General features: G+C 38.9%; 1 protein-coding gene across 1 annotated transcript; it reads left to right on the top strand.

Annotated features, from left to right (window-relative positions):
• The first annotated feature begins 20517 nt into the window (after window positions 1-20517).
• Window positions 20518-102805, top strand: ITGAV (integrin subunit alpha V). Its single transcript, XM_026696940.2, has 30 exons — window positions 20518-21041; window positions 41911-42038; window positions 56699-56790; window positions 57981-58095; window positions 59859-59920; window positions 62660-62705; window positions 64315-64440; window positions 65340-65384; window positions 68029-68072; window positions 68171-68227; window positions 71533-71585; window positions 72900-73108; window positions 74361-74552; window positions 74896-74941; window positions 75631-75732; window positions 76605-76663; window positions 78291-78445; window positions 79244-79381; window positions 79739-79806; window positions 82034-82181; window positions 87538-87630; window positions 87824-87903; window positions 88137-88217; window positions 88314-88419; window positions 90000-90158; window positions 90973-91086; window positions 98940-99053; window positions 99153-99263; window positions 100199-100321; window positions 101781-102805. The coding sequence occupies exons 1-30, from the start codon at window positions 20890-20892 to the stop codon at window positions 101874-101876; spliced, it is 3114 nt and encodes a 1037-aa protein (XP_026552725.1). The 5' UTR covers window positions 20518-20889; the 3' UTR covers window positions 101877-102805.
• Window positions 102806-113073: the final 10268 nt, after the last annotated feature.

Raw genomic sequence — 113073 nt, 5'->3', positions numbered from 1 at the left:
CAAAAGTAAACATTCAATAAGCCTATTAATGTTATTTATAGAGAATGAATTGCGAAGGCTGTATTTATTTTTCCAGTGTTTTTCATTTTTACTACATCATACAAACTAATGAAATATAAATACATTGATTTTTTTTCTGAAAGTGATTTAATTTTTTGACTAATAGATAAAGATATGCTTTTTTCAGGAATCTAAATATTCCGTTCTGTTTCTGCATATAGTAACTTATTAAGAAGCAGGCTTTCATAGATTACTAAACAGTGATTGCCTCTAAAATTCTTATCTATGATTTCAGAAGGAATATATCAAAATTATTAAATCACAGTATCTTGCTAAATTTGATAATGTCCTAAATCTGAAAAATAAGCTCTTGAATTAAGGATAAGAGAATTCTGGGTTGTAGCTAAAATCATGTCATATTTGTTGTTTTCATGAACAAAACTCTTCCAATGAACCTTAGGATTCCTTGAAATATTGCTTGACAAGTGTTTAATAGAACTATTAAAACTTCTATTGAAATAGATCTAGATTATCAAGATAGAAACCATGTAAATGGTTTAGTGAAGTGGTTTATATTTCTAGTAAAGGAATTTACTGGAATTGACCAAGCAATTTGGTATGTTTATTACTATGAGATGGTTCTGCGGCAATGACATATTTCTTAAATTAAGAGTACCTTTCAGAGTCACATAGCCTGAAACAGTATAATAAAAAGAGGCTATAGCTTTGGAAGGCTCCAAGCAATTCTTCTGAATCATTTTTGAATCATGCACAAATACTACAAATACTTCTGGTGTACTCAGAGAACCTTGATTTGGATATGATTTGTTGACTTGTTTCTAATTAGTTTTTGTGGCATTTCCATGTGATTTCAAAAGAGGTTTTCAAATCCTAACTTTTAAGGTCAACACGGAATTGGAATTCCATCCATAAAACTTTCCTTACTACAGCAACCTTCAGTTTCTATAAAATTATGTGGATTTGATGTTTCACCAGGATTGGCTTACAGCAATATAGGAGACAGACGGACAGGGGTTAAACTGGAAAAGGTTGAAAAGTTCTTCAAAAGTCAAAACAATTTTGGAAAGGTAAGTGTATAGACCCTTTATACAATTTGTATGATGTCAACATTGTAAATAATGTACTGCTTGATATAATTATTTTAGAATGCTAGAAGAAATATTAGTAAGCTCGTGTTTATTATTCAAGGTGACTGAAAATGTGTCCCTGAAAATGCAAAACATCTTCACTTTAATTATTGCTTATTAGTCATTACACTGGAATCTAAGAAATCTAAGTCTGAGGATTTATCCCATAGATATTTGTTGCTGTTGTAACAAATGTAAATAAATAATGGGACACTGGAATATGTGGCTTTGGATGTTGAATACCTCCCCTACTTCCATGTTATTTAAAAAAATTATAAGGAGGAAACTTGTTGCTCTTTTGTAGAGCTTCATTTTGTAGAGCTTCATTCCCCACTGCAAGGTTTCAAAATCTAAGCATGCTAATTGGTATCTTTTTTTTTTTAAAGCAAGTTTCATGCTCAGTGAAAAATCTTAATACGAGCCTATGGGCCTATTACTGTCTACTTAAGGAAGCAATGTCTTGCTTCCCAAATACTACTTTGTGATTGGTAGGACTTTTGTTAAAACAATTTAGAACAGCTGCAAACATTTCATGAGGAACTTCTAATTATTATGGGCATTCCATTATGTAAATCTACAATATTTGAGGTATGTTGTGCTATTCTATGTATAAAGATACATGAAATCCAGGTCAATTGTAGCTTTCAAATCATTAGCTTCACTTTCACAGTGAACTGTATTGAACAAGACTTCATTATAAAAATAATGTTTCAGAAGGGAGTTCTGAATTCATAGGAAGCTGACTTGTATCAAATCAGAGCATAATTCAAATTTCTTTAATTTGAGCTAACTATTTGCCAGCAGCCCTCCAGGATTTACAAACAGGTATCTTTCCTATCCATAATGTCATAGTGGACATTTAGTGGATAGTGAATATTTAAAGCTGCTTTAAAAAAACACCCCAAAAATGGATTCAAAATGGATGCCAATAAATTCATCATAATACATTATTTGAATGTAGTAAACAGATTGAACCAGGGATTTTAGCATACAATCCATGATCTGCTTAGAAAGGGCTTTATTTTAACCACTTTTATCAAATTTGTATGCAGTAATTGTGGAAGGGAGAGAAAATAAAAAATAAATTGAAAATAGTGAAGTCTGTAAGTGCTACTATGTATGCAAATTAGATTTAAATATATGGCACATTGGAGAATTTCTAAGGTATTCATTGCACTGATGTAGCGTGTCCAAACTCAGACAGAAGGTTTATTGATCATTTTGGATGCAAACCTAGAATAGATTTTAACAGGGATATTATAGTTTGAATAAATATCTTTTGCTCTAATATGTAATATATTTATTTTGATGCCTTTTTGTATGAGAATAAAAAAAAAGAAATCTTAATCTATGATATTAAAATGACTGGTAACTTGAGAATTTGCAAATCTGGATAAGCATTATATGTGTATTATGAATCTGTCACTATATTCTCCTAGTTTCAGAAAAACCAAAAACCTGTTTTATTTGTAAGATAAATTGTTATGCAGGAATACAGTAAGCCACATTCTGTAAAATATATTAATTTGATAATTCTCCCGATAAAACAGCATTAATGATGGAAATATCGCCTATGGGATATTCTTAGGCATGTTTGGTAACTTTTTTGACAAAAAAAAAATGAAATCTACTTTAGGTTAAAAGTGAAGCCAACTCATATATCATTTTCTATTCATGTGAAAGTCCACATTTGGACTTGATCTCAGAGTTATCTATACTTTTTCATATTGATTATACTGTATTAACTGCTTTCTTCAGGAAAAACTAAAAATAGCAAATGGGAGAATTTAATTCAGGTTCATTACTGAATCATATGCATACACATTAATGAAGTTTTTTTCTGTAAATAATCAAAGGTTCTGTATAACAAATATGTTAAGCATCTGTCCGTGTTTTCCCCTCCTAACATGCTGGCTATTAATTTATATTACTTTACATACTATTTTTAGACAATTGCAGGAAAACACCTAAATGTGTCTTGTAGACATTTGGACATTTCCTGAGGGAAAATAAGCTTAAGAGTCATGAGTTCTGATACAGATCTAACACAGCAGAGTCACTGTTCCATTTAGAAGACGATGGAATTGCATGTGAGTCTGATTTCTGATTCCTGTCTTTGGTGAAATTTTGATGAATCATTTATTCCTGTAATTAGAAGGAAAGAAAGCAGGCAATACACAATTGTTTCTTCTCAGTCCGGTAAATGAATATGAATCAAAGCAGGTGTCGCAATGCAAGACAGAGCAGAAATGTGTGGTGCTTAGATTGATGTTGTTATAGAAGGGGCTATATTTGAATGATTTGCAGAAACCACAATCCTCTTTTCCTGTACTGTTCAGAAACGTTATAACCTATCTACACTACATGGGCCTTTTCATTCTTGTGCCTAATTGCAGCATGAACATGCCCAGGTGACATCTTTTTTTCTGCACACCCTCATTATTTTGCCTTCATATTATTCCCAATCCATATCTGGAATAGCAGTTTTTTCATAGGCGTAATCTGACATATCACTAGCCATTCCGGGAGGGTCACAGTCAGATGATCCTAAGGAGGAAGCAGCCCCTTAGGCTTATTAAGAGCATGCTTTCCTGTTCGGTCTTTGGGCACTGTTTTGTTGGAGCCATTCTACTTTAAGTGTTGGAGAAGTTTGGATCTTTCAAGTCAGATGTGAGAGATTGAAGAGACTGAAAGAAAGTGGTAGGAGATCCGGACATAAACAATCAACAGATGGCAGAGTTTGTTAGTGGCTTTTCCAAGAAGTAGCAGCTTTAGAAGAAATTCTAAACTTTCTAATAGAGTTTACCTTAATGAACTCAGTAATAAAACTGAGATAAACTAGTTTCTAAGAGTTGATGTGTTTCCAATCTTTGCATTAAAACTTTTTAAATCAAAATCTGTGGTTCTTGCTTTGATGATTCCCTGATGAAAGGGACTTGAGATTAGATTGGAAACAATTTGGAAACAAAGTACTGGTTCCAGTACTGAGAAACAAAACCAGTTTCTGTTGTTAAAGTGTGGGACCAGAAACCGATGACTAAATTCTAGCCCTTTTAGGCATGAAAGCTGACTGGGTGCCTTTGAGCCAGCCACTCAACACAATGCACCTCACAAAGTTGTTGTGGAGATAACATAAGGCAAATAGATACAAATTCAGTTTCATGTCCTAAAAGTTGTGAATTAACGCTCCCCTTCCCCCAAAGTATCAATATAGTCTCAAAGTTTTGCCTGTGAGCATACAAACATTCCTAGATGTTTCCCTCTGGGATGTCCTCCCCTCCTTAAATTATGATTTGTGGGGGAAACCCTCCAGTTGGGTGGACAACCATTTTTATTTCCCCAAAATACATGTGGGCATCCAAATAGCTGTAAATTAGCATTTCCATTATGCTCAGCCAAGCTGCCCTTAAAAGGAAAAAATTGAAGTGGCAGAATTATCTGCCAATCTTTATGTTGAATGTCATTTCTTTGGAAGGATATTTAATTGTGATTAATCATACTTCTGTAGAAGACATTTTTCTCCAATAGTTTCAAATTTCATATCTCAAAATGTAGCATCGAGTGTTAGTCTGTGCAGCCTAACTGATGCATCTTTCATTTACAACTAGTTATGTTATTATAAGGTGTCAATCACATCTGGATCAGGGAATTTGCAAATACAAAGGTGTGTTAAATTATGAGCAGTATCAGATCAGTAGAGCTGACAAGGACTGCTTAGTTAGTACTGAAAATGAACTCAGTAATTCCCTATTATTCAAGACCTAGTAAAGGCAAAGAAAGGGAGTAGGCAAAAACACTAGTGATGGTCACTCCAAGCCTGTCTAAGTATATTTTGGTGATAGGATTGCTAATCCAAGTCTTTAGGAACCTGTGCAGGAAATTAAACCCCATACCCAATGTATTCCATCAAGGCTTTCCCTCCTCTCCTACCAAGCATTATCAGCCAGCAGGCAAACCACTGACAATCACTCAACAAGGACTAGGTAAGATGAAGGCTACAATTACTCAACGAGAGCTTTGACAGATGACCAGGCTAGCAGATTTAAGCTATCTATCAAAACTTGTTTGTGGGTGCATTCAAATAGTCTGAATTATCAGATGATGCTCTTTTGATCAGGGATTTAACACTCTACCAGAAGACAGTAAATCCATGTTAAAAAGTCTAGAGCAGAGGTGTCAAATTTGGAGGCCTGCAGGCCGGATGTCTCATGGGCAAGTCATGCCAACTCCAGCTCCACAAAGGCAAAAACTGTTGCAATACGTTACCTGACATCAACATGACGTAGCGAGTTTTGACACCCATGTTCTAGACTAAAGCAACAGTGATAAAACACATAGAAAAGAGGCTCACCATCAGGTACACCTCCCAATCACTGGTCAGCTGCTGCTCCAAATGACCTGGATTTCTGAACCAAGGATCAACTCAGCATTCTTACAGTATGAGTCAGCCCATTCTCTCATTTAAATGTACCTGCTGGTCTTCAGAAGAAATCAACAGCTATGGTCTATAGTTAATACATTTTCATCTGTTACTTAAACATGAAATCATCTAATAAACACATTTGAGGTTTCCGCCAATCTTTCTTCCTACTCTTTTATACTGCTTTTTTTCCTCCCACATATTAAAAACAGAAATGGCATTATTTAAAAAAAATAAAGAGAAAATGGCAGTAACCACTGAGAGTTCTTGTCAGGGTTTTTAATGTATTTCAACAGTATTGAAACGTCAGTTTATACAGTAGTATAAAGAGTCATGTAATGATTATGTGCCATCAGTGTTGTTGACTCTTATCAACCATGTAGATTTTCTCCATGTTTTGTTGCTAATCTGGTTGATCAGGTCTTCTAATGTTGCACTCATTGCCAGTGTAATTTATAAGTATAAACACATCATGGCATCTGAAATTCTTTTCCAAGGCCTTCAGGACTGCTCTGCTTTATTAAATGCTAGTCTGCAACGTATTTCTTGACTGCTTGTTCCTTTATTGATAATTGATCCTAAAAGCCAGAAGCTATCTACCATGTTGATATCTTAATTGACAATTTTAAGGATGGTTGTTCTACCATTGCCATATATATGAGGACAATTACATGTTCCTGCTACAACTGTTCCTAACTATAAAAGCAACACCACTTCTGTGGTGTCTTCTGAGTGAAAATACCAAATCCTAACTCATGTGAATTCATTGATGCCTTAAGTGACTGATGGACCCATTGGAGTTTGAAAGGGAATTGGAAATTGTTCTTTAAGTGTTGCTATACAACCCTACTGAGGCCTTGGCTACTGCATAGAATAAGGGTTAGGGTTAGGCAACAGAGACCTTGGATAATGTTGTGCCTCTGCAACCTGTCTTGGCCTAACTCCCTTGACATTCCCTGTGGTTTAGAGAAGTTGAGGGAGTGAGAATGATCAAGAGATGTCTAGACCATCACTGGAAGAAGACTGGGCTAATCTGATCAATTACCAGTTGCAGCTGCTATTAAGCCTACCTCGTGTCCAGTAAGAGTGACAAAACATCAAACAGCTCTGTTTAGGATTATCCAATCTTTTCTGGATAAAGGGACTTTGAAGTTCATCTTCAGGGTTATGCTGAGAAATTTTCTGTACACCTGATGGATAAAATTGCTTGGATATTTTCTCAGTTGGAGGCCAAGCCTGCAAATCCTTTGGAGATGCCTAGGGAAGAGATAACTGGGAACAGTTTGATCTGGTTGGACCATAGAAAGTAGACAGGATCCTCAGGACTAAGCATGTTCAATTGTAATTTAGATCCATGCCACCTGGGAGGTGATGTAGATGAGTCTTAGTAATGATTAATTCATCCTTGAGACGGGATATTTCCAGCACCATTTATAGAGATCCTGGTGCACCCTCCTCTCAAGCCACTGCTAGACGTTTCCATCCAGTCTCCCATCTTCCCATTTTAAGTAAAGTGGTTGCACTGCAGCTTCAGAGGATCCTTGATAAGGTTTATCTGGACCCTTTCTCCCATGAGCTGTTCAGAGCATCCAGAAGTGGGAGGTGCTTCAGTCTCTTCTGGAAAGACTGGGCTTAAAACTCCGGGAGGCTCCTCCTCCTCCACGGGACACCTCCCCAGCATCCCCCCGTTTTAGCTCAGCCTTCATGGGTTGTGCACTCCCTGACTGGAACCGTTTTCTGATTCAGCTAGTCAAGATTCAGGCTTGCTCTAGGGTTAATTCGGCTTGTAAATTTTTCCCCAATTAATTTGGCGATTTCAAGGCTTGTGGCTCTATTAGGTCATCCCCCCGATCAGTTTGAGAGCACTTCTTTGTGGCTGGCGGAGCCTGCCACTCTGCAGGCAGCCTGAGACGGCCGCTTCAGGCAATTAGCTTATCTAATCCCCCGATTGTCTTATCTCTGTGATTTTGGCAGAGCGCTCGCAGCCACGGCTCACTTCTCCTTGCCGTTTTGACTGACAGGATCATTTATTTGACAATTTAGAGTCAGTAGCAGTGGCTCGTTAAACTGCTCAGGCAATTAACATCGGAGATTCTGCCTTCCCGCCATTTTCAACGGCTGGCTTCAAGTTCACGCCTAAATATCACAGGCGCCATTCCCCACTGGTTTCCCGTCTTGGGGACCGGGGCAGGTATCTTCCCACTCCACTTCCCTGGCATTATTTGTCTTTTATCTTGCTGGCGTTGGATAAGCAGGCTAGTCCTTAAACAGGAATTTTTTTCTTTTTGCAATTGCTTTTGGATCATTACATTGGAGTGAAGCCGCAAGTGCCATTTCAAACAGCAGGACGTTTTTGACAGGAAAGGATCCATCCAGGCCCTGTATAGCTGGTTTCCCTTGTTGGGGACCAGGGATCAAGAATATTTCTTGCTTGGAGTGCTTGTGGGGTTCCCTTGTTGGCGACCCTTAGATACAGTTTCCCATATACACAGTTTTACATGTAGATATATATATATATATATACATGTAAGTATGTATGTAAGTATGTATGTATATATATATATGTGTGTGTGTGTGTGTGTGTGTGTGTGTGTGTGTGTGTATAGACTTACACTCCTGGAGAAGCGTTCTACTTTCAACCACAGGGGTAGGCATCAACCCTAAGTACAAATAATAACAACAATAATAATAATTTTAAAAAAATTAAAGTTAGAGGCACGTGAATCAGTCCTCTGATAGAAGGTGACAATAGAATAGAAGGTGACAACGTCTTCCGCTCCAAGACAAATAAGTCCCGAGATAAGTCAGTGGGCCCCCAAAAAGGCCTCTAAGGCGGCAGATAAGGATGCCCATAGACAGCACCAAGACTTGGAAAGGCAGTTGCAGAAACGGACCAGGGAGGCGGACAAGATGGCTATGACACAACAATCGGATCAGGGCCCAAGTACATTGTTGGGGCCCTTGGACTTATCCACCCAGCCCAGACAGGCTATTTCTGGATAGCCTCCCATAGGCATATCTCCTCCAGTGAGCACTGCCCAGAAAATCCCAGAGGCAACCTTCACCCCTATGGCCGCCAGTTTAAGACAGGAGGAGGGATTACCTGAGACTATTCCCATCGAAATGAGGCAATGGATGGAGATGGCCATACAAAAGGGCATTGCAACTGGAGTTCAGCAATCCATCCAGACCAGACACTTTCCGGGCTACTTCGGAAGCAGGATCCCTGTCTGCTTGATCCTTTGCGTATATGGGGCATCATCAAACTCAGGTATTGCCCAATATTCCTGACATACCAGTCCAGGGTCTTTGGGAGGAGGTGGAATTAGATGACCAGGATGTTCCCATGGAGGTGGGGTCGATCCATCAGATGGACTTGGGGTTGTCAGAGGCTGACCCACTAGAACGAGGAATGTCGAATGACGAAGGCCTCATTCTGGACCAACCTACATTTTCTGGCCTTTTTCGTCCGCACCCCTTTAAATCTTTACTGTTAAAAGCAAAGAACACCACTAAACTAGGCACATCAAGCCCTCATACATTGTCAACACGGTCTCAGGACGAATCCGAGGATCTAATATTCTCACAACCGGCTAATGAGGCAGAAACTATTCCTGTCCCTCGTACGTTTGCTGAGCATCAGCAGCATCCTACCCAGCCCCAACAGGGTATGATAAATGATATTATAATTTGGCACCAGAGTTTTCAAATTTTCTCAAAACGCCGGAGGTGGATGAGCCCATTGTGGCAGTGGCCTCTTCTTTTTTTAAAAAAAACAAGTTTTATTGATTTTACAAACAAACAAACAAACAAACAAAACAAAACATCATTAAACATTAAAAACATAAAACCTCTTTCCATTGTAGATCTTTACAAGGCAGGTAACATATTGCTTTATATCACATACTTATAATTTATCCCATTTCCATATAAACACGTAAATTCCCTTTACCAAATTCCACATGGTTTCTCTTTAATCATTATTCAATCATATTTCCTTTCTAATTTATCTGGTATTCAGTCATCACATATTTTCCTCTGGCTTGTTTATAATTATTCTCATCTAGTCTCCGAGATTTTATTATTTAATTCTTAATTAAACACACACACATAAGACATAAACATAAAAACATAAAACTTTCTTCTAGAAAGTAACTTGGCCCCAGATTACCTCTTTTTGTATGGACTTCAATTGAATTCATGCTCTTCTTATATACCATTACCCTTCTTATTTACCATTCTATATCTATTATATAACTCCTCTCCACTTTTGCCTCATCTTAATTCTGTTTTATATATTTAATCTTGCTTTAAAGAAAAATATTTTTATATCTTTTGTCCATTTCTCCATTTACATCTGTCTCATTTCCAATTTAAAAAAGAATAGTTTCCCCTGGAATCACTAATCAGAGTATGATGCCTTTCTATCATTCCCCTGAATTAAAATTTAAAATAACACCTAAATCCCAATCAGATTCTGCTTAGTACATTCTACTATTTCAGAAACCAATACTACAATAATAAATCCGTAACAGTCAACACATTAGTCCATTAAACTCTATATTTAAACTAATATTTTAAACATTCCCTTTAGTATTTTATTAAAACTTAATATCATTCATTATTAAACCTTTTAAAGTTATACCTTGATATTTTAGTCTTTTATTAGATCTTAAAAGGTTCTGATTATCTACTTATAATACAAATACCACTATTACAATACTCATGTGTACTTTGCAGAATCCCCCCTTTTTTTAAAAAAAAATCCCTTATATTACCCATTATCCCTAAAAAAATTTCCTTTTCTCTATCTTGTTTTATACCTTTGTAACTTTTTTCCCCCTTTTCCCTTTCCTTGTTAGCCCGCCTAAACTTTTTGCCCCCTCCTCTCCAAACCTCTGCCTTCTTGATTTCCCCTTTCTGTTGCATTCCTCTTTCCTTTTGCTTTCTAGCATTCTGTTGTTTTTGCATCTTCTTTTTCTCTTTCATAAACATTTTTTATTTCTTAAGTCCTTCCTTTTCGCTCCTCTCTTTCTCCTTTCTTTCTTAGTCACACCGTTTAGTTCATTAAAAATGGCTTCTTCTTCCTCGGCTTCTTCCAGCTGTTGTTTAATTTGCTGACACATGACAAGCGCCATATCTAGGAAACAAAGGGCTTCTCCCATAACATCTTTGCCTTCTTTCTTTATTTTTAAATATTGTTTTTTAAGTTCATCAAGAGATAGAGCCATTTTAAACTGTTTCTTCTTCTCTTTCTGTATCCTCTTATTATTAAACCAATCAGTTATTTCCAAACTTAAAACAGTTCCCAAAAGTCCCAAAGTCCCACAGTCATCAAACAGTCCAGGCAGAGTACAAGCTTCTTCTTTTTACAATTTCTCTTCTAGGGGTGAAGTCAAATTAGGGAAAAAAAAAATGTCCAATCTGTGCTTTAAGTCTTTCTTAGAATTAATTTCTATTCTCTTTATCTTCAAGGCATCTCCTCCAGGAAAGTCTTAGAGTAAAAATTTGTTTTCCCAAGCCTCTCCCTTCCCACTTATAACAAAGGAGTTTAGGTTTTACCTTCTATCAAAAGGCTGGTTTCCCTTGTCCATTTGTTAATTCCATAAGGGAGGGAGAGTAACTTCCCCTTTTCGTCACTTTTCTTCGCAGCTGAAAACATCAATCGGGAACATTATAGCTTCCAAGCCAATATTTTCCCAGGTGTTAAATATGTCATTAAGGTCCCAGTTCGACCAAGAAAAGACTTTCGTTTTAAAACTCCTTCTTCCTCCTGCGCATTCTTTATCCAGTTGCCGGCTTCTTTATGGCGGCCATAAAGACCGCCGCTTCACCGTCTTGAGAGAAGGGGGTTATTGCCGGCTGGGGGGGGGGTTGCGATAGCCCACACCCCGTCCGGATCCCCCCTTTCTTCAGCTGCCCCAACAGGGCAGCCTTAGCCTCCAAATCCGTCAGGATCGGAGGCACCAAGGCGGCTAGCACAGCAGGGATCGCAGAGAAGGCGAATCCCTGCTGTCACCGAAGCCGACAAACCGCCTCTTCTTCAACCTTTCCCAACGAGGCCGAGGAAACCTTGAGACCGGAGGAAAAGAGAGCAGAGCTGGCACTCCGTAGGGCGCACGTTTCTGATGCCTGGGCCATTAGTGCAGCTACAGCTGCGTCATTTTTTACACAGTCCTCCCTACGATGGCTCTTCCACTTGAGAGATATATTGCCAGCGTCAAATGTCAGAGCCCACCAGGACATTGCTAAGATTATTGCAGTGGCAGAATTCTCCACCGACGCCACATTTAATGCAGTCAAATTCTCGTCTAGAGCCATAGCATCTCACATATCAGCACGGAGACTGCTATGGCTCAGACATTGGCACGCAGATACCAAGCATAAATGCAAGCTGGCATCAGCCCAAATATCGGAGGATAAATTGTTTCGCAGTGTCTTGGAGTCCCTGCTTACTGAGAATAGAAACAAGAAAAAAATGCTTCCCCTTCTTTTTCAGAGGTCTGAAAACAGAATGCCCCAGTCGTTTTGAAGGGGTTCCTTTCGGCCCTACTATCAAGGCCCGTACTTTCCCAGATTGCAGAGAACATCAGGCTACAGGCCCAGTTTTAGACAGAATAGGTTGGAATCTTCCGATAGAGGTCAGCAGGGGGAGCCAAAACAGCAGAAACCCTAGAAGTACCGGAGGCTATTTTTTCGTCGCCCCAAGTGAGTCCTTGACAGTAGCTTCCATTGAAGGGCAGCTAAAATTGTTTGCTGATCAATGGGACAGCTCCACCGCTGATGCCTGGGTCAGGGACTCTGTTAGTTTTGGTTTGGCACTAGTTTCAATTCTCCCCTCCGAACTTTTTCATTAGGAGCCCTAGGTCCACGGACCCCATTAAGATAGTGTTGATGCAGGAGGCTATCAATCATCTTCTGCATATTCAGGCCATTAGAGAGGTCCCATCTAACAACGGGGTCAAGGCTGTTACTCTCTATTGTTTGTGGTCCCAAAGAGTTCGGGGGGCTGGAGGGCAATTCTGCACCTCAAACGTCTGAACAGATCATTGGTTTATTGAAAATTTAAGATAACTACTCTCCAGTCCATTCTGCTCAGCATCAGAGATAACGATGTCCTGACCTCTATAGATCTGACAGAGGCTTATCTACATATACCAATTAGACCTGCTCACTACAAATATCTTAGATTTTGCTATTGTGATCGGCACTACAAATATATCGCCCTACCATTTGGTCTGGCTTCGGCCCCTAGGAGTTTTACCAAGGTCCTAGCGGCTTTGGCTGCCTCCCTCAGGATCAAATCTATTCGTTTACAATGTTATCTGGATGATATTTTAATTTTCTCATCTTCCAGACATCAAGCAACTTTGGATACCAAGATTACTCTGGAGACCCTTCAAGGTCACGGCTTTTCCATAAATTGGGATAAAAGACATTTGATCCTTTCAACTAGGTTAGTTCATTTAGGGGGCAGTGATAGATATCGTGGAGGACAAGATTTTTCTCTCTCAGGACAGGTCGAATAGTATCCAGTCTTTGGCCAGAGAGACCAGAGCCTTAAAGAGGGTTTCCCTGGCAGTTCTGTCTCAACTATTAGGGAAACCGATTTCTTGTATTTCCATTGTGCCTTGGGCTTGATTCCGAGAGATCTGCAATGGTTCCTGCTACCTTTCCAGTGATCCGGAAGAGCCACTTCCAACGTCTGGATAAAGGTACCGCACAATGTTTTCTGATTGCTCTGCTGGTGGTCGGAAAACATGATAAACAAGGGGTGTCCTTTCAAGGAACCTTGCAGGGCAATGATCACAACCGATGCCAGCCTGGTAGGATGGGGAGCTCACTTCCAATCCCACACTGCACAGGGAAGTTGGACTATTTCCGAACAATCACAAAGCATCAACCTGTTGGAGCTGCGAGCAGTTCATCTGGCGTTACGCAGTTTTCTACCCCTTTTCCAATCATGCCACATTCTGGTCTTGACAGACAGTATCACAACCAAGGCCCACCTAAACCAACAGGGGGCTACCCACTCCAAACTTCTGATGCTGGAGACGGCCAGGTTGTTCAAGTGGGCCGAGGCCAATCTGTTTTCACTCAAGGCAGAGGCAGGGACCTTAAACATACAAGCAGACTGGCTCAGCAGGGCCACAATAGATCAGACAGAGTGGCTCCTACACCCGTCTTTCTTTCAGGAAGCAGTGTGGAGGTTTGGGCAACTGGTGATCAATCTATTTGCCTCTCCCCTCAATGCCCAATTGCCCTGGTATATTTCAATATACCTGACTCAGGAGGCGGAGGCCGTCAACGCCCTGCGATGTCAGTGGCCTCCTGGATTTCTATATGCGTTTCCTCCACTCCCTGTAATACCCAGGTTGATCCAGAAGTAGAGGAACGAGCAGAATTGCTCACCCCTTACTCGCCCAGGCAAACGAGGTTTGTGGACTTACAGGATCTGTCGAGAGAACAACCTTGGAAAATTCCACCGTTGAGGGTTTCCCTCTTGCAAGGGCCAGTACTTCACCCGGACCTACAATGGCTCAGCCTAGCCGTATGGAGGTTCAGCAGAGCCGTTTAAGGACCCAACAGATTTCAGAGGATGCCATTGCCACCATACAAGCATCCAGACGGTCCACTACAAATCGTATATGTGAGGCTACATCCGCTTTCTGTCGCTGGTGTCAGGGGTCTAAGATCAACCCAACCGCCCCATCTGTAGGACAATTATTGGACTTTTTACAGGAGGGGTTGACCAAGGGCCTATCTCCAAATACTTCATGCAGACAGGTGGCGGCCTTAGCCTAGGTGATATCCTGGGGTGTTCCATAGTGCACCATCCACATGTCCGCAGCTTTCTTAAGGGTGCTGCAAACTTACGACCTCCTGTAATTCATTGCTATCCCACTTGGGAGCTCAACAAGGTTAACTGCACTTACAATTGGCCCATTCGAGCCTTTAAGAACCGCTAGGCTCAAATACCTGACATATAAGGTGGTCTTCTTAATTGCGATCACATCAGCAAGGAGGATTTCCGAACTGGCAGCACTGTCGATGAGAAAGGACCTGTGTGTGTTTCATGCGGACAGAGTGGTTCTCAGATTAGGTCCATCGTTCACCCCTAAAGTAAATTCAGTCTTCCACAGGGCACAAGAGTTGGTGCTTCCAAATTTTTGTCTGAAACCATCTCATAGACTGGAGCATCAATGGCATCGACTTGATGTTCGAAGGGCGTTAAGCATCTATCTAGACCGCACGGTGGCATTTTGAAAATCTGAGGCTCTATTCCTATCCTTCAACCCATCTACTTTAGGACACAAGGTGTCGTTGACGACCATTGGTAGATGGTTGAGAGCCAGCATAGCTAAAAGTTACGAATGCCAGTCCATCTCAGTTCCTAAGGGCATTGCAGCCCACTCAACAAGGAGTGCGGCAACATCAGCAGCATGGGCCACACGGGCTTCCATAGATGAAATTTGCAGAGGGCAACTTGGGCTTCACCATCGCCCTTTGTCAGAAATTATAAAATTGATGTCTATGCCTCAGCGGACGCTTCATTCGGCAGAAGAGCCCTGCAGAGGGTCCATAGAGTTTAGGAATGGATTTCGATCCAGACGGAGTCCCTCCCTAAGCCAAGCTTTGGTATGTGCCACTTCTGGATGCTCTGAACAGCTCATGGGAGAAAGGGCATTGATACTTACCTGTTACGCCCGTTCTCTGTGAGCTGTGAAGAGCATCCCGCCCCACCCATTGCTTTCCGTCTGGTGGGGTTCCGTTCCGGTCAGGGATCTAGATTAGGTGGTGAGTTCCGGACTTTGGCACTCAGTCTTCGCAAAACTGGGGGACGCTGGGGAGGTGTCCTGTCGAGGAGGAGGAGTGTCCCGGAGTTTTAAGCCCAGCCTTTCCAGAAGAGACTGAAGCACCTCCCACTTCTGGATGCTCTGAACAGCTCACAGAGAACGGGCGTATCAGGTAAGTACCAACGCCCTTTCCAGTCAGGTTTACGTCTCAGATAAGGGACAGAAAAAGCATCAGTCATGCTTTTGGATATTACTTCTGGTGGCCTCTGTTGAGTGGGAAACAGAACAAAGAACAAATATAAGTATCTCAGCACATTTTATTGTCAGGAAGGAGATTTCAACCATATTGACTCATTTTTTAGCCTTAGAGCAAATTGCACTAAAAATGTGATTTTACAACTATGGTTCTTTGATATAAAATTGGTTGCTTACAAGAGCTGTATTTAACCACATTGTTTTTCTCTGTCCAGACTGAAACAGGTATTACTAATATTTTGTTAATCACTTACCTATCAAATTTAGGTAATCATTCCCCAAACTCAGGGAGCAGGACTAGTGTTAATTCAGACACAGGAGCAAAGGACTAGAAATAAATCGTGTCCTGTTTGTCTAGACAGATATGTGCAATTTCCCTCAATTTGAGCAACACACCAGGCTTGGCATGTTATGGCAGGGACTATATTCTAAAAATGACTATGGAAGGAATGGAAGGGGTGCTTTACACATCTGGTGCTTTATACATCTTTGAAGGCTGAAGGCAACATGTTTGCTTCTTATCCACCATCACCCAAACTCACTAAATGAAATAACATACTGTAGCCAAAAACCTCTGGTTTCTCACAATGTGGTTTTTTTTTTTAGGAATAGCAAGAGAAGATTGGTGAACTGCATAAACTCCAACCAATCCTGAATTTTTCCACTCCAGCCTTGGGATCACTCTTTGTTAAGACACAAATTCTCATCAATGGGTATAGTGGCAAAAATAAAGGGATCCCTGGCCCCAATAGGGTAATTCAGGTGACTACCAGTAATATCTACCTATTCCTTTGCCAAAAGCCAATTTAGCATTTACTTTTTTAGAAACAAAACCTCTTCACTTAGGTTATGTCCCATTAGGTTACACCAGCAGTGTTTGCCATACTTAAATGTAGTAACTTTTAAGACCTGATTCAAACAATTCACTAAGCTATTATTTGGGACTTATGGTTTGGGACTTATGGTTAGAGATCATTTTTGGTAGTTTCAAATGCAGAAAAAATATAAAATATTAGGAAAAAATAAACTCTTCTGAGATTTTCAACAGATTTCTTATTACTGTGATTATTTTCATACATTGTGTCAAGTCAAAATGTCTTCACCTGGTTATTTAACCTTTGAACCCCACTAAATGTAATTTGGTCAATAAAAACATGATTTAAACAAGTGATTGCTTAGCATGAGCAGGGAATATAGACTAAGAGTTTTAAAATATTAGGCTGGACAGACATACCCACACAGGAATGGCTGGCTCAAACCCAAACAGATGGCTAGAATATTTTTAATGTGTAAGGAGTCCATACAGTAACAGTTCTATGAATTCTTTTCCAGGATAATGGTGACTAAATTGGGTGGGAAATGAGTAGGCAGTGGTTTCACTGACTCAGCAAACAACTGCTTCAATGAAATCAGCTGCTTGTGACAAGTATCAAAAGATAAGTAACATAGGGGAAATAATGTTTGGAAAGAAAACAAATTGTACAAATAAGCAGCTGCTTGACAAAGAACTACAGTAGTTCAAACTGAAAGTAAACTCAAAACACAGCCTTCTCACAAAGTCTTATGCAAATTTAAGCAAATACAAGACCATTTAACAACATTGTTGGCCAGAGATTTTTCTTTTAGGCTTAATGGAAACAAATAAATGGAAACAACTTATGGAACTTTGCTTTTATGTATAATAGAAGTAAGACATTTATATGAACAGAGAAGCTGCCATTGGAAATTGAAAGCTGCACAGGAAAACCCACTCTTAATTTTAAGATTTTCTAAGTACATAATATTTTCTGATATTTACAAAAGCAATATACATACATACTTCACTTAATAGTCTAGTGATTTAGTCTCCTTCCCCCTATTTTCCGCACAACAACCCTATGAGGTGAATTGGGCTGAGGGAGAGTGACTGGCTCAAGGTCACTCAGCTGGCTTTCATGATGCCAGGCATAGGGCCATCTAACCATTGTTAGCACACATCTAGCGAAGGAAGCCAAGCACTCCACTCAGTAATTGGGTTCCAACAATACATTGCATTGATTGCTAGGACTATTTTTTCTAGAATTCAATAGAAATCAACACTTGCTTTCCTGTGATTCAATTTCATTATTCCTTGTTCTGAACTCTGAAATGAGAAACAAAAAAAATGATATGTTTTCTTTATGAAAACTTCTAAGTAATTTGAAGAATGCTGTCATATGTCCCCAACCCCCAGTCCATGGACTGGCACTCGTCCACGGCATGCCAGCAACCTGTCCTCGCAAACAAGTCCTATTTGCAGGATTCAGGCAGAATGTGAAACCATGCCCCCTCCAGTCCACAGAAAAACCTCTCTCCATGGAACTAGTCCCTGGTGCCCAAAAGGTTGGGAACTGCTGCCCCAAGTCATATTTTTCCAAACTAAACATGCTCATCTTTTCTGCCTTTCTTCACATGACTCTAGTTCTCTAATCCCTATTCTTGCCCTTCTCCGAACCTTTCCAATTTCTCTGAATCTTCTTAAAAGTGTAGTGCACAATACTTCAGATGGAGTGTATCCAAAGGATACAGTGATTTGGAAAGAGGCCATCTATGTCAAAATTGAACAGCCCTCTTTCAACGGACTTATGATATAATCTATCTCCAGTCTATACACAATCAACAGTTCCAAGAAGGCTCCACACCAATTTGCACCACTCAGGTGACCCTGATGACCAGATAAACCTCCAGATGACCTCAATTAGAATGCAAATGACCAGCTGTCTGCAAGGAGTATAAATCCTTCCATTCTCTACCATCTAGTCAGAGCTGAAGAAGCTTCTTGGATGAGAAGGAAAACTTCTTTCAAGAAAAACCAGGAAGTCCAGTTGCCTCTTGAAAAAAAAAAAAAAGCACCTTTGGAACAACCCTGACCTGGATGACTGAGAATCTCCATAGATGATTTGGAAAGCATACTTTTGTCGATGCAGCCTAAAATTGCATCTTCCTTTTGTTTTTTTGCAACCCCATCACACTACTGATTTATACTGTTTGAAAACTCAACTGAGTGCCCATCACTCAAGTGCTGAAAAGCATCAATAATTTCATTTGTTATGATATTCTCTTGTTCCTCTGAACTCTACCCCTCACTTTATCTTTACCACTGTTCTATGAGACACTGATAGTTGTCATGGTGCTAAAGGAGTTTATAGTTAATCCAATAAAATCACATAAGTAACATGATGTGTGAACTAGCCAGTGACTAGCTCAAAGATTTATAGGGCTAAATAATAATCTGCAATAACAACAAAATCCCACCACAGACCATTTCACTACAAACCCTATTTCCAAACACTGTATTCCTGTACTGTATCTCCAAAATTACTTTACTGGGTATTATTGGAATTACAATCCAAAACATATAGAAGATGCCAAGTTGGGTAAGTATTTAAATTGAAATGGTCCTATTGCCAAGTACTAAATAAATTAATTGGGAGGTATATAGTCTAGAGGTCAAGCAAAGCATTCTTAGCAAGTAGAAAATCCCTGGCATTTCCAATTAAAATAATTTTATGTAATTGATAGGGGAAAAAAAGACCTTTGCATATATAAACTATGTCGAAATAGGCAATATTGAAAGGAATGGCTGGCCTGCACTACAGCAGTTTCCCATGTTGAGTGAGAAGTAAATTCCATTGAACTCCATTGGATTTATTTAAGTTCTCAGGAAAGTATGATTAAAACAATCCCTATGTTCTCACTTATCCCAAAGATAGGAAGCACATGAAGCGGTAGTTGCATGGCCTTGGATTGGAGATAGTAGGATGGCCTTTCTGACTCTTGGTACATATTATCACGTTTCCTAGCAAACAATGTGTGACAGAGTGCTTTGTTAATAATTGTATTTTCAGTTTCAACTGACTTCAGCAAACATAAAAAGAAACTCATCAAACTACAAGAATAATTTGCTGTGGAGATTCATGCACAATAGGGAGCTCATCAGAAAACTAATTACCCCAAAAAGTCTAAAGCACCTGGAAAAAACACTCTTGGGGCTCCATAGAGGTCTAAGCAACTTTCTTCTTTAAAAAAACACGATTCCTTTTTGGCCCCACTTGCTGGCCTCTTTAAATATTTAAGCCACCGAGGAAGTGTCTCCACTCTTATGACTCACCCTTTCATTGTAGACGTTTGGGGGGGGGGGGTCCCAGCCCTTAATAATTTACCAAAGATCTGGATTTAAACCCGACTTGTCGGGTGGCGAAAAGGAACTCCCCACGTTGAACGCTAAGAAGGCAGAAGTGACTATATCTCTGCGAATTTTGCAATTCGCGTTCCCGCGTATGCCTTTGCGCACGTAGAAGTCGCATGAAAGGGCAGGGTTGGAGAAATAAGCAAACCCCTGGAGAAGACTCCTCATCCCCAAGGCGCTTCCTAGGGCGACGAGACGTCCACCAACTATCCCCACCGGTGGCCTGGCTGAGGATCGAGCGCACAATGTCCCCTCACCTCCACCCGCATCCCCACCACCACCTTTACGCCGACCACCCTGGGGCTCTACATCACAGCCAATTCGGCATGTCCGCTTTCCAGGCCCGCGCCTGCCTAGATCGCGCTCATAATCTGCAACGCTCCATCCACCCCCGAATTATTAATAGCATTGTTTAAAAGCGCGCAGCTCTTCGGCCAAGCCATCCTGGAGACTTCCTCCACCCCCACCCAACGTAAAGCCTAGTCCAAGACCACCTCTTCCCGGAGTGTATATATCGTATTTTTTTAAAGCACCTCAGAGTGACCCCAGCCAGCTCTCCTCCCCCCCCACCCCTGTCCGGCACCAGCGGGCGCCCGTCCCCTTTCGTCGGCCGCGACGCCTCTCGTTCCTTCGCTTTCTTTTCCCCTCCTCCTCCTCCTCTCTTTGGGAAAAAAAAAAAAAAAACGAAGGGGGCGGATCGAGCGCGCTAGGCTGGCGGTTGCTGATTTCTCCGCCCACGTCCTCGTACCCGTCCGGGGGAAAACAGGGAAGAAAACAAAAAAGGAAGTGCTTGAACCCGGCTGGCTGGGAGTATTATGCAGTCTGTCTGAGGACGCCTTCTTGTGGGTTTCCACCCACCCTCCTACAACGCCACTGCTCGGCGTTGCCACGGCCACTTTTCTCCTCCACTGCTGTGGGCATCGGATAGACGGGCGGCAATCAAATCGGAGAAAATCTCTCTCTCTCTCTCTCTCTCTCTCTCACACACACACACACACACACTCTCTCTCTCTCGCACACACTCCCTCCCTGTGGCATCAGCTGGGCATTCCTGAGCTCACCATGGTCGCGCTCTATCTGTTATTCTTCGCCGGTCGCCTTGTAGCGCCGGGGTACGCCTTCAACCTGGACGCGGATAGCCCGACTGTATACGCGGGCTCCGACGGCAGTTACTTCGGCTTCGCGGTGGATTTCTTCGCCCCCGACCGTTCTTCGTAAGTCTCTTTCTTGTCAGGCGCGTCCTTCCAAAGCGCCGCTGCAAACGCTAAAATATCTCCGCCGGTTCCCAGAGCTCGTTCTTTTTAGTATATTTTATAGGCGGTGGGCGCCAGAAAACTTTTGGGTGAAATCCCAGGAAAGTTGTTCTGAGGAACTAAACTGGGTCCGCTTCGGTCCTTCTTTTGAGCGCGGCTGCGCTTGGATAGGATCCACCTTTGAAAAGAATTGCCGGGCAATTTAGGTTAGCAAAATCGGCAAGAGAGATATAGATTTTTTACGATTTGCCATTATGACCCCCATGGACCCAAAATGTATGTCATTGCATGACAAATAGGTTAAGGTGGATTTGCTCCATGTTACGACTTTTCTCGCCACATTTGTTAAGTGAATCGGTGCCGTTTTTAAACATTAATCACATGGTCGTTAAGTGAATCGGGCTTCCCCATGGACTTTCCTTTTCAGAAGGGCTCAAAAGAGGACCACATGATTCAAGGGTGCTGCAAGGGTCATAATTGGGAGTCGGTTTCAAATATCTGAATGTAAATCACATGACCATGGGGATGCTGGGACAGTCGTAAGTGTGAAAAATGCTCATAAGTGCTTTTTTTCAACAGCACTTCTTTTCAGTGCTGCTGTAACTTTGAATGGTCAGGAGATGAATTGTTGTAAGTCGAGCACTACCTGGATTCCCCTGAAATCAAGTGCCTTCCTTGCCAAACCAGATTAACCTTTCCTTACCTTTCATTAAGATCCTTGCCTACATTTTGAGTGGAACTGTATTTCAGCCTTAAGGATGAGCACTGCTCTGTTTGGGATGGAGGCTAAAGTACTGTAATCCCACTGATTTCAATTGAGTTTTCTCCCAGGTAAATGGTATGGGGATGCAGGCTTCCCTTCCCCTTATTGGAGAAGCACAAATAAAAGGATTTGGTAAAATCCAAATACTCTTCTTTGTAGATTGAAATCTTATCCAGTTGGTAGAACAAATAGTCTTTGTAGTTGAAAAAGATAGCTGTGCTTCGGTGAAGAGTGATTGGATGCTGTAAAACTCCTAGAAGAAAAGTAGAGTAGCTCATGTTTTGCTCTACTGCCTTTAGTTACATTCAAAAGCTCTTTTTCTTCATAATAATTTGTATACAATTTACTGTATGCTTTGGGATGTGACAACAAACCCTAAAGGACCAGATGCTTAGTTTTGAAAAAGAAAACAAGAATGTGGGTATCTGAGGCTAGGACAGGGTTGCAATTCCTGTAGATTAGATGATTCACCTACTTATATTGATTCTATGGATGAAATAATAATACATTTTGTGCTTCATTGTAAACTGAAAACAAGCAATAAGCTCTTAAACAAGGAAAAATAAAAAGGCCTTTGAAAATAAAAAAGAATACTTCATGAATAGAACTGGTTTTCAGTAATACTTCTTTGAACAGCTGACCTTTGACAGGAATCATGTAAATTCTGTATACATATATCAAAAAAACCTATTTCAGTTTATAAAGCTGGTGTCTCCCTGAACATTGTTTTCACTCAAAGCCAGTAAATTCTAATTTATTTGACAGTGCTTCATTTTGATTATGGCAAAAGGTTCAAAGTGATGGGGAAGTGGAGAAGAGGACGTCCCAGGAATAAATGAGATATTTTCCTTAGGCTTCTGTTTCCATAATTACTGCTAACTTCTTGTGCCCCTTGGAATAGTCTTTTGATTTGAATAGAACTTTCTTTCTAGTTCAGTGTTTGAAGTGGAGACTTTAACTCTGAGTAATACTTTGAGTGTAATTATGTTTATGTGTGCAATGACTCCACTTACTGGTGTGGTCATACAATATGATTTGCTGTCCAATATCCCCTCCAAAGTATTCTAGGAGTAACTTTTAGCCTAAAGCTGCATTTCTAAGAGTTTTGCCTGGTTGTTGAGTCCAAATACAGTCTCTGAGTCAGCAAAGAGCAAAACAAAACACAGCAGCAGCAGCAGCAGCCCAACAATGATTGTCTCCATTGCTGAGTCCTATTCTACCTGTGCTCATGCAGTCACCTGATTTCTCTCCAAGGCAATAAGTGACAATGCCTATACCTTAAAGCTTCTCTAGGATCTTGACAGAATAAGAAGAAGCTACTATTTATACAGCTGAAGACCTTACTCATGGGTTGGGAATGGGATGTATGCATCCTCATAGAGATAGGGCAGAAAAAAAATATGTTACCAATCGTGTTTGTGCCATTATTAGATGGAAGTGGGGAAAAGTCCTAAGTGCAATATTATATTTAAATCTTACTGATCCTAGGGGATTTTCCTTTGTTTTATATGTTTTCAGAAAATACCGTTGAGCATTAAAAAGGAAAAAACTGAAATACATAAATGTCCCTGTCTGTGGAGACTCTCAATCATCCAAAGCCCAAAGTTGCTTTTTCCCAAAAGGCAACTGGACTTTCTTGGGATTTTCTTTGATTGATAAAAGCAAAATTTTATTGCCTCTCAATAACTGGGCCTCTGTCCAAACATGCATTGATACCAGAAATAGGTCCACACATATTAAGCTGTGATTCACAGAATCAAACACAAGTAGTCTGGCTCATCAAGCACTAAACCATAAACAGTTGGTTGATAAACCAAAATGGCTTGGTTCAGACAACCCAGTGAACTACTATGTTGCTGGTCTTTTATTAAGTATTATTATACCTTTATTCAGGTAGCATACCAGAAGAAATAATAAACGTATTAGGGAACTAAGCTCACTCCATTAAAAAACCTTTCCCGAACTAGAACAATATGGTTCAGTAGCAGGACTAAAGATCAACAGAAATAAGACGAAATTACTGACTAAAAATCTAACAGAGAACCAGAGGAAAGAATTAGAAAAAACCATGGGGATACAGGTAACAAAAAAGGTCAAATATTTAGGCATATGGTTAACACCACATAGTAAATCACTCAAAGAGAATAATTATGATAAACTGTTACAGCAAATTAAGAAAGATCTAGAATCCTGGAATAAGTTGCAGCTTTCTTTACTGGGCAGGATTGCCACAATCAAAATGAACATTTTACCAAAACTCCTTTACTTATTCCAGACAATCCCAATAAAATTACCAAAAATTTTTTTTGATGATATAAATAAGGTAACTCTTAAATTTATTTGGCAAGGGAAAAAAGCTAGAATCAGTATTAAGGCCTTACAAGATGCAAAAAGTAGAGGTGGGCTAGCGCTTCCAAACTGGGAATTATATTATTGGGCAGCCAACTTACTATGGTTAAAAGACTGGGTCAATTTACGGAATAAAGAACTCTAGCCTTGGAAGGGCACGACCTTCAGAGAGGATGGCACGCATTTCTATGGGATGTGGGGAAAACTAAACAGGCGTACTTTCATAGACATCTTATTAGAGATTCACTATTAACTAATTGGAAAAAAATATGTAAAAAACATTATTTAAAAATTCGATTTGGCTTTCAACAATGGAGGCAATGGTTCATCCCAACAATTTGGATATAACAAAAATGACTAAATATAAAGATTTATTAGATCCTTTAGGGAAACTAAGAACTCGACAGGACTTACAGGAACAGGGATTTAAAATTGATCAGTGGTTATATATACAAATCCATAGTAGATACAAACAAGATATCAAAGAGTTTGGAATTTATAGCAAATTACAACACTTAGATAAAATCTTATTAGGATCAAATAAAAGAATATTTCTAAATTTTATAAATATTTATTGGAGGTGGAATTAGAGCAAGAGATAGTGAAAGGGAACATGATAATGTGGAGTAGGAATATTGGAAGAAGCATTACATTAACAGAATGGGAAAAGATCTGGAATAGAATCATTAAGATTACGAAATCTGCGGCGTACAAAGAAAATATGTATAAAATGTTATATAGATGGCACTTACCCCCTTCGAGGTTAGCGAAAATGAACCCAAACTCTAGTCCAAAATGTTGGAAATGTAAAAACATAGAGGGAACCTACTTTCATATGTGGTGGACCTGTAAAGAAGCCCAGAAATACTGGCAAAAAATTAGAAAATGGCTGGAGGAGATAACCAAAGATCAAATTGAATACAAACCAGAGTTCTTCCTACTAGGGATCTCTGATAAACATTTTCCTAAAAAGGCGAAATACATAATAATTCATATTCTAACTGCGGCCAGATTAGCATTTGCCCAGTGCTGGAAATCATCCCGTTTACCTACAGATCAATTGGTCATTCAGAAAATATGTGACTGCGCAGAAATGGACAATTTAACCATAGCTCTTAAAAATAAAGAGTCTTCAGCATTTGATAATAATTGGAATGCATGGTATAATTGGTTATATCAGAGATAAACTGTTTAATGAGCATAAATAAGCATAAATATCCATAAATAGCGATAAGATGTGTATATTTAAAGTAAGGTAGGAGAATTGGATCTTGTAGACTGTCAAAAGAATATTTGTCTGGTTTTAACGTATTTTCTTTTTCTTCCGTCTCTGTTTTTGTTTTTGTTTTTCTCTCTTTTATACTTCTTCTTCTCCTTTTCGTCGCAAGACCGGCGTTTTTTTTCTTTTTCCTCTCTCTTTCTCTTCTTTCTTTCTTCTTTTTCTCTCTCTGTTTCTTATGTAATGTTGTTATGTTATTTTTTTAATTGTAAATTCAATAAAATTTATATGAAAAAAAAAAAAAAAAAACCTTTCCCAAGTTGTTTTAAGTTAGCCTATCACCACCTTAAAATACTCTCATATTGCCAGTTTTTAATGTTCAATCTCTTTAAGGAAACTGAGCCAAAATATTCTGCTCCCTAAGATATAGGAAAGCGCTGTCCCCATATATATAATTTAAAAGATCTGGAGGCTTACTATTTGGTGCTGACCCAAAAATAGCTCCCCTTTATATCTGGATAAATAGTGAGGGCCCTGAAAGAGAAATACTAGCTAGCTACCATTTCTGTGGTAATGTTACTGAGCCTGATGATGAGATGACTTTTGTCACAGATCCAATGGGCTTATTTATGTAAAGTGGGGTCAAAGGAAGGTATCAGCTTTTTCCTCCAGAAGCAGAAAATGTCTGACCCAGCTCTTGTTCCTGGGAAATATAATTATAAATGAAGTAAATAACCAGTGCCTTCACTGGTTCAGAGGTGCTCTCAGATGAGCTGTCCAATCAATTTCACTGGTCATGTTGGAATGTCTTTGCTTCTTTCCCAATCCCAATGGAGTCTAGAGAGCTCAAAACCTTGTGTGTTGTTTGTGACCTTTTGGCTTGTTCTAACAAAGGCATGCCTAACCAAAAAAAAAAAAATCTCTGAAGGTTTTTCTGTTTCATTTCAGGGTAATATTTTTGCCTTTTTTTAAAAAATTGGTAGCCATGATTCACTGAGGTAATCTGGTCAATATTTTCTCCCTAACTTTTGACATGATACCTTTAAACAGAGGGATTCTGTGCATGGTGATTATTGTAGATTATTGTAGAAACACTGTATTGTGCAAGGATTTAAAACAACCCCAAAAGCATGAGCCAATCCTTCAGTAAAATCTATAAAAGCCAGCATCCCCAGAGTGTGGATATGGGGCCATATCTATATATCACACAAATTCATATTTCTGTGAGATGGGAAGCATATAAACAAACAAATGAACAAATAAAATATCTACCCCTTGAATGCACTTGGTCTCAGAAATTGTATTTTGAAATCAAAAGACTAGAATTCCTTATTATTTGCAGCAGGAAATGGAAAAGATAAGTGTGTAAATGTCCACATAAGTTAGCCAAACCTTTAAAAAAACATTGAAAAATCCATAAAACTATAGAAAATGATAGCTGGAAATTTCTGCCTCTATCCAGTAGTGATGTGACATCATGTTGATTGTTATAACATTTGGCCTCCTAAACATTAAGTACTGTAATTTATCCCCAACTATTAAATAGCTAACTGCTTCTGCTCTATTCTGATTGTTTCTCATTTTATTTATCAAAGTAGTTTTACTACTGACTACCCAAGAATTCCTGGCAGCATAACTACAATATATGTAAAATATTTAGAAATATGATGATCTGGAATGTTATATACCCTGTTTCTCCAACAATACGGACTCCACCAATAGGAAGACCCAGCATGTTTTCTAGGCATAAAATCAAATTAAGCCCCTCCCCCCAAATTTAGGCCTAGTTTAAAACATGCAAAATGGGGGGAAGGGTGGGGGGGCTTGCTGTTAGGAGCGCCTCACGGGCAGCAATTCCTCGTCACCAGCCACTCCTAACGGGTGATCACGGTGAAGCGCAGTGAGCTCCCTACTCCCACCAAACACCTTTGCTGCAGACCCAAGACCTCTGGCACCTGCTGCTGTTGCTTTCCCTTCTGCCCATTCTGCCGCCACGTTTGGAGCTGCCACTTCTGTGTTTGGAGCTGCCACCATGTTTGGAGTGCTGCCGCCACATTTGGAGCTTCCGCTTCCATGTTTGGAGCTGCCGCCATGTTTGGAGTGCTGCCGCCATTTGGAGCACCGCTGCCACATTTGGAGCTGCTGCTTCCGTGTTTGGAGCTGCCGCCGTGTTTGGAGTGCCACCGCCACTTGGAGCACTGCCCCCACGTTTGGAGCTGCTGCCGTGTTTGGAGTGCCGCCGCCACATTTGGAGCTGCCGCCGTATTTGGAGTAGCGGCGGCGCTCCAAATAGTGGTGGTGCTCCAAACAGTGGCAGTGCTCCAAACGCAGAAGCGGCAGCTCCAAACGTGGTGGCGGTGCTCCAAATGGTGGCGGCACTCCAAACATGGCAGCAGCTCCAAACACGGAAGCGGCAGCTCCAAAAGTGGCGGCGGAATGGGCAGAAGGGAAAGCAACAGCGGCAGGTCCCAGAGGTCTTGGGTCTGCAGCAAAGGTGTTTGGTGGGAGTAGGGAACTCTCTGCGCTTCGCCATGATCACCCATTAGGAGTGGCTGGTGGCGAGGCTGCCCGCGGGGCACTCTAGATGAGCATGAAAGGGGGGGAATTAAGTCACCCCCAAAATGATGGCCTAGCCGTTTTTTCGGGGCTCCAAAAAAAATAAGGCCCGGCCTTATTTTATGAGAAACACGGTAATTAAATAAGTATTTACTTATATGAAAATCCTTGTTTCATTTTTCTGAAACATATTTATTTGAAATGGCTTAGAAAGCATCACAGTGCATAATTAATAAGTGCAAGTGCAACTATATAATAAACCTAGTGAAAACATTATTTCGGTATATATCTCATTAAAGTCAATTAAGGCTATAGTCCTCTTTGAGGTGAATCTCAATTACTATATTCAAGATTATAAACCAGTAATGGATTACACCTTAATCTAAACATTACTAAATACAGTGGATTTATCTTCTCAAATTTTCATTGGTTTACGTTAGAAAATTGTGTATACAGGTAGTCCTCAACTTGTAACACTCCATATAGTGATTGTTTGAAGTTACAGAGACATTGAAGAAGTGACTTATGACCATTTTTCACATAACCATTGCAACATCCCCCATGGTCGTGTGTTCAAAATTTAGATGTTTGGCAACTCTTTCATATTTATGATGGTTGCAGTGTCCCAAGTTCATGTGATCGACTTTCTGACAAGCAAAGTCAATGGGGAAACCAGATTCACTTAACAACGATGTTACTAACTTAACAATTGCAGTGATTCACTTACCAAGTGTGACAAGAAAGTTTGTAAAACAGGCATAATTTACTTAACAAACATCTTACTTAGCAACAGAAATTTTGGGTTCAATGGTGGTTGTAAGTCAAAACTACCTGTACATTTATGCATATTCCAATATTAACATTCTCTGGATAGTATACTATTCATTTATGTTTTTTTCCTTATAAAAACCTCAAAAATACAAATATAAACATTATAGCATAGATTGGGCTTTATTTATCTTGAGTGCTTTTTAGATGTTTTAATCATGTCTCTATCGCAACTAATATTTTTGTTAGATGTGTATGAGGAAAGTTACTTTTTGTGTATTTTAATGCTCTTATACTGTACATTGTTATACTTTATTTGTTCCCCATCCAAAAGTTATGGTCTTGTTCGATACATACAGTTCCTGCTGTTGTAATCCTGTTTTCATATATCTGTAATTCAATGAACTTTCACATGAATGAACATATATAGGATTGTACTCTTAGAATACACTCATATATTTCCATTTCATTTAATCGATTTAGAAACTTGGTATAACGTCTGCTTATTCTATAAATTATAGGAAATTAGACTTAATTCTGTTTGATGCCAGTAACAATTTTGGCAAATTTAAGGATTGGTGTTTTGGATCTTGTTCAGATTCCTTTGTCTATCCTAGTATGAAGACTTATACAAATGTTCTCACTGTATAAATTTGAACTTGTGTTCAAAGGAAATGAACAAAAGAAAGAAAATGGTCCAGATCTTCTTTTAGCATATTTTTTGAGTAAGATAAAGATAATACGATTTTTTTTACTCTGAGGCTGATTTATATAAGAAACTTTGCCATTTTATTATTTCACGTTATTTTATGCACACTTTTATATAATATTACATGTATTTCACAGGTACATTTTTAAGGGTTTATTGTTAATACCTGCACTTAATAGTTCATGTTTTCATTGGAAAATATGGGATTGTATATACAATGTTGATCGTAAGTTTACATTACGGGATAATCTTAGTTTCGAAACAGCTAGTGTAGAGGCATGACTGAGCCAGTAATATGGAAATAAATAAAACAGTATGGAACACTAAACCTCTCATACTACCTCTTCAAGAAAGTTTTCTGCCCCTGGGGTGGGACCTTCATATTACCTGCTCCCATCATTGCTTTCAAGAAGGCACCTTACCTGGCATTTCCCCCTAAACCCAGTGTATAAGAGAAATAAGATTCCCTAAACCTGGACTGCCAGACTGGCAGTTGAAATGGTCTAACAGCAAAACATTAATTCCTATAACACCATTTCTTAGGCCTATAACATCAAGGGATGCAGCAAGTGAAATCAGCCATTCTTCCATCTTTATGAGAGAGATCACACCAGAGATAAATAAAATTAAATCTTAAAAAAGATAAATGTAATAACTCCTTTTATCTTTAATGAAAATGCAAGCAACAACCGTTAAGAGTAAAAAATAGAGCTGCCCCAATAAAGCTTTAAAGTAAAATTAAAAAGATATTTTTGTAAGTAATTTAAATACAATTGACATTAATAGTCTTCTTTTAATAATGGAGGCAACCTGCTAGCATAAAAGTGAAGGTCTCAATAGTGCATGTTTTAAAATATACCATCAAGCTTTTTTAAAAAAAATTCTAGGTCAAGTCCCTGCAATTTTGGGGGCAAGATTTCAGAAGCGGTTTGCCTTTTCGTCTTTTTAGGGCTAAAAGAGAGTAACTGACTCAAAGTTGCCGATTTGGCTGATGTCTAAGACAGGATTAGAACGTATGGTTTCCTGGTTTCTAGTCTGAAGCCTTAAGCACTAGGCCGTACTCAATCATGCCATAAAGTATGCATGAACATATTGTAAAGAGATGCAACAAACTTATGATTAATAAAGAAGAAAGCACATAAAATAACTTGTACCATGATAGCTCTGAGCAAATTCCATGAAACAATTTTCCAGGATCTAACAGTAAAAGGAATTTAATGGAATTCCACAAAATCTTAGTTGTTTGGTTATTAACTTCTGGACCCCCCATCCTGCATCAGCATAGACAATGGTTACATGAAAGCCATTGCAAACACAAAGAATCTTTTTCTGGAAACTTCATTTAAATGATATGTGTGGGAAGTGCTTATTTGGAGCCATCTCATGATGTGCACTTCTGATTTAATGTTGTTCAAACAGGATTTTATTTACATTAAAATTCCTTTTTAGTTTAGTCCTGTAAAGTGTCAGAGTTGTGTGTAATAAATGTAATCCTACTTGTAGTTTGTATACATAGTTGTAAGATTGCTAACTGTGCAGTTTTAAATGTTATGTAATACATTTGATTTGAACTGGCCTTTAATTGAATGAAATAGAATATACTAAGAACTTATGTAAATAATTGCTGAAGCATTCTCAGTTCTTTTACTATCTTTGAAAAATCCTGGGAAATAGGTGAACTTTTCACAACTACAGAAGGAGGAAATACAGGAAACTTAAGTCTTAAAATGTACTGATGAGTAAATAGCATAGATTTGTGAAAAAATAAATAGTGCCATATTAAAATATTTTTTAAAATGTATTTATGGGTTATGGCAATTCTGTAATAATTTACCTACTGAAAAGTGAAGTATGCATTATATTTTAGACAACACGTTTATGATTAACTTTAATGGCTGGGTCAGCTTTTAGGTGAGTTTTTATGGGTAGCGGTAGCTTTTCTGCCACATTAAGAGAGGATTGCCTGACTAATTTTAGAGTTAAAATTTCTTTAGGATTTCAGGTAAAGTCATTTTGTCAAAATCAAACATGTTTAATAAGGTGTTCTTTTTCTGAAAATACAAGGTCACTGGAGAAAAAGCAGCACCAGTTGCTGTGTTTAGCAGTGGAATTGTAAATTTTGATAGCATGTTGAGAGGCTTTTCATTTTCTTGATTTTGATTTACTGAAGACTTTTGCATAGATGTTGGGAGAGAGCTTCAGTTTAGCAGGCCTTATGGTGGTGGACATGTGACAAACTATTGTTTACCAAACCTTAGTGGGCTGGGTTTCATGTATAATACTATCCCTTAAATAATAGCTTATGAAATCACTGTAACTAGATTGAGATATAAACCAATGAAACCTCATTATATAACAGTATATGATTTATTTGCATGATCCTGGTTTCACCAGGGTTGGGGTAAAATTTCTTTTTCCCTTATCTCATGCTGTTGTTCAACATTTTATCCTGTCCTTAACATGTATAAGATGAACGTGGCTCACCAGCATGGTTTAATAATATATAAACAAGGGCTTGTGAGAATTTTTGTTTTTTCCATTTTGCATTTGAGACAGCAAAACCAGGGGAGTGGCCAATACCTGGCATATCGTTGTAGAATATTTTTGGCTTGGCGGATTGCAAATTATGTTGGCTTAGTTTTAATCAACACACATAACCATATTTGTACCAATTCTGTGGTGTACCAATACCTTTGCTGTATCAGTGACCCATTTTTTTTAAAAAAATTGATGAACCATTTACAATTTTTTAGAAGACCTCTGCAATTTTTGCATAATTTTGTTTCAGTCTGCTTGCTGGATTGTATTGCTTCCCTGTATTATTAGAAGATCTCACTTTAACTGTATTGCTTAAATTAATTATGCTCCAGACACATCAAATCTCTTAGAACTGTTTCTTCTATAATTACTTTTAATAGTAAAAGTTACTTTTTAGGTATGTACTTCCTGGATCTTGAGGCCAGGAAGTGAAGTCTTGTTCAAATAACTGATAGCCATTTGAAAAGACCTATTAAAACATTGGACAGATTTTATATGCTGAGACCAAGCAATTTATACCAGCAAAAAGAGTTTTTGAAAGATGACCATAGTAATAGTGGATAAGTTGAAAATTCAATAGGCAAACCATTTATTCATGTTTAACATCTGGAGTTGAGATTTCAAAGAGCAGTGCCGGCATTGGATTACACAGTTTTTTGCATTTTCTTCAACACGGTTTAAGCAGCGGAATTGACTGGTGGATTTTGTCCTGCGGTTCACTCCTACAGTGACATCAAAGCTTTATTGTCTGAGGTATCGCAGCCACTGCTCATTGCTTTATGATAACAACATGGTTGTTTGGATTGAAAGAAGTTCTTTAGTTATGAAATATTTGGCAGTAGCCCAAGCACTTAGTTTCATTTACTTTTACTTGCTATGGGCATTTTCCTTGGCTTTTAGCCTTTGCTGATTAATTAGTGAAAGTTACAGAGAGATGAGAATAATAATACTAAAACAAGATGTGGCTTGTTTTGGCTTTTTCCTTGGCTTTTTCCAGCATTTGGAATTCTGTGTTGATGTTGCTTAAAAATTATGGGACAATAGGTAGGCTATCTGAAGATTGTCCGTGATCTCCAGCCATTCATCATACAGAACAATTAGGATAGTCTCAAGCTCATTAAAGTCAGTTCACTGTTTTAAGGGAAAAAAAGTAATAGCAAGGGCTGGTCCTTCCTATAAGTCTAACCATCACCCTGCAAGAGATTGCTTCAACTGAAAATTGCAATTTAAATCCACTGTACTCATTTTTTTTAATGGTTAGATGAGTTATACTGTACCACTAGAATAAATAATGGAAGCAAATATGGTTCAGGATTTTATTTATGCAAATACTGGATTTATACAGCAGCCCATCTCAAATTCGTGATTTTTATCTTCCTTTAGTTTTTGCTGGTGCTTTGTAACACCCTCTTCCCACATTCAGTCACCATTTCATAACACCAGACAATATGAAGTCTGTACTATGATCGTCCCACTCCCAACTGACACAGTCTTTCCTAAAATACATGGGAGATACTTTAAATGTATGAAGTTCACCAGGACATTATCCCTTTTCATACCTGACCATGTTACAAATCATAATTATCAACTTTTCTTCTTTTCTTTTCTTTTTAAGGAATTGGTTTGTCTTCAGTGGGTAGCTCATAATATTCCCTCAGTGATACCAGCAAATTCTCCCATGAGCTGTTCAGAGCATCCAGAAGTGGGAGGTGCTTCAGTCTCTTCTGGAAAGGCTGGGCTTAAAACTCCGGGACGCTCCTCCTCCTCCACGGGACACCTCCTCAGCCTCCCCCAGTTTTAGCTCAGCCTTCGTGGTAAGAGGTTGTGCACTCCCTGACTGGAACGGTTTCTGATTCAGCTAGTCAAGATTCAGGTTTGCTCTTGGGTTAATTTGGCTTGCAAATTTTTCCCCCTATTAATCTGGCGATTTCAAGGCTTGTGGCTCTATTAGGTTATCACCCCGATCAGTTGAGAGCAGCTCTTTGTGACTGGCGGAACCTGCCACTTCGCAGGCAGTCTGAGACGGCTGCTTCAGGTAATTAGCCTAATTCCCTGATGGTCTTATCTTTGCAATCTTGCCGGAATGCTCGCAGCCGCGGCTCACTTCTCCTTACAGGATCATTTGTCTGACATTTTGGAGAGTCAGCAGCAGCAGCTCGTTAAATTGCTCAGGCATTTAATATCGGAGTTTCTGCCTTCCCGCCTTTTTAAACAGCTGGCTTCAAGTTCACGCCTAAATATTACAGGCGCCATTCCCTGCTGGTTTCCCTTCTTGGCGACCGGGGCAAGTACTTTCCCACTCCACTTTCCTGGGGTTATTTCTCTCTTAGCCTGCTGGCGTTGGATAAGCAGGCTGGTCCTTAAACAGGAATTGCTTTTGGATCGTTACATTGGAGCGAAGCCTCAAGTGCCATTTCAAACAGCGGGACGTTTTTGACAGGAAAGGATCCATCCAGGAGCTGTATAGCTGGTTTCCCTTGTTGGGGACCAGGGATCCTGAATATGTCTTGCTTGGAGCGCTTGAGGGGTTTCCCTTGCTGGGCACCCTTAGATACTGTTTCCCATATATACGGGCTTACATGTAGATATAGGCATATGTATATATATGTGTGGTTGTATATAGAGTTATATATATAGACTTACACTCCTGGAGAAGTGCCCTACTTTCAACCACAGGGGTAGGCACCACCCCTAAGTACAAATAATAATGATATTATTATTATCATTAACAACAACAACAACAATAAAAATATTTTTTTAAAAAAATAAAGTTGGAGACACAAGATTCAGTCCTCCACAATGGAAGGTGACAACTTCTTCCACTCCAAGACAAATAAGTCCCGAGATAAGTCAGTGGGCCCCAAAAAGGCCTCTAAGGTGGCGGATAAGGATGCCCATAGACTGCACTAAGCCTTGGAAAGGCAGTGGCAGAAACTGGCCAGGGAGGCGAACAAGATTGCTAGGACACAAAAATCGGATCAGGGCCCAAGTACATTGTTGGGACCCTTGGACTTATCCACCCAGCCCAGACAGGCTATTTCTGGACAGCCTCCCATAGGCATATCTCCTCTAGTGAGCACTGCCCGGCAAATCCCAGAGGCAACCTTCACCCCTATGGCCATCCGATTTAAGACAGGAGGAGGGATTACCTGAGACTATTCCCATCAAAATGAGGCAATGGATGCAGATAGCCCTACAAAAGGGCATTGCGGCTGGAGTTCAGCAATCCATCCGGATCAGACACTTTTCGGCTACTTTGGAAGTGGGGTCCCTGTCTACTCGATCCTTTGCGTATATGGGACATCATCAAACTCAGGTATTGCCCAATATTCCTGATATACCAGTCCAGGGTCTTCGGGAGGAGGTGGAATTAGATGACCAGGATGTTCCCATGGAGGTGGGGTTGATCCATCAGATGGACTTGGGGTTGTCAGAGAACGAGGAATGTCGGATGACGAAGGCCTCATTCCGGACCAACCTACCTTTTCTGGCCTTTTTCGTCCGCACCCCTTTAAATCTTTACTGTTCAAAGCAAAGAACACCGCTAAACTAGGCACATCAAGCCCTCATCCGTTGTCAACAGGGTCTCAGGACGAATCCGAGGATCTAATATTCTCACAACCAGCTAATAAGGCAGAAACTATTCCTGTCCCTTGTATGTTTGCTGAATTAGTACAAAATCAATGGGCATCAGCAGCATCCTACCCAGCCCCAACAGGGTATGATAAACGATATTATAATTTGGCACCAGAGTTTTCAAATTTTCTCAAAACGCCAGAGGTGGATGAGCCCATTGTGGCACTGGCCTCTTCTTCAACCTTTCCCAACGAGGCCGAGGCAGCCTTGAGACCGGAGGAAAAGAGAGCAGAGCTGGCACTCCGTAGGGCGCATGTTTCTGATGCCTGGGCCATTAGTGCAGCTACAGCTGCGTCCTTTTTTACACGGTCCTCCCTACGATGGCTCTTCCACTTGAGGGATATATTGCCAGCATCAAATGTCAGAGCCCACCAGGACATTGCTAAGATTATTGCAGTGGCAGAATTCTCTGCCGACGCCACATTTAATGCAGTCAAATTCTCGTTTAGAGCCATAGCATCTCAGGTATCAGCAGGGAGACTGCTATGGCTCAGACATTGGCAGGCAGATACCAAGCATAAATGCAAGCTGGCATCAGCCCCAATATCGGGGGATAAAAACAGAAGGTTTTTATCGAGGTCTGAAAACAGAATGTCCCAGTCGTTTCAAAGGGGTTCCTTTTGGACCTACTATCAAGGCCCATATGTTCCCAGATCACAAAGAAAATCAGGCTACAGATCCAGTTTTAGACAGGATAGGTTGGAATCTTCCGACAGAGGTCAGCGGGAAGGCCAAAACAGAAGAGACCCCAGAGGTACTGGAGGCTGATTTTTTCATCGCCCCAAGTGAGTCCTTGACAGCAGCTCCCATTGGAGGGCGGCTAAAATTGTTTGCTGATCAATGGGACAGTTCCACCTCAGGGACTCTGTTAGTTTTGGTTTGGCACTAGAGTTTCAATCCTCCCCTCCGAACTTTTTCATTAGGAGCCCTAGGTCCACGGACCCCATTAAGAGAGCATTGATGCAGGAGGCTATCAATCATCTTCTGCATATTCGGGCCATTAGAGAGGTCCCATCTAACAACAGGGTCAAGACTGTTACTCTCTATTGTTTGTGGTCCCAAAGAGTTCGGGGGGGCTGGAGGGCAATTCTGGGCCTCAAATGTTTGCACAGATCATTGGTTTATCGAAAATTCAAGATGACCACTCTCTAGTCCATTCTGCTCAGCATCAGAGAGAACGATGTCCTGACCTCTATAGATCTGACAGGCTTATCTACATATATCAATTAGACCTGCTCACTACAAATATCTTAGATTTTGCTATTGTGATCGGCACTACAAATATATCGCCCTACCATTCGGTCTGGCTTCGGCCCCTAGGACTTTTACCAAGGTCCTAGCAGCTTTGGCTGCCTCCCTCAGGATCAAATCTATTCGTTTACAATGTTATCTGGATGATATTTTAATTCTGTCATATTCCAGACATCAAGCAAATTTGGATACCAAGATTACTCTGGAGACCCTTCAAGGTCACGGCTTTTCCATAAGTTGGGATAAAAGCCATTTGATCCCTTCAACTAGGTTAGTTCATTTAGGGGCAGTGATAGATACAGTGGAGGGCAAGGTTTTTCTCTCTCAGGACAGGTCGAATATTATCCAGTCTTTGGCCAGAGAGACCAGAGCCTTAAAGAGGGTTTCCCTGGCAATTCTGTCTCAGCTGTTAAGGAAATTGATTTCTGGTATTTCCACTGTGCCTTGGGCTCGATTCCATTCTAGAGATCTGCAATGGTTCCTGCTACTTTTCCAGCGATCCAGAAGAGCCACTTCCAACATCGGATAAAGGTACTGCACAATGTTCTCCGATCATTCCGCTGGTGGTCTGAAAACACGATAAACAAGGGGTGTCCTTCCAAGGAACCTTGCAGGGCAAGGATCACAACCGATGCCAGCCTGGTAGGATGGGGAGCTCACTTCTAATCCGGCACATATCAGGGGCCTTAAACACACAAGCGGACTGGCTCAGCAGGGGATCAGGCAGAGTGGCGCCTACACCCATTTCTCTTCCAGTAAGCAGTGCAGAGGTTTGGGCAACCAGTGTTCGATCTATTTGCCTCTCCCCTCAACACCCAATTGCCCCGGTATATTTCAGGGTACCCGACTCAGGGGGCGGAGGCCGTCAACGCTCTGCAATGTCAGTGGCCTCCCGGACTTCTATATGCGTTTCCTCCACTCCCTGTAATACCCAGGTTGATTCAGAAGTTATTGGAGGAACGAGCGGAACTGATATTGGTTGCCCCATACTGGCCCAGGTGAACGTGGTTCGCGGACTTACAGGATCTGTCGAGAGAACAACCTTGGAAAATTCCACCATCGAGGGTTTCCCTCTCGCAAGGGCCGATACTTCACCTGGACCCACAATGGCTCAGCCAAACCGTATGAATGTTGAGCGGAACCGTTTAAGGACGCAATAGATTTTAGAGGATGCCATTGCCACCATACAAGCATCCAGACGGTCCACTACAAATCGTATATACGAGGCCACCTCCGCTTTCTGTCGCTGGTGCCAGGGGCCTAAGATCGACCCAACTGCCCCATCAATAGGATAATTATTGGACTTTTTATAGGAGGGGTTGACCAAGGGCCTATCTCCAAATACTTTATGCAGACAGATGGCAGACTTAGCCTTGGTGATATCCTGGGGTGACCTTTGTTCCATAGCGCACCATCCACATGTCCTCAGCTTTCTTAAGGGTGCTGCAAACTTAACGACCTCTTGTAATTCACCGCTATCCCACTTGGGAGCTCAACAAGATGTTAACCGCACTTACAACTGGCCCGTTCGAGCCTTTAAGAACTGCTAGTCTTAAATTCCTGACATATAAGGTGGTCTTCTTAATTGTGATCACATCAGCAAGGAGGATTTCCGAGTTGATAGCATTGTCGATGAGAAAGGACCTGTGCGTGTTTCATGTGGACAGAGTGGTTCTCAGGTTGGATCCATTGTTCATCCCTAAAGTCAATTCAGTTTTCCACAGAGCGCAGGAGTTGATGCTTTTTGTACGAAATTTTTGTACGAAACCATCTCATAGACTGGAGCATCCATGGCATCGACTTGACATTTGAAGGGTGTTAAGCATCTATCTAGACGGTGGCATTTTGAAAATCTGAGGCTCTATTCCTATCCTTCAACCCATCCACTTTAGGACACAGGGTGTTGTCGATGACCATTGGTAGATGGTTGAGAGCCAGCATAGCTAAAAGTTACGAATGCCAGTCCATCTCAGTTCCTAAGGGCATTACAGCCCACTCAACAAGGAGTGCGGCAACATCAGCAGCATGGGCCACTCGGGCTTCCATAGACAAAATTTGCAGAGCGGCAACTTGGGCTTCACCATCGCCCTTTGTCAGAAATTATAAAATTGATGTCTATGCCTCAGTGGACACTTCATTTGGCAGAAGAGTCCTGCAGAGGGTCCATAAAGTTTAGGAGTGGATTTCAATCCAGACGGAGTCCCTCCCTAAGGACAGGCCAAGCTTTGGTATGTGCCACTTCTGGATGCTCTGAACAGCTCATTGGAGAAAGGGCGTTGGTACTTACCTGATACGCCCATTCTTGTGATCTGTGAAGAGCATCCAGCCCCACCCATTTCTTTCCATCTGGTGGGGTTCCGTTCCAGTCAGGGATCTAGATTATGTGATGAGTCCCAGACTTTGGCACTCAGTCTTTGCAAAACTGGGGGACGCTGAGGTGGTGTCCCGTGGAGGAGGAGAAGCATCCCGGAGTTTTAAGCCCAGCCTTTCCAGAAGAGACTGAAGCACCTCCCACTTCTGGATGCTCTTCACAGCTCACAGAGAACGGGCGTATCAGGTAAGTACCAACCCCCTTTTTCAACCAAGAGATTTAAAAAATGTAGTAATCAAGATTTAAGATAAGGCAGTAATCCAAAGAAGCAAGATGCACACATGACTGAAATTCTTCTGCTAGTTGCACACATAGAAGCCAAGTTTTCAGTTTTTTATATTCATCATTTTTAGGACATTGTTTCTTAAAGTATGATCCTACGACCCTGGAGATTTCCCAAGACTCTCTTGCTGTTCCTCAAAATCAAAATTACGTTGTACCCTATGTTGAGAAATAATGCAATATTAAAATCCTATCAAAAATTAGTGAGAAATGGTAGCAGCAGCCAATGCATTAGTTTTAATTTATAATATGAAAAATATAATGCATAAGCTCTTTGGGGGTTCTCCATAATTTTTAACAGTGGAAAGTAGTCCTGAGACAAAAACATTTAAGAAACACTAATTTATAATATCATTATTCTAAGTTCATAGAAGAAGAAACTTAGCTTTTCAAAACTCTTTAAAAATTCATTCTGAAATAGTGAGGAATAGACATATATTTAAAATCTGTGTTCCTAAGGAATGAATAAACATGCCTTAAAATAAAATATAGTAAAGAAAAAAATAGTACTAATGAGCATTTGGTAGTAGCACAGATGTGGATGCCATTTTCAAAAACAGTAACAGAAATTATATCCGTGAAATATCTTTCTCAGATTCTTGAAAAAAGGCAAGAAAAAAGAACCCTTATTCTTGTTGGATATATAGTCCTCTTATATTGATATATACCACAATCTCTTAATTTATCCCACAGCCTCAGCATGCAGCTGTCCAGTCCATACATTAAGAGTCCTAAATATTAAAATTATATATGAGTTAATGGCTGGACTATTTCTATGGAATATTGTGGACAATAGCATTGTGAATTAAGGAAAATATACCTAATGTTTTACAATATTTGAGAGGGGAAATACCAGATAAGCTTTACATTAACATAAAAAGCATGGTTTAAGCTAATAGTTGCTAGTAATTTTATTTTTGTTCAAGTTTAAGTGTAATTTTCTGGATGGGCTAGACAACTTTAATATGTCAAATTCAATAAAATTTAGTTTTCATGAGGCTACAAAACTACTTAAGATAATACCAGTAGCTTACTCAAGTATGTCTGAAGGAAATATTTTGTTTTTCCAAATGGCCTAGCAATCAAGGTAAAATTCTCCTTGGTGCCTCTTTTCTTTCACAGTGTTGCAGCTCAATTTTATTTTATTAAATTGCTGTCTTCAGGAACATGGAGCCAATTTGAGCTGCTAATATTTCCTAGGTAGCCTGGCTAGTACTACGACTTTTGGGAATTAATTTCCATTTGTTTGGAAGGCATATAAGTACTGAATGTCACAACTGAGCCAAATGTTATAGTAGAGAGATCAATCACTTAGGATTTTAAGATACCATGTAAAAGGAAGAGGGGCTTTATACTATACCTGTTTATACTTACATCTCAACCTTTAGCATGTGGTCAATAAACAAAGCAGTTTCACATACCTCCCAGATCCTAGCCATTTATTACTTAGTAAGGTATTAAGGTCAGATGCAGTTAATTAGGTATTCTAGCTTCCAGTTTATAGGGCGTGATCTGCATACTTTTTTTAAAAAAAAATTGCATGTAGCATCTGAAATGGTTGACAAGTATTCTTTGTCCTATAAAGCCTACAATTCTCGTTTCATCTTTGTTCTCTTTTGGGGGGGTCATGTTTTTCACAGGTTGGGGGAAGGCGTAGTATAAATGGCAAGCTTATGTTTTCCAACAACTACTAATTCCTACTTCTTGATGTCATACTTATGGTGGCATGGAAAGTCTTTTGGGGTAAAAGTGAAGTTCTGGTATATCCAAAATCCTCAGGAGAGGAAAATAAAAGCAGGAGGCTAAAAAAGCAATCAGAGCCTCCTTCTCTGCCCATGAGGGTCCCAATCAAACGAATATCACAAGCCTTTTCCCGAGAAAATCAAGGAAAATAGTGATATGTAATTTATCTGAGCATCTAAACAGGATACTTAACAAATCTCTATTGGGCTGGGTTTTCAGATGCAGCTGGTGAATTACAGTGACATGCTAGAAATACATCAACTGGAGGTGAAGTCATGCAGGCAGCAGATCTGCTTAAATGGAGGAAAATAGGTAGTTAGAAATGCTAAGTCCTTCTTTATTTCCTCTTATAAAATGTTCTTTAGTGTTTTGGCCCTTTCATTACATTTGCTTTCCTCCTCTTTTTACTATTATTATTGCATTTACATGAGGTACCTATTAGGCAGGGGTGTCAAACTCATGTCACGGCGGCGTCATGTGATGTATCGGGACTTTTTCCCCCTTTGCTAAACCAGGTGTGTGGCCAGCGCATGATGCATCCGGCCTGTAGGCCGGGAGTTTAACAGCCCTGTACTAATTCATACCTCAGATTAGCCTACTTCAAGTAAAATATTCAGATTTCTCATTCATTGTTTCTCCCTGCAGGATGTTTCTCCTTGTGGGTGCTCCAAAGGCCAACACTACTCAGCCTGAAATTGTAGAAGGAGGCCAGGTGCTGAAGTGTAACTGGAATTCCAATCAAAACTGTCAGCCAATCATATTTGATGCTAGAGGTACTCTTTAATCTTTTAAGATATGTTTTTATCCATTGAGATCTGAATAAATTGCAGAGATGAAAGCAATGTATCACTCATTAAATATTTGGTACTGATGAGAAACACTTCAAACAAGATTCGTTGTTATGACCATTTAATGGCATTGACATCAAATAATGGCATCGTTGCTGGCTAGAGGCTTCACTTTGAAACTGAAGAATACTGTGGCATATTTTATTTGAAAACACACAGAGATTAGATTTTTGTGATAGGCAGCCAAGAGGCTGTGGACTGCACAAGGCCATCAATCTGTTGGGTGGCATCTAGACCTGGTCTGATCATTCTTGCATTCCTCTGATCTAGGGTATTTTCTGGCAGCCATTAAAGAATCCTATAATCCCAGAAGATAGAATTTCTCTTAGAAGAAATAAAGGGAATGTGTGTTATGTAAAGAAACAAGTTCAGGCCTGTGATGAAAAATTACACCGTATATAAGCCATGTTAAAAGAGATCTCCAAACCCAACTACTTATTATAACTCTTATGAACTGATGTTTCCTGTCTGCTTGGGCTAAAGTTTCTGACAATAAATATATAACATGTATAAGACATGTTCACTAATTATGCATTGAATATTTAAAGACATGTATAATTTTATGTGCTTGTGTGAGAACATTTCATGTCCCTATGTGGGAAAATACCAGCATAACCCAGTGCATTCAGTTGCCACTATCTTATTTATGATAAATTGTCCTTTGGTTTGCATTAGTTTTCATGTGCTTTACAAAAATTAAATATAGATATTCAGAATAAAAAGAAAGAGTAATAAACAGAAAACAGACATAAGACGAAATAACTATGCTTACAATGTCTAAGAGAAGCAGGTAAGGGATTAAGCCTAATTTAGAAACCAAGGATACTTGTACTAGGTGTTACTCCCTGAATGTTCAAACCCTATAGCTGGAAGGACTAGTTAGTTCGCTATGTCCAATACTGTGCTCAAGGCAGCAATCAGAGAAAAAGCATCTTTAAAAAGGGCCTTGTAGTTTTTATTTGGATACAGCCAGTTTAAGGTGACGATCCCTCTGAATGATTGGTTCCACTTTTCTTACTGTTTGGAAGGTTTTTCTATCAATCAGAATCTGACTTCTTGGAATTGTTCCACAGCACATATATAATGACATCTCCAATTCTCTTAACCCTCCTTACCAACCTTATGTTAGGCAGTTTTCAGAGTCCCCCACCACTTAGAAATGGATATGAATAGAGAAAGACTCATATCGAGTTCAGGAAAAGGTACACGGATATTTCTGCTTCTCCTTAAAGAATCTAAGGTAGACTTCCCCTGCCCCCCCTACAAATAAAGATCTGTTTTTACTTATTTTGGTTCAAAGGATTGTTATGTTTTGGATACAGTGTTTTCCAAGCCTTCCAACCAAAAATATTTTTAACTGGAAAAGGAAGAAATCCTAACCCCTAGTTACTGAGTCAGAGAGATTAATGTTTTTAATGCTCATATCCTTCATCAGTAGAAAAGGGGAGGGTGAGAATGTACTTTTCCTCCAATTCTAGTGCTGATATTGCTTGTTGGAAAAGGAGCAGTGCAAATTTGGAGCAAAATGTCCTGCTGTAAATGGTTACCAACCAACAGCATCTTTGGGAAGGGATCAAAATCTACAAAAATGTGGGCACAATATCACAATCAAAGTCCTGTCCTTTTTTGTATGTGCAGCAACACTGCCACACCTTCTTTCTTGCAGATTTCAACACATAAGCATACACACCCTGTGAGACCCATGTTACAAAGATATATAATATTGTATCCTATTCCTGACTTAAATTAACATAAATACAGCATAATTATGGAATGCTGAAGGAATAAGATCAGGGGTGTCAAACTCATGGCCTGTTGGTCAGATGCATCCAGGAGTAGTGGGATGCTACCGGTTTGGCCCGGTTCTATAGAACCGGTAGCTCTGAAAATTCGGTGTCTGCTGCTCTGTTTGGCCGCCTGCTGGGGCTCATGGATGTCCTTTATTTCCTGCTTTTTCAACCTCAGCTACTTTGCGTAGCACAGCTGAGGTTGAAGAAGCAGGAAAGACGAGTTTGAAATGCTACGCACCTGCACGCAGCGCTTATCAGCTATCTGGGAGGCACAGCTAAGGCTTTTGGGAAATGATCTACACATGCGCCTAAAACATATTCTCACCAGAGGTGGGATTCTATCTGCTGGAGAACCGGCAAATCATGTCACTGGCTGGCCCCTCCCACTCCTTACCTGGCATGTGCGCCATCAAACTTGCCTGCTAAGTTGCTATTTTTCCTCCCCGACCATCAGCTTTTTCTGCTGTGCCGGGAGATTTAGATTAGCTAGAAAGCAGGAAATTGTTGAATTTCTTGCTTTCTAGCTAATCTAAAAGCAGAGCTGAACCTTCCTTAGGACTGAAGCTTCTGTTTTTCAGTGTAAATTCAGGTAGCTGATGGCAGAAAGATAGATCTCTGAATGAATCTGTGATTCTGTGAGCAACTCAATCTGCCTGCCTGCTTTGCCTGATTTTGGGTAAAAGTTGCTCTTTTTTAATAAAAAATTCAATATATACATACATATTGTATTGTGAGTTAATTTTGTGAGTTTGCTTGCTCCCAAATTTTATGTGACAGACTCAGGTAGCTGATTGTGGAAAGATAGATCTCTGAATGAATCTGTGATTCTGTGAGCAACTCAATCTGCCTGCCTGCTTTGCTTGATTTTGGGTAAAAGTTGCTCTTTTTTTATAAAAAATTTAATATTTACATAAATATTTATGATATTTACATATAAGCCATGCCCAGCCAGTCACATGACCATCAAGACACACCCACAAATCAGGACACACCCACAAACTAGGCCGCACAGAACCGGTTGTTAAGAAATTTGAATCCTACCCCTGGATGCATCATGTGCTGGCCACCCCCACCCCCAGTTTAAAAAGTCATGATTGATGCTAAACCAAATGGCAAGGTCAGAACAAAAATTCATTTTGATTAGCATTAATTTTAAAATAAATAATACATGAAACAACAACATTATAACTGCTCCCTGTGTATAGAATAAAGTTCTCTTCCTACATAAAACAGAACACTTCTAGGTGGTCTGCAGCCTGGGAATCTTTGGTTCTGTAGCTCTTCTTTTCTGGATTCCATCATTCAGCCCATCCTCATGCTTCCACCTTTTCCAAATCTGTATCTGTCCACAAATATTGGGATTGACTATTTGGAGGGTACCTGGTTGGATAAGGTTGCTTTTTTTTCAGGATCAGGAAACATTTGAGGGGCCATGTACCTCAATTCAACTTTCAGGTGAAGCAGTGATAATACTACAAGAACAGTGATACTACTTTTTGGCTTTGGGGATAGGTTAAAGATTCTTGAAGATAAGATGCTCTTATTTCTGTATGAATCCTTCCAAATTCAGCATCATGATTGAATTTCCCTGGTGCAGTTTTGGAAGGGATTGGACGTTTCAAAGATGGAAATAACTTGATTCCAAGAAATGACTTTATCCCATTTCCGTTCTTGTTGGCCATCCCAACAAAATCAGCTTGCTGAAAATTGATCATTTTGCCACTGAATTTCAGTGTCACAATCTTGGGTGCTGGGTAGCCATAAATGGAGTGTTGGAAGGTACTTGTGGCCTGCAGAACACCCTCTCCTATGTTTATCCTGTGTGGTATTATTCTGTTGAACACAATTTCTGTTTTTGACACCTGCAATGATGGACTTGTTTGTGCTGCTGAAGCCTGATTCTTGCAGCTTGTTTTAAGCCAGCACGTGGAATGGCCTTTACAAATCATGTGGGGATGATTAGTAGGATTTTTATGAGGACAGCCCTTTGTTTTATTTCATTTTGCTTTAAGCTGTTGTGACGTGATACAGGTATTCTTAGTTGTTGGCTGAATTTCCTATGGCTTGCTTAGCTAATGTGTCTAATCTGAGGACTTAGGTTATTTTTAAACAGGCTTACCGGTTAGAACACAGTTGTATGTTGCAGCTGTATTGTTGCTCTCATATGCCAGCACTTGATATCTTTTAAATAAGAATCGTATGCTGTTAAAAGGAATAAAATCTCTCCTTATTTTGATATCCCTCCCTTAGGTTTTTGGATTGTCCATCTTCTACTTCATGTGTATAAGACTAATGCTGGGTCTTTGGCTGAAGCAGTTCATGCCAGCCTCTTCCCACACACTGGAGAATATGCATTTATTGTTGAACCCAGGCTCCCATCTCATCTCATGACATAAAAACAGGTCCAGCAGGCCTTTCATCCAGTCTCAACTTATGGAGTTGTCAGACAGTGAGTAATATCCTGAACTAGTCAAGCTGTAGCTTGTTTTATAGGTGAATGGGAAGAGATTGGTTAGGACTAGGAGTGACATGATAGCAGTGTTCCAATACCTAAGGGACTGCCACAAAGAAGGGGTCAACCTATTCTTCAAAGCACCCAAAGGCAGGACAAGAAGCAGAGGATGGAAACTACTCAAAGGAAGAACCAGTTTAAAACTAAGGAGAAATGTTCTGACAGAACAATTAATCAGTGGAACAACTTGCCTCCAGAACTTATGGGTGCTCCAACACTTCTTAAGAAGAGATTGGATAACCATTTGTCTGAAATGGTATAGGGTTTCCTGCTTGATCAAGGGGTTGGATTAGAAGACCTCCAAGGTTCCTTCCAACCCTGTTATTCTGTTCTATTATACTACTCTGGAGATCAGTAAAAGGAGTGGCTTTCATATTTCTTGAGCAGTTTTAGGTGGCTAACACTCCCTTGAGACCTAAAGACATAGAAATGCCTAGGCATCATTCAGAATTCAACTTGGAACTAATACATATCTTTAGGACCAAGCCTTCCTTATCTTCCTAACTGAGTACACCTCTTAATGGTGCCGCCACCACAATTTGGAAGCCAGATGGTTATTTTTGGAGGTATTTTTGTTTGCCACTTTTACTAAAAGTGTGGCTAGTAGGGTATACTTTAAGCTTTTTCAAGGTGAAGTATCTATTTTACCCATTAACATCTACCTTCCCCTAACCTGGATGATCCTAGATGCTGTTGGCATCGCCTAAATAGCAATAGCACTTAGACTTCTATGCTAACTTATAGTGCTTAACAGCCCTCTCTAAGCAGTTTACAGAGTCAGCCTATTGCCCCCAACAATCTGGGTCCTCATCTGACCCACTTTGGAAGGAGGGAAAGCTGAGTCAACCTTGAGCCTGGTGAGATTTGAACTGCCAAATTGCAGGCAGCCGGGAGTCAGCAGAGGTGGCCTTCCTCGTTTTCCTTCCTTCCTCATTTTTCTGACCTCGGAAGGATGGCTGAGTTAACCTTGAGCCATCATAATTGAACTCCTGTCAGGCAGAGTTAGCCTGCAATATTGCATTCTAACCACTGTGCCACCACGGTATAATATACTGTATATACAAAATGGAATACTTATATAACTTAGCTAAAAAGTATCTAGAGAAGAAATCAAAATCTAAATATGGACTACTTTTTATTTTTTTTAAACAAATGAAATTACTCTTTTTAAAAAAAAGAGAGACAGACATTTCCCTTGACAGAAAGAGAGCGAGATAAATTTCTATTGTTTTAAATACTATTTTCTTTGCTTTCAATCCTCCACACGTCTACAAAATAGCTGTACTGTTCCTGTATCTCAGTCATCAGTCCACTCTGCCTGCATTAGTCCTCAGTGCAGCCTAAGGCTGGGTGTGGTGACCAGATGTCCAGAATTATGTCAGATAAAATCTGAAGCTTTTATGCTTTTCCACCACTATCAGTGCCCTGCTCTTCCTTTCTTGCCTACTTGTTTTTGTGCATTCAGGCAGTGCATGGAAGGAGTCAGAGTATCTCTGGGAACAGTAAATGGCACAGGAGATTGGTGGCAGCAACAGACAGACCACAATGAAAAAGATATGTAGGGAGTGATGAGGCAGCCTGTTTTTAGAAGGCCCCGCATTTCCGCGGCCTAATGAAAATGCATACTTGTAATCCCCTTACGTTAATTCTACAGTAACATGAACCCAATTTTTGCAAATTGTACAATTGTTTATTTCTCCCTGTTTATTTCGTAGAACCCTGTTTATTTTTTAGACACATAGTGTCAGAAGTGGTGCTTAAAGTATTGTGTAAAACTTCTTAATGCTGTGCCCAGTCCCCTAAAACTATGGCTAAGTACACTGTGGCTGGGTGTATAGTTTGAATCCTGTTACTAAGTGGTCAGAAGTTGAGTAGATTCCCATGTAATATAAATTCTCTCCTTTTCTTAAATACCTTGGCTGGATATATTCAGAACAAACAATTTTAGTGCTCAAATTCCAATTTAATAAGCTTTCAAAATAAGGGTTTCCTTTATGGGGCAACACAGCTCAGTTCTCACTGAACTGTTGAGAGCATTGTTGATCACAGTGATATAATGCCGACAATAGGCAGCTTTGTCGGAGAGATGACACCGGCAAGCAGTCAGGCTTAGATATTTCTGTGACCCATTTAGTGGGCGGCAAATTTTAAAGGGGATCTTTTCAACTTTCTCCATCTCAGGAATTGTGCTGATGCTTTTGAGAAGTCATGCAGGAAATGTGTGCTAGAAGTCTGGAGAAGGGGAAATTGGTGAAGAGCTGCTTCCCTTTCCCCCATCATGAAGTAGGTTAAGTTAACAGAAATGTGGTTGAACTAATGTGAAGTGGGTGGTTTTGTTTGGTTTAGTTCTGTTTTGGGAGCAGAGGGAAAAGGTAGTCAGAGGAACTATTTTTTATAGCTCATCATAAAAATGTTTTCCTACCAACATGATCCTCGCATCATGTTCTTGTGGGGATAATCAGCAAATTAAAATAGAAAATATAATGACAGAGAAGACATTTCTAACATAAAAACCACAAAAAGCTGATGTCTTTTTTTAATACAACTGTGTCTAACATGCATATTGTTTTTAAACTTTTTTTTTTTAACTGTACCCTGCCCCGGTCACTTCTTGTAAGATGGGTAGCCATATAAATTTGATAAAAAATAAAATAAAAAGATTATCTATGATTTAGATAATTTTGCTAAACTATTATTAGGAACAGTTATTCAGCTGAAAATCTTCCTCTATTGATCTATCAATTTGTTTGTGGCCTTCCCCAAAGTGGCCCCTGAAATAGACAAACTTTTCCAGATTGCATATCCATTCTAGAGAAGAGAAAAGGCTTCAACTAAAAGAATTCTCAATTATGCTCTCCTCAACTTGAACGTTGATACTACTCAAAGCAGAATAGTGTGTAAAATCTCTGAAAGATTCCAGGGATCAGAATTTAACGAATAAAAAGAGGACAGAATGGCAAAATTCAAAAACAGCTTAGTCCCACCCTCATCTTTTAAATTAAAAGAACTGGGGCAGTTAGAAAAGTTTAAATTCCCCCTAAATTAGATTTTTTGTTAATTTATTTGTTCATTAAAAAAAAAAAAACATTTGTATAGTCTCTTCATTCAAGAAGGGGTTCCCAAAAATTCTAATGCCCTGACACTTTCAAATAATAAATTGACTTTTGTCAATCTCTCCTCAAATAAAATGTGATTATTGAAATGTTGGGCAAGAAATGATTGTACCATATTTAAAAATCACTTTTTAATTTCAACTGTCTAACCCAACAATGGTAGAACCTTGCATGTTTATAAAATAAAACATTTTCATTGGAAATAAATAATTAATTCATACAATTTTAACCATTGTTTTTAACAGAAAGATGAACTTGTTTCATTATGTATAATTCCTGAAGTCTGAGTTTTCTTTTTGAAACAGCTGCTCAAAAATCCAGCCAGCGTGGGTGCAAGTCCAGTTAGCAATGCAGTTTCCCAAGTGCAAGCCATGTGACTTGCAGGGCAGAATTGGAGCCCTTCAGACTGTGCTTGGAACTTTTGTCTCTGTTTTGCTTAGACAAGCTGACAGCCGACTTGTCTAGGCAGAGTAGGAAAAAGTTCTGAGAATCATCATGGTGTTTATATGCAAACCCCTCAAATTTACAACCTTTTCATGTTTGCTGATGCCTCCTAGGAGGTCACAATCTATCTGAGAACTCTTCATGCAATCATATGCATGGTTTTTCAGAAACATATTCTTCTATGTTCAGTAGTGCTGCCTGGCATGGTCTGTTAATATTTCATTAAAAAGGAAAAAAAATGCTTAAAAAAGAGTTAAGGTTACGATCAGAGTTGCTTGACATTTGAACAGCCATTTATAGCAAAAGACATAGGTATAAAATGTATACAGAGACAATTTTTTTTCCTAAACCTCAAACACAAAAATTAGGAACTAGGATAGACTTCAAAAGTATTACAAGTTTATTTCATACTATACCTACATACAACAATGTGAACTACTAACGGTCAACATGAATTGTTGCCAGATGAGTCAATGGACTTCAAGGAGTCCTTACGGGAGCATAGAAATTCCAAACTGATGGTGCATTTGACCCCCACCCTTCGGATCAGCCTGGTCATTTCTTATACAAATATTTTGAAAGTTCTATTAATATTTAACATACAAAATTGACTTGAATTTTCAGGATGTTTTAGACAAAATTTCTCCCCCCCAAATAAAAAACCGTGTGGTCAATTAAAGATTGGTTAAAATGATTAATTGATAGATTTGAAATACTGGTTCATTTTTTTGAATTGTTTTTTGGTTTGTATAGGACGTTAATAAGAATGCATCTTGTGTCTTAAACTAGCTAGATTTATTTATCTTCCACGTTCTGTTGAGAATGTTTTTTATTTATTTTTTAAATTTATTTATTTGTCAATTGCTTACAAGATAATAGGTATAAGTAAAAACATAGTTATTAATACATGGATACATATAAGAAAAATAAAATATATATATAAAGAAACAATAGGACAGGGATGGTAGGCACTTTGATGTGCTTATGCACGCCTCCTACAGACCTCTTAGGAAAGGGATGAGGTCAATAGTAGACAGTCTAAGGTTAAAGTTTTTGGGGTTTGGGGAAAAAAACTATTAAGATCTATTAATAATGTTCTATTAAGATGTTCTACTGTTCATCTTCAGTTATATTCCCAAGGCAGAAATAAATACTGTTTAGAAAGAATATAAAAGGTTGGAAATATATTGGGGAGCAATTTATATCTCAACATTCTCTAGAGCTGTGTGAAGACCTCAAATCTTGTGATGATGCCATTAGAAAGCATAAAGCTGATTTAGAGGAAGGTCACTTTGTCTAGCTTTGTTTTGTTTTGTTTTAAGAGAAGGTATAGGAACAGAACATCTAGCTGAATTTTAGCATCGGAGGAACTTAAATAAAATTTTGCCCATTCTTAAACTGAAAGATCAGGTCATTTTTTGAAAATAAAAACATCAACATCTCAGCAAGTTAAAAATAATTAAAGAGAACATTGCAACTAAAACTCATTTAAAAGTAATTTCTATGTAGTCTCTGTGTTTTTAGTTTCTACAATGTTAGTTCCTGTGATTTTAGTTTCTACACCCTCCCCATATTGGTTGTTGGTGACAGTCCACTATTGTACATCTAGTGGGCACTAACTTAACAGTGGCTACTTTAAAAGACATGGTTCACCAGATGCTATGTTTATCTTGTGAAGTAAGCAGTTGCAGTATTCTGCTTACATATTTCAATAATGACTTGAAAGCAATCCTTGCCAAAGTTGGATATGTATAGGTAGCACACCAAGAAAAATAATTGATCTGGCTCAATAAAAGCTTTTTTTAAATGTACTTTTGCTTCATTTGTTTTTGTCTTCTTCTGTATGCTGAAGCCAGAAATGGTATTCTTGCTAAGAGGCAATGATGTTATAAAAAGGAAGTAGTTAGGGGTGTCTCTCATTGACTTGCAATAACACAGTAAGAATATTTACTATTCTTTAGTAAAGCACTTTATTTTGTTTTGGTTCAGCTATGCCCAAACATAGGGATGCATTTTTTAATTTAATTTTGTATTGATTAAAATATTACAATCCAGCTCTAATTGAATCCAAAATTTATCAGGCAAACTTGCAAAGGCATAATGGTTATCTTTCTTTCATCCCCACCATGGCGTATGACATTTGATATTGTTTTATTAGTCACTGTGCACACATTAGATAATTTATTGCCTAGAATTATTTTAATGGCTTAATGGAGTCATTATTAAATGTGGCACAGTTCCTGAAATGTCAGTACCTTGCTCAGTGTTCACCTTATTAAATCAGAAGCTTTCTTTTTCTTTTTTCCAGTAAAGGCTAATTCATATTTAGCAGTCAGCTTATGCTGCAGAAAAAAATAGTGTCATGTCATACCATACATGCTGTCTTCTCAATTCTCGTTTTATATGTATTTGCTCCTAAGGCTTGGTCTCGTGTAACCAGAATTAGCTCCTCTGTCTCTTTCTTCAATTTTCTTGCTCTTAGAGATTGCCAGGTCTTGAAATTACCTGCTTTGCCTGTTAATTTTTTATGTTCTAGCCATGTAACACTTTGCTGTGCTATGTCTCTTTTCTATTCTTAATTTCATCCTTTTTTGTAGGCCAGTTTGATCTTTCTGGCATTCAGTAAGCCTTCATTAGTGCTAATTTCAGTGCATCTTCTGCACTGTCCATCCTTCAAATATTCTTCCAATTCCCATTTTTCTTCTTCAGTTGTCTGATGCATTTGCACACCTAACTATTTTCCTTGGTAAGTAGAGTATCAACAGCTCTGCAAGGCATGATTCATTATCATTAATTTTCTGGTCTTCCTATCGATGGCTTCTAGTTCTTCTTGTATCCAGCCCACTATTCCAGCTGTGATTTAATGACGGGAATTCCCCAGTTGTTACTTGCTCTGATGGTATTTCCTGAGTTTGGACTTTTAAGATATTCATTCTCATGATATCTTCACCTCTAAGCTACTTCTTGACTTGTGTTTGATGTTGTCACCTTGAAGAATGCCCAGGTATTTGTAATTATAAGTCTTCATCCAACTCTTGTTATTTTTATAGGGCATCTTAATTCCTTCAGTTTTCACTATTTGTCCCCTGTTGGTAGTGAGGATGCTACATTTGTGCAATCCAACATACATTGCATTATCTTTCCTGTATATACAAATGGTGTTTTGTTCTAATTTTATTTTAAATGGAGTTCTTCCATACAGCTTCAGAATATCCATGTAAAGGAGGCAGAATAGCCTGGCAAATGTTTTTAATGTTTAATAGCCATGGCCTGACATTGTTTAGTATTATTGATAAAGGAATCTATTATTATAGTTTTGTGCTGAGCTGGTGGGGGCATGGCCTATGTGTGATTCATTTGGTCAGCAGGCCGCCAGTTTGACACCCCTGCTATAGATAAACATCTGGTCTGAAATAGTGGGACTGTTCTTAATGTTTTCTTAACATTTGTCCTAGAAAAGGATTAGGCAGCCTTTGCTGCCTTAAATATTTCTGAGTTGCAACTCCCAGTGTCCCTTGGAAACATAACTGATAACGAGGAAGCCTGGGTATTTTAATTGGGAATATAGTACAACCCTTGCCCTACGGCATATTTTTTTTGCTTTCTGGAGTGGGGATGGCAGGGGAAGTGCATTTTCAAAGTTTTATCAGAAAGTTAACTAATTTTGAAAAGCACTTCCTGAAGCTGTAAATTTTAAATATTACTATTATAGACTGTTTCTCTCATCTTTAGTTTATGGTAAGGATCTGTTATGGCTGTGATGAATTGATGGCTTTCTGTACTGAGATTTATGCAGTGTTGTATTGAGATTTATGTAGTGAAATGTTACTGTATTTGGGGATAAATGAAAGTCAATTTTTGAAGTTCTGTTTTAAATACAGGTAGTCCTCGACCTACAACCACAATTGAACCCAAAATTTTTGTTGCTAAGTGAAACATTTGTTAAATGAATTTTGCCCCATTTTACAACTTTTTGTGCCACAGTTGTTAAGTGAATCACTACAATTGTTAAGTTAATAACACTGTTGTTAAATGAATCTCGCTTCCGCATTGACTTTGCCTGTCAGAAGGTCACAAAAGGGGCTCACATGACCCCAGCACACTACAACCGTCATCACAAGTATGAATCAGTTGCCAAGCATCTGAATTTTGCTCACGTGACCATGGGCAGGCTGCAATGATTGTAAATGTGAAAATGGTCATAAGTCACTTTTTAATGTGCCATTGTAACTTTGAACAGTCACTAAATGAACTGTTATATGTCGAGGACTACCTGTTCTTACACTTATGGGGAAATGTGCCTTAAGAAAAGCATGGAATCTCAAAAATTAACTGATATGGCAATGACAGCATATGAATTTGTAACTGTCTGCAACTGGTTGTGGATCTAGCAGAGAGCCACATATTAGCAGAATATACAAACACACTAAGTCAGAATGAGTTTCTGGAATCCCTCTGATTAAGTTGCCAAAATTCTGTGTGTGACTTCCTGTTGTGGAAGTCTTAAAATGCAATAGGTTTAGAGTGTAGTATTTTTGTTTGTATTTCAAACCCAGACCATTATGGTAACCCACAATAAGAATGCAATTGTGTTTCTTACCAGAAATTTTGTACAATTGACAAGGCAGAAAATTAAGTGGTAGAATTTCAACTATCCTATATAGTACATGAGTATTATAAGATTTTATAAGATTTAAGATTTTAAGATTTAAGATTTTATAAGATTTTAAATCAGCTGTTTTGCCTTCTGGCAGAAACAGCCGTTTCTTTGGGATTTCCCCAACAGGAAGCAATAATATGCCTAAAGAGGCAGAGATTTCCTTACAAGGTGCATAGCATACAAAGAAGTTTAGATTCATTGCCAGCAGTCTACCAAGTTAACAGAGGAGCTGCTGACTCACAGGAGAGAGGACTTTTATCATTACCAACTATGCTTAATGAGAGCATTGTTTAGCTCTGCTGGTTTTGTCTTCGGAGGTATAGTCTGAGTTGCTTTCTAAAGAAAGTTAGTGGATAGATAATATAAAACCTGGGGATATTTTGGTGAACTCATTGGATTGAAGAAATGAGTGAGCAAAGCTTGAATCATGCACTATTAACAAATTGACCATGTTTAGTAAGGTTAAAGATTGGATGGTAATGTCTTTGAGCAATCTTGAATGACCTTGACTATTTTAATCAGTTTCCTGAGGGATAACTTTTAGAATTTTGGGCTTTTCCATAGTTTGGAATACCATGTACTATGATCTCCTTCTGGCTTGTGGCTTGGTCTTGGGCTTTCTTTCCTTTTAGCATCAACATGAAGCCACAGAAGACCCTCTTACAAATGGGGCTGGAATACCATCAGCATGGGGAGAGGAAGTAAGGGGTGGGGGGGTTGAAATACCGGTTCAGCGAACCAAATGTAACTTTAACATCCGGTTCACTTGAACCGGTCCAAATCGGTAGAATCCCACCCCTGAGAATACTGTAAAATTATAGAGGTTAAGCAAGTATGGGGTAAAGCGGAGAGTGTCTTTCCCATGACATCAGACTACATAATCTGGACTCAAGGGTCTATTGGATACCATATACGGTATATTAAAAAGTGTGTCAATATTTGGTATGAATACAAGCAATTTTATCCGTAGTGTTTTGCATATTTTTGCATGGGTTTTCTGAGGGGTCCAAAATTGTTTTTTCTAGGTCAAGCGACAATAAACAAGAGCCCATAGGCTTTCGCAATTTAAGGATTAAGATTACATTATAGCTTAGGCCGTGTTCTTGTTTATGTGCAATTGATAGGCTGTCAAATTATGATTTCAACATTGTATTTGTTATTATTTTATTCTAGAAATTTTATCTTTAATGTTAAGCTTTAATTGTACTGGTCTTTGTAATTATAAATATTTGAAATAAACAACAGTCCTTGCATGACAATTGCAGAATTGATTTCTGTATTCATTTGTAAAATTTATACTTACTTAGCAGTCCTCAGTGGTTGAAAGTGCACTGAAATGTAGATTACCCATTCACAGTTAAATATCTTAAATACTGGCCTCTTATTTTCTAATTAAATATGGGGACCCTCTCTAGTTAGAAGGCATGATTTTTCTATCCTGGCATTCCTTTACTAACATTTTGCTGTATGGTCTTAAAAAACAGTTAGGTTTTTATGTACCAGTCCTAACTTTCCTTGTATGTAATTTAAATATTAGACTTCTGATTTTCTGTACAATTTTTCTTTCCATGAGAAGGAAGGAAGGAAAAATTCCAATTCAGTTTATTGACATAGTGAACATATTACATACCGGTAGTCACATTCTTTTAAATTTATGAGGAGAATATTTGTACTTTAGTCATTTTCTAATGGACTTTGACCCTTATCAAGTCTCAGAGAAATGTATCTCAGAGTCTGTGATGAAACAGCATTCAGGCCTTTGCAGGCAAGCAGGCTGAATATGGGTAATATTGTGTTTGAAGAATATGTGCTCTTTGCTCATGAATCATTCTAGATTGGTCTCTTCAGATACACCTTTACAACCTCACACTATCTCAGTTGCAGGATGGCATCAGTTCACAAGCTTCGCTCTGAAGTTATAAATTTGTCGAGTGATGAAACAAGTAGTTATATTTGTGTTTACTTCTGTTATCACTTCAGAGAGTTTGATATTCATTAAAAGTTAGGATGTTGTCACATTCCAAGGTCATGTTCACAGAATTCTGTCTAAATATTTTGTCTTCTAGGCAACAGAGAATTTGCTCCAGATGATCTTTTGGAATTCAAATCACATCAGTGGTTTGGGGCATCTGTGAGATCTAAAGAAAATAAAATTTTGGTAAGTCTTCATTTTAAAGCTTGTCACACACCACTACCATGACTACATAATATGAGATACAGAACACAGCAATAAAACATTTTTTGAACATGACCATATGTTTTAAAGGCTAAAACATGTGATAAAATAAGAATGGATCTAGCAGCAAAAAAACCCACAGCCCATTATATAAAAAAGAACCACAACAAAATAAACCAGTGTCTAATCTAAAAGTATTGCAATCATAACAGGCTTAAAGGACTAAATAAATATTCAGTTTCTGTGCCAAACTGAATTACTTTACAATATCCAAATATAAATTCTGAAAAGGATATGAAAAGTTCTTCCTTATAGGTCACTTCTTTGATCAGAGCCATAGATGGCTTTAACATCCAGTAGATAAATATAGCTTTGTCTATTAATCAGGGCCAAAATCAATTAGCGGTTTAAAAGCAGTATTTTAAATTGGTCCAGGAATTGATTGGGTGTCAATGGAAATAGAAAAACTCTGACATTATGTAACTAGTTCACTGAATACTATGGCAATCATATTTAAGGCTTTGAAAACAGAAACGGAAATGTCTAAATCAGTATTTCTCAACTTCCAGCAGCTTTAAGATTTGTGGACTTCAAGTTCCAGAATTTTCCAGTCAGTGTGCATAAAGGGATGGCCTGGTTTGCATTGAAATCTTAGATCTGTCAACTGTAACTCAATTGCATGGGCTCAAGATCATACTCAAGACTAAGTCATACCTTATAGAGATTCTCTCAGCTTCATTGCACATTAGCATAAAATTGATATACAAGCTCTTCCCCTTAAATTTTCTTGGCTCACTTGAACACATGCATGAAGCCACTAAACTGAATTGTAAAATACAGCACATTGATTCCTCCCACTTCATAGTTTAGCAATATCAGCAAACTCACAGCAGGGCTTGTTGGAAATTTAATGTACTTTTTAGGGGTGGAGGGAGAGGAATCTTCAACCCAGTTGTTTTAAAACGCACATAATGTATCTTATTTGAAAAGTGCATCCAGTAGGTAAGCAGTATTCAGTTGAATAGACTTATCATCAGCACATTGGTGTTTTTCTTTGTTTTCCATAGCTGTTTGTTCAGAGACTGCTTGTTGCTCATAACCATTCTTTTCCGTTGATATTTCCCATGGTTATTGCCCTTTTTAAAGAGCTTTCTAAATACTTCCATCTGCAGGCATGTGCTCCTTTATATCACTGGAGAACTGAGCAGAAAGCACAGAGGGAACCTGTGGGAACTTGTTATCTTCACGATGGGTCTAAAGCTGTTGAATATGCTCCTTGCAGGTCAAGTATGTAGAAAATGTCTTGTTACAATTACAGCACAAATTCTGTTTTCTATGTACCATCATATTGCATGCATTGGTGGAAGGAATGTGTCTTAAACATCCATATTCCCCATATTGTTCCTTCATCTCTCTGCAGTCATTTGGGTGGATCCTTAACAGAGAAAACAATTGAGAGGGGGCAAATCTATCTTTTTAGCACTTTCTCTAGAGTTGGATTTCATAGAAAATATTATGAAGATTTGAATCTGGAAATGAATGGAGTATGATTTGGATTTGCTTGTTCTGCTTCCCACCCCCCCACCCCCGCCACAATCTCTATGATTTCACAAGCCAGTATCTAACCATGAAGACACCAGAATGGTAAAGACACAGATTGTGACATCATAAAGGGAGCTTTATCCTTTCGTACTCACTCCTGAATTGATCCTTTTTCCCAACTGAGTGGAATAAGCTGGTCTGTTAGGAGATTTGGGGAAAATAATGCAGCAAATCCAAATTATGTAGGAACTGGAGTGTGTGTGGCCCATTTCGAGTAGGATTCAAAAGAATTCAGGAAATCACTTTGGGTTGGCTTAATATCTCTTCCAGCCAATCATACTTTAAAGAAAGGCCAAGATCAGAAGAATATACAAATGAAAAGATCATTAGCATTTCTTTTCTGAAGCTCTATAGTCAGAGGATTAATCATGTCATAAAAAGCTTCTTGGACTCTCGCCTAACCTGCAAGGGATCTGCAGAGGAATGCCTTTTCCTGTTTTAATGCAAACTGCATTTCATTGCTATGTCTGGTCATAACTGCGTTGTAAATATAGAAGAAAAGAACATGCTTATCTTTCACATTTATGTTTTGAAACAGGCAGTATTTTAAGCCAATGTTGTTAGTAATAGTTCAGAACAAACCCTTCTCTCATAAGTTCAGTATGTCGGTAAGTCATACCTGCACAATGTCGGATTGACAAAGCCCTATGAAGTCCTGTCAACTGATGTCAGAAGGATAGTGGATAACAATTTTGCTTTCAGTGCCTAGTTCAATCTCAGAAATGTGTCTGTCAAGTAGAATACATGGTTAGCTGTGCTTCTCCTAGCAGGTTGCCCACTATGTAGTTTTGTCCGAGTTGTAGGAAGTGCAAGGTTACTTATCACTGAAATGCATTCTCAAAAGCAGCTGGTGAGGTGATCACCTTGTAACTGGCCTGTATCACCTAAAAATGTAAGTGAGGAATTTGCAGGACCAAATACTGCCTCTCATCACCTTTTACCCCCTAAGAAGTACTTGTGGACTAAAAAATAGGGAGGAAGTAAGAATGAATGAATTATAGCTATTCACACTGATGTGGGGAAATGGAATAGAAAAACAAAGAGGTTTCTAAGAAGGTAGAGTAACAACTTTTAATATAAGGCTATTCAGAAGAGCCACAGCCTCCAAGGATATTTCCTATAAGAACTGAATTTTCCTACAATAAATTACAGCATAGTGTTATTTTGAAACAAAAGAGATTGGAATTAGCGCTGTCCCCCTGTTCCTCTTCTCTTCTGGAGACTTTGACACTCCATAAGGGATCCAGATTGCAAAACACTGATTACTTCCTCCATATTTTCCCCCTTCAAGCTATCCTTCCCAGATGTAAGAACTTTTTTGCATTATCCTTGCCCTCAAAGCATCTGTCACAGACTCCTCAGTTTGCACACCAGCTTTGCTAATGTTGTGTAGAAATTTTGTATTACACAACTTTACAAACATTTCCATTGTTTCTTGTTGCCATTAGCAAGCACTGATGCTGAAGGACAGGGCTTTTGTCAAGGTGGATTCAGCATTGATTTTACCCAGGTATGGAAATTATTTCTGCATGTTTCCTTCTATCTCAGATCTCCACAGAAGAGGGCAAAGTATCTAAAAAGCCCAACCCTGGGCAGGGAAATTGACCAGAGGAACTTTACACGGAACATCTTATTGTTTCATTCCTGTGGCCTTAAATATATACTTTTGTAAAGTTGCTGTGAAGTATTGGCGTGTTCAGGAGGTGGGGGAGGGGTATTAAAAAAGACAAAATGCAGTTGTGACTATGCCATCAAAGCCCCACCCTTTTTGTATCTTATATCAAAATTGCATGCATGTGTAAAAGGTGGAGCTTTAATGGCACAGCCATGGCCCCCATCTTGCCTTTTTTTGATGAAATTGCCCTAAATGAAATTATTTATTTTGTCCAGGATTGCATGAGAGGAAATCCTCAAAGAAAATAAATGGCTAAAAAATGAGATATGTTAATTCTTTACCGGATCTTGTTCCTTTACACTTAGATGAGAACTTGGTTTAAAAAATTATGTTTGCTTTCATATTTTAAACCTATTTTAATTCTGAAATTTTAATTTAAAATGCTGTGATACATAAAAGATATGTACATAAATATACATATACACGGAGACAGTGTACATATATTCTTCTGTATGTACATACATTTGTCATTATATAGTAACAGAAAATGTGTCCAACATGAACAGAAGCTGTGAATTTCAATAACCAAATATTGGAAATAAAAGAGAAGAAAGAGCAGGATGTCATTTCTATAATCTCAGCTTGCCTTGTCCAAGGCAAAGGACTGCACTTGATATGTAGCACGGAAAATTTATTTACTCCCTTGTAGGAGCTTCTTCGGCGACAGATCTAAATCTGTGATCGTGCGCAGTTTCAATCTATGCTCGCTGCTGGAGCGCCCCAAGCCGGCTGGTTTCAGGGCTAAGTCACCCCATAGAGGTGGTGAAGCGGGGGAAGACCAGTGGTGGCAAACCCTTTTGGGCTCCCATGTCAATAATTGCATACATGCTCACGTGCCAGCAGCCAGAAGGCAATGAATGCAGCCCCCACTCCCTGCACCTGCGCGCGTGATCTCCTCACAGTGCACGGCGCATATGCTCATGCGATTCCCCTTGCCGCGTGCCGCACGCCTGTGCATGCACGTGCGATTCCCCTTGCTGCGTGTCTGTGCATGCTTGTTCGATTCCCTTTGCCATCCCTCTGCACATGCACATGTGATCACTCCTGCACGCTGCACATCTCTGCGCATGTGTGCACGATCCCTCCATATGCCATGTGTCTCTGCACATGCGCCTGCGACCCCCAGTGCACACTGCACATCTCTGCGCATGCGCACGTGTCTCCCACTCACACACCCACGCATGCACACCAGATACCCAACAATCAGCTGTCGGATGGCGGCAGCACGCACACATGTGTAGTGGGGCTCTTCCGGGCAAGCTCTCACGTGCTGGAGGGAATGGCTCTGTATGCCAGTTCCGGCACGCCTGGCATAGGTTCGCCTCGGCCCTAGACATAAGTCTTGTTCAAGTCATAACTTACTTATCACAGCATCCGAATAAGAATGCAATGTTCAAACCAGAAATTAAATGTAGTAAAAATGTAGCCTGATAAAATAAACCAGTATCAGAAACCAATGAGATCTAGATTTTTTTGTTTAAACTTTATCATCCTCAAGGATAGGGTTAGGGTGCTTTTATCAAAACAAAGTAAGTAATGTTACACCATAATCTCCGTTCCTTTCAAATGTGTGTGCATCATGACACATGCACGAAAGGAGCAGTCTTTGCACCCTAACACTGTTTTTTCTCTTTGAAATAATAGAAAATACTTGTAGCTCGGGTTTCAAATTTTGACAGTAGTTTGCTCTCCGAGCTTGTTTCAATTTAGTTTCATAACATTTCGTTCCCAGACCAGGTAACATCATCAGCAGGTTTTTCTTGTACTATTCTCCTTAGCTTATAGATGTCTTGTGTGCCAGTTGGGTCAGTTGGTCATGTGATTAGTTGTTCATTTGGAGCCGTATTTAAATTCTGAGCAGCTGATTGGTTCGCTTGTTGATTGGTGGTTCAAATGGTCTGTTTTTCTCTTTCTGCCTGCTATCATTCTACATGCCACAGCTGCCATAGACCACAGTTGGTGTAAACCTAGAAGGTGATGCTTCCGATCTTTTCTACCTCCTAATATTTCCTGGAAGAGGTTAGAAAAGAGAGGACACTCATTTCTGAGCTTCAGCAAACTCATGTTCACATCCCTAAATTATGTCTTAGCTTTGCAACTAATATACACCATTAGTGTCTTAACCATTCTATATGATTGTTGAGAATTATTTTTTTTTCCAGTAAGATTGAGAGGGAAAAATACATTTGCCTAACTGTGTCCATTCAATCAATGGGTAGCAATGAGATTTAAATGAGATGTGTTATGCAACATTTCCTAGAGATTTTTTTTAACAGTCACAGAACATTACAGAAATGTGAAACAGGGAAGTTGAAATACCACAAAATATGAATGCACTTAACAATATGGTGGAAAATAAACGGAAATACTAGTATTAGACTGGCCAGGATTCTCTGCGAAGGAAATTATATGAAGTTTGAGATGTCTGAAAAAGCAAAAAAAAAAAAAAATTTGATCAGACACAGTGGAGCAATCTTTAGTCACTGAATGTTGTAACAAATTCAGCTTAGTCTGAGTATTTATTTTTAGATATTACAATAAAGAAATCTCTTTTTCTCTGTCTTTCCTCTCTAGAAAGACAGAGTTCTACTTGGAGGACCTGGAAGTTTTTATTGGCAAGGTAAAACAAGGGATTTGATGAATAAAATGACAGTTACTTAATTTGTTTACTTCTGGCCTGATGTAAAACAAAATGATTATTTTTTTCATTCCACAAATACTGTGAGTTAGAAGTAACTGAAATAGACATGTTATGGGAATGCTTAGTCTTTTTCCTATTGATCTTTCTTAGCTGTTATGAGGTGCCTGATCCTCATAAGGCTATAAGCAGCTGTAGGAAGGGAAATGCATTTAACTTTAGTGGATTTCCTCTTGTAGAGCAAAAATATCTTTTTAGGGCACCTGAATATTACAGAAACCCCAATGTAAAATAACATTTCCTGGTGACAGGCAGAGGCCTAACCATAGAATGTGTAAACAATGATTATATTATTTACACATTCCTGAAACAGCTCAACTTTCAAATAGTAATGACCATTTACATTTAATCAAATTACATATTTATATCAAATGTAATTTAATCAAATTACACTATCTGGGCTACTAGATAGTTATCAGGAGGCAGCAAACTCTTTACTTCCATTAAATTTGTCGTCGGTTTTTTTGCAGTCCAGAGATTTTTTTTTTGCCACAATTAACTATGAAACTAAGCTGTTGCTCTGCTCAAAATTTGAAAATGACTTTTCTGAGTAAGAGAAGTTGTGGAGATTCGGTTATGCACATCTGCACATTAGGCTTTGATGCCTCATGCTTCTGGTAAATTAGGATCCTGGATGCAAGATAGCAATGAATATGATCCGTCTTTATAATGCTGCAAGATTTTTCTACCACAGAATACTATTGTGGTGATCAAGCTGAGTAGGTTTTTCCTGCTAATTGCTATCAATTGTGGATTTAGCCAGAAACTCCAGCTTAGGAAATAGATGTAAGTGCATTTGCTGAATTTTGAGCCACTCAACCAGATAGTTAAATAATGGATACAGGTCACTCTTGTTAAATCTATGCTATAGTATACTTGTATAAACTATAGAAGAACTTCTGCTAAGGCAGGGGTAGGCAAACTTTTTGGCTCGGGGGGCCTCATTGACTTTTAAAATTTGACAGACGGGCCGCCACCTGGTGTCGAAATGCCTGTCATTACAAGTCAAAATCAAATGAATGCAATCATTCAATCATTCACATCAAACCTTAAATCTGTACCAATCTTCGGCGGGCCAGATTAAAAAGACCAACAGGCTGGATGTGGCCCGCGGGCCGTAGTTTGCCCACCCCTGTGCTAAGGGCTTATAGATCATATCCTAATTGTGAGTATGTCACATAGGATCATGTTGTCTTTACCCCTTTTGTCAGGCCAAAGATACACTTGGTTAAATTCTTTATACCTCTTTACTGAAATTAACCAAAAACTTTTTAGTTTATTTCCAGACTTAGTTTGGCTTTCCTCTATAGTCCTATTCACAATTACCTAGTAATAGCAATAGCACTTAAACTTATGTACTGCTTCACAGTGCTTTTCAGCCCTCTCTAAGTGGTTTACAGAGTCAGCATCTTGCTCCCAACAATATGACTGGTTTCCAAGCTGACATTATAGAATTGCGTTTTATGACGAAGCAACAAATATCTGCTCAGAACTGTATTATTTGAAAATATTCCCTTTTGCTTTTCTCCAGGCCAGCTAATCTCTGATCAAGTGGCTGAGATTGTGTCAAAATACAGCGCTAAAGTCTACACAACTAAATACAGTCACCAGTTAGCAACACGGTCAGCTAGTGCTACTTTCGATGACAGCTATTTGGGTGGGTACTTAAATGTGAAACAGGAAATCTTTTAAATGTGTGATAAAACCAATCTTGGCATTCTCTTCATCATAACATTCACTGGGATGAAGCTTCCCAATGCGATCAGCAAAAGTATGTCTGTTTTTGATGTTTCTGAAAGAACAACTGTCCAAAATATAGCCAAAATAAAAATGACTAGTACTTATTTACTGGAGAGTTTTCACTTTCCCTCTTCAAGTAATAATTTTTAAAAATGTAGTCTATACTTAAGCTGTATTGGATAATGAATTCCAATTCTGCAATTGTGTACAGGTAGTTCTTGACTTAACAACAGTTCATTTAGTGACCATTTAAAGTTACAAAGGCACTGAAAAAAAATGACTTATGACTGTTTTTCACAGTTATGACCTTTGCAGTTTTCCCATGGTCATGTGATCAAAATTCAGACACTTGGCAGCTGACTCATATTTATGATGGTTGCCCCGTCCCGTGGTCATGTGATCCCCTTTTGCGACCTTCTGACAAGCAAAATCAATGGGGAAGCCAGATTCATTTAAGAACTGTGTTACTAACTTAACAACTGCAGTGATTCACTTAACAACTGAGGCAAGGAAGATCGTAAAATGAGGCAAAACTCACTTAACAAATGTCTCGCTTAACAACAGAAATTTTGGGCTCAATTACGGTCGCAAGTCGAGGATTACCTGTATTCAGTTTTTTCCAATTTTGAAAGAGAAATAGCATCCCCTATTAGTCAACAGTGAGAATGATATCAGGAGCTCCATGAACCAGGTTTATTTTTAAAAAGATGTCTAAAAATGTTTTTGGGTGCATCTCAAAATAGAATATCTCCTTGAATTATTGAATGATTAATATTGATTCTTGACTTCTCATTTTCTCATTTTCATGCTTGACAGGTTATTCAGTTGCTGTAGGGGATTTCAATGGTGATGGCATAGAAGGTATGTCTTGTTCATGTTTGCATAAACTGTCCAGAAACTAATGGATTTTGAACACTTTGGGGGGGGGGGATTGAAGTAGTGCTAGGAAATAAATAATCCAGGTGACCTGTTGAAATCTGTATTAATTTTTGCATGTCTGAGTCTATTTATTTCAGCTACAGTATTTTTCCTTGAGGCTATGAAAGAATAAAGATCAGAGAAAATTCCTTCTGCTTTCATTGCAGATATAGTAAGAGGTTTCTGAGCCACATTAGGGATTGTGAAAATAGAAGATTGTTGTTGCCTGTTAATGTTGTTTCAATATATTCTTCCTCTCAGAAGTATCCTCATTGATGACAAAATGTAACCTCACAATGAAATCCGTGTTTTTCTACCGTGTTTCTCCAACAATACAGCCTCCACCAATAGGAAGGCCCAGCATGTTTTATTGGCATAAAATCAAATTAAGCCCCTCCCCCCAATTAAGGCCTATATTAAACATGTGAAATGGGGGGAATGGCAGGGGGGGGGCTTGCCATTAGGAAGTACTTTGTTGCATACCTGGATATGGTGCTGCCTGTGTTGGTGGGGCACTTCGTATCGGGAGACCTTCCGCCACCGTTGCTTTCCCTTCTCCCTTGCTGCTGCAGTGTTTAGAGCAATGCCACGGCGTTTGGCGCAGCCATGCGCGGACAGCCAGGGCTCCTCCCTGCAACCGGAGCCCTGTGGAGACACTTGGCTTCACACACGAGAGCTCTGCCGCCAGGAAGGAAGGCCTGCCTGTCAGCTGCGCTGGGCTCCCCAGGCGAACCTCTTCGCGCTCTGCCTGGCGCCAGGCAGGGATGGCGGCTGAGCACTTCTCCCGAGGTGGGCCGATCCTGCACTGTAGTAGGGCGTCGTTTTTAAAATAATTGGCTTTACCTTTGAAGGCAAAGGGAAGGCGGTGACAGGAGCGCCTGAAGCCGAATGTCTCCGCTGGGGTCCGGTTGCAGGGAGGAGCCCTGGCTGGCCGCACGTGGCTGCGCCAAACACCGCGTCATTGCTCTAAACGCCATGGCAACAAGGGAGAAGGGAAAGCAACGGTGACGAAAGGTGTCCCGATGCGAAGTGCCCCACCAACGCCGAGGTCAACATCCAAGCTGTTGCCGCCCGCCCACCTAAGGATGCAAGGGGGGGGGGGGAATTAAGTCACCCCCGAAAAGACAGCCTAGCCGTTTTTTCAGGGGTCAAAAAAAAAAATAAGCCCCGGCCTTATTTTGTGAGAAAGACGGTATGTTTTCATTACAACAACCCATGCAAGTATATGAGGGACAGAATTTGTGCTCCAATGAAAACGCATGTTTTATCATTCCTCTCCCTCCTTTCTCCATGGATGCTCATAATCTGGATGCACATAATTTTAAGAGCCATAGTGGTGCAGTGGTTAGAATGCAGTATTGCAGGCTAACTCCACCTACTAACAGCAGTTCGATTCTGACTGTTAACTATTGCTATTAAGGAAGCACAATTGATGCTTACTTTTGAAAGCTTCCTCGGAGCTCTGTAGGAGAATGATGCCAATATAAGATAATTTTCCCCATGATGTAATAACAATAGCAATAGCACTTAGACTTATAAAGCGCTTCATAATGTTTTATAGCATTTACAGAGTCAGCATATTGCCTCCAACAATCTGGGTCCTCATTTTAGCAACCTCAGAAGGATGGAAGGCTGAGTCAAATCTTGAGCAGTTCAGAATTGAACTCCGGGAGTGAGCAGTGAGTTAGCTTGCAGTATTGCATTCTAACCACTACGCCATCACAGCTCTATAATTCTACAGTTCAACTTTGAACAAAATGGAATAAAGTCACTCCAAAAAGGCAGTTGTAACCTGGGAGTCAATTGGACCTGAGGAAATATGCATCCAACTCTGCTCCTCCATTTTTGGAACAGGTATCATGGGTGAAGTGAACTCACAGTCTCTTTCCTCCTTCATACCTCATACCTTGAAGACTGGGAATGTTCCAGAAAAAAAAAGAGTAGATCGCAGGAATGAAAAAGAAACAGCATATCTATCCAGAAATGACCTATGTCCTATGCCATTGTATCAAACCCTCTGAAATAAAAACAAAGGAAAAGGAGACAGCATTTTTAAAAGGAATTTCTTTTCCTAAAATTAGTTATACATTTTGTTCCCCCAGTCTTACATGATTCTCCCACTCTTATTACCATTACCTTATGGCCAGTATATCATATATTTTGTCTTTATTGTTTTATATATCTTTGCCAATCTATAATGAATCTGTTCTAGTTGCAATAGTTCTCTTTTAGCTAATGATAGAGAACCAATTTGGTGTAGTGGTTAAGATACCAGCCTAATAACCAGGAGATCATGAGTTCTAGCCCCATCTTAGGCACAAAGCCAGCTGGGTGGTCTTGGGCCAGTCACTGTCTCTCAGCCCTAGGCAAGCCACTTTTCAAACCCCTGCCAAGAAAATTGCAAGAATTTGGTCAGGCATATTCTGAGAATCAGATATGATTGTACAGGTGGAAAAAGCTATTGGATAAATTAATAAGATAAGCCTCTGTGAAAATAAGAATAGTCTTGTGAACTAGATGGGAAAACTTTCTGAAGGGCATTGATTCTACCTCCACAGATGATGGAAAATTCCTTTTATGTTTTCAGATTTTGTGTCGGGTGTCCCAAGAGCAGCAAAAACTTTGGGCATGGTAAGGAATTTAAATAAAACAGTATTGAATAATTGATTTATTCTTTTTAGCAGCCCTTCAAATATGCAATGGTACAGAACTTTATATATATTGTGCAGGTATCTATTTACAATGGGGAAACGATGGCATCCATGTATAACTTCACTGGAGAACAGGTATGATTTGATTTCTATAAGAGGAAAATGTGTTTATAATTATATTCATCTTTTACCAGGATAGGAATATTGGTGAGATAATACACAAAATAAGTGTGGAAAAAAATAGGAAAGAAAAATATTTTAGAAAGAAAATGTCATAATCCAGCTATAGTAATCAAATTCAAACATCTTGGCTTCTGTGTATTACAATTCTGAGAAAAGATGTTTTTTCTGGTGATCTTGGGTAAGTTGATGGAAGACACCTTCCCAATTCAATGTTCCTTCTGATCCTAGCAAGTGAAATAACTGATGGAAGAAGAGACAATTAATAATTAGCCTGAACAGGCCAATTGCAAAAGCATTTGTTTTTTACCTCTTACAGATTTAAAAGCATATGCCATCTGATGTAATTACCCACTCACTGCTAGATTTACACTATCGACATAACATATATCTTGGAGATAGTTGATTAGATGAGAGGTCCCCAACTTGTGGGTTATAGCGCAGTAATGGGCCGTGAGGGGTTTGCAACTGGGCCACAGAAATGGCTAGCAAGTGTGCGCACATGCATTCTCACTTGCACAAGTAGTGGGCGAGTGTGTTACTCTCCATTTAAGTGAGAGGCAGGCAGGTGCACATTATGCACGTAAATGGAGTTGCACGCATACCTTTCAGCTGCTCGCACAGTACCATCCCTTCTCTTTCCCATTAGAAATATGACTTTAAATTTTATTTAACTTTTATTTGTAATTCCCAATGAAAATGTTTTATTTTTTTAAAAAAGCTGCAAAGTTATTTGTTTTCATTAAAATTTAATTACAGAAACAATACCCTATTTCTTTTTTTTTTTGTAAATTTTATTTGAGTTTTCACAAAAAAAATACAAATAAAACATCTTTTTTGAAAGTAGCGTAATCCCAGGTTACAGTTCTTCGTACAGACACAAATTCAATTTCATGCTCATTTTTATGTTCTATTCCACATCTTATTACTGTTTTACATTTTCTGCATAACTTCTCTCCTCTTTTAATTTACTCAATTTTATTTTAATTATCTCATCTCAATTCAATTCATTATATTTATATTTTTTGTCTGTCCTGTTTCAATTATCTATTATCTTTTCTCATAAACTCTCTCCTGTAGTTACTGATTAGAGTATGACGCCTTTATATCTTTTAAGTTTATCCATTTAACTCTTATTTAGGCTTCAATATATACCCTAAAGTTATAACATTCAATATAATACATAACTTCCATTCGGATTCTGCTTGGTACATTCTTAAAATACATACTATATTCTTTAAAAAAAGAAAAACTTATAAATATATGTAATTAAAACAACACATTCCATTCCAATTCAATTCTGTCATTAATATTAATATTCATTAAAATCTTAACTTCTTTAACATTACTTTTCAATTAAATATCATACTTCTATGGGAACAATTATAAACTTGCCATAGTTAATTCCCCCCTCTCCTTCACTTATATTTTATAAAACATTAACTAATTAAAATGTTCCCGTCCCTTCCTAATTCAATTTTCTCATTTATTTTATTTCACTTATTCACAAACATTTCACTAAATTACACTAACTATTTTATCCCTCATTTTAATCATATATTGTTTCTAATTTTCTAAAGTTATTTCTATTACTAATATAACAATACAATCTTATGTACCTTTACAGTTAGATTTTCACCCATTATCTCTAAATAGGTCCTGTTTCTCTATATCTTGCTCCGGTCCTTTGTAACTTCTTTTCCTTTCCTTCTTCCCTCCCTTCTTCTCTCTCCCCTTTTTAACCCCTTGTCTCTCTACCTCTATTTCTCTCTTCTGTATTCCCCACTTCTGTTGCTTTCCAGTATTATACTTATTATTTTTATTTTCTTTGGTTGTTTTTTTAAGTCTTAAATTCTCCATTTTCTTTCCCCCCTTTCCTTTTTCTTCCCCACATAGAATTACTTGTTCATTAAAGATGGATTCTTCTTTGTCCCAGTCTTCTTGTTTTGCAGACGTTTCTTGTTGTTTCTCATTGTTCCAAATCTCCATTTCTAAGAATTGAAAAACGAAGCCAAAAGAACCCTTCCCTTCTTGTGCATCTTCTTTGTACTTTTTAAGTTCCATTTTCAATTCATCCAGAAGTAGTGCTTTAAATTTTTTAAATTTTAAATAAATTTTTAAACAACCACCCGATTAATTTTAGTCATTCAAATGCAATAACCAAGAATGCAAAGATTGCCAAGTAATCCAAATACACGCAAGCTGTTTCTTTTTGCTCTTTTTTTTTCACTTTCTCTTCCTGGGGTTCTACTGTTTAGTTACAAAGTTTCAGTTAAAATGTATCTTTTAGAAGTCTTGTTGAAGTTTTACTGTAGATTCTTTTTAATTCCAGGCAGTCTCCTCCCTCTTCCAGATCCTGCCCTTTTATTCTTTTTCCTCTCCCTTCCTGCTTATGAAAAAAAAATTTAGTGTCCAGAAATCGTTATTATCCCTTTGACATTTTGTTTTATTTTCAGCTTAATTGCCTGTTGATGTCAAAGTGAATTTTTCCGATTTCTTATTTAAGTCTCTTAGTTGTCAGTATAGGGAAAGGGAGAGAAGAAGAAAAAAACCAAACCTTTCCCTTTTCACTTTCCTTCGCTGCTTCCAATTCTTCTTTGGGAGCGTTGTTATTGTTTTGTAAGTTTGAATTCCAGGGTACCTTAGTTGTTGCTTTTACAATTTAACCCGGTCAGCCAAAACTTTCACTTCTTATCTTCCTCCTGCACATTCTTTTCCGGTCGAGTTCTTCTTTGTGGTGGACATTTCTGACCACCGCTGCAACCGCCTTTGGGAAAGAATACCCTATTTCTTATCTATTTCTAACTTCTATTAAATTATTATCCAAGGGGAACATAGAATCACAGCCATTCATTTATCGTTTTAAGAGGTCACAAGTCCACAGAGTTGAAAAACCCTGCTTGAAGGCATCTACGTTCAACTTCAGTCCCATTGGAGTAGCCTTACCATTTATAAATATTCCTTATTCCTCTTAAAATTGAAATTCTATGAGTAGTTATATGGGTGGAGAATATCCAGTGATATGCTTCCCTTCATATTACTATTAATAAAACAAAAAGGGTAAAATGTGATTTGTGTGCTTTCTATAACAAGGGAAAACATTCTATTTTCTGTTCTGACAATAAAGTAACAAATATGCAGAAATAACAAGGAGATTGAAATATGCATGGCAAGAAAGCTTTTAGCAGGTGTAAAATACCTCTAACTCCTAGTTATTTCTGTTTAATGCAGCATTTCTTTTGTTCAACTTTGTTACCCAGATAGCTGCTTATTTTGGATATTCTGTAGCTGCCACAGATATCAATGGAGATCAGTAAGTTATGGTTTTGTTTCATAATTCTTTGAAAAGGAAAAAAATCTGTTTCTGTAAAATCTTGCCTAAGGTAAAAATAAAATGTTTGAAAGAACAATGGAAATCTGTTAACATGCATATTTAACTCTCTTCCCCTCTCCCTTTTGGGAGTTTCTTCTGTTAAGATTACTTGATATAGTTCTCCAAACATTTCACAAATAGCATATTTAATCACAGATAAGCTTGTCCACAGATTAAGCCAACCCTCAAAATATCAGCCAAAATACCATGAAACTTGCAAATAAGCCAACACTTTTGAATTTTTAACTGCAGCAATAAGTGGAAAACTGCAAAGTGTTACATTGTCATTTGTATAATCACATGATTTTAAACCCAAGATAAATAGATCCTAATTTTTCAGGTACATTTTGGAATCTAACATTCTTGGCTTATTCACAAGTGTATACAGTATGTTGTCTTTTTGAATCCTCCCTGGTAAAGCTTCAAATCCTGTGAGTGGAGAAGTTGTTCTTTTTGATTGTATTGACTTCCTCGATTCATAGTTATGATGGTGATGAAAAAGAGTAGTTATGATGGTGACCGTTCATAGTGATGATGGTGATGAAAAAGAGTAACTTTATAATCAATCCTTACATTAATGAGCAAAGGAAAACTGAAGAAAGATCATAAGCATAGTCACAGTTTCACTGCTTAGCAACCAAGTGATTGATCCCAGTTGTGGTAGCTGAACAACACAATCTGTACTTCTATCCAGCACTCCTTTCTCTAGTTCTCCTATTCCTTAACTTCCTTTCTTCCCTTTTTCTTTCTCCAGGCTGCTGAATTTTACAACTAACCAATATCTGTGGGGTTTTTTTGTTCTAATGAATTATACCCCCAGTGTAATCCTAAGCAATCCTAAATTGATTTTTCTAGTCAGCCTGTTATGATTATGACCTCGTCTGTTTTATAATTCTTTTGACCGCAAAAGATATGACCTGGGATTCAATTCCAATCATTCGTAGCTCCTTGCATTCTTGGTATCTCCATCCTCTCCTCCTTCCCCCAACCATTGTGTACTTCACGAAGCATAATGAGCTACAGCAGAGGTCTCCAAACTTGGCAACTTTAAGACTTGTTGACTTCAATTCCCAGATTTCCTATGCTGACTGAGGAATTCTGGGAGTTGAAGTCCACAGGACTTAAAGTTGCCAAGTTTGAGGACCCCTGGGCTACATATGACAGAGGCAATCTTTGTATTGAATGAACAACTTTCTCTCCGTCTCTCTCTCTCTCTCTCTCTCTTTCTCTCTCTGCCTCTGCCCTCAACTTTAGCTATACAGATTTGCTTGTAGGTGCCCCACTCTTTATGGATCGTGGCTCAGATGGCAAGCTCCTGGAAGTGGGCCAGGTATCTCTTTACCTTCAACAACCCTCTGGAGGGTTTCAAAGTTCAGCCATTAAATTGAATGGCTTTGAAATCTTTGCAAGATTCAGCAGTTCAATTGCCCCTTTGGGAGACCTTGATCAGGATGGCTTCAATGGTAATGCATTTAGTCATTATTATTGTTGTTGTTGCTATTATGTTGATTAAACTTTTTTGCACCACAAGGATTTTAAACTTTTTAGTTATAACTTGATTAAACCCTGTGGTTTGGTTCAAAATGGTTGTGTTTGTTGTTGTTATTTTAATGCTTTGATAGGCCTTGCTCTAATCTAGCAAGCAAATGTTGTTTAATGCATCTTTCTAAAATATGAAGCTTTGAAAAAGTACTGCACAAATAAAAAACAATACACTGATTTATTTTAACTGTAGAATGACCTGCACTTCTGCATCAAGTACTACCTTACATAAAATTATCTCTAGTGAATAGGATTAGTTAGCTAAATTATTTACACTTGAATTTGAAAATATATCTTTAAACTAGGTAGTTCTCAACTTATAATGACAATTGGAACTAGAAATTCTGTTGCTAAGCAATGTGGTTGTAAAGCATGACAACAGTACTTAGTGACAGCAATCCCTATCGTCCCAGTTGCTGTAGATAACCAAATCCCACAGTTGTTAGGCAAGGCACCTTCCTGCTACTTTCCCAAGAGCTAGGCTGACAAGCAGGTAAATGGCTGCCACCAGCTGGGAGAGGGAATGAGGGGATGTGCAGGTTGGGGAGAGGCAAGAGGTGTATGAGAGGCACGGGTCAGGAAGAGTGTGATGGAGAGAGTGAGGGGTGCTTGAGGATGCAAGGGGGGCATGACAAGGGTCAGAGCATGTGCGCATGTAACTGGCATGGCACAAGCACAAGTGGTGTATGCAAATGGGAGAGACTTACTCCAGCAACTTGCAACTTTTCCTTCCAGCTTCCCCACTGATTTTCTGGAGAAGCCAGTAGGGAAAGTCACAAATGCAGCCATGTGATTATGGGGCAATGCAACTGATTGTAAGTCCAGATTGCCAAATGCCCAAATTGCAATTGAAGGATGGTGGAGATGCTGGGACAGATGGAACTCAGAGGAGCAGTTGTAATCACCATTTTTTCAGGGCCATCATAACTTCAAACAGTCACTGAACAAGGGAGCACCCCTTTACACTACTAATTTGAAAATATATCTATCAGATTGAATTGGCTGTTATCTATATTTAAGATGAAGTCCACTGTTCTTGCTGATTTAAATGTGTTATGGCAGAACCCCTTGAAATGTACATTGGTTAGTCCAACTTAAACCATGGCCCTTTATTCCATAGCCCTGTGCTTGTTCATATCTAGAGATGCTAAAGATTTTTCACTTTGCTTGCAGACATAGCAGTTGCAGCACCTTATGGTGGAGAAAACAAGAAAGGACTGGTTTATATCTACAATGGCAGAGCCACAGGATTGAATGGAATGCCATCTCAGATCCTTGAAGGACAATGGGCCTCTGAAGCAATGCCACCAAGTTTTGGATATGCCCTGAAAGGAGCTATTGATGTAGACAAAAATGGCTACCCAGGTGATGTTTCTATAGTGATAATAGCTTATGTTCAGTGAATTGCAAATTTATTAGCATTTATGCGATGTATCTTTCTCTCCTTTCTATTCCCAACTCATCCTCTTGTACCCACCAACCCCTAATCTTCTCTAGAATGTTCTCTGCTGTGTAGAACAAAGCTGAGGAATGTACAGACTCTATTTTGCATTCCATTATAGCTAGTGGACACAACTGATTATAATTTAATGCATTTAACCTTATTTTAATTTATTTAGTTGTGATATATGAATAATCATGGTGATAAGTTTTCAACTGTAGACAAATAACCAATCTAAAAATCTGCATATGTTTTTTCTACTTCCAGACTTGATTATAGGAGCTTTTGGTGTTGACCGAGTTGCGTTATACAGGTAAGTTTTCAGAAGAATATTAGTAGAGAAGTCCAGTTCGTATCAGCAATTATAAAAAAAATAGCTCTTATCAAATGGGAGGCATGCTTGAAACCAGGCCTTAGTCACAACCATTTGTCTCTGGAAAGCTTATAAGTAGAATGTGAGGATATTAATATCTTCTGACATGCAATTATTTAGCCATCTTTATTGAGAAACATGCTGTCTCTGATTTAGAAGCCATTGTGACTTGAAAATGTATCTGTCATGAATTTGATTCTTTCTCTTTAAAGCCATTCAAGTTGCAAGCTATTTCTGTATCTTATTGGAATGAATTCACCAATTCTGATTATGTGCTGGAAGGAAAATATTAAAAATACTAATTTCTCTGGAATCTCCCTTTTCAATTTCATTAGCTGATTTTAAGTTCCTTTACTATGAAATGTCTCTTCATTCTCTTTCTATGTTGCATGCAAAATTTCCTACAGCTTTGTGCACACCTAAGCAAAAAAGCCCCCAATTCTCCTAGTAGAGTTGTCCAAGTCTCTGATTAGGTTGGTGGCTATTTCTATTTAAAATTGTCCAAAATATTTTCCATCTTGCTATTTTCTACTTTCTTCTTCAAATCCTTTGTATATATAACTTCACCTTTCATTATCTAGGGATGTAGGCAGGTGCCCCTTTCTAGTTTTCTTTGTTTCTTTTCAAAGGGCCCGGCCAGTCATTACTGTGAATGCTGGATTAGAAGTTACGCCAACAATTTTAAATCCAGAGAACAAAATCTGTGAAGAAAATGGTCAAAAGGTTTCTTGGTAAGTTCAATAGATTCTCCATTCAGTGTTTGCAGTTAACATTGTAAGTCAAATTAAGGAACCAGGAACATCTGTAGCTAATGAAAGTGAATAATGCAAGGGCGAGTGTCTTTCCTTTCACCATGCTCTTCCTAGTCTTATCACAGGATTTAAGTGCATTATTTTAATTACAGAAGGTTGCTTCCTTATATCTGATTCTGAGTTCCCCTTCTTCGAAAGCAGCGAACTATGTTGAAATCCTTCTTCATGTTTATAATACTGTAAAAGGTTGCTCCAAATGGGAAAGGAATTTGATTCATTGTATAGGATGTAAAGCCACATTTGAATCCTGGTGAATTTCCATGTATCTGAATTTTAAGCTTTTTCTTGAATGATAAACAACAAAACTGAGGATTAACTCAACCCAGAAAAGTAGTTCTCAGCTGAATGGTGTAAATTTGCCCATGCCTTTGTTTACTTATTCCCACCCCAACGTATTCAGTTAGACTTACAACTATGTGAAAAGTTTCTTGAGCTTCCTCTTTCTATCTCAAATATACAACACACCTTAGATTCCTCAAAGTTGACTGAAATTAAGCATCTAAAATTACACTGTACATGCAGAACAGATCAGTTAATCTAGTAAAAACATATATTTAATAATTGCAAAATTGAAGAAGTGGTAAAGAATTATTTTAAAACTAAATTTAATGACTCTTGGGATCAGGAATCTTGCACTGGAGTGGGGTTCTAGTCCCAGTTCTGAAATTCTGATATTGGAGCACATGGGAATGCATACCCTTTCAATATTCATAGACTTAAATCTTGCACTTGGCCTATCTGTTCCCAAAAAGTTATTCTCTCAATAGTTTCTTTAATTATTCTCTCAATAGTTTTAGAGTGAAGTTCTGCTTAAAAGCTGATGGCAAAGGGAATCTCCCCGCGGAACTCAGTAAGTTTTGTAGATTTTTTTTTATTGCACATGTAAAATAATAGTTTAATATGCTGTACTTGTGTGTTCATACTATAAACTGAAGCTTTTAAACTTTGAGAGCTGGTCCAAGCTCCACCAGTATTAAAACGTAAGTAAAGGCACTCAGTACTACCTAGAATATGGGTGATGGATTTGTGCTGATTGCTGACCAGAAACAGATTTACTTTAGAAGCAGCTTGAGCTTTCTAGCAGGCAACATCCATCTGGCCTCTGATATTGAAAGCTCGGGATTAATTGTTTACCAGATCATGAACATAGGGATTGAGGGCAGACAAAATACCTCAGTGCTCTGGTCAGCCACAGTTGCTACAAATATCTGCCAAGAGTGATTACATTTGTATATGAAGTTTACGATAGAACATAGTTCTCAAACTCACAGGTAACATAGGGTCCTTTAGCACATTTTCGGGGCTTAATCCATCCCAGTTTATATATCATATAAAATATGTAGCATCTATAGCTAAAACATTTAGCTATAGATGGAATTGCTGGAATTGGGTATGTCTAGTGTAATGAAAAGAAGGACTAGGGATGACATGATAGCTGTCTTCCGATATCTGAGGGGCCGCCACAAGGAAGAGAGAGTCCAGTTATTCTCCAAAGTACCTGAAGGCAGGACAAGAAGCCATGGATGGAAACTAATCAAGTAGAGAAGCAACCTAGAACTAAGGAGAAATTTCCTGACAGAACAGTTAAGCAATGGAACAACTTGCGTGCAGAAGTTATGAATGCTCCAACACTAGAAGTTTTTCAGAAGAGATCGGTCTTTGTCTGGAATGGTATAGGGCTTCCTGCCTATGCAGGGGGTTGGACTAGAAGACCTCCAAAGTCCCTTCCAACTTAGTCATTCTGTTATTCTGTTACAGCATGTGATTGTTTGCTTACCCTGAGAGGGTTATTCTTAGCCTTTCCATCCAAGAAAGCTTGGGGGCTTTCTATGGGAGGGGTTGGGCATATGGGTAAGATCACAAACATGAAGGCAAGCAAGTACTGCCCCACTTCTCCCTAAGTCAATTTTTACGAGCCCAGCTAGGACATGTCACTAAGGCAGAATAGGTGAGGAAGGATCTGGAGGGTCAGACAAGATGCCCAGCATCAATAGCTGCAACCCTTTGTGGCTGCCATCCTTATAATGTTGGTTAAATGTTATACCTACCATCCCTCATCTTTAGCTGGAACTGCTGTGGATGGTGGAAATTGTGATTCGGCATAAGTAGCATTTGTATAAATGGATAAAAAGTCTGTTGCAGCCTTTAGGCTAATGAACTACTCCACATGGAGTCCTTATAATAATTTGAAACCACTAGAGTGTACACCTCCTATTTCACTTTGAGAACAAGGCGTCAAAGTAGGCATCTAAAAAAACTGTTCTAAGATATCTGGTATAAAGGGCAAGAGCAATTGCCAACATATATACTTTCTGCAACCCCTGTTAACTCATATTATGAATGGTGTTGGTTCTCCCTTGAATGCTTCTCAGCGACAGCCTTTCTAACTACTGAGAAAAATACCTTACCAATGATTGCTGTAGCAACACACAAATCAAAAGGCTGTATTACTAAAATGTTTTTGTGTTTGGTGATAGCTTTCCACGTGGAGCTCCTGTTGGACAAACTTAAACAAAAAGGTGCCATAAGGCGAGCTCTGTTTCTCCACAACAGACAACCAGGTCACTCAAAGAACATGACAGTCTCCAAAGGAGGTCGAAAGAGTTGTGAAGAACTTGATGCTTTTTTAAGGGTAAAAATATACACAACTGTACTTTGCCCTGACTCACTTTTCTTTTTGTATGATATGGTTTATCTTAGCAGCTTCCAGTGTCAAGGGCCAGCTTAATGATTTGTACATTATCTAGTTTGACCACATATATTTTCTCCATATATTTTTAAATAGCTATGTCCATGCAAAAGGTCCATATGTGTCCAGCTGTAAATAAAATGGAACATGAACACGATTACACTTCTTGATCCAGTGTTTGGATATTTTCTTTGAAATTGCCTCGATTCCGCACAACGATGGAGAAAACTAAACAAAAAAACAAGAGACAGTTTACCCATTGATCTCAGTGGTGCTTTGACTCATTAATCTCTCTGGAACTTGCCAGGCTTCTATAGCTGGTGATTTTTCTCCTTACCACTAGGCTAATGCAATTCTTTTAGATAATTGTAAATATTTGTGTTAGACCCTTCTAGAGAATAATAGAAATGACTGTGGAGAAACCAGACAGAAATAACAACTGCAAAAACATGCTTTCAGCACAGGAAACAGAAAGTGTGATAGGAAATACAGATCCTCTCTAGTTCACTAGAGTATAAGAGGGAGATGGGGAGGAAGAAGAAGAAAAATCAGTCAGGCTTCAGGATTCTATTACTAATTTTATTTCAATAAAGTAAAGTACAGTCAGATATGTGACATCTGTTTCCTGATCTGGTCCCCGTCAAAGGGCAGACAACATTTGATCGAAGTTATATCCATCAAATTCTGCAGTTCGGATTTTTGTTTTGTTTTAAAACATAACCCTCATTTTGTCTCTTCTAGGATGAATCTGAATTTCGAGATAAGCTTACTCCAATTACTATATTCATGGAATATCAACTGGATTACAAAACTGCTTTGGATTCTACTGGTTTACAGCCCATCCTCAACCAGTTCACTCCTGCTAATATAAGCAGACAGGTATAAAGCTGGGAAGTATAATACACAATTTTTGCAACTAGCAATGTGGTTTTTTTTAATGTTAATGAATATTAATGTTTTTAAGAAATTGTATTAGAGAAAGAAATAGTAGTTCTTTGATGTCATTTTTCTGAGATGAACAATAACACGGTTTCTTGAACCAAGCATGCAAGCACCAAGTATTTTGCTAATCTTCCCTATTATAAAATTCATTCCCACAAGAAAAGTTTTCCTATTACTACTTAGCTTAGCACCAAACTAAAATGAAGGTGAGTTACATCGGTCTTTAGTAATTAAACAAAACAAGAATAAAGAGTCAAATATTTGGGATTTAATTTTAATTTTTCTCAAACTTAGGCTCATATTCTTTTGGATTGTGGGGAAGATAATATCTGCCGTCCAGATTTAAAAGTGACTGTTGACAGGTAAATTCTGGTTGATTTTTTTTTTATTCTAAAGGTATATAAATACAATTAATGAAGGAGTAAATAAGTGCAAATGTAAAGATGAGGGCATAAAACCTGAAATTGGCAAGGCAGGACCTAGTGATTCTCAAGCTAGAGAGAGCTACTAAGTTCACATGTCTCGGCAATTGAACATCAAGCAACCAGCCAAGTATCTATTTGGAAGCATGGAAGGAAGAAACCCAGCGAACAGATTCTAAGGTCTCCAACTTATCCATGCTGCAGTAGGCAATCAGTTGCACTAAGAGGTTACATTCTTGTCTGCAATATTTATTCTGATCTAGCTAAATCGTATCGGGGAAACTTCTAACAAGTTAGCTGAAGGCTGTATTAATAATGAAATGTTTGGATTTCTGTGATTTTATGCCCATCTTGATTTGCTGACATTCACTCAATTCAGCATATTATACCTTACTTTTTAAAGTACGAAATGAAAGACTCTTTAGCCCATGCCTGCAGCCCTTTCCCTTTTGTTGGAAGATAGGAAGTACTTATTTAAATCTGATTGTTCTGTTTACACCGAGAAACTCTGCTGACTGCCTTGCTCATTGCCTTGTTAACAAACAAGACAGTATATCATTTTCAGAACAATTTATGAAGCTAAATCAAAGTTTGCTTGTTAACTATAGTTTTGTGCTTTAGCTATCCTGGAAACTGTGATTAGAGACTTTATAGTTTAAATTATACTAAAAGAAATTAAATGAATTTCAACATATTTGTATATTAGTTTTTTTTTTAAAGACAGAGTTCAGTCCTCCAAATGTACAACTGTTGTAATGTTTATAAACTACACCTGTTGGGATACAGAAGATCAAAGCACCTTCAGTTTGAGACTGAACTCCAGAGGAGCAACAAAATACATTGTCCCATTTTAAAGAAAAATCAATTTGCCAAAGATGGGGAAATGAGCAACAGAGACAAGTTCTCTTGGAACCTTCTTTTTTCACCCTCTATGTGACCTGTCATGTAGCTTTAATGTGTCTATATAAAACAACTTTATCATCACAAACAGAAATCTTGAATCTACAGGAAGAAGATACAATGAAGAGGCAACATTTGGCATATGATAAGCACTTATATAGTTAATCTCTATCTTCCTCCTATAATTTCTTTAATTTACATTCATTCATCCCAGACTGTCTTAGCTTATAAAAGCAGCGAAAGAGGGAAAATGTGTTGGGATTCAAATATGAACTTGTGTGTAATTTAAAAGTAGTTCCCATAACTTCATTAATTGCTCCTAAACATAAAGATAAAGTATTGTTTGTATGGGTAATGCTTGGTAGAACAGCCATGAAGGCTTTGGACAAGATATTTAGATGCTGGAAAGCTTCTAGACCTAAAAAGATTAAAACAGTGCAGGCAATAGTATTCCTTGGGAGACTGGATGGAAGTGAAGAACTTGGACTTGAAGAAGTCAGACAAAAAAAATACCATTGACACCTTTGAACTTTGGTGTTTGAGAAGATTCCTGAAAATATTATGGTCAGAAAAGAAAACAAATGTATAATTGAACAAATCCATAGTTCTCACTCAAGACACACATGACCAGGTACAAATTATCTTACTTCAGATACATTGCAAAGACCTAGCTCTCTTAAGACAGCTCTAATGCTGGGAAAGGTGTAAAGAAAGAGAAAAGGACAACCTGAACAAGATGGAAGGACTTAATTACCATGGTGATGGATGCACCACTGGAGGACTTCAAAGACCAGGTTAAGTACAGATCTTCATGGAGAATCCATGTTTTTCACTAAGGTGGAACTGGATAATCAATCAGGCATGCCTAGGATCATAAACATTATTAAAACTTAGGATGACTTAAGGCAGCAGAATTCAGGGGATTCAGATTCCCTCTTCTATAGCAAAGTACTTTTACTTTTTTGGAAGCTTTCAGAAAATCCTAATTGCCATAAGGGTAATAGAAACATAAAGAAAAGAAAAAAGAAAACCTCTCATTTTTACTGTTACCAAAGTATGGGAACCTACTATATAGCTGCCTGTAATTTTTGCATTTATATTTGATGACAATCTAATCAGCTTCTGTGCTTCAGAATACTTCTGAAAAGAACTCTATGGAGGTGGAAATAGCAGTTTCCCAACCTGACTTTGGACTACATGTCTTACTTATTTGGAAAAATATTGTGATCAAGGGGGATCACTTTTATTTTGCTTTGGTCTTTCACAGTGATCAGAAGCAAATCTACATTGGAGATGACAATCCATTAACCCTAATTGTCAACACTCAGAATTTAGGCGAGGGAGCCTATGAAGCTGAACTCTTTGTAACCATCCCACCACAAGCAGACTTCATTGGTATAGTTCGTAACAATGAGGTAAGTCTTGTGGACCTACATGAATGATCTTATTATTTCTACTTCATTGTAGCTCAAAACTTGAATTTATGCTTTCTGTGTAAAGTCTCAGTATCAGTTTCCGATCCAGCTATTCTTCTGCATCATGTGTGAGAACTGATAACAAATCAGTCCATCATTCAAATACAAATGGAAACCAGGCCTCCTTCCCCAAAAAGAGGATCATGCAGCTTATTACATTGTTTGGGAAAAATAAAAATACTTCTTTTAATCTTGATTTCACTAAACATTAGTCTCACGTTTGATGTACCACAGTTGCTGGAATTGTTCTGTAATGGTTTCTTAACACAAACCTATTTATTTCAGCTTTTCTGCCTTTGAAAAGCTGTCACTGGGTTTTGTTTAGTTTTGTTTAGTTTTACATTGTCAACCAAGGAAAATGTAACACATTGGAATTTCAGTAAGTTTTTGATATTAGGAGTCTGGATGGCCACAAAAAGAATATAATGCAGCAAAACTTAAATATATTGTGGGGGGTTTAAGGGAAGAGATATATGTCAGTTAGTGCTCCATTCAAAATCCAAGAAGGAAATATTTAAATTCCATTAATTAGAGAAAAGATATCTTTTACTGGAAATCAAGTGATAGCAACAAAAGAATTCTGAATCTGAGAAAATGGGCGCGTAAATCACAAATACAAAGTGATGGCAATGTTCCCACCCCCAATAGTTCAATTGGCTCATCCAATTAAAAGTTGTGTATATCATCATGTGGGGATCTGTAGGTGGTGATGAGGCCTCTGTCCGTTGACCTTGACATATTTTGATAAAGAGTTGCGGCTGCACATAGCATAGGATAGAAGCCTAAGCAAGAATCTCCCCCAGCTTATACAGTTCTGTTTTGTAACACCTCCAGCTCACTTCCCATAACCATATCCCCACTCCTCCCCCCGTTACTTATGACAGCCGAGAGATGTAAAGCAAAGGGAGAAAATCTTGAAGACTGACATTCGGCCCTCCTGCAAAAGAGGCGTTAGTCCTATAAAAGATAAAAATAGAAGGTAACAGAAAATATACTTGTAACACCATAATACTATTTTTTAGGGTTTATCAGGATATTTAGTACGAAATGCATTGATAAGCTTAGGAGATGTAACGTCCTTCTCATTCACCCATTCAGACTGGGAAGGAGGAAAATGTTTCCAAACAATCAAATATTGGAGTCAACCCCTTTGTTTTTGAGAATCCAAAATTTCTTTAACTTCAAAATGTTGTTCATCTTCAATTAGCAATGGCACAGGGGGATCGACCTGAGTTGGTCTCAAGTCGGAGGTATGTTCAGGTTTTAATAAACTAACATGGAAAACAGGGTGGATCCGTCGGAGGGTTTTAGGTAATTTCAGTTGGACTGCCACAGGGTTCACAATTCGTTCAATTGAGAAAGGTCCAACATACTTAGGTCCAAGGTTTTTTTACTTTTGTGTGGTCTGCAAATATCTGGTAGATAAAAAGACCTTGTCACCAACTTGATATGGTTTTTGTGGACTTCTCTTTTTATCTGAAAATTTTTTATGGGCTTGATAAGCATCATTTAATGCTTTACGGGTAAAAGGCCAGGTAAGCTGGAGCTGTGTTATCCATTAATCTAATGACTGAATGTTAGGTTTCTCCTGTGGAAATTCAGGTATGGGTACAAAGTCTTGTCCCGAAGCCACTTTAAATGGAGTAAACCCAGTACTACTATGTACCAAATTGTTATATGCCACCTCAGCGAATAGCAATAGGTCAGCCCAATCATCTTGCTGATAACATCGAAGATACTGTTCCAATACCAAGTTAGTCCTCCTACAAGCCCCATTGGTTTGTGGGTGGTGGGCGGAGCTTAAGCCCTGGGTGGAGCCCAATAACTTCAGGAACTCCTTCCAAAAGTTGGAGGTAAACTGGACACCCCGTCTGAGATTATGCGTTCAGGAACCCCATGTAACCTGTAGATAATGTAAAATAAACAGTTTAGCCAACGTTTTTGCAGATGGGATTTTCAGACAAGGTAGGAAATGTATCTGTTTGGAAAACAAATTGGTTACCACCCAAATAACTGTATTCCCCCCACTTTCAGGTAATTCCACTATAAAATCCATAGAGATTTCCTTCCATGGAGCAGTTGATCTGGCCACATTTTGTAGTAAGCCTGCTGGTTTACCAGGAGGCCGTTTGGCTGAGGCACAGGTAGGACAGCTAGCCACATAAGTCTCAATGTCCTCTTTCAAGGTAGGCCACCAAAATTGCCTTTTAACCAAGTGTAAGGTCTTCATGAATCCAAAATATCCAGCAGCTTTAGAGTCATGAGCTTGCTGTAATATTTGGTTTCTCAGCTTTGCTGGCACATATAATTTGGCCTCCACCCATGCCAATCCATCTCTAACCGTACAGTTATTTGAGTGAGCAAGGAACCAATCATCAAGTTTTAGAGCTTCTTTTAATTGTGCAGTTAAATCATTTGACAGATCAACTTCCTTCTTTTTCTGGGCTTTGGTAACCACTGGAGCTGCCAACTGTTTGGTTGGGACAATAGGCCGTACTACTTCTTGGTGAGCACTATTATATTGAGGTAATCTAGATAAAGCATCCGCCATGAAGTTCTTCCCCCTGGAATGTACTTCAATGAAAAATTAAAGCACTTAAAGTACTGCGCCCAGCGAACTTGCTTGGGAGTCAGCTTCCAAGGCATTTTCAAAGCCACCAAATTTTTATGATCCGTCCACACCTCAAATGAGTGTTTTGCTCCTAAGAAATGCCTCCAGGTTAACAGAGCCCAGAGAACTGCAAAAGCTTTTTCCCAGATGGCCCATCATCTTTCGGTTTCATTTAGTTTACGGGAAGTATATGCACATGGTTGCAGAGTCCCCGTCTTGTTTGCTTGTAGTAACACCGCCCCAACTGCTACGTCACGCGCATCTGCTTGGATTACAAAAGGAGCATCCATGTCTGGGTGCTTGAGTACTGGTTCAGCAGCAAACAGTCGTTTCAGCTTCTCATAAGTGGCTTGACAAATCCCAAGAAACTTTGAAGTTGTTTCCTGGTGCAACGAGGGGCCCATTCTAACACAGCACGAACTTTCCCCGGATCCATTTCTATGCCATCATGTGATATGCGATAACCTAAATAGTCAATTTTTTCCTGGTGGAATTCACACTTGGACAACTTTGCATACAGCTCAGCAGCTCGAAGTTTTTCAAGGATTGACTGCACTAGTTTCACATATTCATCACAACTCTCCATGTAGATAAGAATATCATCAAGATAAACCAACACCCCTTTGTATAAATGTTCATGCAACACCTGATTGATCATTTGCATGAATACTGCAGGGGCCCCCTGTAGGCCAAATGGAAGAACATTGAATTGGAAACAGCCCATTGGACAGTTAAAAGCAGTTTTCCATTCATCCCCTTCCTTAATTCAAACTTAGTAGTATGCTTCTCTCAGGTCGAGTTTTGTAAAAAATTTCCTTTGGCCAAGTGGGCCAACATATCCTTCATCAAGGGGAGGGGGTACACGTTCTCTACCGAAATAGCGTTGAGGTTTCTATAGTCCACACATAAACAAAAAGCCATCTTCTCACGGAACAATACTGGGGCTGCTACTTGGGGTCTAGCAGGTTGGATGAAACCATGTTCCAAATTTTTATTGATACATGACTGCAGCTCTTCTAGCTCCCGTGGTGTCATCGAGTACAGTTTCGGTTTTGGAAGTTTCACTCCTGACAAAATTTCAATGCTGCAATCTGTTGAGCGATGGGGGGTGAGCTCGACTGAGCCCTTTTCACTGAATACCTCCTTTAAGTCCCAATATTCCTCTGGAATTTTGTCCTCCCCCCTCAGATTCTTCGTGCCAGTGAGGCCAGCCCAGTGGGATTCATAGGTTTCGGTTGAGATTGCCCCTCCTCTTCTGGGGGTTGGTCAGTACGTATGCACAATCATCCCCTCCTCCCTTGTTTGGACTTACCAGTGAGTCGTCTTCCGATTCAGATTCACTGTCTTCAGAAGAGGTTGGAATTCCAAGTTTCTCTCCTTCCGGAGGGGCGATCTCTACAATCTCCTCTGCTTTAAGCGCTATTTTGCGAGGCTTTGCTGGGTTTTTTTCAGGTTTTCTTCCTCCTCCTGGTGCCCCCTTTGGCTCTAGCTTGGCACAGCAGTCTGCAGCCTGGTGACCTTCCTTCCCACATCGGAAGCATGCAGTGGTCTTGGGTTTTGCCGCCATTCCTCCCTTTTGAGGTTTTAAGGCTTCTCAAGGGCTGGTGGGGGAGGACTTGCTCCAACCAACCCCCCCCCCCGGCGTCTGTTTCGGGTCAGATCAATTTCCATTTCTGCTGCCAGCACGTACCACAGCTGCAGCTCACTGGGGTCTTTTCTGGCAATACAGCTTTGATACACATCTTCATTCAACCCATCTTTAAAAGCTTCTATCAGGGCTCCCTAGAACCAGCCTCAAATATGACACTCCAGCTCTCTAAATTCCTGGGTGTAGTCGGCCACTGATCTCCGCCCCTGATTTATGGTCTTCATCCTAATTCTGGCCTTACGTTCAGCAAGTGGGTCTTCATTCCTGGCCTGCAGTGCAGTCATGAACAGGTCATAATTCATCAGCTGGGCAGCATTATCACTATGCAAAGTCACCATCCACTTTGCAGCTGTTCCCTCCAGAGCCCTTGTAACACATCTAACTTTGGCTGCTTCTGAGGAAAAATCCCCTCCATATTCCTCCATATGGCTCCAGACTTGTGCCAGGAAGAATCCTAACTCCTTGGGATCCCCCCCCATATTTTACTTCCAATGGAGGCACCTTTGGAGTTCTATGCCTTCTGGCAATTACTCCTCCCGCCGGGGGCCCCTGGGCTGCTGCTACCTGTTGCACCAGCCCAGGTTGATTTATGGGGGTGGCTGCTCTGATTCTTCTGGCAGGGGCTACCTCCCCCTCCTCTCCCTCATACCTTTGATCAGTTTGAAGTTCTTGATCAGTTTTAAGATATTTGTTATTTCTGAAGGTCTGTTAAACCCAAAATTATGACATGATATATTTTTAGAGAATTTTGCATCATATGCCTAATTGTGTAATTAAATTATGACTGAAAGTTGTTTGAAAAAATGTAAGTATAAATGAATAATTTAGACTACGAACTTAATTCTCTCTTTCAGGAGAAAATGCAGATGCATATTTTTTTTCTGTTGCATCTGACTACCAGTAAATTAAGCCAGTTTATTATTTTATGTATCATGATTATTTTATGATGTATATGAGCATTTTACCTGGTGTACCAAATGAACAATTGTACCATGGCTATTTAATTTTGAAAAAAATAATATTTGCATTTATTGCAGGCTCTGGCAAGACTTTCATGTGCATTTAAGACCGAGAATCAAACTCGGGTGGTTGTCTGTGACCTTGGAAATCCTATGAAAGCAGGAACAAAGGTAAGAATGAATTCAACTCTTGGTTTGCTGTCTTTGGAAAAAAGAAGGGGAACCCGTCCATAGAATAGGGATTGCTGGAATGGGATAGAGAGACAGCATCATACTTTAATTCAGAGCTACTGGTAGTATCCAAGCTTTAGTCTCTTTCTGGATGTTGCCTATTAAAACCTACATATTTTCTCTTGTGTTAAAGCTCTCAGCTGGTCTTGATTTTAGTGTTCATCAACAATCTGAAATGGATACCTCTGTCAAGTTTGATCTACAGATCCGTAGGTAAGGAATACTTACAGCATGTGTTTTTGCTATGATTAAATATGATTATCTGGTACTAATTATTGATACTTTTAATACTTTAAAATATTGAAAACCTTGAGTGAGAGATTAAAAAAAAAAGGGACAGGAAAACATTACTGAATAGTATTCAGTACTACATATTTGGTATAGCCAAACTTCTAAATCTGATGGCATATCATAACTTGAGTGTTACTGGGTCATTATTTTTACAGCTCCAATTTGTTCAACAATCTAAGCCCAGTGAGCTCGTATCAAGTGGACCTGGCCATTTCAGCTGCTGTAGAAATCAGAGGGTGAGTCCTGATCCTTTCCCAACCTCAGTCTTGATTTGAGGGTTCTGGTCCTTGTACCATGTCCATTAATCTCTGTTTGTTCCTCACCCAATTTAGGGTTTCTTCTCCTGATCATATTTTCCTCCCAATTCCCAACTGGCAACCAAAAGAAAATCCAGAAACAGAGGATGACATAGGGCCTTTAGTTCAACACATCTATGAGGTAAGTTGACACTCAGAACAGTAAATAATAATCATAGATTTGAAAATGCAGAAAGCTTTTTTTCATCTTTATCTCTTGTACCAATAAGCTGACCAGATGACTCTGTGGGTGGTCTACTGATTTCCAAAGGAAAAGTCAAGTACCTTCTTCTGGCACTCCTTTACTCCTGCTTTCTTTAACCTTTTGCCCTCTGGAAGTACTAGATTTCAACCCCAGCATGCTCCAACCAGCGTAGCCAGTTCAATACATATGTGCAATATTTCAGCCGTATGTGTTTACTATTATCAAGGTCATCTTTCTAACCTTCTCTATCCCAGGCTGATTTTGGCCCTAGTAAGCTAAATGAAGCCCATACATTACTATATTCAATGTGTTGATCTGCATGATCAACCATATTTATGTGGCACTTACCATTTCTCAGGGGGAGGACTGTATCATGTCATCTTCTATCCATCCTTAGCCTACTAGGGATCAACCTTTGTCCATTGTTTTATATTATGCATTAATTATTTGCTTACTTATTTATCAGATTACTAAAACCAGTCAACTCCATAGTAACCCCATGATCAGTGTTTGTTAATTTGCACTGCCACAAATAGTGCAATCCAGTTCTCCTTCTGTATTTCATTTCAAAAGAAGGGAAATGAAATTTTGTCTTAAGTGGTTACTGTGCCTTGTATCAAGAACATTCTGTCTCCCTTGTCACTGGTTAATGCCCTGCCCAGTTATTTTGTCCCAAGCTTCAAACTGTCAGCTTCCTTCTGAAAAATCCTCTTGCTCTGTTTGATTGTTTTTCCCTTCATTTCCCCATTGGATCATTAAGCTATTTTTCTGTGACCATTTCTCCCTGTTACTTCTGCCCCATTCAGCCACCTGGTCATGATGTGAATAAATGGTTAGAAAAAGAGCCAAAAACAGAGGGAAAAAGATGGTCAGAATATGAAATTCTCAAGTGTTTTCATTATATAGTTCATTGGTGAAATAGTACCAGGCTAGGCTTTTTTTTAGTTCACCAATAAGAAAGTGAAACATATACCTTTTAAATGTTTTTAACTAAACGAAATTGACAAGAGTTATCCCACAAATTGTAAAATATTGGTATTTCTTTTGCCAGTCCACTGGTAGATACATCCAACTGTGAAGTACATGAAGGAATCAATAGAGATGGGCTCATGCAAAAGGTTTATCGATGTGTTCTGAAAGATTATGTTTGGTAGCTGCTTTCATGGTATGGGTGGGAGGGATCAAAATCAAGGGAATCTGCCAATCAGAACCATGATAATTTTGCCTGGCAATCATCCTGGCAAAAGAGGAGGGAAAGAGTTGAAATCCCGAAAGGGTTTCTTAAGCTAGCTCCATTCATAGTCAGTTTATGCACTTCTAAACAGCATAGAAAAGTCTTGAGATTTGCTTGTTGCTGACCAGCTTCAAGGAGTAAAATGAAATATTTCATGGAGTTATATGCAGAGACTGGTTGTTTTTTACTAACTGGGTCACAATCTGCAAGCCTGCTTTGGAAACTGACTGGTTCATTGAACGTGGTTCCTATTAAACTGATTCATTTTCTACTTCTTTGTTAGCTCAGAAACAACGGTCCAAGTACCTTCAGCAAGCTGATGCTCAATCTTCAGTGGCCATATAAATACAACAACAATACCCTTTTATATATTATCAAATATGAAATTGAAGGACCCATGAACTGTACATCTGATATGGAGATTAACCCACTAAAAATTAAGGTAAAAAGAAAGCCTGTTCCGATTCTCTAAATACCAAGCCTGTCCATCTGTCTACGTGTTAAACTATAAGGATTATTGTCACTAATTGTACCAATAAAGCATGTTTGGCATCAACAGAGGAGGGAAAATATTTTAATGAGATAGCAGAACCACCTGTACTAAGTTGATAAATAGAAGTGATCACATTGGTGTGACCTATGAAAATGGCTGGAAGAAGCAGCTTCAATCCATAGTTAAAAAGATTGTGGCAGCCCTTTATTTCCATAAGAAAATCTGCAACCAGTTGGTTTCCATATTATAGGGTTAATGTATGAAATATTATGTGACTTTATAGATATTCCTCAACATTGTCTATGTTGTTTATCATTTTGGGGTTATAGCAATGGCAATAGCAATAGTACATAGATTTATATACCACTTTACAGTGCTTTACAACCCTCTAAGCGGTTTACAGGGTCAACATATTGCCCCCAACAATCTGGGTCCTCATTTTACCCACTTTGGAAGGATGGAAGGCTGAGGTAATCTTGAGCTTGGTGAGATTCGAACTGCCAAATTCCAGGCAGCCGGCAGTCACCAGAGGTAGTGTGCAGTACTGCATTCTAAGCACTGTATGCATTGATTTCATTCATCCCAGTGAATGGCTTCCTCATTGACATTGAGTCTTTGATGTTGTAGGTGGGTAAGAGAACAAGGCACACAGCATGTTCCAGTGGATCACACATGATTATATAAAAAAATTAATGTGGATTAACAGCATTGGGAGTTTGTTCAGAAAATGTGCTAGTAGTCAAGCCTATCTTGATTATAACAGGTATCAACTTCGCAGCAAGATGAAAGGAATGAAACACTTACTGGAGAAGATATCCGCAATCATCAAATCCACCGGAGAGATCTAAGTGTTCCAGAGGAAGATGTACAAACTTTGGTAAAATCTTTGTGCTAACTGCTTTGCAAACAGTTCCTTGTCAATATTTTAGAAGAAGGACCAGATGTTTAGAAGTATTCTGTGAAGCAAATGCTGAAATCAATTTATTGCCCTAATTTGTAAGAGTATGGGCTATGGATAAAAGTAAGACAAAAATAAGGGCTACTTGCTGAGGAACTTGATAGTGCAGTTGCTTCTTCTTTAGTTTTCTCTTTTTCTCTGAGCCCTAGACTTTACTGATTGAACAGCTTATTTTCTCTGTAAAGACCCATAGGGAATCTATCTGCCTCCTTGCTTACCTCTCTGCCTGCCTGTCTCTCTGCCTTGTCTCTGTCTTCAACTCCATCTTCTTCTCTATCTCTGTAGAATGTTTAAACTATTTCAATCTTTTCAGACTCCCAAGTGGAATTGAAATTGTCTGGATGTTTTTCAATGTATATTCAAAATGTCAATATTGATGAGAGATTAATAAAATGTGGTATGTTCAAAACATTTCACTTCTTCAACAGACATTTCCCTTTAGTTAAGAGATGTTTCAGGTATGAATAGAGTAGAACAGAGTGTCTCTGAATAATTAAATTAAATCCAATGACTTAAGAATCTTGCAAATTTAGTTGGTAGAAATATAAATTAGAATCATAATAAATTAGAAATATAAATTAGAATATACCTGAAATATACCTGAAAGCAATACATGGAATATATGCAGGCAGCTCTAAACAGTAGAAAAACCGAATCAGAAAGCAAACCTTTGTCTTCACTCTGTTATTCACTCTTTCAAGCAATACATTTTGAATTTTAAGTTGTTCAAACCAATTTCAACTTTAGTGTATATATTTTTTGTTGTTATAGTATTATTAACCCAATGGAAAATCAGCCTCTGAATTGTTAATCCTTGAATCAAGATTGAAATAGAAAAGTTCAGGAGCTGCAGCTAGGAATGGTTGTTTGAAAACTTTCTTAATTGTGACTCCTAATGGAAAAAAAGTGGCTTGAAGGAACTCCTTTTTCTGTTGCATCCAGCTCATCATTTCTCCTTATGGTATATTCTCCAACAGGGGCAGGTTGAAGTATAGCCTGCATAAGGAGAAGTTCTCTTTTGTTTTTTTGTAAAAAAAATTATTTGGGTTTTCACAAAAAATAATACAAATAAAATATCTTTTTTTGAGAATAGCATGATCCTGGGTTGTCACTTTTCCATACAGACACAAACTTCATTTCATATTCATCTTTGTATTCTATTCCATATCTTATTACTATTTTGGCATTTTCTCAGTGATTTTTCCCTTCCCTTAGTTTTCTCAACCTTGTTTTTAATTATCTCATTCCTTTCTAAGTTCAATTACATCTTTTTCTAAGTTTCAATATCTTTCTAATCATTATGTTTATACTTTTGTCTGTCCTGTTTCAATTTCTTATTTTCTTTTCTCATTAAACAAGTTTTCCCCCGTAGTTACTGATTGGAGTATGACACTTTTGTATCTTTTAATTTTTGTCCATTCAGATCTTATTTAAACTTCAATTTATGCCCTTACAGTTATAACATTCAATATCTAACTTCTATTTTATAACACATAACTTTCGCCAGTCGAATTCTGCTTGGTACATTCTTAAAATACACACTAAGTTCTTAAAGATTATATATATATATATATATATATATATATATATATATATATATATATATATATATATATATATATATATATATATATAATAATACATAAAATACTCATTCTATTCCAATTTGGCTCAACCATTGTTAGTTACAATCTTCCATTAATATTAATTAACATCTTTAAGAAGGGGAAAAGGGAACTTTCTGCGGCATGTAAGGAAATGTTGAGAGAGTTAAATTTAAAAGATCTATGGAGGGAACGGAATCTTGAAGGAAAACAATTTACATATTATTCTAACCCACATAAGACTTGGACCAGAATAGATATGGCTTGGATGGATTTGGACTTGGCTAATGAAATAAAAGAAATCAAAATCCTACCGAATGAATGGGCTGATCATAACCCAATACAGCTAATTTGGAGAGATAGGAGACGAATAAAAAAAAGATGGACACTAAATAACCAAATTGTAAACGAAGAAGAGTATATTAATAAACTGAAAGAGGAGCTAAACTATTTTTTAAAAGATAATAATAATGAAACAACTTCAAAACAGAACATTTGGGATACTATGAAAGCAATTATAAGAGGCACAACAATTTCCTATAATGCTATGAGAAACAAGAGAATTTATGCCCAACAAAACGCGTTACAACAACAAATCCAAGACTTAGAAATGCAATTACAAAAAACCCCTAAGACCCAAGGACTACAAAATCAGTTAATACTAGCCAAACATAAGCTGAATTTAATTGAACAAGATAAAATAGAAGTTAGCTTGAGAAGGTCCAAACAAAATTATTTTGAACACGCCAATAAACCAGGAAGATGGCTATCTTATAAACTTAAAAAGAAAAAGAAAAGAGATTGATACACCAATTAATAGACGAGAAAGGCATCCCACAACATGAGATTGAGAAGAAAAAGGATATTATATTAAACTATTTCCAAAGATTATATAAAAAGAAGAAATCAATGAGGATAAAATAAGAACTTATCTGGAGAATACGAATGATAAAACAATAGGGAAGGAGACAAAGAATTACTAAATAAGGATATTACATGGTCTGAGTTAAAATCTGCAATGGAAAATCAATGTAATAATAAATCCCCTGGTCCAGATGGGATTCCAGTAGAATTGTATAAAGCCACAATAGATTTAGTAGGGCCTCTGATGCTGGAAGTGTTTAACGAAGTACTTTTGGCTGCCAAAATGCCAGACTCATGGAGGGAGGCGTTGATTGGGTTAATTCGAAGGAGGATGTGGATGCCAGATATATCAACAATTATAGACCAATCTCACTTTTAAGCGCCGATTATAAATTATTTACCTCAATTATTGCGAATAGAGTAAAACAAGTTTTAAATTTATACATTCATGAAGACCAAAATGGCTTCCTTCCATTCCGCCAAATTAAAAACAATTTAAGAACCGTTATTGACGTCTTAGAATATTATGAAGCTCATCCAGAGAAACAATTTACACTCATGTTTCTAGATGCGGAGAAAGCATTCGATAACTTACATTGGCACTTTTTAATACAAAAAATCTGTAACATGAATCTGGGCACTAAATTCGAGAATATTATCACAACAATTTACAATACCCAACAAGCCAATATACTAATTAATGGTGAACAAACAGGCCCACTAAGCATTGAAAAGGGCGTTAGACAGGGTTGCCCTCTCTCACCCCTCTTATTTATATTTGCTTTAGAATCATTGTTAACGTGGATAAGACAAAATTCTGAAATCCAAGGGGTTAGGGTCAAAGCAGAGGAATATAAATTACAGGCGTTTGCAGACGATATGGTTTTCTTCCTAGAGGATCCCATGGATAAAGGACATAATCTAATAAAAGAACTAGAACAATATGGTTCAGTAGCAGGATTAAAGATTAACAGAAATAAGACGAAATTACTGACTAAAAATCTAACAGAGAACCAGAGGAAAGAATTAGAAAAAACCATGGGGATACAGGCAACAAAAAAGGTCAAATATTTAGGCATATGGTTAACACCACATAGTAAATCACTCAAAGAGAATAATTATGATAAACTGTTACAGCAAATTAAGAAAGATCTAGAATCTTGGAATAAGTTGCAGCTTTCTTTACTGGGCAGGATTGCCACAATCAAAATGAACATTTTACCAAAACTCCTTTACTTATTCCAGACAATCCCAATAAAATTACCAAAAATTTTTGATGATATAAATAAGGTAACTCTTAAATTTATTTGGCAAGGGAAAAAAGCTAGAATCAGTATTAAGGCCTTACAAGATGCAAAAAGTAGAGGTGGGCTAGCGCTTCCAAACTGGGAATTATATTATTGGGCAGCCAACTTATTATGGTTAAAAGACTGGGTCAATTTACGGAATAAAAGAACTCTAGCCTTGGAAGGGCACGACCTTCAGAGAGGATGGCACGCATTTCTATGGGATGTGGGGAAAACTAAATAGGCGTACTTTCATATACATCTTATTAGAGATTCACTATTAACTAATTGGAAAAAAATATGTAAAAAACATTATTTAAAAATTCCGATTTGGCTTTCAACAATGGAGGCAATGGTTCATCCCAACAATTTGGATATAACAAAAACGACTAAATATAAAGATTTATTAGATCCTTTAGGAAAATTAAGAACTCGACAGGACTTACAGGAACAGGGATTTAAAATTGATCAGTGGTTATATATACAAATCCATAGTAGATACAAACAAGATATCAAAGAGTTTGGAATCTATAGCAAATTACAACACTTAGATAAAATCTTATTAGGATCAAATAAAAAGAATATCTCTAAATTTTATAAATATTTATTGGAGGTAGAATTAGAGCAAGAGATAGTGAAAGGGAACATGATAATGTGGAGTAGGAATATTGGAAGAAGCATTACATTAACAGAATGGGAAAAGATCTGGAATAGAATCATTAAGATTACGAAATCTGCGGCGTACAAAGAAAATATGTATAAAATGTTATATAGATGGCACTTACCCCCTTCGAGGTTGCGAAAATGAACCCAAACTCTAGTCCAAAATGTTGGAAATGTAAAAACATAGAGGAACCTACTTTCATATGTGGTGGACCTGTAAAGAAGCCCAGAAATACTGGCAAAAAATTAGAAAATGGCTGGAGGAGATAACCAAAGAACAAATTGAATACAAACCAGAGTTCTTCCTACTAGGGATCTCTGATAAACATTTTCCTAAAAAGACGAAATATATAATAATTCATATTCTAACTGCGGCCAGATTAGCATTTGCCCAGTGCTGGAAATCATCCCGTTTACCTACAGATCAATTGGTCATTCAGAAAATATGTGACTGCGCGAAATGGACAATTTAACCATAAGCTCTTAAAAATAAAGAGTCTTCAGCATTTGATAATAATTGGAATGCGTGGTATAATTGGTTATATCAGAGATAAACTGTTCAGTGAGCATAAATAAGCATAAATAACCATAAATAGTGATAAGATGTGTATATTTAAAGTAAGGTAGGAGAATTGGATCTTGTAGACTGTCAAAAAGAATATCTGTCTGGTTTTAACGTATTTTCTTTTTTCTTCCGTCTCTTTGTTTTTTTTCTCTCTTTTATACTTCTTTTTCTCCTTTTTCGGTCGCAAGACCGAGCGTTTTCGTTTTTGTTTTTCTTTTCCTCTCTCTTTCTCTTCTTTCTTTCTTCTTTTTCTCTCTCTGTTTCTTATGTAATGTTGTTATGTTATTTTTTTAATTGTAAATTCAATAAAATTTATATATATAAAAAAAAGATTTCTTTTCAATTAAATATCATACTTCCTTAGGAACACTTGTAATATTTCTATATTTTTCCCCATATTTCTTTCATATTTCTCTTCACTTAAATTTTTATAAATCATTAATAACAATTAAAATGTTCCCATCCTTTCCTAATTTCATTCTCTCATTCTCTTCATTTCATTTCATTTATTTATTAACAAACATTCCATTACATTACAATAAGTATTTTATCTATCACTTTAATCACACTTGTTTCATATTTTCTAAATTCATTTCTATTTCTAATATAACAATGCTATCTTATGTACCCTTGCAGAATCCTCTCATTCAATTAAATTTTCACCCCTATGTCTTCTAAATAGGCTTATACCTTTAATCCTTGTACGTTTTATCTGTTTCTCTATATCCTATTTCTGTCCTTTATGACTTCTTTTCCTTTTCTTCTTCCTGCTCCTCTTTTCCATCCCCTTTTTGACCCCTTGTCTCTCTAATTCTAATTCTCTCTTCTGTAATGCTCTCTCCTGTTTCTTCCTTATATTGTAATTGCTTTTCAAACTATTCTTTTTGTTGTTGTTTTTTTAAATCTTAAATTTTTCACTTTCTTTCCCCCCTTTCCTTTTTCCCCCCCACATAGAATTACTTGATCATTAAAGATGGCTTCTTCTTTGTCCCGCCCTTCTTGCTCTTCAAGCATTTCTTGTTGTTTCTCATAGTTCAAGATCTCCATTTCTAAAAATTGAAATACGAAGCCCAAAAAACCTCTTCCTTCTTGTGCATCTTCTTTCTGTTTTTTAAGTTCCATTTTCAGTTCTTCCAAGAGTAATGCCATTTTAAACACTTTTAAATAACCACCCAATTGATTTTAATCATTAAAATCCAATAACCAAAAATCAAAAAATCACCAAGTAATCCAAGGCTGTTTCTTTTTGTTTCTTTTTTCCACTTTCTCTTCCTGGGGTTCTATTATCTTGTTACAAAGTTTCAGTTAGAATGTATTTTTTTAGGAATCTTGTTAAGGTTTCATTGTTAATTCCTTTTACTTCCAGGTGGTCTCCAATTTTCCAGATCTCAGCCTTTTGTTTTTTCCTTTTCTCTCCTTTCCTTCTTTTAAAAGTTTTTAAATATCCAATAAATCTTTATTATCCCTTTGACTTTTTTTCAGCTTGAATGCCTATTAATGTCAAAGTGAATTTTTTTCAATTTCTTATTTAAATCTCTTAGCTGTCAGTATGGGGAAAGAAAAAAAAAACCAAATCTTTTCCCTTCTCTCTCTCCTTCGCCGCTTCAGAAATCTTCTTTGGGAACAATGTTATTCTTTATAGTTCAAATACCAAGGTACCTTATGTTGTTGCTTTTTCAGTTCAACCCATCAGTCAAAGCTTTCTCTTCTTATCTTCCTCCTGCACAATCTTTTCCAGTCGGGTTCTACTTTGAGGTGGTCATTTCTGACCAGCTCTGCAACTGCCTTCAGGAAAGAGAGTAATGGCCAGCTGGGGAGGAGAGATGCAGCTCTCCTTGACCTTGCTGGTGGTTTCCCCCCTCTTCACCACCTCAACAGGATGGCTTAGCCCCGAATCCAGCCGGCTCGGGGTACTCCGGCAGCGAACATGGATCGAAACCACGCACAATTGCGGATTTCGGTCTGTCGCCGAAGAAGCCCAAACTGGAAGTCCATGAAGAAGTTCTTATTACAATACGCCAGTCATTGCAGCATCAGAAAAGTTGGATCTCAATGGCCCTTAGTAGGGATGATTTAATGCTGCCTCCTCACTGCACTTCATGCTGCTTTGATGAGTGATGTGCAAGCTGCTGCAACTGATTTGGCAGCTGAATAATTTTTTATCTAAAAACCATTTTTCCAGACCTTCTTGGGAACACTAGAGTTCTTAAAAGGATGTACTAAGGGCTTCTTTATTTCAAGGGTAATGGCACCATATTTTTAAAAGTGCTTCATTATAAAGGTATGGTAAAAGGAAGAGCAGTGAAAAGAGATACTTTTGTTCCCTTTTACTTGATTTTGCTTGAAGTAATACAGGCATAAGATCGCATCATATGGATATCAACTAAAATATAAAACATAATTTTTGGAATTACAATCCTGATTTACAAATCAAATAATACAGAGGTGCAGAAGCCAGAAAAGCCTATTTAAAATTCTGATATTTTCTTTCAATTATATCTCCATCTTTATTCCCACAGTAAATTTGTTAAGAAGGAAATGTACAATATGCTGTACAATATAATTTTATGAATATTACCAGAGCATCCATGGGTCAAAAAGTCATGATAGCAACCACAACCATGCAATTGAAATTCTGCTCCTTTTCTGCATAGAACTTTGTGTGATTGTGTGGTTGTATTACCAACTCTTGGGCTAGAAAATAACAATCTGTAAATTAAATCTAACAAGTAGCTGAGTAATTAAATAAAACCAACTGTTCTTTTCATCCTCCTTCTTTTTAAATGCCAGGGTTGTGGAAATGCAGATTGTTTAAAAATATTTTGCCAAGTTGGTCGCCTAGAGAGGGGAAAAACTGCAATTCTCTATTTGAAATCTCGCCTTTGGGCTCAGACTTTCATGAGTGTAAGTATGTGGTACTATTCCTGCAGTTTCACTCTGCTCCTGAGTACAGATAATAACTAATTCTAATAAAACATTTCTCTGTAATTATTCCCATGACAGAAAGAAAACCAAAACCACTCCTATTCTCTCAAGTCATCAGCTTCTTTCAATGTCATTGAATTCCCCTACAAGAATCTTTCTTTTCCTGAAGATGTCCACAATTCTACAATAGTAAGCTGTTTGATAATCAAAAGTAGTTTTAACATTGTCAGTGTAATTAATATGAAATGAAACAATAATCTGATCAGCTTCTGCTGTTTTTGCTAGGCAATATTACACAGTTGGTAGTCAGATTTATACCACCTGATTACATGCTGCTTAAGTGTTTATTAAATTTGAGCCTTTTAAAGAGCTTTGGACGTGATCTAAAGACTGCTGTCCAATTTGGACTCAATTTGGACTTGTTAGGGGTGGAGGGGAGCAGCTGTTTACATGCGCAATAACACTTGTTTAGGTTTCCTATTTATAAAAATAATCTAGTTGTGACTAGACAGTCTTATCTGATAGCACAGTTTAGAACGGTCTTCACTTGGCAAATATGGACTGGATTTAATTTAGTTCCATAGAAGCCAATAAAATTAAGCCAGAAAACATTGTGCTTTAAAGGCCTTCTGCTTTGACTTTTATAATACCATGCACAAACATTTTAAGATACTCCTGTGCATTTGACTTTCAGCTGGATGGAGTATCTCAAGCAGAAGGCATAGTAGGAGATAAGTAGCCCTGAGGCTCTGTCTCCATCCCTTTGTTCAAGTTGTGTCTCCCTACCTTCTGAATTCCATATCCTTGTTGTCTTAAGGGCTAGAAACATACTTTTTTATTTCTATGAAATGTTTTAGAAAGTTTGACTTTACAGATTCTCTTGCAGCAGAGAGAACATCCATATTTAGGTTTTCAATCATAAACCAATTAAACTTTCTTCTACGACCTTCATTGTGGAATATGTAGTTCAGCCTATCAGATGGTGGTAAAAATCTTGTACCATGTTATGAAGTTACTATTTATATCCCTGACCTGGTTTATCTGACCTGGTTATCCCTCACCTGGTTTATCTGACCTGGTTATCATTTTTCAGTAAAATATGTTGACATTTCTTTCTTTTTTAGGTTACCACAAACATCTTGTGGGGTATTCAGCCAGCACCAATAACAGTGCAAGCATGGGTAATCATACTGGCTGTCTTAGCAGGATTATTACTTTTGGCCCTTCTAGTTTTTATAATGCACAAGGTAAGTGAGTATTACGGAAATCCTGTTCATTTTCATTAAAAATAAACTAAATGTTTGAAATAATCTCTCATTTTAATCGAGCGTAGAGACCTGAAAGTTCTGTAACTATGAACTGGGGGAGTATTGGCTTTGTTAGACTGAAATAAATAGATGGGTTCTCCTTGTGATTGAGAAAACTCACTTTTTGGAAAGTCTCCTCAAAAGGTAATGGGTGCAGTTCAAGATGCTGCCTATTACCTATAAAGACCTTCATAGCATAAAGCCTGATTATTAAGGGGCAGCCTCTCTCTGACTTTTTGGCCCTTCTGGAAATATCAAGGACAGTTGAGGTAATGTTCAATTACACTATGGAGCCTACAAAGCATGCTTTCTCCATGCCTGCCCCTGCCTGCCCTGTGGAGTTCCAGTAGGACCCTACCTTTCTAGCTTTCCAAAAGGCCTGAAAGATCTGGCTCTTCCCCCAAGTTATGAGCTAAGGTGTGACTGGAGCTCAGTAAAGGTGAATGTTCAGGTTTGAGGGATTCATATTTGGGAGCAACTAGAGTTATTTTGATGCTGATTGTATGGTTCTTTTGTTGTGGTTTTGTGAGCCACTCAGAATGACTGCATGTAAGATAGGTAGTCCTATAAGACGTCTAAAATAAATAAATAACAGTGGGACTCTTTTCCTTTCCATTGCTTAAAAAGAGGGGTGTGTGTGTGTGTGTGTGTGTGTGTGTGTGTGTGTGTGTGTGTGTGTGTGTGTGTGTGTAAGAGAGAAGGAGGGAGGGAGGGAGAAAGGGAATGTGTCTTCATCCCTATTTTTATCCTGCCAGCAAGGAGAGCAGATCAGTGACTGCAAAGGTGGAACATTTCAACTTGCAGACAAGATTGAAATATTTTTAAAATATTGTCCATGGCCATTTGCCAGTTTTTCCTGGGAAGAAGAGAAAGCTGAAAATTAAACTGAAATCTCTTGGCTGAAACTATTGCTTGAAGGTTTCCTGTGGAAATGATAGAAATCGGCGTGCATAAATTAATACAAATATGCATGTTCTGTGTGAGAGGATTATACTTGTACGGTACTTCAGATCTTTCCAATGTATCTGATATAATACCATTAATCAACATGCTCACTAGCCTCAAGCTTTACATGGAAACAAAAGTTTGGTATTAATTGCTATATCTCTGGTGGAATCATCAACTAAAGGAGAGGAAGGAATAAAAAGGAGTCCCAGCACAGTGCTGCTTCATGGGAGGAAATGGCAGAGGCAAGACTATTAAAGCTTTTATCTATAGGTTCTTGAGAGAATGCAGTCAATCTGGTGAGATTCTTATAAATAGGCTTTATATGTATCGACAACAAAGGTTCTTTACCAACAATAAAGAAACTGCTTTGGTCTATTCATGGAGTTATTCTGGTTGCTTGCACCTGACATTATCCCACTTCCTGTTATATAATGTCTTCTCTACATTATAGGTGGGTTTCTTCAAACGTGTGCGGCCACCTCAGGAAGAACAAGAAAGAGAACAGCTGCAACCTCATGAAAATGGAGAAGGGACCTCAGAAGCTTAAGCAGTATTTTCACTGTGCCTTTTACCAAAACATTTAGAATGATTGACAACTTCTTTTAGAAATATGCATTTTGATCCTTGAGGACTGCATAGCAAATGCCTTTTTTGCTATTGGCAAAATTAACTGGGAACTGAAAGTGACATGTTTGTTTCCCTCATATTAATCACGTTCACATTTGTGACTAATACAGGTGCACTGACTAATGTATTTTAGTGTCACAATTTTGCTTACTATGTCCAAAAGGCAAAGTGAAGAGATAGGGGGTTGTTTTGTTTTTATTTTATTTTTTATTGGTACAACTTGAGCTCCTCCACTACTCGCAAACTTGTAACAACTACATCTATCTAGAGAACATGAACATAAACTGAAGCCCTGCTCTTGAACTTCTTAACTGGACTTTCCCAAGGTACTCACCAGTTTCTGAAGATTTTTTTCACCTTTTCTAAGCTGGAGATATGAACAGCACGAAACATTAAGTGAAATACTGACAGATCTACTTCAATTGACTATTTAGGGATAACTTCTGTAAAGAAGAGGAGCTCACTGTCGCCATGATGTGGTTAAGGACTTGCTGTCCATTTTATGGAAACTTTCATCTGGAAAGATGTACTTTGGTTGTATGGAAGATCATAGATCCCATTTACCAGATCCCATATATCCAGTTTTATGTAGCATCATGAAATTGATTCATGCAATCATTTTCTGATACCCTTTTTAATTTTCTGTGTTTTTTTTACATTAAAAAAAAATCAAAATCTGCCAAGTAGTCCAAATTCTACATTTAGGATAAGTAATTCTAAGATGTTCCTGTATTATTTAATTCTGTTTTGAAGCCCCAGGTTTACAAATAATTTGGAATCATTTCTGGTTAAAAGATGATTTTGAAAGACTTCAGGTATTATAAAACAATAAAACCCATACCATAGTGATTTCAGTAAGCTGTCTGCTATTCCTTCAGGGCAGTGGTTCCCAAAGTGGGCAGTACCTCCCTCCTGGGGGGCGGTGGGATGCCTTAGGGGGCTCTAAGAGGCAAGGGGCCAGCAGGGGGGCACTAAGAGGTGCCAGGGGGGCGCTGGAGGTGGGCCCCTCGCAATTCAGGGGTGGGATTCTACCGGTTCATTACCATTCCGGTAATTGGAGAACTGGTAAAACGAGCTCCTGCCTGACCCTGCTCCTCTCCTCCCACTCTTCTGTTCCCTGGCTAGTCAGTCCCATACGCGACATCACATGCATACACAACAATCGCTGACGGCCACAGCGGAGCGTTGGAAAAGCAGAGCAAGCAAAGTCGAAGGTCGGTAATTTTTGCTCCAAAAAGCATCCAGACGCCGTGTGTTTTTTCGGTGCGGCTGGAGGTTTTTTGCAGGCACGGGATCAGCGCTGCAGGCGGGATTCACCGTTCCCATCCCGGAAGCTCTGCCTGCACCGAGCCGCAACAGGTCCCCACCTGGTCCGGGTCAAGCTGGCTGCAAGGAAGTCTCCCAGCAGCTGACGGGATAGACCCACAGTGGGGCAGTTCTCCCGGTTAGGTCCGCCACTGCCTCTGAGCCACCCAGAAAGCTCAACAAGTGACACCCAGAGCCACGGAAAGAGAGAGATGGAAAACCGGACTTCTTCCCCGATGCCACCCAGAGCCCTCTGGCAGCGGCCAGAGACAAAGCCTCCCCCGCAGGCGGGCGAAGGGGGTTGTCTCAGGGGGTGGTGGTGGGGTGCAAGGAAGGCAAGACATATGCGCGCCCCTCATTATGCCAAGATTTCCAGCAAAAAGGCAGCCAGGTTTTGAAAAGCAAAGGAAAACCTCTGGCTTTCACGCTAAATCATGGTTAGCTGAAGCACAGCATAAGTTAACCTAATTATTTGGGTTAGATAACCTATTAACCATCCTGATGGTTTAGGTTTGCATCGTAAAATTACACCAAATTTTAAGTCATTAGCCACACCTTCAGCACCTCCAGTTTACACCAGGCTAGATTTCAAGATGCATGGTAGAGTGGCATTGAGAGCTGGGCAGCATTCAAAGTTCATAAATTATTATCGATCATAGAAAGAAAAGGGTATATAAGGAATATCTTCTAAGGATGATGATGTTTGTACTGTACTGTATAGTATTTTCACGTACTCCTTCCATCTTCGTTTGATCTCCTTTGAACTGGTTACGATCTGTCCTTTACTACCCAATTTGTGGCTGTGACCTCCTGAGTTCAGATAACTTTTGGATAACTTTCCTTGGTTTTCCATGTCTGTTTCTTCAGTATCTCTACAGATATTGTTCTAATACTGCTTGTCTCTGCTCTCTGAAATTCTGTGGTCTTTGTCCTTAATGTTGACTTAGAAACTGGGAAACCATGAATTGCTCAAATCAGGGGTTAAAGCTGCTTGGGTTACTCTCTCTTAGGCCAACCTACCTAACAAGATTGTTGTGGGGAAGAAAGGAGAGAGAACACAGCTTTCCGTAATAGACAATTAAGGTGTGCTATAAATATAGGAAATAAAATTGATTTCATTCCACAGTGTTTCTGGTTTTCTATCAATGAGGTTCAGCAATTGAACCAGTGTACATACCCTTTCCTATTTGCTACAGCAAATAATATCACAGATAGTCCTCAATTTACAGCCACAATTGCTCCCAGAATTCTGTTGCTAAACAAGATGATTAAACAAGTCATGCCTAATTTATGCAGTCCAGCTGCACCAAAAAAAACATGGCTGCTGCAGGCATTCGTGACAAGGATGACATGGGCTGGTGGGAAGCCCAGCAACAACAATGGCTCAGCCCTGAATTGCCTTCCCTGGCAACCAGCCGGGAGGAAGGTAAAGTCATGGCCATGGGATGACGAAAGAGGCGGTCGTGGGTGAGGAAACAGGGAGATTAAGGGCCGGGACCTCTGAAAGGGGAAATGGGGTGATGCAGGATTAGCCCAGGCCTGCCTGGGCAGAAAATAGGTAGATAGGTTAAGGAAGGGATAGAGAGAGAGGGAAAGAGAGAGGGAACGAGAGAGAGAGAGACCTGATGCATCAGATTGAAATGAGGCCTAGTTTAGAGGCCCTTTTCCACATTGAAACATCTTTGCCAGCATCTTTGCCAGCACATTGAAACATCTTTGGCTTCCAATTAAAGGTTTTGTGGACAAAACATGGTCATGACTATCAGGAAGCTCTCACATTTTGTTGAGGCTTTAAACTGGATCCATTGGACCAGACCTCCACCCTAAAAAATTACTTTTCCCTAATGTATTACAGTGCCAATTTTGATGAAGGCAAACCCAAAATGTACTGGTAAATTACAAGGAGAACACACACACACACTCCTTTCTAACCCTGATGGAGCAGGTGACTGGACTAGAATAGATATTATCTTTCTCCTCTCTCCCACCCTCCTTTATTTCTTTTCCTTCCATCCCCCCTTCTTTTTTTGTCTGTCCCGTTTTCTTTCTGTCCCTTTTCTCTTTTTTTCCTTCCTTCTCTCTTTCTCTCTTTTCTCTCTCTTTCTTTTCTCTCTTTCCCTCTCTCAGGCTCACCCCATTGACTTGGTGCACTGCTCCGCTCAAACTTGCTTGGGCAAGTCCCTCCAGTGAAGCGGGCTCAATGGGGTGGACCTGTGGGCCGGCACCTAGAACGCGACAGTGGCGGAGCGTTTAAAAAGTAGAGCAAAGCCAGAGGTCGGTAATTTTTACTGCAAAGAATCACAAAAGTTTCTGGGCTGTGTACAAGAAGGGGGACACGTGTCAGTGCAATTCAGCAACATAAAATAAAGAAATACAAATAAAACAAATCAACAAGAATCAGCAAAGCATCTCTGATTATATTCTATTCACTACTAGAATTTAATCAGAGATGCTTTGCCAATTCTAGTCCAATGACCTGGTCCAGCAGAGTTAGAAGGGAGTGTGTGTGTGCGTGTGTGTGCATGGCTGTCAAAACTCCAAAAACAGGTCAAGTAGCTCTGGGGAGGCTAGTCGTAAATTAGAACACTTGCTAAGCAACCGGCCATTGAGTGAGGACCACTTGTATTTGGTTTGCCGATCACCTGGCTACAACTAAGTCACGTGACCACCAAACCACGCCTACCCGGCCATGTGACCACCAAACCATGCCCAGGCAGTCACGTGATCAGCAAGCCACGCCCACCCAGTCATGTGATCAACAAGCCACGCCCTCAAATTAGGTCACACCCACAGAAATTTGAATCCCACTCCTGGGTGGGGGGCACCAAGCATGAGTTTGTAGCACTAAGGGGGCGGTGGAGTGAAAAAGTTTGGGAACCACTGCTGTAGAGACGCACATTACAGATTTCAACTCTACTTTTCACATAGAAATTTTTAAAATTCCTTTAAACGTATTGTTTTAATAATAATTTTAAAGGAACATCATCCTCATCTCAGAAAGTAACATCATAATCGTTTCTGGGTCCTATGTTCGTAGTTATTATAAAGTAAATTATAGATGGTCAACTTGAGACCTCCAGCTTACAACTGATCTTTAAACCACCTTTTCCAAACCTCTTTGAAAAACGATTGCTGAATATTAACAGTAGTTTCCTACCATTCTGGGATGGAAAGCCCATAGAAACTCTAGTTTAAGCCTTTACAAAGGGCTATCATGGTTAAAAAAATACCCCCAACGTTCTCTCAAGATCTACCCCATTTACATGCGAGAGAAGACCCCAATTGTTGTGTAGTCGTTGGGATGACACACGAGGCAGACACGGAGCTGAAGGCTAACACAATTTATTTAAACATAGCAGGTTGACGAGGCTGCCCTGGCTGGGCAGGCAGCCGAGAGCTGCCCTGGCTGGGCAGGCAGTCCGGGAGCGATGGCTGCCTCGGCTGGGCTGGCAGTCTGGGTGACGTTAGCTGCCTCGGCTCGGCAGGCAGTCCGGAAGGTCTGTAGCTGCCCCGGCTGGGCGGGCAGTCCAGAGGGCGATAGCTGCCTTGGCTGGGCGGACAGCCCAGATGGTGAGAACTGCCCCGCCGGGCGGGCAGCCCGGGGGGCGAGAGCTCTTGCGAGCGCTGCCCCGTTGGTCCGCGCTCCGCCCGCTTCGCTCCGCTCGGCTGGCTCTGCCCGACAGCCGGCTTTTATAGCCGACTGTCAAACGGAGCCAGCCAATGGGAACGGCTGGAGTTCCCGCTCAAACAGCGGACCTGGTTGGGAAACCCCAACCAGTTCAAAAGACATAACGGAAACTGTCAGGGACACAACACCAATGATCTGTGGCCTTCAGCTCCCCTAACTCAAATGTTAAATGCAAACTTTAGCAACAAAAGTTCTTGTATTCCCAAACTAAATACACTCCCATCTATAAACCTAACAATAAATGTTAGGCTAGTTATTGTTTTAGTGGTCAAGCAGTATTGATGCTGAGGAACAACGTGGTTTTTAATGGAGCGCACCTAGCCTTCCCCCAATGTTGTGCCCAGATGTTATGCCCAATGTTATATCCATTCCAGTTTTTGCACTTGATTTGCTACATTCCCGCCAACAATATTGGAGTGTAGCATCAAACAAAATTGCTTGAATTTCAAGGTACAATTGTAAAAAAGAGCTCTGTAACTGAAAGCTTGGGAATACTGGATTGTTCTTAATTTGTTCTTAATAAAGTACAAAAAACATGCTGCTGATTGGGAACCACCCAAACTTGATTATAAGAGGGAGGCTATATAAATATTATCAATAAATAAACATGCTGATGTTGGACAAAAAAACACCTCAACCCAGTCATCTATCATTAGCCAGAACTGCACTAAAATGACAAACTATGTTAGAGTACAATGCACCATCCTTTGGTCCTGGCATCACAAAATTGCACACAAGTACAGGATTGTCAAACTTGATGTCATTGAGGGCTGCATCAGGGTTGTGTTTGATCTTGTGGAGGCTGGGTGGCTGTGGCCAGCTCAACGTTGCTTGTGTTGGGGGCACCTGTGGGGGCATGAGTGCTCTGCCAGCAAAAACGGGCTCCCAAGCTCCATTTTCAGCCATGACAACTTCCTGCAACCCTATATACTGGCAAATATGTAGCTCGGGAGCGCCGCAAGTGGCCCTCACGAGCTTCATTTTTGCTGGCAGAGGCACTGCACTACTTTGCTACTTCCAGGGTGGCCCCATGGGCCAGATCTAAGCACCCCATGGGCTGGTTCTGGCCCAGGAGGCTTGAGTTTGACACCCCTGCACAATTACATAAGTAATTGAGTTTGTATCACATATTTTGTTCCTTGTCTCCTCATCTACTCATTCCTTTCAAATACCTGTGAGCTTTAAAGATCTTTCTTAAGACCACTGGAGTGAATGGAACTTTTTGAGGTTTTCTGGGATCCTGGCAGGGATTTTCAGTACACAGGTAAGCATATACCTCAGTTCAGAACGTTGATAAAAAATGAAAGGGCTTATATGAAGTGTTTGTTTATGGAGATCATTGAGGCCAAGTACATTAAGCAATTCTAAAATGAAATTCTTAAGGCTTCATTTTAAACACTTTTTCTTGCTTTATTTTGGGGAAAATGTAAAGGTACAAGTTAGTTGAGAGATAAAAGAATGTTTTATTACTATATATCCTCTTACTATGATTTCTTTGGTTACTATAAAGATAAATGTGTCCCACATATAAGAGCTGTCAAGCTTATATGTTCAGCCATTGATAAAAATTATAAAGCTTTCAGTGTCTGAGAAATGTTATTACTAGTTTTCCTAAATATTTTTTTTCAGTTTTGCTGAACAGCAAAATCTAAATAGGCTGAACTGCAGTGTTTGATATATGGTCCAGTTCACATATACATGTATATTGATTTTTTTTTTTTACTATCGATTACTTTATTCTTGCTGACCAGCAGTGGCATTTATGTACCAGTGAGAAACAGTGAGTCCAAAGCAATATTAGAGGAAAAAAGACATTTTGCAAAAATGGAAGGTGTGTGTGTGTGTGTGTGTGTGTGTGTGTGTGTGTTCTACTTGTGAAGTGCTTGTATTAGTGAATGAACACTTATCTGAATAAATGAAATTTTGAATGTAAGAAACTGCAAGCACATCAGCCACTTTTCATTCATATTCTGTACGTACAAATTTTACTCACTGGATCTCCTTTCCAAATAGCTTCGCTTGCATAGTTGACTGTTGAAATATATTTTTTAAACTATGAATGACTGGGCTATTTTGACAGTGCTCGGTGGAACATAAAGCTTATGTTATACACTTTTCTGCCCAGATATATCAATGGCCAACCTGAAGGAACAGAATTAGTCCAAGATGTTGTGTTCAGTACTTCAGAATGAACAGAATTAGCATAGAGCTTTTTAGCCATAATTCCTGTATTATGTATCCCAATCTCTGTGCAACAGAAATTACTCTACAGAGCCACTGACGGTGGAGGGAAAACACAATGATGAAAACTCCATGGCACTGGCATGGTTTATGCTCTTGTAATGTATAATGATTATTACAAATTAGTTATTAAATTAAATTCTGCTTCTGTACTCTTCAACCTGTTGAATAATTCCTCATGCTCCACCAATTTTCTCTGCAATATTTCCTGTTACAACTTGGGACATCTGTATCTGTGAGAGAAGCAGACTTTGCCCCTGGAGGCTTCTGACTCTTGCAAAATACTTTCTTCCACCTCTACAGGCCACTGTTGCCTGCGGGGAAAGCATTTTGCAAAGAGGACAGAAGCCTTCAGGAGCTTGATCTCAACTCCTGCATTTGAAATTCCTTGGTCATTGGGATCTGTAGAAGACCTCCTCTACTGGAGCAAGTAGGGTGGATTCATCCTGTAGGAGCAAGATGGTTCCTCGGATAACCAGGTTCCATGCCATGAAAGGCTAACTAACACCTTAAATTTGATCTGGAAGCAAACTGGCAACCAATGAGGCTGGCACAGCAGCAGTGTTCCATGTGCAAGTCTCCACTACTGCCTGTACTGTTGTGTTCCGAATCAGCTTACAAATACTCTTGTCATGTAGATGGCATTGCAGAAATACAAACAAGATGACAAAGGCATGAGTGACTGAGCACAAGGTACAATTGGTACACAACACAAAGTTGCAAAAAGACTCTCCAAGCTATAACTGCCACAGCTATAACAACACACAGTCATTTTTGCTAAACAATCTCAGTGGAATATCTCTTGTATTTTCTTGGAAACAAAAATCAAATGCTTTCTATGGATAATAAAATACAGTTTTACCAAGCACCAGTTTTAAATTAATAGAAAATCTCTTTGGCAAACAATCACTAATTTTTCCCCACACTTTGGCTAATGGGAAGGTGAGAGATTTATTTTTTTAAAGTTGTGTTCTAATGCTTCCAGCAAAGCCAACTTGCAACAACAGCGGCTGATGGTGATGATTAGATTAGAAAAAGCCTGCTTGAGTTTGCTAGTGGGGGATCAGCCTGCTGTCTCATTAACCTAATTAATTATAACAGAGAGTAAGTTCCTCATGGTGTGCACTTCAGACAATGACAAAAGCAATCTTCCTCAACCCTTTACTTTCTAGAAGTTCAGGCTTTCTAACCAGAAAAAAAAAAAGAAATATTATTATTACGCATATCTGTCATATTCAGAGAAAGCCCTATTTTTAACTACAGTAATGCACAAAAAATGCCTCAAAACACTCCTAAACTGAAGAACATTCCAACTGCAACATGGGTCATACTGCATTTTGTGGAGGTGACCTAACCTTGAAAAGGGCTGTATCATGGCATAATGGTTTCAGTCCAGCATGTCATATAAATGGAGAGTCGTGTCGAAGGAATTCATGAAGTTTACAAACATAGAATAGAACAGCGTCCCCCAATCTTTTCAGCTCATGGTGGAGACAGCAGCAGTGGTGGAGAGGGGGGTGGTTTTGCGCGCATGCACCCTCACCCACCACTTCCATGGCCCAGTTTTGAATGGGCCGAGAACCACAGACTGGCATTTGGGGATCCCTGAAATAGAAAGCAATAGCTCTCTTCCACATATTGCTAGCTGGTCTATGAAGGTCACTGTCTGTGATTCATGCTGGAGCACGTCCAAATAGCCTGATTCTTCTTATGTTTGTCTAGTCCAGGACTGCTGACCTAGCCACATCTGATGACAGCAGATTTCATAGCTTAACAATGCATTGTGTAAAATATTTTCTTTTACTACTTCTGACTTGCTTGCATTGTTTTTTAATAGATGAGTCAGAGTTCTAATATTATGAGGCCTGGTGGCAGGGCACATCCACTATGTACATTTTCTGTGTATGATGTATGATATACATCTACCATCTCTATTTTTTCCTGCTTCTGCTCAAAGTTAAAAGCAAGCATTCACCCAGCTTGAAGTGTTCCCTAAGGGTTTCATTGCAATTCTTATTTTATTTACTATCCAGGGCAATATGGGATCATTAGTAAACCTACCCAGGTCATTGCTCACTCTTTAGTATAGCTCTTTTACAATCATGCCCCAAAGTCCATGCTTGAACAACTCTTGCAGAACAACTCATGCAGAACGACTCTTCCATTTGAAATTGTTAATTTATCCCTGTCTTCTACTTCGAGGTTTTGGGGACTTATTCTTTTATTCCAGAGCTGCTGTATTTATTCAGTAGTCTTTGAAGAATGATTTTACCATTTTTTTTAAAGTTCACGTACACAACATTAATAAAATGTTGTGCCCATGTATACAGTGTTGAGTTAAAAGAAATCTGAATTCACAAGGCAAGAAAAAGCTTAAATGGTCCCTTCTCTGCAAAGGGACTTCCGGTTTGAGCTTTTTCAGGGAAGGACCGAAATCTGCAATTGTGCACAGTTTCTATCTGTGCTCACCGCCGGAGCGCCCGAGCCGGCTGGTTTTGGAAAAAAGCCACCCTGTAGAGATGGTGAAAAAGGGGGAGATCGCCAGCAGGGTCGAGGAGAGCTGCATCTCTCCTTCCCAGCTGACCATTACTCCCTTTCCCGAAGGCGGTTGCAGCGGTGGTCAGAAATGGCCACTTCAAAGTAGGCTGATTCTGTAAACTGCTTAGAGAGGGCTATAAAGGGCTATTGCTATTATGCCTCCAAATTTTCTGTGCCCTCACCATCCATTTTCAAAATCAAAGTGATGCTGATTATTTTTCATTCCTTGGGAGCAAACGCTAATGTTAATAATGTTAGATCAGTAATTTTACTTTTTAATTAAGAATCCTCAGATGACTGTCATGGTAGAATATGTTATTTCTAATTGGGTTTTTTTCTTTTTAACCTTTATTTGTTTTGATAAATCTTATTTTCCTCTTGAAATCAGGATCTTGTTTCCAGTTCAATAACTTCTAAGTCATGGACAAGATCAGTCTACATGTAATCATAAATGCAAAGGCTTTTTTGTGTCCTTGTAATGCAGAAAAATGTGGATCCGGGCAGGGATTTAATATTTAAAGTGAAATTTGTTCCTAACAATATAGCACAAGCTTCAGAGATATATTTTAAAAGCTTAGAGTGAGTAAGTGGGGTAGGAGGCAGGAGATGCGGCAGGCAGAAGTGATTACCCATGATAACATACATAGATATTTGTAGACCTAACTCTTCTGAAGACCATTATCTTCATGACCTGTTGACCAACAGAACAAATTAATAGGGCATTGATGAGTGCTCTGCTTCTGGAACTGCAGGCAGCAGACCTTGAAATATCAGCTGCAAAGAGGAAGATAAAAGCTGCCCAATCTGTAACGAGCATGGCTACTTACAGATTTGGCATAAGGCAAAAGATAATGTTCTGTGGTTTCTGGTGGATCCAAAATAAAGTAAACATTATGTATCCCTGTAGAGCAGGGGTGTCAAACTCACAGCCCACAGGCCGAATGCGTCACACACTGGCCACAACCACCCATTTTAGTGAAGGGGAAAAACGTTGTGATACGCCATGTAAGGACATGACATGACAATGCGAGTTTGACACCCTGGCTGTAGAACCAAATGGTATCAGTTGTGACTGGTCGGTTTATGCCTGTTGAAAAAAAAGACTGAGGATTCATGTCTCACAAATAAATCACTTTCACTGTAATGTTAGAATTCTCAGATCTGTACTTCTGGTGGTTGACTGCTGTCAAAATTTGTGACCTGTTTTTAGAGATTTCAGGCGAATCCAATCCACATTTTATGCCACACTGATGTTAAAAGTTGCTAGCTGCCAAGTTATTTGGAACTTGATGTATAAACGTGGAATTTTTTGTGAGTCACAGCGTATTTGAATCTTTGGAGTTGT

This window comes from Pseudonaja textilis, chromosome 1, assembly GCF_049901715.1.
Source record: "Pseudonaja textilis isolate UNSWEBS1 chromosome 1, rPseTex1.2, whole genome shotgun sequence".
Taxonomy (NCBI): Eukaryota; Metazoa; Chordata; class Lepidosauria; order Squamata; family Elapidae; genus Pseudonaja; species Pseudonaja textilis.
This window is presented reverse-complemented; position numbering and strand designations above follow the sequence as displayed.

Coding starts and splice junctions, on each gene's coding strand:
- ITGAV (XM_026696940.2), top strand. CDS start 20,890: ATGGTCGCGCTCTATCTGTTATTCTTCGCCGGTCGCCTTGTAGCGCCG. Junction 68,073..68,170: donor CAGCAAAAACTTTGGGCATG/GTAAGGAATTTA, acceptor TATATTGTGCAG/GTATCTATTTACAATGGGGA. Junction 71,586..72,899: donor ACAGATATCAATGGAGATCA/GTAAGTTATGGT, acceptor CCTCAACTTTAG/CTATACAGATTTGCTTGTAG.